This window comes from Petromyzon marinus, chromosome 14 (genome assembly GCF_048934315.1).
Source record: "Petromyzon marinus isolate PM22_M1 ecotype Great Lakes invasive population chromosome 14, UKy_Petmar_22M1.pri1.0, whole genome shotgun sequence".
Lineage (NCBI taxonomy): Eukaryota > Metazoa > Chordata > Hyperoartia > Petromyzontiformes > Petromyzontidae > Petromyzon > Petromyzon marinus.
Genome location: NC_133680.1, coordinates 2,824,646 through 2,959,938, shown reverse-complemented (window position 1 = coordinate 2,959,938; position 135,293 = coordinate 2,824,646). Strand labels below are relative to the sequence as shown.

The 135,293-nt window shown below is 49.1% G+C and overlaps 3 protein-coding genes across 14 annotated transcripts; 1 reads left to right on the top strand and 2 right to left on the bottom strand.

Annotated features, from left to right (window-relative positions):
• Positions 1-15,056: 15,056 nt before the first annotated feature.
• Positions 15,057-65,930, bottom strand: EEA1 (early endosome antigen 1). Of its 4 annotated transcripts, none has more exons than XM_032954341.2 (31): positions 65,760-65,930; positions 55,083-55,142; positions 51,964-52,101; positions 50,762-50,895; positions 49,381-49,438; positions 48,406-48,471; positions 47,704-47,740; positions 47,427-47,540; positions 44,773-44,894; positions 43,953-44,108; positions 41,535-41,651; positions 40,421-40,576; positions 39,545-39,790; positions 38,965-39,114; positions 38,053-38,172; positions 36,936-37,139; positions 36,026-36,226; positions 35,307-35,420; positions 34,604-34,759; positions 33,668-33,807; positions 32,535-32,868; positions 32,190-32,291; positions 31,418-31,612; positions 30,599-30,781; positions 29,488-29,673; positions 28,711-28,842; positions 28,137-28,322; positions 27,006-27,244; positions 23,172-23,292; positions 21,473-21,571; positions 15,057-20,033 (listed from the first exon to the last, which is right to left on the bottom strand). In XM_032954341.2, exons 1-31 carry the CDS (start codon positions 65,787-65,789, stop codon positions 19,914-19,916), a joined length of 4,416 nt encoding a protein of 1,471 aa, XP_032810232.1. In that variant the 5' UTR covers positions 65,790-65,930; the 3' UTR covers positions 15,057-19,913. The 4 variants fall into 4 exon arrangements, with proteins under 4 accessions (XP_032810232.1, XP_032810231.1, XP_032810234.1 ...); XM_032954340.2 differs by lacking the exon at positions 65,760-65,930 and adding an exon at positions 65,626-65,753; XM_032954343.2 differs by lacking the exon at positions 51,964-52,101 and having other exon boundaries at positions 65,760-65,929.
• Positions 65,931-68,531: 2,601 nt separating this feature from the next.
• On the bottom strand, positions 68,532-85,227 carry MSRB3 (methionine sulfoxide reductase B3). 2 transcript variants are annotated; one of them, XM_032954351.2, is made up of 7 exons: positions 85,026-85,164; positions 81,160-81,282; positions 79,287-79,395; positions 75,285-75,362; positions 74,109-74,137; positions 73,246-73,343; positions 68,532-69,836 (listed from the first exon to the last, which is right to left on the bottom strand). In XM_032954351.2, the coding sequence occupies exons 2-7, from the start codon at positions 81,266-81,268 to the stop codon at positions 69,681-69,683; spliced, it is 579 nt and encodes a 192-aa protein (XP_032810242.2). In that variant the 5' UTR covers positions 81,269-81,282; positions 85,026-85,164; the 3' UTR covers positions 68,532-69,680. The 2 variants fall into 2 exon arrangements, with proteins under 2 accessions (XP_032810242.2, XP_032810241.1); XM_032954350.1 differs by lacking the exon at positions 81,160-81,282 and having other exon boundaries at positions 85,026-85,227.
• Positions 85,132-132,603, top strand: HEMK1 (HemK methyltransferase 1, mitochondrial release factors N(5)-glutamine). 8 transcript variants are annotated; one of them, XM_032954348.2, is made up of 12 exons: positions 85,518-85,668; positions 90,165-90,897; positions 91,456-91,547; positions 99,622-99,715; positions 112,702-112,830; positions 114,964-115,028; positions 115,584-115,633; positions 116,355-116,463; positions 117,951-118,046; positions 124,866-124,976; positions 126,327-126,391; positions 127,695-132,603. In XM_032954348.2, exons 2-11 carry the CDS (start codon positions 90,247-90,249, stop codon positions 126,349-126,351), a joined length of 1,422 nt encoding a protein of 473 aa, XP_032810239.1. In that variant the 5' UTR covers positions 85,518-85,668; positions 90,165-90,246; the 3' UTR covers positions 126,352-126,391; positions 127,695-132,603. The 8 variants fall into 8 exon arrangements, with proteins under 8 accessions (XP_032810236.1, XP_032810237.1, XP_032810239.1 ...); XM_032954347.2 differs by lacking the exon at positions 126,327-126,391; XM_076067023.1 differs by lacking the exons at positions 124,866-124,976; positions 126,327-126,391.
• The last annotated feature ends 2,690 nt before the right edge of the window (positions 132,604-135,293 follow it).

The window sequence follows — 135,293 nt, the reverse complement described above, 5'->3', positions numbered from 1 at the left end:
GTAGTGAGTTGATGGGCTCAGCCCCATCACAAATTACTCATTCGGCTGAAGTCCGGCTGTAAGAATTAAAACAATTGGTTTGACCGTCATGTCAAACATGGAGCGCCACGGTGGCTGGATGTTAATTACCCTGACGGGTATGCAGGAGGTCGTGGGTTCAGTCCCAACCCTGACGCCTGCTCTAGATTTGGAGTTTGGATGTGTTCTCTTCATGGTCGCGTGCATTTTTCTCCGGGTCCTCCGGTTTTTGCCCTCCGCATTTAGAAACACGCGTTTAGAGTATTTGGCTGTTATACATTTCCACGTGATAAGCCACTTCGTTGAACTATCATTTGTGGTCAGATCACTTCTGACAAAAGAGTTATATAGCTCAGTGGGCCTTCTTACCTTGTAAAATAAAAATAATAGTTTAAATAATAGTTTTACGTGACGAATGTCAATCTCCATTTGCAGTGGGTGGGAAAGTGCTGCTCCCTACTGTGTGGGCCAGCGGTCACTTGAAGGGATCTCAGAAGTAGCTCTGTGATATCCGCTTCCGTGTGCCGTTAACTAGCACGAAGGGTTGTAGTGGCATGTGAGAGATCCCAATGGATTCTTGATCTCGTGACAAGATGCTAATAGCACAATAGGGATACAATGAAGGCCATATTACACACACACACACAACATCAGCCTTCCTCCAAATACTTGTTACCTACGATCACTCAATATTTGTGTGTACTCTGTTGATAAACGCCACAGCCACTGCCTTACACCCGACCTCCAAACTACGACTTCCCAAACTCTGTTCTTCACGGCCTTACCACGATCCACCCCACGCATGTTTACCGATCTTCTCCGTCGAAAAACACGAAATAAAGTCGTGACACAGCTTGCGTGCCTGACGATCGCTAAACAGCAGCCCAGCGTGGCGCGGAGATTGCCGAATCAATTACACGTGTCCCACACGATGCAGAGGCGTGATCATTCACGCAAAGAAAGATAGCGAGCGGTACTGTGTGTGCCTACGTGCGTACGTGTGAGTCACGTCGCAGCAGTGGGGAGCGGTGGGTAAAGTGGTTAGCGCTACGAACCCGGCGAGCCGAGTTCGATTCCCGCTCACGGCCAACACCCAGCGGGAATAAATCAAGAGGTGTTAAGGTGTTCAAAGACAAAATAGAGAGACCTTTTGCAAGGAATGAAGTCTCCATGTTCACCACACGTACTTGTGGTGAACATGCAAACAAAACATGCTCCGAGAATTATAATATATGCGTTGCCTTTGAAACTGATTGTCCCGTACCAGAGACAACCTTCTTCACGACCTCGTCTAACCGGTGTCAGACCAGAAAACAACGCCAAAAAGACCAGTGACCATTATCTTAACCGTTCCTGGGCCTTTCTCCCGGTCGACTCAGCCTCAAATAAGTACCTTGGTGCGGTGTGTAAACATCGCCACTGGGGGAGACAAAGGCGGTCGGGCGTGGTGCTGGCCACCCACCCCCTCGTGTGCCGTGCCGACCTTCATAGCACCTGCTAATCGCTAACAGCACTTGTCCCAACAGTCTGTTAAGGCTACACGGGGGATCTTTGTCTTAGCCACGCAGCATGTATAGAGCGCCCATTGGAATGAGGGTAGACGTGCGAGAGATCGGGGCCTTTATTCTGAAGACATCTGGGGAAAAAAGAGCTTTATAGCTCATCGGATTTTTCCACTATAAATACATATTCTGATTTGTTTTCGGGTAGGAGGGGTAGAGAGGGAGTGAGGAGGAGGGGGTGGGAATCCCTCTAAACGGGAGGTAACCAACCCGGGGCTGCAGCCTCAAAAGCTTCTGCGTGAATCCGGCCACCACATCGTGCGCACGCACGCGGTTTTTATTTTCTCTCGCGAGGGTTTTGGTCAAGTCAGCAAGCAAACTCTGCCGAAAATAACAAAAAAAGTCCTTGGCGCAGTGCAGAGAGATGGGGGGGGGGGGGGAAGGAGGCAGTTTCGTCTTGGTTCGCTGTTGTATAAAGCACGCGTAGGCATGAAAGCGTGCTATTATTATTATTAAGTGATACATCTTAAAACTACAATTCCTTGTAAAGGAAACACATACTAATTCACTGATTACGCATCTATTATAAATTATAATACCCCCCCCCCCACGTCCTCCGCCTCTGATCTCTGCATCTGATGGGTCCACAGATGACGTCGTCCTGCTGCTGCTACTCTATTTATGACCTGAAGCAGGCGGATTGCTTCACTATTCTGGCAAATCGCCCGATGATGCCGGATGTAATTACCAGCGAAACGGCGTCCTACTCAAATTGTAAATGTTGTGGATTTACTCTCCAACACACCGGTGGGCTGAAGTAGTAAACTAATTGGCACGCGTTGTTCACGTGACAAACCTTACTGGCCGTGTCGGGTGGTGGAGGGTTACGACACATTTATACTTACACGATCTAACCCAAAAACCTTTGTTACGAGGAAGCGATTTTTTTTTGCATTGTACCAACGACGCCACCTGGAGAGTTGCTCGCCCCACTGGTGCCTTGTCGCGTCGTGCGAACTGATACCGCACGCACGGAGACATTTTGCAATTAAATACAAAAAACCTCCCCCGACGTCGCCGAGTTTCAGACTCTTCACAAATGAAATGACCCCCCCCCAAAAAAAAATACCCCAAGCCAATATGCAGCCTAACGGCCATTCGAATAGAAACAAAGGTCTCTGATTGGTAGAAAGAGGCCTCCACGGTGATTGGTCGGGAGGTAGACTTTTAAAGGGATTGGACGAATAAGATTTGAACGGGAAAACGGAAAACAGAGGGTATCCATAATAGAGGTATTTGGGGTTAGATCACGTAAATATAAAAGCGTGTCGTTAAACCCGCCACCACCCGACACAGCCAATTAGTAAGGTTTGTCACGTAAACAGAACGTGCCAATTCGTTACGAGCACAGCACATCGGTGTGTTGGAGAGCAAAGCCACAACATCATTTACAATCTGAGTACGACTTTTCGCCAGTAATAAATAGAGAATCGGTTAGAGGGGAAGGACAGGGATTGGCTAAGGGAAACACAAGGACAAGAAGTTTCCAGAAAGGGGCCTCGAGGAGTATAAAAGGGGAGAGCACGAGGAGTGGAGACGTTCAAAGGAAGTTACGAGTTGAAGACAAGGACAAAGCCTAGGGCCCCCGTATTGTGGCTGTGTCCCAATAAAGTGGCTCTCATTACATCGTCGTCAGAGTCGTTACACTCGTACAGCACACCGGTGTGTTAGAGAATATACCCACAACATTTACAATTCGAGTAAGACGCTTCGCCAGTAATTACAACTAGCATCCTCAGGCGACAGCCAGATTTTGCTGTCGCCTGATTGCTGTCGCCTTATGATGTTAGTTGTAATTACTGGCGAAACGTCACGGTACTCGAATTGTAAATGTTGTGGGTTTACTTTCCAACACACCCGTGCGGTGTGCTAGTCACGAATTGGCATGTTTCGTTTACGTGACAAGCCTCTTTCTAATTGTCTCTGTCGGGTGGTGGCGGGTTTAACGACACATTGACGCGATCTAACCCCAAAAGAAACACAAGGACGAGAAGGTTCCAGAAGAGGTGGGCCCCGAGGAGTATGAAAGTGGAGAGCACGTGGGGTGGGGACGCTCGGAGGAAGCTACGAGCTGACGACACGAAGCCTAGGATCCCGTATTGTGGCTGTGTGCAAATAAAACGTGGCTCTTACTGCTTCGTCATCAGAGTCGTTACACATACACAGCAGTGTGGCTCTCAACCTGTGTTTGATTCCTACTGTGTACCCCCCCCCTCCCCCGTGTCCCCCAGGTGTCGAATTTGGCTTCAACCGAGTAACCCCGCCACTTTGCCTGACCCAACATGGTTCTGAGAAAGAAATATTTTTGTTACCAAATTGTAAATGTTGTGAGGTTATTCTAAACTGGCGAAGTAACTGCAGGCGAATTTACAAAAAAAATCAACGGATGCTCTGCACGCGTCACCAAATTTGCTAGCGTTCTATTGGGAACCACATTGTTTACGATCAATGAGTTTAGAAATGTCGTTTATATCGTTCTAGATTACCACATGGATTAAAATGTTATTGGAGTTATTTTGCATTGGCAGATTCATACACGATTATTCACCAATGTCTCTCGTGCATGATATAATGTCACGCATTTATGAATCACCTCACCCCCCAGGGAATCCGCGTACCCCCCCCCACCCGGTTGAGAACCACTGTGGTAGTAACCTCCCAGTGGCTGTCCCACGAGACGGGAGAATCACAGAGTGGAGCGCCTGCCCGCAGGACACGCGGCTACACGTGACTCGACACTGCCGGGCGCCACGGTGGCTCGGAGATGTTGACTAGCTCGCCTGGTATACAGGAGTTCGTGGGTTCGATCCCAACCCTGACGCGTGCATATTTGTTGTTTGTATGTTCTCCCCGTGGTCACATGGATTTTTATCTGAGTTTTCCCTCCACATTCAGAATCAACATCACGCGTTCAGAGTATTTGACTGCTATTAGTGTCTTTTTCTATTTTTCTATTTTTTTATTATTTTTCAATCTACGTGACTTTACCGAAAGAACCAAAGAATATGTGTCCACGTGATAAGCGGCTTCGTTGAGCTATCATTTGTGGCCAGGTCGCTGTGAAAAAGAGCTACATAGCTCAGAGGGCCTTACCTGGTAAAATAAAAAAAATAGTTTACAGTAGTTTATTTAGTACATCGTACTGAATTTCAACCGGAGCAGTGCCTGGGCTGGGCTACAGAAAAAATGTATTTCTCTCGGTTCATGGGAAATATTTTGTGGATTAGAGAACGTACGTTAGACGCGTCGCGTCCTACGTTAAGATAACCCACAGGAGACGTCGTTAATTGAGATCATGAGTGGCGGCTAAAGGGGAGAACACGGCCAGAGAGGACATCTAGCCCACGTGCTGGTGCTCGCTCGACGGATTGGTGTATCGCGAGAGAGACGGCGACATTTTGCAGAATCCTTAACTCAGAAGCAGACAGATCATGACCGGTTATGATTAATTGTTTGTATGCGCGTTGAACTTCTTTCGCACCCTACGTAGCCAACCGTGCACTCTATTTTCCGTTGCTCTCATCATTGCCGGAGTCCGCGAGGACAGAGGGTCAAAGTTGGTACCGGCATCATTTGCCCACATCCGCCTTCGTCTCCCCGGTGATGATATTGAAAACATTGTGCAAAATATATCTATTTTAAGCCGAGTCAGCATAGGAGAGGGTCAAACCAAGCTCACATGGCATTTGATATACAGTGTGTAAACCTTAAAACCAGCAGAATCCCCCCCGCCCCCACTCAAGTCCAAAACGCAATTGCGTGACGCTGTTCCTGAGCTGCCACTCACTCGGTCTACATTTGATAAACCACTGCGGTTGCATAAAAGTTGGCTGGCGCCAGTGGCAAGTAGCGATGTGCAAAGTGGAGGATTCCTCCCTCCCCAGCACCCACTCGCGCACAAATGGGGTCGTGTTCCCAGCCCCGGGAAATAAAGACGAACGTCGGAGAGAAACACAAAAACCCAAACGGACCACACCAAAACACAATCACCCAAACGGACCACACCAAAACACAATCACCCAAACGGACCACACCAAAACACAATCACCCAAACGGACCACACCAAAACACAATCACCCAAACGAACCACACCAAAACACAATCACCCAAACGGACCACACCAAAACACAATCACCCAAACGGACCACACCAAAACACAATCACCCAAACGGACCACAGAAAAATAATTCCAAACCACGACAACAATGAAAGGTCAACGGGACCAGTGGTGCTAACCGATCGTCTCACTCCCCCTGGGCGCCGCGGTGGCAAGATGTCATCTCCCTCGCCTGGTATGCAACAAGATCGTGGGTTCGATCCCGACCCTGTCGCTTGCTGTATGTTTGGAGTTTGCGGCGTCTCTCTCCCCATGGTCGCGTGGGGTTTTTTTTTTACCTCGGGGTCCTCCGGTTTTTCCCTCCACATTTAGAAACACGCGTTTAGAGCATTTGGCTCCTGCAAACTTCCGCATGAAAAGCCACTTCGTTTGAGCTACCATTTGTGATTGCCAGGTCGCTCCTGAAAAGGGCCTATGTAACTCCGTGGGCCTTACCTAGTAAAAAAAAACATATTTTGTAAAATGTAGTTAGTTTAAAATGTAGTTAGTTTACTAACTACATTTTAACTACATTTTAAAATGTAGTTAGTTTACTACATTTTACTAAAATGTCATTCTGGATACGCCGGTCTCACCAATGGCCATCGTCATTCCGTCTTTCAAGAAAAATCGAGCTCGTGCCGTGGCGACATCGTACTGACAATCGCGTACAGTATTAAATGTGTTTATATATTTATATATAGACAGGGCGGTGGTCCATGGACGAGACCGGTGACGGAATGGAAGACAAACGAGGGTAAACGCACCCGAGAGGCGAAATAGAATCAGAATATTTATGTATTACTGCAGGAGGAATCCGATGAGCTACAAAGCTCTTTTTCACACATGTCCAGTTAGGTGCACGTGGTAAGAGCGTCCCAACAACAAACAGTACAGAAACACCATAGTAGTGCAAAAAAAACACCCAAACTCATACAAATAAAACTAAACCATCTCCATCCTACCAGGCAAAGCCGACAGAGGTATTCACTTATGTTTCAGAAGCGGCCTGACCACAAACGATAACTCAACAAAGTGGCCCATCATTTGAACATTTATACAATCTAAATAATCTCAATGCATGTTTTTTAAATGTGGAGGGAAACGCCGTTGAGGTTGGAGCAATGGAATCGGATCACGCGTCGGAGACGGGTGGATTGTTGCACCGTGTAACCATGAGGGATGGTTATATTTTAGGCCTTCATTCAGCTAGCAGTGGATAAATGTTGACCGATCATGACTCGATTTGAAAATCAATTGCCCAAACGTCTTCCTGTTCAAACGAGCAATCATCCGTCGGATGCCATGGGCCGTGACGTGAATCGCAGACGTCCCGTGTCAGAATCTCTCAGAGATTGCCCTGCGGCATCCGCTTCCGTGGGGCCAATTTTCCGAACGCGAAATGGGGTTTCCGTGGTCCCTGCGAGAGATCCGAACGGTGACTTTGTCGCACGCGACATTGCCGGTAGCGGAAACCCGGTCCACGTCCAGAGCGCAATTCGCACGATCGAACAACGTCGTAATGAACGCAGCGAGCGGGTGGGAGTGGCATCTCCGGTGCAAGTGGGGACTCCCAACCCCGTGCCCGTGGTGCTGGCGAGGGTTAAGCACTCCCCTCGTAGCTGCATTATTGAAGCTTTGCCTGATGCACTTTGAGAGGCAGAGGAGGAGTGGGGCATGGTGGGGGAGGGGTTGGGAGAGTGCGGAGAGGAGGGTTTGGCAGACGCGGGGAGATGGGAGATGCACGGAGAGAGATGGGAGACACAGGGATGGGAGATGCACGGAGAGAGATGGGAGACACAGGGATGGGAGACACATGGAGAGAGATGGGAGACACAGGGATGGGAGATGCACGGAGAGAGATGGGAGACACAGGGATGGGAGACACACGGAGAGAGATGGGAGACACAGGGATGGGAGACACACGGAGAGAGATGGGCCGTGTGCTCGGTGGCAGATGACGGAGAGCTCTTTATGCAGATCTAAGCTACCCGTCGGAGGCCGTTTGACTGTGGGAAGGGCTGCGTGCCGATGCAGCACTTGTCGTAGTTTAAAAATATATTTTGTTAGGTCTTTCATTTAAAGGGGGGGGGGGGGGTACATAAAGCAAAGCATAAAAAAATAAAAAAAACGAAATAATGAACGAAGCAAAGTGCCGACTACACCGAGCAACTTCTTGTTTCCTCTGATCGTAAAAAAAAGATAGAGATGGGAGACAGAGAGAGAGCGAGATTGGAGACAGAGAGAGATAAATGGAAGACACAAAGAGAGATGGGAGACAGATGTGAAAGGGCTGGATCGTTGTTCACTGCTCTGCCCGTTTAAGAAAGGAGATGTTCCTAGTTTGTTGCTGGTGGCACGATAGACGTGAGAACCCCATATCCCCGCCCTCCCCGCGTCAATCTGGAACGAGGTTATCTATCGCGCCCTGCCTTCATCTCTCCACCGCCTTGGGTTTTGAGTTCATTTTGAAAACAGCCAAACATTAAAGGGAGGCTTATTGTGACATTTGTGCACGTTACTTTTTGTTACTTACGATACATATTTCATTCCGGTGTCCTTGATGGAATGAATAAAGTATAAAAGCAAATCTTATAATTTCGTTCACGTCAACGGAGACGTGAAATGTATGCGGCCTTCACTGCAACCAGGGAGAGGGGCAATTCATCAAGTTGCGAAAAATAAGAAATAGGTTTATACCCTTTCTGGCAATAAAACTGCTAAGATGTTTGAACGCCAAGATAGACACATTTCGCAAGGGATCGAGTATCGCATCGACCACACACAGTACATTGTGGCAAAACGTGCAAACAAACATGGGTCTGATAATAATGTGTTTTTCATTGTCTTTTCCAAACTTATTGGCCATCGCAGGAGCCCGGAACGAGGAAGACACTACCCCCTCTCCGCTGTACATCGAGGAGACTGTTGGGGCAAATGCTGTTAGCAAGCACCTTTGAAAAGCCAGCAGAGCACTCGATGTAGGGTGGCCTTTGTCTTGCCAGTGTTGTTTTGTGTTTGAACACCGTACCAGGAACTCAGTTTGCGGGGCTGAATCGACATGGCAGTCCAAGACCGTTTCAAAATAACAATTCGACAGCAGCGATGTTAACCGTGGCCGTGAGTAAAACCCAGGTTGCGCGGTTCGTAGAGCGGTGCACTCACCACCACAAACACCGCTCCCAACGAACTTAACATATCAGCACAAAGACAAAAAGTACCCCTCGCCCCCCCCGTAGCCTTAACAGACTGTTGGGGCAAGTGCTGTTAGCGAGCACCTTTGAAGGCCGGCACAGCACACGAGGGGGTGGGTGGCCAACACCACGCCCGACCGCCTTTGTCTCCCTCGTGGCGATGCTGACACATCGCACCAGGTACTCATTTGAGACTGAGTCGACCTAGGGGAGGCCCAGGACCGGTTCAGATAATCCGTCACTGGTGTTGGCCGTGAGCGAGAATCGAACTTGGGTCGCCGGGTTCGTGGCAAACGCACGCGCGCGCGCGCAAAAAAAAATGATCCTATCAACGAGGGCGGGGAATCAAATCGAGCCTTCAATAACGATCGATCTGAAAGATCCCGAAGAGAACGGTTCAATGGGAAGAGGCGTCCACGGTAGAAATATCCCGCAAGCCCCGGGCTGCTTGCGGGGCGTGCGGAGTGGGTGGGTGGGTGGGGCTGGCGGGGATACAAGTCTGCGGCTCATCAATTATGGAGGAGACTGCGATGGGGGAAGGTGGTGTTGGTGGTGTTGGTGGTGGTAGTGGTGGCGCTGCTGCTGGTGGTGGAAGGGGGAGTGGTGGTGCAGCGGTTAACGCGCCGCGCAACGAACTCGGCGACTCGAGTACAAATCCCGGTTGCTGGGCCTCTCCCCTAGGTCGACTCGGCCTCAATGGGTGTCTGGTGCAGTTTGTACTGGGGAGACAAAGGCGGTCTGGCGTGGCGCTGGCCACCCGCGTGCCGTGCTACTCGCAAACAGCACTTGCCCAAGCAGTCTAAGGCTACACGGGGGATCTTTGTCTTTGGAAGGGTGGAGCAGCGGCAGGCATGGCAGTCGGTCCATAGTAAAGATTTTGTTTGGGTTCTATCGCGTAAATATATAAATGTGTCGTTAAACCCGCCACCACCCGACAACAGCCAATTAGTAAGGTTGGTCACGTCAACAAAACGCGCCAATTAGTGACTACTTCAGCACGCCGGTGTATTAGAGAGCAAACCCACAACAACATTTAGTACTGTGACGTGTCTGCTGGTGATTGATAACAGCAACAACCACCACCACAACCACCACCACAACCACCACCACAACAATCACCACCACCAGCTTCGTCAGACGATTTAGCCATAATTGTGGGAGATGTTAATGGAAGATGTTAATGGGAGATGTTAATGGGAGATGTTAATGGGAGATGTTAGTGGGAGATGTTAATGGGAGATGTTGATAGGAGATGTTAGTGGGAGATGTTAGTGGGAGATGTTAATGGGAGATGTGCCCCAGTGGTATTGGAGGCTCTTCCGTTCTTTGCTGCGGCAGCAATCCGCGCTGTACAGCACCGCGCATAAGCGCAGCAGCAGCAGCAGCGTCACCTCGTTCACTGCGCGTGGGGGCACGGCCGAGTCCAACGTTCGACAAACGTTCAAGCAACGTTTATGAAAGATGAACGGAACGGGCGACGACTTTGGAATCTGCTTGGCGTCTTGTCGCGCGTGGATTCTGTGCATGTGGTTAACTTCAAAGAAATGAACACCCACCACCACCACCGGTGTTACATTTTATTTGCACCAACATTTGGTGTTCTCGTTGTTGTTGTTGTTAAGAATAATGACAAGAGCGGTCGCCAAGGAACGTATGTGCGTATGTTGAACTTCTTTCGCACCGTACGTAGCTAACCGTGATAATCGGAGATGCGGGGGAGAAGGACAAGAGACGAACACACGAAAGAGCAGTTCTAAAGAAATGCGTTTGCAATCGAGGTGATGACTTAAAAATGCATAGCCTCCAGTGTATTTCGAATATCGGAGGGGAGAGCATTCCAGACGGCCGCAGAACGGAGTGTGTTCGAGCGGCCGTGCCGGAAGGAGATGGTGGATCATTACGACGCGAAACCGTGAGAGATTGATACATCGGACTTCTATCAAGATATATAATCAATTCATTTATTTACATTTCGTGACCTGTTCACCCTTTTCCTTTATTTTGCGCTTCCTATCGTGTTGTTGTGTTGTATTGTTTGATGTTGTTGTTGTTGTCACTTGCTAACCCGCCCATCCATACTGGACATCTGTCAAAAAGAGCTTCACAGCTCATCGGATTCCTCCACGAATCTAAATACAGATTCTCATTCTGACTTGGTGACGGCTTGACGGGAGGGGGGGGAGCTTAATCCAGCAGTGGATAGATCGTGGCTGACACAGCGAGTGGCCGCTCCTGTGGCGAGCCCTGGGGCGGTCCGATGAGAGCGCAGCCGCTTCCCATTCTGGGGTTCACTCTTCGAGCAGCCAATCGACCAATCGATCGATCGATCGCTGCACCTTTATTTAGAAGCAAGCGAAAGCCCTCTGAGACGTGCCGAGTCTGACAAGGCGTGCGGGCATGCGGGCTTGATGTTGGAATCCCCGCTCGAGACGATGCCTCCTCCTGCCCGAACTCCGGCTCCCTCGCAATCAATGCCCTTTACTCAGAAGCAGGCACGGAGTCCCTAGCGCCGAAGGCGTCTCTTCTGCGAGGGAGACTTCAGCACCCCGCGTGCGTCCCCTCACATGGCCTCGCCATCCGCCATGCTCTATCCACTGCTGCTGGCCGGAGTCCTCCCTGAGCTGCTGCCATCCCTTGCGGTCGCGTGGTGCAGCTGTTCATCTTCTGGCGTCTTCGCTCCTTTGGCTGCCACTCATTCGATCGTCGTTTCCTGCCCAAACACAATTAATATCGTGCTTAACAGTGAACGACACTGACCAAACATCCCAATGTGGCAGGCGGGACCCTCCTGAAAATAAAAAAATAAAATAAAACGTCTTGACACTCAGCCAGCGACGCTTTCACTGAATGAACAATCGACGTCATTGCGATGATGTATCAAACAATTGTATGCGCCGTTGTTAATGTGACAAATGAAATAAATTGGCGTACCCGGAATAGCCTCGACGTGGCTTAGATGATCTTTCTCAGGAGACACGCGAATGGGTGTCAGGCAGGAGTGACCACGTGATGAATAACGAATGCGGGCCCGACCGAGTGTGCACATCGCGTACCGCTCACGGGACGTCTTCAAACAACCGCCCCTTGCGTTGCGCATGAACGGAGTGGACACGTGACGTTCGAATCGCTGCCCCTCGTTTCTGATGAACGCAGTGGGCACGTGACGTTCGTATGGCTGCCCCTCGTTTCTGATGAACGCAGTGGACACGTGACGTTCGTATGGCTGCCCCTCGTTTCTGATGGACGCAGTGGACACGTGACGTTCGTATGACTGCCCCTCGTTTCTGATGAACGCAGTGGACACGTGACGTTCGTATGGCTGCCCCTCGTTTCTGATGAACGCAGTGGACACGTGACGTTCGTATGGCTGCCCCTCGTTTCTGATGAACGCAGTGGACACGTGACGTTCGTATGGCTGCCCCTCGTTTCTGATGAACGCAGTGGACACGTGACGTTCGTATGGCTGCCCCTCGTTTCTGATGAACGCAGTGGACACGTGACGTTCGTATGGCTGCCTCTCGTTTCTGATGAACGCAGTGGACACGTGACGTTCGTATGGCTGTCCCTCGTTTCTGATGAACGCAGTGGACACGTGACGTTCGTATGGCTGCCCCTCGTTTCTGATGAACGCAGTGGACACGTGACGTTCGTATGGCTGCCCCTCGTTTCTGATGAACGCAGTGGATACGTGACGTTCGTATGGCTGCCCCTCGTTTCTGATGAACGCAGTGGACACGTGACGTTCGCTTCGCTGCCCCTCGTCACGTCGCTGCCACCTGGCCGTGTGGTGGAATGCGCCCGCGCGCATTTTGCGGGGAGAGAGGGGAGGGGAAGTGAAACGGACCGAGAAGGGAGAAACTGCATCTGTTTGACGACCCGCATTAAGGATAGACCCCTGCAGTGCGTCTCATTATTCATTCATGAATGTCACAGACGGGGTGGGGGGGGGAGAGAAAGAGAAATTACCGCGTCGATCCGTTGCAGCTGAAGTTTGTTAAGATGCGAGGGTAATATTTTGCCCATTTAAAAGATGGAATCGTCGAGCTAAGCGGACCCTTTCCGTCAAACCGCCACGTGACTTACGACCACAGAAATACGTCAAGGCGCGCCACAGACACCGCTGCATTTAATCGGCAGCGAGAGCACATCAACAGCGGAATCCGCAGACAAAAAAAACAGGGATTCATTACTATTTATCGCTCCATTGTCGTTTTCAAGACACGTGAAACGTCAGACGCGTTTAAGTCACACAATCGGGTGCGAAGCAAGTTTCCCCAATCACGAGTTCGCGTAACCCGAGTTACGGGACCGGCGAACAGCGTTCGATCCCTCGCCAGTCGCGGCTAACATCAGTGGCGCGTTATTTCAGAGCCACCCCTGGGACGCGAGGCCCTCTCCGCCAGCCCACAATAATCAGCGTGTGCGATGAAGCATGGCGCACTGAAACAACCCCCCCCCCCCCACGAATTTGACAGGGGGGACGGGGAGACCATCCAGCAGTTGATTGATACAAGGGCTGTAATAAATTGACAGTACCAACACCACCATCACCACCAGCTGAGACAGTTTAAAGTCCCATTGTGCGAGGCGCGACGTCGTTGCCGCTAACCTGACCTTGCGGCAACGGAGTCAGGGAGCAGCGGCAGATGGCACGCATGGGGATCGAATGGAGACCTGCGGCTCGCGTTTCACTGCTGCCCTCGGTCGAGAGAGCAAGGTGCCTGTAACTGCAACCTTCCTAATCGATGCCGGCTAAAATAAGTAACGAGCGGCAGTGGCGGCAGTGGCGTCGGCAGGCCCTGATACGGATGACTCTAAAAGCTCTCTCACGCCTTCACAAAACTCTTCGAATTCAACCGAACGACGCGCAAGTGTACCAGTTACATGGGTGTCGGGAGTTGCCGAGATTTTGTATTTGAATGCAGGCAGCCGCCTCTGATTGAAACCCGGGTTCTCAAGGGCAGCGAGTGTTTGGCCCCCAGCCCGGTGACCGATGGCTGCACACGCGAAAAAATACGCAACGTTAAATTTGACTAAACTCCGGCTCCGAAAATTCAAAGTTTGACTGCGATGTGCTGCCCGCTGCTATGCGAACCAGATGTCGCTTGAAGGGATATCGGAGGCAGTTCTGTGACATCCGTATCTGTGGGCCGTTCTCTTTGAGAGATCTGAAACAAATGATAATCTTCGTCTTAATGCAAAGTCACAATTTGAGAGACAAAATTACAAAGTATGATGCCCTCTTCCATCAGAAATTTGAGGAATAATCACGATCTGCTGTCGCGAATTCATCTGAGAAAAGATTTCCCTCCCATTCATTTTTGTTGCCATCTTGTCTTCTCACTCTCTTGTCCTGCTCCATGTAAGCCATTGTGTGCGCTCTCGTGAGTCGAAATGTAACCCGAGCCTATCATCATGCGTACAAGTCGCATGAATTGTAAGCAACGCTTCGTTGCAGTTTGACGCATCGTGGTTGTAAGAATCAATCTTAACCAATATATCATTACGTGCCCAATGTACTGTTGAATCTGAGCTTTTTTTTAAGGAATAGATGCAAGGTCAGCAGTTTCGCTCCATGTAATAATTTTACTCAATGCGGTGACACTGGAAAAGTCATCGTTGCACAGATCCGAAGGGGTTTAGGAAACAGGACCATTAAACGCACCACCACATCTGCAATTTTCGTGGGTCGTTTTACCAGCTTATTCTAATCCTATCGGCATCAGATAATGGGATGCCAATCTTGTGCGAGTCCATAGCTTTGGGCGCCGCGGTGGCGAGATGTTAATTACCTCGCCTTGTATGCAGGTCGTGGGTTCGATCCCCACCTGGACGCCTGCTGCTGTATATTTGGAGTTTGTATGTCCTCTCTCCCCGTGTAAGTGTAGAGACCTCTGGTTTTTGGATTTTCCGGTTTTTCCCTCCACATTTATAATCAACATGCGTTTATAGTATTTGGCTGATATACATTTCCATATAAGCCACTTCGTTGAGCTATCATTTGAAAATAGCTAAAAAGCTCAGTGGGCCTTACCTGATAAAATAAAATGTTTATTAAGTTTTAGTTTACTCCCCCAACGGTTTGGTTTTAAAATAGGGTCAAACGTTTATTTTTAAAATCTGACAGACGTACAGAATTCATGCAGAAACAATAAAAATACATCCACAAGCTCTACACCATCAGAGTAGTTTCCCCAGGTATTATTTTATTTAAAAATATGATTCAACACATGCAGATCCATGTCTACACAACATAAATCTTTACTTAAAATCTCAGCGCCCTATTACACTCTAAAGTTACGTTATGAAAATATATAAAAACAAAAAACCATTAAAAAGCCGGCACGCCACGTCCTCACCTTTCCTATCGACCACCGACTCTCGGGGCTCACTGCTGCTCTGGGCTTGCCAGCTCGTAGCTTCATAGAACTGCATTCCGTTTTCAAAACCAAAGCCATCGAAACTGTGCAAAGAAGAGCGATGAAGATTGGCCGGATCACAAGGATTGAGGCCACTGTCACAAAAACACTAAGAACTGCCAATAATGCAGGGTGCGGTTCGCGGGCTCTCACTCGGGGTAAAAGCAGGTCCCCACAAGGATCGTCATCGACCCTGATCAATCCACTGCTGGTTGAAAGCGTTCTCAAGCCGCAGCCACCTCTGGTGATTCTGCAAAGTAATAATCCAGCGAGCCCCCGATAGGTGACAGCTTCTAAACGACATCTCGATGATATTCTCTATCCAGTCACCAATCACCGTGTGATATAAGCTATCATCAGCCATGATCGATCAACTGCTGGATGAAGGCCTCCCTCCCCAAGCCGTGCCTCATTGTCCTGTGATGCAACAATCCATCTGGCTGATGCACGCGAGTTGATCTTCACCCATGTTACATTAATTTATTTTGTATTTAATTAACCTAGCTTAGCTCAGAGGCTTACATTAGTTTTTAATTCGGAGCTAGGCACAGACTAAGCAACTCGTTTTTCTGCGGATCATGATAGTGGGTAGGACATAAATCCTGAAAAGAAAATGTGATTTTTTTTAAATCTAGGTGACAAAGCATGGTTGAGATGTAGTTTTAAGAAAAAAATGCAAAAACTACATTTTACAAAACTGTGCAAAAATTACTTCTGGCCTCTGCAATTAAAAAAATCAGTGCAAATTAACAAATGTACGTAAGAAACGATGATCGCGTGAATGACGATAACAGACGTTGTCTATTAACATCAGCGAGATTAGAAGGCGTTGTTAGGATTTATTTGAAAAGCAGCTTGCATTTTACCCAACGCGCATCAAAGCTTCCTCGAGCAATAAATAACAAGCGACGGCCTCCAGGCAGAGCTTGAGGATGAACACTCCTCCATCCCCCCCGACAGCCGCCGACCGAGAGTCCACAGTTTCAAACGGACCGACGCAGAGACAGCTGGCGGGGTTGACGCGACGCGAGCGTCACAACGAAGAGGCGGCGCTCGGCGTCACCTCGATTACGATTTCACAACAGAGCGAGCGACACGTCCGCAAAAAAAGTCAGACCAACGCCTTTGTCTGCCTTTGCGCGCGCGCGCAAGCAACTTCCGCCTTTTCTAGGTTTCCGCAATCCGTCCGGGTATTCTGCGTAGTGTGCCCCAAACAAATCCTCACACTTAGATGGAGGAGGAAGGGGGGGGGGCGTTCGAGACCAACGGAGCCGCGAGATGACCGCGAGTTTTAAGATGCGACGTCGGCGCGTGTGTGCACGCGCCGACGTACCCGGAGCGTGCGTGTCTCAGCGCCGACACGAGGGATCGTGCCGTTTCGGTTTTTTTTGGCACGGGACGTTGTTGGGGAAAGTGAACTGGAAGCAACGGTGAACAGAATTGGTGTCGGTTCTGGACAGAGGCATCTGGGATCGGAGAGGGTACGCAAAAAATAACCTACGTTTCCTTACAAGAACCCCGCGATGCACACCGCAAGTGCACCCGCTAAAGATTTTAGGCAGGAGACGACGATTTGCTCTTGACTGAAGACCACGGGCAGGGTAGGATTTTTACAGCGATGCTGTATTCACTGGCAAAATAAGTTCCGTGTTAAGCAGCTCAACAAATTGCCAAAAGAAACGTAGTTTCTATGCCAACCGCCAGCCTTTTATTCCACGGCGGAGATCAAAAAATAAATCATTGAAATGCAAGTCATTTGAGAATCCACATTCAATTGACCGTCTCTCTCGATATACCGGAACAGGTAACGCCAACAGGGGAAAAAAAAGACGTTCAGACGTCGATATGTGTTAACGTAAGTTGTTGAGTGAAAACACAGCCTCTGGAGTAAAATGTATTGGTGCATTTGACACCAAACGCTCGCTCAAACTTAAACCGGTTCCTCGGTGTAAGTTTGAGCGTGGTTTTGTCCACAACATCGCGAGTTGTCGCACCACCGGCAGAGCCGAACACAGTCGTATAAATTGGGTACGGCCGCAGTCAGTCCATGGGCAGGTCGTGACGCGGTGGGGCAACGTGTGGGTATTCCCACCTTTATCCAAGATGTCTAGCAAGTAGGCCAAATTATGCTCTTGAGAGCGCTCTCTACAGCACCCTCCAACGGAGGCCCTGCCGACAGCAGCGGAGCGAGAAATAAATTGCAGGGATGTACCTTTACATACGAGAGCCTCACGGAGTTTACTCTTCACATCCAGCTGGGTCCCGTGTTGGGCCCCATCAGACAGTCCCTCATCAGACAGTCCCTCGGGTGCGTTAAGCACGTGCGACAACATCCACACAAAACGAAAACCCGCTCCCACGCTGCCCAGAGCCTATAATTAAACCTACCCGTTGTACTGACTCGCAAAGGCACCCACACCCAGGTGGGTGCCTCGTTCTTTCTCTGCAAAACTTCGTGTGATTCACAAACCGCCCCCCACCCCGCCGAAACTAATTATGTTGGTGACACCGCATTGGCCGTGGCGCACAAGCAATAAAACTCGACCCGTTCGTCAACGGCACCGTAGCCTTTAAAATAAACGGCAAAGAGCGCAGACGGCAATGTCGGGCAACAGTTTCTTCTTCTTCCTCGTTGCCCTTCTGATTCATCCGCTCTGATGAAGGGGCCACTGTCCGCAACGTTGCCGATTGCGGAACAAACTTTTACTGATAAGGCCACGGTGTTACTGACGAACAAGGTTTGAGCTCATCATGGCCACTGCACCGAGCAGACATCCTTCCCCCTCCTCCGTCTGCTAAGGAAAATCGGAGCAAGAACAAAGCCACAATGCACAATCCCAGTGTCATTTATCTCCGTTACGAGTACTTAGGTAACCTTAAAACACTTGATAACATTCAATAAGAAAAATCATATTATATTCTTAAATTATAATTTTGTTAAAATCGTCAGTCTTGTTGATACGTGGTATGTCTGGTGAGCTGTGTACCGCTAGTTTATACAGCTGCCGTGATTATCAGTCGTTTCAGAATATTACGTAACTTCACGTTTTACTCGGAGTAGGCATGTAACGATGCACCAATTAGGCAATGAAACACGATTCTTGCGCTCACAACCCATGCATCAAATCTCGCGCGGGAGAATCGATCATTTTCAATCCGAACGCATCGAATGCAAGAACTGGATTTCGCGCAATCCCTGCAGCCAGCAGAGGCGCTACATTCTCCCCGACGGCAAAAAAAAGGTCTAAATTTCGCTGGTAAAATCTTTACGTGCCCGGTATACACGGGCAGGATGGGAGGTAGCTTCACGCCATTAAGTGTCGTTCTGCAGTTGCTTTTTCCCCCCTGGCCCGAGCACGAACTCCTTCACCGCGCAAGCGGAAAACGCCCCAGCGGGCCGTGCTTGTAACCTCGCGAGCACGCACGCGCTCAGGCTCACGGCCGCCACCGCTTGCCACGCCACGGCGCGAGAGAACTTGCCGCGGTGATTATTATCGTGGTATGCTCGAGAACGCCGATCGCTTTTAAGGCGTTTCTCGTCCGGCGCGGAATCGGCGGGTCGAGGTTTCCGCACCGCTCGGCGCCGCATGAAAGAAAAAGAGCGACGCGTTCGAATGCGAGGGGCAGCGTTTAAAACACGACGCCTCCCGCACCAGCCGCCATCGTCCCGACCGTTTTGCCGAGGCGTTGAGGACGAACGAAAAGCTGTTACAGCGGCATGCCCGACCTCGCCACGCGAGACACGACGGTCACGCCATCACGGGCGACAAAACAAAAACGCGGCAAAAGGAATGTGGAGAACTTAACGACGCGAACCTTGTAAGGCAATGGGAGCTAGGGCGGCTTCTTGGAGCTACTTCGGTTAAGTCGTGATTCGCTAAAAAAATAGCCTCGACAGCAACGGTAGCGCGCTGCGTTCTCGACGAAAGAGAGGCGAGCCGTCATCGGACTGTTACGTGAACGCCGAATGGCCGAACGCGCTCTTGACGAGGTGAGGCTACTCTCTGCATCCCCACCGTGGTGAGGCAGTGCTTTGTCTGCGCCGATTAGAGGTATTATCACTGGGGCTGTAGTTGTTGCGCACGCTGCCTGCAAACCGGGTGCATGCCGTCCGTTGGTGCAGCAAATCTGCGTGTGTGACCCAAACGCCTTCGAGCCGGAACCGTTGAATGCAAAATAAAAATTGAAACAATTTCTGCATTGTTTTTTTTCTTTGTTCTCTTGAAAGATTAATTAAAATCTTTTTTTTTACAGGGTCTTCATGTTTAAGATGACTTTCAAACATTAAATAAAAAATATATATACGATGTCATTTAGTGTAGTGTTAATCCATGAGACACTTAAGGTCGCATGCAGGAGATCTTTCCACGGTAAGACGCTCGCAGAGTTTGAAGAGGACCGCGCACGCACGCACCGACGCAGACGCACGCACGCGCGAGTACACGCACGACGCACGGACAAGCACAAGCACCGACGCTCAGTATCGCTCACACGCACCCACCGGCACGCTCGGACAGCACACTTTACTAACGCAGGCACGCGCACTCACGCGCACTCACGCGCACTCACGCGCACTCCCACACGGGCAGGTGCCCGCCACAGTTGCGGACTCCGCTAGGCCTCATCATTTCAGTTCTTCGAAGCACGTGTCGCACACTCGCACTGGCTTCTTGGCTGACGGGATCATCGAATTCCGAGCCGAGCATTCTCCGCAGAAAATGTTCCCGCAGTGCCTGCAGTGGTGCTGCGGGACAGAATAAAAAAGACAAAGACACACACGCACGTTAGTTGCGTTCTCTCCTAATGGTGTCGTGGCTAAATTTAGTTTACAAAAAATGTAAGTGCCACAATCTTCACTTCACCCTCGCTTTCTGTAACAGTCCCACAAATGTCGCGTTTTGTTTGTTTGCAGACAAGGCATTGGCATGTGGCCATGGACGGGAAAAGAAAACTAATCCATTAACATAATACAATTGAACATAGTGAATATTTTTTCTTTACTCTCACTGCAGTCATTGCAGTGACAAACAGTTGTGCACGACCTCAACAAATATTCAGGAAATCCTGCCACAAGCAAGCCAGGGATTCGGTCCAAATTCCCACATAATGAGACTCAGTGGGGGAATAGATAGGGGACTAAAGAGCCAACCTCTGGCATCTATATAATTAAACACACGAGGCAACTTAACCAGGCCAAAAGATGGCAAGTGCTGACTGTCACAAAAAAGCCACTGCCTCGTTCTAAAAGGTTCACGGGGTGGGATGAAAAAAAAAGACGGCACTTGATCCCTACACGCAGCCTTGGCTGTGACATTTCACCTCGACAGAAACTGCAGCAGCGGCTTGGGAAACTTGACGGTAAGTAGACGTGCGTGCACGCGGAAACACGCGGCATGCCAAGACCCGCGTCAAGGATCTCAGAGATGCATTAGCACAAAGCAGGCTGACATCAGAGGCAGGTGAAGCAGTGTGGGGCGGGGTGCCTCGGAAAATCGCAGTCACTTAAGGTGGCGGTCGCCGACTGAAATGAACCGTAATGTTCAAAACATTCTATTTCCCCCCCCCCCGATTCATATTAAACAAAAAAAAACTGGACACAAAAATAAGAGCATCCAACATATGCGGTAATTAAAACGAAACCACCCCCCCCCCCCCCGCTTTGTTCAAAACAGAAGTGGCTATCAACAGTTAGCCAAAAGGATGAACAGCAACCCCAACTTAACAAGGTGTCATCTGCACCATTGGACTCCCAACACCAAACCTGGTAGGGAGAATGAGAAAAAAAACAGCTTGTGCTCATATTCTTAGCTCTTTCAACGTGACTTTACCGAAAGAGCTAAGAATATGAATTACTGCAGTCACGAAAGCTTTAAATCAAAATTTAACTTGTGCTCAGTGATGTTGCGTGGATGGCTTTGCCCCTGGGGCAACGAATAAAATGGAGTCGGCCCCCTGTCCAATTCTACCCCCGTCTTTGTGTCCCAACGCCAGTGCCTCTTTGGCCCCGGTGCAGTTGCACAGCCTGCACCCTCGATAGCTACGGCCACCGCCTGTGTTTGATAGTGATGATCCTGACGACGACGACAATGATGATGGCGATTATAATAATGACGACGACGACGAGAGGGGGTGGTAAGGGTAGCGGTGAAGGCCAAGGGGGCAGGGCTGGAGAACACCGCTCACCTTCCTCACAGTGACGGAGAAGCCCTTCCCGCAGCCCATGCAGTTCTGCACCTCGCCGTCGTCCGCCCACTTTCGGCTGAGCACCTGAGTGTGCTTGATCTGTCACGGGGAAGACGCCGAGTTTAGGCGCACACGAGAGAGGCGGCTCCGTGAATGATGCATGTGATCTATCCGGCGAGTGTGTAAAAATAGACAAGGGATGGATGAGACGGCAACAGACTGCTGTCGCGAATTAAGTGTTTTGTGCACGAGTGCCGCCCGTGACTCAAGCGAGCGGTGGCGTGCGTTGTGCACGTTTGCGTGCAGCTCAGTATGCGTGCGACGTTAAGTCTTGGGTGGCGACTATTGGGCGCTAGGCGCGTAATTATTTACCCGCTTAGCAAATTAACATCTCATTGTCGTGATTCGATTCAAAGGATGATCGTAATGTATTGCATTTACCATCTGTTTGTACCTTTCTGTGTGCATATTTCTCATTTGTACACTTTCGTTCACTCCATTATCCTAAATGCAACATGGGCATCTGCATGCACAATCCTTCCTCATTACCCTGCGGGATAAGGGGCTTCCCACCTTGCAATACGATGGTTTTTTGCTGCACTGTCCTCTGTTGCCCGCAACGTAGCCCCGCAGCGGTCTATCCACACCAGCGAATGCATGGTGGTCGCCCATGCAAGCACTATCCAGGCTTAACACCGATTACATTGCCAATTCACGAGATCGGACGGACCTATTCTGGGTGATTTGGTCATAGGCAAACACGCATGCATATAATTTCCATGCATTGTAAATAATCGATTCTCGAACGAATTATTCGGCGAATCCATCTCGAGCATATACCAGCTCGTGTGCAGGTACTCGGTGGGTTGCTACATCGCTGGAGCGTGAGAGATGGGAGGCAAATTGGTAAGGGCTTCGAAGATCCAGCAAATTGATTGACGACGATGATCTTGAACACGAGAATCGATGTAATCTACGAATCTGCGTGTTGCGCTCGGATGACTGGTTGTGCGGTGTCGTGTGCTGGGTGTTGCAAAAGGGGCCACTTCAAAACGTCAATTCCAGCATCCTTTATGTAAGAGAAGCTAGGAATTATCGCTTAAGTAAGAGGGATTCATTATTCAGTGACTCGAGCATCTCATGCTCCACGACACAGGTGCACAATGGCTTATGCTAGACAAACATCCGAGGGCCATGTGTCCAACTTACAGCACACGGCGCGCTTGTGTTGATAATTAGCACTACGAATAAATTATTCGGTGCGTGCGATAAATGGGGCCACGGTTTGCCGCTTAACTCACAAGTCAGAAGGTTGCAAATTGAAATAGCGCTGAGGAATTAAACATTAATAATGTACTTTATTCACCCCAAAACGGTTTCGATAAATCTCACAACTTTAGCCAGATTCTCATGTTCACCAAATCATTGAAGTTTACGTGCTATGAAGAAGGACCATTGTCCAAAAACAGCCTATTATAGTTTTTTCATTTAAGGCGACAGCGTTATTGACAAATGCATTGATTTGTTTTTGTTATTGATCCCTTGTGGACTGCTGCACAATGCAAGAACAGCAGGATCACCAAAGAGTTTGTTTTATTTTTAGTTTGGGTCCCCGCTTTGGGAAAGTTGGCCACTTGCGCGGCCGAGTGGTGATTGTTCGCGCACTAGTATCACGGCGCTGGCGGACTCCCCCACCCACCTGCAGAGACTGGTTCTCCCGGCCCAATTCCTGCATGGCCGCGGTGACGTCCTCCAGTTTCCGTCTCAACTCCGTCACCTTCGCCTGCAGCTTCTCGATATCTGCCTCGCTCTTTATGCACCTTGATTGAAACGAAACAAAAACAAATACGTGGACGTTTGGAGTGGGCCTGGGTGGGTGGCTTAGAGGTGTGAGCAGGGAGCCGATAACGCTGAGATCCCGACTTTGAGTCGCCCAATATTAAAAACGGGCGCTCAAGCGTGGCAAATTTATATCTCGACCCAACCGCCAATGCAAAAAGACCCCGAAAAAATGTTTTTTCGCTTTCGTCGGCAAACATTTTGAGAATTAAAAAATATTATATTTTACTGCAATGTGATAATTATGTCTCACTATGGCTCTAATGGCAAGGTGTTTAAGAAGAAGTGTGCCCCCTAGCTTGTAGATAAAAATATACCGCTTGAAGGGAGCTCATTATAAGTTCTACAAAATCTCCTTCTGCGGGCCGTTCTCTAACGTTCTCTAACGCGCCGTGATGCACTGCTCTGCGAGAGTCCCGAAAGGACGTGATTGGGGCACAATGTGACGGGGCGTGACGTCATGGCGCATGACGTGATTGGGGCACAATGTGATGGGGCATGACGTCATGGCGCATGACGCGATTGGGGCACAATGTGATGGGGCGTGACGCCATGGCGTATGACGCGATTGGGGCACAATGTGATGGGGCATGACACCATGGCGCATGACGCGATTGGGGCACAATGTGATGGGCGCGTGACGTCATGGCGCATGACGTGATTGGGGCACAATGTGATGGGGCGTGACGTCATGGAGTATGACGCGATTGGGGCACAATGTGATGGGGCATGACACCATGGCGTATGACGCAATTGGGGCACAATGTGATGGGGCGTGACGTCATGGCGCATGACGCGATTGGGGCACAATGTGATGGGGCGTGACGTCATGGCGCATGACGCGATTGGGGCACAATGTGATGGGGCATGACACCATGGCGTATGACGCGATTGGGGCACAATGTGATGGGGCATGACGTCATGGCGCATGACGCGATTGGGGCACAATGTGATGGGGCGTGACGTCATGGCGCATGACGCGATTGGGGCACAATGTGATGGGGCGTGACGTCATGGCGCATGACGCGATTGGGGCACAATGTGATGGGGCGTGACGCCATGGTGCATGACGTGATTGGGGCACAATGTGATGGGGCGTGACGCCATGGTGCATGACGTGATTGGGGCACAATGTGATGGGGCGCGATGCCATTGCGCGAGCACAAATGGAAACAAAGTTGGGAAGAAACTACATTACGTCCTGATTTACGTGCACATTGTTTTTTGTTGCATCAATCGTTCAGCGGAGGAACAGCAAAATCACACAAATTCTCTCCTGGAGGCCTCTTCATGGCTAGCAGACCTCAACATTGGCATTGAGCTCCTTAGCACATTGCCATCCACTACAACGGAATCGTTTTATTGGTTACGTCTTACTCTTAATTTTTTTTATTGAATTGGCATATTGGTGCCTCTTCATAATCTCATCTACAATTAATCGGAAAGTAACATTTATGAAGAAAAAAAACCTGTTTTTAATGTAAAAGAGATGAAAATACCGGAGTACATTTGGGCTGACAAAACCCAATTAGGGCCCAAGAAGACTGCATGTCAATGACCGATGAATAACTGCCAAACAAATAACCAAATAAGGGGATGTCTAAACATGCACGAGCACAGTAATAATAAGGAATGAAGATTCACACTTTTGACGTATTTAATTTAGTAACCTGTAGGATCAAATCATTTGTCTTATCACCCGGTCACGCATTTTTATATATATAACGGCTTTAAATAAACCCAAATGATAGGTCGTCCGGACTTTCTCTTCTGTGCGTCTTGTTCTCAAAATGTTTTGAGCCTTCCCTTGAACGCCTACAGCTGTGCACACGCGGGATAGATTGAGTACGCGCAACTCCGCTAACTCAAATTACTCTGTGCCCGCCACTACTGCGGCTATCAACTTGCAATCCATACGGCGAACACCTGATGCGGTTTGGGCGAGCGCGTTCAGAAATAACTTTCGCTAATATTGCATTATTGGGTGGGTAATAATACCCTCCCGCGGGCCAGGGAACGGAGCCGGGGATCCCGCCAGGTTACGGCAGCGTTAGGTCCAGCAAATGAGTCAAGAAAATTGTCGACAAAATAAACCCAGGCCCGGCGTCACCGGCGCCAGCCAGGGCCAACGGGCCCAAGTGAGACGGCAGACGACAAACGACTCTGAGCAAAGTGTGCGAGATCGAGACGCGGCAGAAAGCCCGATTCGGGAAACGTTTGCGCAATGTCGTTGCCTTCAGACGAAGTTTAGTGGTGTCATTTTCCAGCGGAAAATGTTGTCAACATAAGAAGGTTGTACACGTCCTATTGACTCTCATTAAAAGTAAGCCGGCTTGGGGCAGGACACTTCAGTAGCGGGGGGGGGGGATGATCGCTGGTGATGAAGACAAACATCACAGCAGCAACAAAAATGAGCGAACGCGCCAGAGAGAGCACGTCCACCGTGGAAATGGAGCCAACAAAAGCGGTGTGTGCAGGTGCTCGGCGGATTGCTACATCGCAAGACCGTGACAGATAGCGATGGATTTGAGGAGGCCTTCAACCAGCAGTGAATTTTTTATCACGACTGATGATGATGATGAGAAATGTTGATGACAACAATGTTTTTGTCGGTGTTGCTTTGTTCAAAATGGGTTTAATTGACTATACTTCTCCATGCTGGTGAGTGTGGGTTGGGGAGGGTGGTGAGCATAAAAGCAGAGTACAGCAATGCAATTTCCTGCATTGCCTGATACTTCCCAACAGGGCTTGGTAATAGGCTGGTGTACACATTCGGAAATGACCGGGTCTGTTAATCGACTCGGTAGCAAACCAGTTTACCATCCCCCAGAAGAACTCTCGCTTATTAAGCACTACTAAATGGGTGGAGTAATTCTCATGCTCAGCACAATCAGCATAAATGATGGCGTTCATAGCACTCAATGAGCTCTCTTAACAGCGCTAATAGCTCTCAGGCTCAGCGGGAGTCAGGGACTAACGAGCGAAATAAAAAACACACAAGTCAGAGGTCAAGAGGTCATAGTCAGGCAGTCAGGGGTTAAACACTCACATATCAAGGGGTAGACGCTGTTGGCTCGAGTTTCAAGCATCAACTGCCCTAAAACTTCTGCTCACTTCCCGATCCAACCATTTCGTAAACATTACCACGATGCGTACGTGTTTGTCCCCTGACCACAGCTTTGTTGTTGTATCCGTTTCACTCCACCTTTGCACCCTCAGATCAAGATAAAACATATATAACGACAGCTCACTGCTCCACTAACGTGCACTCGTGCAAGGGCGCGGCCAACTTTGATCACATTGCAGGTCTGGCATCCAATGGCAAAATCTTGTTTTCCAAGAATAACTATTATTTTCTTCTTTGGTTCTTTCAGTAAAGTCACGTAGAATGAGAATAAAATAATAAATTAATAAAATACCACAATAAAATTCCCACGACGTTTACCAGGTAAGGGCCACTGATCGATGTAGCTCTTTATCAGAAGTGACCTGGCCACAAATGATAGCTCAATGAAGTGGCTTATTAATCCCGTGGAAATGTATAGCAGCCAAATGCTCCAAACAATATTGCACATGAGTGCCAGGGGTCATGCCCCATTCACTACCGCAGTGGCCTCTGCATCAGGGAAATGAAAAGCCCCAGGTGGCTAAGAGCCCAATGGTTCGGTGTGGGGGTGGATGATTGAACGCCCACCTGTCCAAAAGCACACGCCGCTCCTCCTGGTTATTCTGCACGGTGGCCTCCATGACCGCGATCTCTCCCCGCAGCTCGTCCCCCTGCTTCTCCAGCTCGGCCGTGCGCCGCTGCGCCGACTGCCACTCCTTGCGCATGGTTCCCAGGTTCTCGTTGAGCGCCGACAGCTGCAGCGTGGCGCGAGACTCTGCCTCCTCGTGCGCCTTGCGCAGCTTCTCCACCTCCTGGCTCTGCTCCTCCTGTGGGGGAGTGGAGGGGGGGGGCACGGGGAGGGCGGCGGGGGGGGGGGGCACGGGCGCTTACGCGAGCGGCTCGAGCCAAGACGGCAACGGTGGTGGGGTCAGTAAACGTGTGGGCGTTCCCACCTATTCTGAGCCATCTGGTCAGCATGGAAGAGTAGGCCAAATTACCCCCTGGAGGCGCTCTCTAGAGCTCCCTCTATATCAGGGGTCGTCAACCAAAATAACAAGAGCAGCTATTTGTTTCCAATTCGGTACATAACTCAATATTTCAAGAGCCGCACGATGCACGCGAATACATACATAACATACATACATTAATCCCCCGCACTTTGCGCGAGAAGAGCACACAATTGTTGTCATCACATCTACGCCTCTATTTAAGGAACGAAACAGGAGGACTTCTCCACAAATCTGGCTGTTGCCTGATAAAGCTAGTTGTAATTACTGGCAAAAGTCGTACTCAAATTATAAATGTTGTGGCTTGGCTCTCCAACACACCGGTGTGCTGTACAAGTGACGAATTGGCCACGTTCTGTTTACGTGACAACCCTTACTAGTTGGCTGTGTCGGGTGGTGGCGGGTTTAACGACACATTTATATATTTACGCGATCTAACCCAAAAAAACCTGTATTATGGATACATAACATGACGTACATTACGACACTAAGCAGTCCGTAAAGAGCCGCATGCGGCTCCGGAGCTGCATGTTGCCGACCCCGGCTCGAAACGGTCATAACGTGAGCGGGAAATTGCTCACTCCACGTAATTGCCCGCACCAACGAAACTACACCTCTCAGTGTGGGCCAACCGGCAGTCCATCTCACCGACTGCGATCGGTGAGATGGGCGTGAGGCCCGCCCAACCGCGCCGGTCTCGGTGGACCCTCACCACTTTCTGCTGCAGCGCGGCGGCCTCCTGCTGCAGCTCCTGCTTCCGCTGGGTGGACGCGTCGCGGGTCGCCTGGTGGTCCTTCTTCTCCTGCTCCATGAGCGAGCGCGCCCCCTCTGCCTTGGACTGCAGCTCCCGCTTCTGCTGCAGCAGCAGCTGCTTGGCCTCGTTCAAGCTTGCCAGCTCCTGGGGTCACAGCGCGGAGGTAGGCGTGAGCACGAGCTGGTGGTGGGCACGTACCGCGTGGCTGGCATACAAAGATTTATGTGTTTTCAGAAGCGACGTGGCCACAAATGAAAGCTCAACGTAGTGGCTTATCATGTGAGAAAATTAGAGCAGCCAAATACTATAAATGCACGTTGATTCTAAATGTGGAGAGGAAAACCGGAGGACCCGGAGAAAATGCACAAGACCATGGGGAAAACACGGAAACTCCAAATTTACAACAGGCATCAGTCAGCATAAGTATCGAACCCACGACCTCCTGCATACCAGGCAAGGGTGTTAACATCTCGCCACCGCGGCGCCCTGAGTACCATCTAGCGAGAACGTGTGCCGGTCAGGTGAGCCGTACCTTCTCCCACTGTGCCTTGCTGGACTTAAGCTCCTCGCTCAGCTTGCCATGCTTCTCCTCCAGAGCTGAGCGAGCCTTCTCCAACGCAGCCTTGGCCTTCTTCTCCGCCTGCAGCTCCTCCTCCTTGTGCACCTGTGGGCACAGGCACAGGGATATCCCATTATTAAAATAATCGATAACTCTATAAATAATTATAGGTTCAATGAATTGCTAAATCGCAAAAAAAATGGGCACCTCGGTTCCCATGTGTGTCGCCAAACGGAAGTTGGAGAGCGGGGCTTGGTAATGCCATCGTACTGTAGAGGGGTTTCCCGCCTTTATGTAGCAACATTTAGGGGTGGCTATCATTTTGAAAGGGGCCCGAGTTATCGACCACCAAACAAGTAGCCGATTATCATTTTACTTAACCGACAAATTATCCAGGCTCTACGTGGAGATGAGAAGGCCATGCTCACCATCAACGTCCGTCAACAAAGAGTTTGGTGAACCTTGTGGAGTTGCAAAACAACGTTCCAACGGAATTCGATTCAGGCTCAATTTTAGATATTATTGTGGCCTCACGTCCACAAGCAATTCCAATAACAGACAAGATGGACGAAAAACCGCGCCTGCTGCGATGTCACAACGCCGACTCTTAACGGCGACAGATGCAACTTATCAACACTGATTGCGGTGCCTACAATACAATGTAATTGGTGCACGATACCGGACGGCACACACACGTGCACACAAAAAAACACGCAGAGCAGTCGGACAGCAGCGAGCGCTGGCCCTGACCTTGCTGATCTCGAGCTGCTGAGCGGCCTGCACTTTGGCCTCCAGCTCCTGGGCCTGGGAGGCCGCTCGGGCCGCCAGCCCCGCCTTCTCCTGCTCCAGCTCGACGAGGCGCTGCTGCAGACCGCTCAGCTCGTTGCGCGATGACGACAGCTCCTCCTGCGCCTCTGACAGCTTCTTCTCCACAGCCTGAGTGCCCCCCCCCCCGCGCCCCCGACACCCCACCAAGGGAAGGACGGATGACAAATAATTAAAAAGGCAGCGCTTACACGCATCTGGGACCGATGACCAACGCGGAATTCTGCACGAGCGGAGCAGGAAATGGGTGTGACGATTCTGTTGCACGTGCACGTTTCCTCTGACAAATGAACCGCATAGGAGCTCTGCTGCCACCTGCTGTGAGGCGGCAGCAACAACGTGCAATGATGGGTTTTTGAGCGGCATATCAAAAAGACACTTTGTTTTATATCCTGTGGATATGTACCTACCTAATATGCATGTCCAGCACAGGTGTTCAGCTTTATTATGGAGGAGAAAAACGCTGTGACGTTTGGTTAAAGTGGTCCCTACTGATATTATTATATTGGGAGGTAAAAAGCATAGAGGTGACATCACAGCGATATCACCAGCTTTAAGCTCTTGCCAGACAGCGAGTATAATAATGCACAGAGCTTCGGCAAACACTTAAATTATCAGAGATTATTCACATACTGAATTTGGCCAAATTTCTGTCGAAAAACCCTCCAACACCCTACATAGAAAAAAACCAATTCCAATGTCCATGTGTGTTTAATGCGCCAGTCATTATTGTTTCCACTCACCGCTAAGCTGAAGAACAAATTTCTCAACCAAATTTGGCAATTAGATACAACGTTTTTCGCCTGAATCTACGTCAAACATCTTCAGGAAAACCCAGGAAGTCAGTGACTTCCTTAAGTTGACCTCCTGGATTTTATTCAGACTCCCTTTGATTGTCCACATTCATGGCCGCCTCCTGCACCATGTTAAAAACGAAACCTCTCCATCAGCGTACAAACGGGCGAAGTAGCGGCCGATACTCGAGTTAAAACGGCAACTTCTGTCGAGGTTGGCGGGGTAACACCCGTGGCCTTACCTTGAGGTCCTGATAGGTGGCGGAGACCTCCGACTCCTTGCCGAAAAGGTCCTCCTGCAGACGGGTGCTCTCGGCCTGTGCCGCCTGGAGCCGGCCCTGCAGGTCCTCCACATGGCCCCTCTCCCGGGCCAGGTGCTCGTTGGTGGCCTTCGTTTCCTGCTGCGAGAGCTGCAGAGCCTCCGTCTGCAGCGCGGTCGGACGGCACAAATGGGACAGGTCGAGCGATAAAATTCCCATGACCAAATCGCCCCGAGCGTGGCAGAGCTCGGAAGCGCAGCAGGGTTAAGACTGCCTACTGGCATGGAGAATCGTTTGGATGGGAGATTGCATACTGCTTCGAACACCTTCAGCCTGGTCAGACAACCCCCACGGCTGACATAGCGTGGGGAACCTTCATCTAGCAGTGGATCGATTAAAAGTTATAAATGGTGAATGAATGAACTTAAATTAACAGGGCTACAAAAATGTGTATTTCAGTTTGTTTCCCAGATGGCTCATATCTAAAACTAAACTATTTTTATTTTACGAGGTAAGGCCCAATGAGCTATATATTGTTCTATATATATGGCCGCAAATGATCACTCAAGGCAGTGACTTATCATGTAGATAATTAGAGCAGCCAAATACTCTAACAGCATATTTCTAAATGTGGAGGGAAAAACCGGAGGACCCGGAGAAAAATCCACGCAACCACAGGGAAAACACGGAAACTCCATATATACAGGCGTCAGGGTCGGAATCGAACCCACGACCTCCTGTATAGCAGGCGAGGTAGTTAACGTCTCGCCACCGTGGTGCTACAAGTTATAACACACCCACCTGAGCCGCAAGTTCGGCTGCGGCTTTGGACAGCTGCCCCTCGTGGTCCTTCCGTTGCTGCTTGGCCGATTTCTCCGACTCGGCCACCTTGCCGCGCAGTTGCTTTACCTCGGCCTCCTTTTGCCCCACGGCCTGCTTCAGTGACGCCAGCTCAGCCGCGGTACCCGCCGCCTGATCGCGCAGCGACTGCGCCGTCTGGGCGCGTTCACGGCGAGGGGCGAAAAAGCGAGAGTTGAAACATTCTGCGCCGCGCTTGACACCAACAAACGCTAACCGCCGCCTGACAGGAGGAGAACACCCGTCGGCAAAAGGTCACAGGGGTGCCAGAGACACCACTTGAGATGGAAACGTACACGAAAGGCCCCCATTAACGCGGCGTACAGTATATCACGCAAGTGTGCAGTGTATCATGTGGGAGAGTGGCTTCAAATGACTGTAAAATTACCAACGAGCCAGATTCTGCAGAGTTCACGCGATTGATTCTTGCAGACTGAATAGCGATTTCAAATCGGTGTTATTAGCAAAGCGCACTCTCTGTGTCATAAGGGAAACGTTCAAGACCTAATGACTCTCAATAACACCCGAGAGCATAAACAATAAATTAAATGATTTCTTGGAAAGTGAAGGATTTCTTTCGTCTCATCTGGCCTTTTCACGTACTCGATCACAACCAGAAATTGTTCTCTGGCCGCCAAACATTACCGCTGATACTCTTCATCATCAGCCATGATCTATCCACTATCGCGATGATGATGAAGATGTAGCAACCTACCGCCTCCGTCTGCATGACAGTGCCGAGCAGCTGCTCATGCTCCTTCTTCGCCTTCTCCAGCTGCGCCTGTACCTCCTTCATCGCTGCCTTGTGCTTCTTTTTCTGATTCCACAAACACAGTTGTGTGTAGGCATCAATACAATGCCGCATGGCTCTTGTTTGCTCCTGTTAGAACACGTACGGACGGATCTACGTACGTGTGTATGTTGAATCTCTCTCGCACCGTACGTAGCCAACCGTGGTAATCAGAGATCACGCATACAGATTAGCCGCGCCTTTGTGCAGAAAACGCCGAATCCCGGGCGTGCACACTTAAAGGAACGCTCGTGACACGAACACGCTCACCGTCTCGGCGGCGCCGATCTTGCGAGCCTCCCTCTCGGCTCCCAGCTGCGACTGCGCATCTGCGACGCCGGCGCTCAGCTCCTCCAGCTGCCGCTTGCCCTCGGAGAGCTCCCGCGCGAGGGAATCTCGCTCCGACCGAACCTCGCCGAGCTGCGACTCCAACGCGGACGCGCGGGCCGACAGCCCGGCGGCGCATCCCTCCGCCTCCGCTCGCTGCCTCTCGGCGGCGCCCTTCAGTCGCTCGTGCTCCCCGCGCAGCTCCTCCTCTCTCCGTGCCGCCGCAGCTGCCAGCTCCTCGCTCTTTTGCCCCAACTCAGCCTTGGAGCGAGCGAGGCTTGAAGGGAATGACGGAACAACGGCGAGACGTCATCGCGGCCCAAGCGGTCGATGCCGCCACTCAGCTCACCGACGCCGTCGAGCCCATTCCACTTCCCGAGGGCTGCTGCACGGTAGACAACCGGCCTCCCCAGACCTGTCCTAGTCCCCACTATCTAGGTTTCAGGTCTTCGCCTCGGTTGTTGGACTCAAGGAAACAAAATGAATCCATGAAAAGCCTCTAGTGTACGTAGGGACATATGTAAGTACACTACGACATCTTTTGTCAATCGGCTGCTGGAGGAGGGCATCCAACAAGCCATTGCAACACCACTGTAACCACACATCTGTCAATAATACAACTCATTAAATCAATACTCTATTTGACTAGATGACAATATATTGATATAACATATCTACCTCATAAGAGAGACTGGGAAAACCACAAAATAAACTAAATATTTTGATATTTGAAACATCATGTAAAATATAACATGGAATTAAGAACATTGGGCTGGATTTGCTTCAGGCCAGATAGCACGCTTGGAAGATTCCGCACATCACAACTACAAAAATCAAATCCATACAAACTATGAAAAAACTATGGAAAAATAAGAATTTTTTTTTTTACACCTATCGGGCTATAAAACATGAGACGTACAAACTGGCTCCACAGCAGGCGGTCAATCACTCGGCGACCCGGCTGCTCCTCTTTACAAACCGACCACTCATTGGTTAAAAAAGGCACCGCGAGCATTCCTCGCGACGATGTCAAAAACGCAAACTACACGCAGTGGAAAAAGTGGTGCGCAATTGACCTTTCCTTCTCAAACTCCAGCTGCTGTCCCAGTTCCTGAATTCGAGCGTCCAACTCTTGCCGCTGCTTGTTAGATTCGCTCAGCTCCTGCCGGGCCTTCTCCATCATGCGCTTCTCCTGCGTCAGTTCCCCCTCCAGCTTCTGCATGGCACATGTACAGGCCCCGTTCACTGCTGGATGAGCGTCTCCTCACGGCACGTTGGTCGTGGGCGGGGTAGGTTAATTGAACGTAATCGCCACGTTGGTCGGTGCTGGCCGATGAAGGTAGGAAACATAGACGTAGGAGCATAGAAGCACAATACAACAATGGGTTTTCCTGCGTTGCCCTCTGCTGCCCACAACTTAGTCCCGCAGCCAACGAGACCTGCTGTGCGGGGCGGTCGTCCATCCAAGCGCTAAAAGTAGGCTCAAGTCTACTTAGCTTCTCAGATCTGATGAGATCGAAAGCATTCTGCACGATTTGGTCAGAGGCACTGGGCTCTCACCTGGCTTGAAATAAAGTACAGACAGTCTCTGTACTCCTATAGCGCGGTAATTGCGTTTCTGAAGAACACCGCGTTATGGAAAAGTCGCGTTATAATGTATAGCGTAGGGCAAGGCACAGGCCGCGATATCACGTGAGATGCGTACGTGGGCTGAACAAAGACCGAGGCATGTGGGCAGCATCCAGCAGCATCCAGCTGCATCCCGCCTCGTGCGATGCTATGCCGAGGCACCCGCACAACCGCCTATTCCTACTCACGCGACGCAGTTCCGTTCACTCGATCGCGTGATATATCCAATTCGCAGCCGCGTTATAAAAAAAGAGGTGTTCCCTCATACATTAATCTCGTTATATCCAATTCGCGGAATTTTAAACACGCGTTACAGGAGAAGAGACTGTACATGAACGAAAGAGAGTTGGGACGACGCGGTGAGGCAGGGGAACGAACGAGACCTTGGCTCTCGCCTGCTGCTCCTCCGTCTGCTGCTCGGCCACCAGCAGCTTCTCCCGCTGCTCCTTGAGGCTGCCCTCCAGCTGCGAGCAGCTCTCGGCCCGCGCAGCCAGCTCTGCACGGAGCTGCTCCATCTGCGACAGCGACTGCTTCAGCTCCTGCCCAGCACACGAGGAGGGAGGAGGTGGCGGGGGGGGGGGCGGTTAGCGTGAAGGAAAGAAACGGAATATACCTCGGACACGTAGAACACATAAGTTGCCCTGTTTCCTACAGCTGGCTGGGGGGGTGGCTCAGGGGTCAGGATGCTGAGCCGGCACCGATGAGTTTCCTGGGTTCCAATCTGTGTTTGAGACACCGGTGTATAAAGCAGGTTCTCTAACGTAATGATTTAGCAGATTTAAGCAGAACTCAGCTAATGTGCGTGGCTGGGAACAGAACCCAGGTCTCAGACATTTGGGGAAAATGCCATTAGCGGGCACCTATTAAGACCATCATGGCACGTGAGGAGAGCATGGTGTGACCAGCCCAATTCCCAGCAACCTTAGTCTCCTCAGCGCTGATGTTTACGCGAAGCGCCGTGTTACTCATTTCAGGCCGGGAATCGAACTCGTGCCACCGGGTTCATAGCACAATGTTCTAACCACTATGTGCGCGCACACACACAGATTCCCATTTAGTCTGAGGAGGTTAACATTCAACTCTCACCTGCTGCTTGTCCTGCAGGGCATTCTGCGACTGCTCCGTGTGGTTCTGCAGATCTGCCCTCAGGGCCCCTTTAGCCGCTTCGGCTGCCAGAAGCAGCTCCGACTTGGCTTTCACCTGAAGGGGGCGAGAGCCAAGGTGGTCACACGGGCATGTGCGCAGCGCTCGCACCGTTGAGCAGCAGAGAGGGGTTCCCGAAGCCACCCATTGAAAGTCCAGTCCGCGGTTCCCGTGAGCAGCGTGTCATAACCTTGGGTTTTGATCGACGTTTTACGCACCAATAATCCAGGGCTTTGAGAGTAAGGTTTGCTGGATCGCATATATTTGTGAAGATCTCAAACCTGCTGGGCTGCGGTGTGTGCGGGAATGACAGCACAGCAAGTGGGTTCCTGTCCCATCTGTGTGGAGCTTTGAGTGTTATCCCCCAATGGAAGTGACCGAGTGCACTAAAATACACAGTGTGGCCAGGTCAAAAATATTCCCCTGCAGTACCTTATTCGTGCTGCTAATATGCTGGCAATGATGAATGTAAGTGACGCGCGAGCCCTTTTGAATTAATTGTTTGACCTCGCGCGCCCATGGGCCGTATGAAATGAAACCGCAGGGGCCTTATCGGCCTCGTGGGACATCGGTTCCCAACCCTTGGTGTAAAAGAAGCAGTGGAATCAGGTGTGGTTCAAGCCCACAAGGCAGGGAAGGGACAGGGATGTGCCACCGCGTGCCTGAGAGTCGAGCTGCGTGGCTTTCTCCCGCACGTCCGCGAGCTGCGAATTCAGCTCGGACGTCGCCGCCTCCAGCGTTGCGCAGCGATCCTGCGCAGCGCTCAGCTGCGTCTTGAGCTCCTGCACCTTCTTGTGCAGGTCCTCCTGCGCCTGCCGGTGGCTCTCCGTCTGGTGAGCCAGCCGCTCGGTCAGCTGCGACAGCTGCAGGCGGTAAACCACCACGCGCGGCGAGGATCAGCGAGGATCAGCGACAACAACAACAAAGTGTCACGAGGGTTTGGGCGAGTGGGGCCCACAATCGGACAAGATGACTCTGTGGCTTGTCGGTTAGTATCATACAAAGAGATGAAGCCTCACAGAATCTTTTATAAAGCACGGCAATGACTAATGCTAAAATAGGAACAACTGCACTGTAAATACTCTTCAACGTCAGTCAAGTTCTTAATGAAGATTATTTTTGGACAATTTTATTTAATATGATGCAATATTCTTTGGGTCTTTCGGTAAAGCCATGTAGATAGAAAAATAATAATTAAGAATTTGTTTTGTTTATTATTATTATTTTTTACGTGGCTTTACCGAAAGATCCAAAGAATTTGAATTCCAGCAGTCACGAAAGCTTTAAGTCATGATTTATGAAGCAATAGTCGAGCAATAAAACTGCTGAAGTTGTCGCGGTTGTGCTGTACAGCTCTCCGATGTGGTGTCGGGTCGTACCGCGCGTTGTTCGGCTAGGAAGTCCGACGTTTCGCTCCACGCGCTGGGGAGCTTCTTCGGCAACTGACTCTAAAACTGTGGAAGCTTCCAACGACCAGGCCGCCTTAGTAACAGCATCCATATGCACCCTTCTACCTAACCGCTAACTCTAACCCCCAACCATCCTTCCGCCATTCCCCCGGGGAACCGTCACCTGCTCCTGCAGACCGCTGTTCTTCTCCTGCAGTTGGCTGATGGCCTCGCCGGCACCCTCGCCCGCCTGGATCTTCCCGAAGAGTTCGTCCCGCTCGGCCTCCAGGTGTCCCACGGTGTCACGGGACTTCTGCAGCAGCGCCTCCAGGTTCTGAATCTTCTGGTCCTTGTCCCCAATCTGCCGGAGCACCTGCTCCAGGTCGCTCTGCCATGCAAGTAGGGGCGGGGGGGGGGGTAGGAGCTGACGGCGTGCTTACACTCCGCTATGGCATTTCTCGGCATATGCCGGTTTTAATTCTTTAGGTTGTATAACCTCGTACAAGCTGGAGGAAGCCACGAAATGTATTATGCATGGTCATGGTCGATCTTGAGTAATAAAATAACAAAAGTTAACATGCACCACTGCGGAGCTTTATGGATAATAATAAACATATTTTCGTCAAAAATACTTTTTTTTGTGAAATCACCCTCAAGGCCTTGAACACCATTGTTATCCAACAGCGTTGATTTAAGCTAATCCTGGAATGGTTTAGAGCTTTCGGATTGTCATCAGCTGAAAGAGGCTTGTCAATCAAACACTGCCGAGCTGCATTCAACTTGTGAGTGAATGGTGTCCCAGCGCCCCCTGGGTGGATCCCCTGGGACTTGTTGGTGCTGCCCTGGCAGCCACAGCTATCACCGGCGCTCGCTCGTAGTCGTTGTTGTTGTTGGCGCTGGGCGCCGGTTGCTATTCCGCGATGTTGCTCTCTTCTCTCCTCCTCTCTCCCGACCTTGCCGCCCACCACTACCCCACTATTCTACCCGGATGTAGTTTTTACATTTGTGTAGAGCAGTGTTCTTCACCAATTGTCAGAGGGGGTGGGACACTTTCGCCATTAAGACATCATCAGCGCGAGGTCCGCCACACATGTGAAACCATTGGGTTTTTGGCAGCGCGATGGGGGGGTGCCTTTCAAATTTGTGTATCGTCAGGGGCCGCACGTCAGGGGCCGCACTGAAGGCCACACTCACGTAAAGTATCTTCCACATGAACCTTGCATGCACGTGCTGTATATACATAGAAATTGCTGTTATGTTCGGAACGGACGCTCGTGTGTTTATTAATTATTTTATGTCACCTGGGCCTCTCGCAGCTTCGCCGTGCTGGTCTGGTGCGCGGCCTGTAGTTCCTGGCTCTGTTTGTGCGATTTATCCAGCTGGCTCTGCACCTCGGCCACGGACGCCATGCTCTGCTGTAGCTGCACACGTGCACACACACACACGTACACGCGCACGAAGACAAAGATCACCCGTACAGCCTTATTAGACTGTTGGGGCAAGTGCTGTTAGCGAGCAACTATGAAGGCCGGCACGACATACGAGGGGGTGGGTGGCCAGCACCACGCCCGGCCGCCTTTCGTCTCCCCAATGGCGATGTTTTTACACACCGCACCAGGTACTCATTTGAGGTTGAGTTGACCTAGGAGAGGCCCAGGACCGGTGCAGATAATCGTCACTGGTGTTGGCCGTGAGCGGGAATCAAACTCGGGTCATCTGGTTCGTAGCGCAGCGTAGCGCTAACCGCTAGACGACCGCTCCCCACACACACGCACACACGCACAACAATAATAACGATGTCAACTTCCAGCGCGCCACCTATCGCCACACAAACCCTCGTCTAAAAAGGCACCCCGCCGCCATATGTTACAATTGTGGGCAGCATCACCCACCGCTGTTTTTTTTCATTCAAATGCATTCTACCAAGCTGGGAACAGCGGGACATATGTCCATCTCAGTAGGGGAAAAGGTATATTCATAGAAGCAGAGTACAGGGTACACTGGCAGCATAATACAAGAAGGGGGGGTAGAAGGGGGGGTGGTGGTAGAGTTGGCATTGGTTGGGTAACTTTTAAAAGTATGTGGTTCAGAGGTGACCACGTAGCTCTCAGGGATTAGAGCACAAATAGGTGTGGGGTGGGGGTAAAAAAAGGCAAAAAAACGATCATTTATCCAACATAGAGCGATGAAGGGGATACCCGGGCGTAACAAACCTGTTCCTCCATGAGCGACAGTTGCAGTGTGAGGTCGGAGAGCTGCTGCTCCCGTTCCATCACGCGCTCGCCCGAGGCCTGCCGCTGCTCCTTGAGCACGCCCTGCACCTCGCCCAGCTGCCGCTCCGTCTCCAGCAGCCGTGCATGCAGCTGCACACAACCCCGCGATTATGCGGCCGTGTGAATGCGATTCGCGAGGCGGCGGTCTACAAGGTCGCCACCGGTACGGCTCTCCGGTGTGTGTTTTCTGAGTTGTAATCCCCCTCGCAGCACGTGGAGAAAAACTACCAGGCGTGCCAAACGACACGTGAAAGCAACCCGAAAACACATCGGCGAGCTGTAAGAGCATCGACTTCGCGGACCGCCGTTAGTTACTGAAGCTCCGAGCACGTGCAGCGAAACGTCGGACATTAGGACGACGATGCTGATGTTATTTATTTATGTTGATTCTTTAGCACCGTTACGGGGGAAGGACAACCAACTGCACACAAAAAGCAGTTAAAAAAAACTGCGTTTTCAATTTAGAAAATGATGCTGATGGCGATGCTAATGATGATGATGCACATCTGCCAGCTCTTACCTGGCTCATCTCTGCCTGCTGCTGGGCGTTCTGCTGCTCCTTCTCCTCCTTGCTCTGCCGCGTCTGCTTCAGCTCCAGGCCCAGACGCTGGCCCTGAGCCTCGGCCTCGGCCAGCTCGGCACGCAGGCGCCCGAGCTCGGCGTCGCGCTCCGCCAGCGTGGCCTCCAGCGTGCCGCGCGCCCCTTGCAGCCCGGCGTTGGCCTCCCGCAGCGTCGCCACCGACGCCTTCAGCTCCCCGTGTGATGCCTGTGGGACGACGGGACTGAAACTAAACTGTAAACTCATTTTTATTTTACCAGGTAAGGCCCGACTGTGCAATATAGCTCTTTTTCAAAGCGAGCTGACAACGAAGTGGCTTATCACGTGGAAATGTATTGCGACCAAATACTCTAAAAGCATGTTTCTAAATTAAGGAAAAACCGGAGGCCCCGGAAAAAAAATCCACACGACTACGGGGAGAACATGCAAACTCCAAATAAACAGGTGTCAGGGTCACAATCGAACCCATGACCTCCTGTATACCAGGCAAGGTAGTTAACATCCCGCCACAGCGGCACCACTGCTGCTGTCATCACCACGTGTGGGTTTTAAACGCTTGCCAATGGAGAGGAGCTGCACTGCCACCAGCTGGCAACAGAAGCTGCTGCGGGCCAGTGCAGTACACACGTTCTTAGGTCCACAGCTCCCCTCTGCATACAGATACAGCTTCACTAACTTCCTAACCTTTCAATGGAGCAACATTCAGGAAGTTCGCACGATGCGAGGGATACTTTTCAGCTGCACTGCCCATGACGATCAGACCCACCCCCCTTCTGACCCCCACCCCCCCCAACGAGGCTCTCTCGCTTGCAGAGCCAATGACACCAAGGCTCCCACCTGCAGAGCGTTGAGCTCCGAGTGGAGCTTCTCGAGCTGAGTTCGCCGCTCCTCCAGGGTCCCGCTCAGGCCGGCCTGGCCGTGGCTCGCCGCCTGCAGCTGCTCCGACAGCCGCTCGCACTCGGCACGCTTCCCGACCAGCTCCAGCTCCAGCGCCTGGGGACAAGGCGAACCTCGCGTAACGCGCCGGCGGAGAATAAGATCCACACCAAAGGTGTCATCGTGGCCAAAAGCCGTCGATGCGTATCCATCCCTGCCAGATCCTGCAGCTGCAACACAGCCGACACGCGGCCTTGCAAGGTGTGCCCTATAATCCCACCATCTGGTCTCAAGTCTTCCCCTCGGTCGCCGTACTCGTGGAGACTATCCCAATGGCTGTCTCGACAACCGGTCCTTCTCCATCCCGCGAGCATGTGCCACCCAAGCGTCACATCATCGATGCGAGAAAAAGCCCCGAGAACGGGTATTCCCGGGTAATCTCCCTTCCGAGTGCTTAGCAGGTTCGACCATGCAAAGCTTGCGACATCTGATGGGATCGGGCACATTCAGGGTGATATGGTCGTAGCACACCTCATCGTGTATTGCAACACAAAGTCACTTCCCACTTCACTTTGTTCTCAGCAGCAAAAGCAATTTGCTGGTTACATGTGGCCATTGAAATCAAGCTATAAAGATGCTCTAAGGCAGGGTTATTAAAATTATTTTCTGGCGGGCGACAACATAAATCAATAAAACTATAGTCTATTTTATTTTTACCAGGTAAGGCCCACTGAGCTTTCGAGCTCTTTTTCAGAAACGGCCTGGCCACAAATGATAGCCCAACGAAGTGGCTTATCACGTGGTTATGTACAGCAGCCGAATACTCTAAACGCGTATTTTTAGCGCATGCTGGCAGGCCACGTGACATCTCACTGATCCGCATCGCTTTAGGTTTCGGGGAGCCACTATCGCCTGGAGGGCCACGGCTCGGAGAGCCACTCCAGGAGCCTTCGTGGGCCGCTTCTGTCCCAGGGTCTGCCAGTTCTAGAGCCGTTGCCATAAGGCGCTTGCTTGGTGGAGTGACAAGATCCCCTGCGTGAATGTTCCCGTGCGCGGAGCGATCAGTGGCCCCGACCTGGTGCTGCCTCTTTGTCTCCTCGCTGGTGGAGCCCAGCTGCTTGAGCTTCTCCGAGAGGGCTGCCACCTCCTTGGGGGCCTTTTTGAGCTCCTCCTTCAGCTTCTTTATGGTGTCCTTTCACGGCAGCACCGGCACGGCAGAAAGAGTCGTCTGCGTTTAAGTTTCACACGCAGCGGCACTCACGGGGCAAGGAAACAGTGCCGCTACGACGGTGGAATCCCGAGGATAATAAAATAGTCGACGCTCGGGTAATGGAAATAGTAATTACACAATTTTGAAGTTATTGCAAATGTAAATCACATTTTGTTATTGCCCTGAGAAACACTTAATGAAGAATTTAACAAATTAGTAATCGACATGATTATATAATTGCGTTCTCTTAGATCTCATTAATAAGCTACTCTTCAACGTTGGCCAGCACAACAGCGACAAAACTAATGATGCCGCGCTGATATGCACCAACTTTGGATAAAACTTCCAACGCGGGCCCGTCATTTAAAACAAAACAATTGGCTGCAACAACTCACTGTGAAGGCGACAGTCGAACTAACATCGCTCATTCGGGGGCAGCATTTGTCAGGGCAGCTGCCAATTAATGTTGGGAGCACAAGGCCCTGGAACTAGCCGCTGAACGGAAGCTGCGATGAGTACCTCCAGAGCACACTCATCCTCGGAGCAGCGTGAGTGAGAAAAGACGACAACAATGGGGATGAGTGGAGAGCGATGGCACGGCACACACTGAACATGAAGATGCACGCGCGTGTTAAGCCAAGCCAAGAAAGGCTGGTCGTAGAGTTTTAACAGAAGCTTGATTAGCGTGTACAGGGATTGATGCTCGTACTTATTCGTTTGAAAACTAAATTCTTTCGAACTGTTTTCTGTGTTTAGCTTGTTGTCCTTCCCCCGCAACTCCAATTAGCGCGGTTGGCTACGTACGGTGCGAAAAAAGTTGCATACATTAGGTAGATCAATAAATAGATTATTAAGGTCATAATACATGGATTAAAACCACGCGCGCAAGGATGGACTATTTTCTGTATCTGCGTGTTGTACGCAACCGTTTTGGGTGACCCACTGCTGCCACGAGAGGCGCTACTCACCACGAAGTTAGAAAACTATCGATCCTTGAATCAAATCGTAATCCAGATTTGTGGAAAGTAATCAAGAATAACCAAGAGGATGATCATTACATTCCTTATACTTATGGTAATGTGCAACTTGTGTGTTATGAAACACATGCAATGGGCTTCTCAATGGGGGAAAAAAAAGCATTACTTCCGGCCGCCCCGTCTGCACAAGAATGTTAAAACAATCATGACATAAAGGTAACGTTAGTAGCATAGCTGCAGCAATTGATGGGGTTAATACATGAATAATGATGTCAGTAATCACGAATGCCACGTCAACTCTGGTTAAAAAGCACACTGGCCGCCGCGCGCGCCTACGGGCTCATTTTAGTGCCTTGGCGGAAGGATTGTTTCCTCTCATGTTACCACGTTACCATGTTGCCACGTTAACATGCTACCATGTTACCATTTTGCCACGTTACCATGTTACCACGTTACCATGTTACCACGGCATGGCCAAACTGACAACATAGAGCGTGGTCAATTTCCCACAAAACATTAACTCGAACTAACTTCCCATTCACAAAATATTTAGGCCTTTTAGCTTTCATGACAAGCCAAGCAAAGTATCTTCTTGAGATATTACAACGGCCGGTGATATTTTCTTTCTCTTGCGAACATCTCCTCCCCCCCCCCCCCAAACATTAAACAAATTGCCGAAATTGATCACGATCCGCACGTGATGCCGCGAAGCGTCTCACTGCACGGTCACATTGAGACACTTTCACAGATGCCAAACCCTGCCCATTGAAGTGTCAGGCTTCGGATTTTTTTGGCTTTTCACCGCATACCGATTGTCAAGGCAACGTTTTTTTTTCCTCAGATAATGTTTTAAGCGATACAATTAGCTTTGAACATTAGGATGCGGCGCAAGGATTAAAAAACCGGCAGCCTTCCATTTGTATTCGTAGGGTTGGACAGTATGCACTTTCATCATCATCATCTATCCACCGCTGGATGAAAGTCTACGCCAAGCTGTTACCATTTCTCATGGTCTCACAATGCAACATGCCATTCACCTCTTACACACTTTATAAATCCACATTTAATTGTATTGGCGTTGTTTCAAAAAAAAGATAATGAAGTGCAGCCGTGCAAAGCTCCGTAGCAGTGAGTGGGAAGCAGCTGCACCCTTCACCTTGAGCTGACTGTTCCTCATGCCTGTGCCATCACCTGTGACCAGGCATGCCTATCACCTGTATCCAGGCATGCCCATCACCTGTATCCAGGCATGACCATCACCTGTACCTAGGCATGTACCTTGCCTATACCCGACCATGCCCCTCACCTGGGCATGGCTGTGCTTCTGCTGGAGCTGTCGGTGCTGCTCATTGAGCCGCTCGGATGCCTCCTCGCGCTCACGCGTCAGCTGGTCCATGAGCGTCTGCACCTGCACCAGTTCCTTCTTTAGCACCTCCACATCATCCACGCCTGGGCGTTGCATCTGGGCAGCAGAGCAAGCAGGTTTGTAAATGGGCTGTCAGTCTGCAAAGCGGAGTGTTTAAAGGGGTTTTGACGGTTGTCTACCCCTCTCGTTTGCAGGAGTTAGGATTTTTTTCCCCGGACACTCGAAGTTTCCTCCCGAATGGAAATGTGCTCAGAGAAAAACAAAGAAGAATTTGATAAATAATCCTGGACAGGATCTTCTGTAAAAGCTAAATCTTGGAACTCAATGAAGCATTTCTGTCAATATTTTAAATTATTACACGTGCACTCTCACATGTTCAACTGTTAATTTGTATTCGCATTACCTTGGCAATGGAATTACATGTCTCATGCGTCTAAGGATATGTGTGCATATAACATTTTTCTTAATTACTAAGCAATATTCATTAGGTAATAACGCATAAAAACAAACTTAAACACACTGCTGTTGAAAAAAAAAATCACATTTATACTCTGTACGTATAAATAATGGTGGACATAACACGACAGCTCATTACATCAGGCTGTGCAATGTCATTCAGCCAGATGGACTGGATAATTAGCAAGACAATTCCGAGCACATGCACATTAGGCGGTAGTTAGCGTTCCCAACACGTAGCGCAGCACGCGCCAGCGAGGTTCCCCTTCTTAACGCAACTCGCCCCTCTGAGCCACGATCATACCAGCTCTGTTTTTAAGTCTTCGACAATGGCCTTTTCCTTCGTGAGGGCATCGCTCAGCTCCCTGATCTTCTCCTCAGCGGCCTCCTTCAGGCCCTTCTCCTCATCCACGCACGACTTCACGCCTGCGGGGCGGCAGGACGGGAACAGCAGCTGCATGCCATCGTACGCCAGTCGCGAGCCAGTGGCAGGGCAGAAAAACGAGTTCGTTGCCAGTGTGAAATCATGGGTTCGCCCGCTCTCAATGACCCCCGAGATGCTGGCACAAAGCGTGATGCTGCACACCAGAGCGCTAACCAAAACACATGGGATTTTAGCAAGCAGAAATTGAAATGTACGTTTTCAACGTTCTTTGTTGTAATTTAATCTTCAGAGCACTGATAATTACATAGGCAAGAATGTGTAACTCTGTGAGCTCTAAAATGGGAATTATTCAAATGTCCCTGAGAAATAATTATATTAACAATATATGATCACACTCTGGATATAATACATCATTTCAAACATGATGTCACGTACGTGTGAAGCCCTTTTGTAAAGTCAGTGCTGGATGAGGGTCTCCCTCATGTTGCTGGATCAGTGCAGATTGGCAAAAGTTGTGCAGCACAAAACGTTTGCGAAAAGTACAGCTCAACAATGGATCTCTCTGCACTACCCTCCGCTAACAATGCAGCTCCACAGCAGCCTACAACCAGAGTTCTACATGGTGGTCAATCACCATGTGATTAGCACCTCCACATCATCCACGCCTGGGCAGCGGAGCAAGCAGGTTTGTAAATGGGCTGTCAGTCTGCAAAGCGGAGTGTTTAAAGGGGTTTTGACGGTTGTCTACCCCTCTCGTTTGCAGGAGTTAGGATTTTTTTCCCCGGACACTCGAAGTTTCCTCCCGAATGGAAATGTGCTCAGAGAAAAACAAAGAAGAATTTGATAAATAATCCTGGACAGGATCTTCTGTAAAAGATCAACCTTGGAACTCAACTAAGCATTTCTGTCAATATTTAAAATTATTACACGTGCACTCTCAAAGGTTCAACTGTTAATTTGTATTCGCATTACCTTGGCAATGGAGTTACATGTCTCAAGCGTCTATGGATATGTGTGCATATTACATTTTTCTTAATTACTAATGTGCAGGGCCTGTAGCACATGTTATAAAGGGGCCCTAAATTAAAAAAAAAACATAAATATTAAAACACAAATTTTTAACTTGCATAGTAAAGTAATTGTATTTTTTCATTTGCTATACAGCCAGATAATACGACAAATCGCTAACCTTAAACATAAAGTTGAAGGCGGTATAGTACTATAGTAATAGAGCAAGTGCAGAATCACTGAACCGGAATTGATAGCTTGAAAGCATTAGCCGGGGGCCCTTGAAAGTGCGGGGCCCATAGCGTGTGTAGCTACTTTTGCTACAACGATAATCCGGCACTGCATCCAAGCACAATCCAGGCTCAACCCTGCTTAGCTCTAGAGATCTAACGATACCAGGCGTGATCCAAGTGATTTTGACAGAGGCAATGATTTCATGCCCGAGTGCATAAAGCAGACCCTCCCGTCGAGTGAGCCCCAAACAGTTCTTCATACAGATGATTCACGATTCATAGAATGTATTTTTATTACCAAGACTGGTAATAAACTTATTACTAATAACACGAGTGAGAACTATATTGGCCCCGAAGTGCGAGGTCCTATCATGATCAGGGGCAGCCATGATCAATCCACTGCTGGATGAAGGCCTCCCCAAGTCGCCACCATTTTTCACCATCCTATCGATGCAACAATCCATTCAGCAACCTGCAAATTAAGTGATCTCTTTACTCCAACTCCGTGGTGTCTAAAGGAGGAGGCTTCTGGGGCCAAGGGTGGGGAAAAAAACCCGATTTTTTTGCCCGACAAATCGGGTTATTGGTTTTAATGGAATTAAACCCGATTTTGCCGATTAAAACCTGCTTTTATTATCGGCGTCTCGTGCACACTTCAATCCTGCTCCTCATCGTCGTCCGCCGCCGCCGCGTCTTCGTCGTCGCTCTCGCGTCGGGCGTCGGGTAGTCGTAGAACGCGTTGAGGTTCGACTTAATGAAGACGAGCTTCTCGACTGTGTTGGGCGCCAGGCTGTTCCTCAACTTGGAATGGATAAATCCCAGCGTCGAGAAGTTTCACTCAGACGCAGCAGCGGCGGTCGACGTGGCCTTGCCGCCATGCGCGTGGCTCACGCGCATGGCGGCTGAGCCCGGGCCCCGGCCCGAACGCCGCTAACGGGCGCGTGCGACTGAAATCCCGACTTAATTTTAATAACACCGAATAAAACCGGATTTGGGCAGGATCCAGGTGCTCCGGTTTTATATAAAAACCGATTAAAACCCGAATGAATAAAACCGGGCCGTGCCAGCCTTGTCTGGGGCTGCAGTCTTTTTCCTCCCTTTTTGAGAAGAATGCCTGAGGCATAATTCCCTTATTATGGTATTTTAATTATTATTTTAAACATTTCATGAACAAGTCCACCAATGTTGGTCCCGCTGCTTTGACAATGTCCACAATTACACTGTATTGTCCAGGGGCCTTCCCCCTTTTATACATAATACAGGTGAGGTGCAACATAAATTACAATAAATGATGACGACGACGATGATGTTGATGATGATGATGATTCTCACCAGCCATTTCAGAGGCCAAGGAGGCCGCCTTCTGCTCCAGAAGGTCCTTCATGCGCTGAATCTCCTGGTTCGCCGTCAGGGCATCGTCCAGTTGGGCTTGCAGGGCCTGCACCACTGCAACGACGAATCGGGCAAACGTGCACACTCAACGACTCTGCATGCCCACGCGGTTCGCAAAAAGTGCGGTTTTGCGTCTTTAAATGTAAAAAGGGGTTTGTATCGTGGCTTGGGAAATGTGCTTATCTGAAGAGAGAGCAGACCCTTCGTAAACATGTACCTGTCGTATCAACCTTTTCACCGTCTTTGTCGCCTTCCTGCAAAGATACAAACAGTCAAACTAGGCTCGAACGCGCAATGATTCTCAGCGATGTGTTGTTAATTCGAACTAATGGGGGGTTGTTCACGTGAATCAATGAATGTGTTAATTACACACATTCACATTTTACTATGCGTCTAATGACTCACAAATTTAATTAAAATTTATTTTTTTACTTTTAATGTATGTGTCAAATCATACATAGAAAAGTTATTTCCACTTTTTTTGGAAATGTAATGCAAGTGTTAATTTAAGCTCATGGAGAGTAATACAGAAGAAGACATCATGCAATGCACATCATACAGTACAAATGAATGTACACATGAAGAAGAACTGACCCTTTAATCAAACTGAACAAATTATTTGGACATGCCCGGTTGGCAGTGGTGCACACGCACAATTAACAAAATAACTCAAGTGTTATTGACGAACGCGCTGAGTTGTTTTCTTTAACGGAATTTTGATTGTCAAACCTGAAAGTCCACCAAACTGTGAGCATGGTAAATCATTGCATTCTTGACATTTATACGTAACTTTTAATCTGTCTTGTACAGAGAAAAAACACCTGCGCCTGAACGGAAATCCATGCCATGGAGCAATCATACACAAAGCATGCCATTATTCGATTGACAGAGAATGGCTTTCAACCGGAGTTAAACGAACCTGCTTGGACTGCCCCTGTAACTTTTCCAATTCTTTCTTGAGCTCTTCTGAGTACCATCTCTCCTCCTACAAACACGACAGCTCTTAAGTAAGTCAGGCAGGCTGAGACCGCACATTCAGTGGCTAAGGAGACAATTATATCGATTACTTAAATGTTAACTGGTATAGTCACACAGATTTGACACCACCTCTGTGAGACAAACGCGAGCGCCTTTATACATTTAAAAAAGTAGGAACTGATTTGGTGCAACCCAATTGTTTGAGGCTTTAATCTTCAATAAAACAAAAATATTAAATTTAGCAAAACATAAAATGGATTTTTTTAAAACAATTTTACGATCAGTGAAATGTTATAAGAGTGTCAATCGGATTCCTTGCAGTGTCAACGCAAACCTATGCCTATAATTATTGGCTCTTAAAAAATAAATACCACAGAACTTCTTCCGAGACCCCTTCAAGTGCCCTTGTGTATTCATACATTCGTGGGTAAATGCTATCAGATGTCTGCTAGATCGGAAAATGATCATCATATGGCAGTAAAACCAATATTTAGCATTTTCAGAGATCAAATGTATCCATATTAACTAAATTTAACGTGACGTCGTTTTTAGTAAGGTCGTTGGTGAACTGCGCTGAGATAACGCACCACACTTAAGAACTCGATTTGATCGCGGGAGGCTGAAACCAGGATTCAAATCAAGGATTTCAGTGGTGCCAGCACAGTGCTCTGACCTCCATTACACCCAGCACACCTTGCAGTTTAAGTTCTCTCATGTAGAATGCGCTACCGAGTCACAGCAAATTACATAATATTTTACTTCACCAACAGTTACGTTTTGAAGAAACAAACTAGTATACAACATAAGTAGCTGTAACATTTACCACACATCTCTGGGTGTGTTTTGGGGTTCCAAGAATGCAAGTCTTTACTAAACACGACTTCAGGAATCACGCCATATACAACTAATGCCTCACCTTCAGCGACGTCTGAACTTCATTGAGCTCCTGCCTCAGTATGGTCACCTCCCCTTCCCTGGAAATGCACATCGGCCTTATTATCAGTACCTTTTTAAAGTGTTTGTTTTGTGGAAATTCATGGGATGTCCTTAAAACTGTGATTGAGCCAAAATCATACCAAGACGAACTTGATGCCAAACTATCGATTTTTTAAATAACTTAATTTGCAATTGCATTTGAGATACACGACAAGTTCTCGCCATTCACAAGGGTTCTGTTCTTGAAAGTCTGCGTGAAAGTAGAATTCGCGATTGTAGAGACTATGTTTATATGGCAATAAAGGGGGTTAGATTCCCGTATCCGACTGTTATGGAACATATAAATGTTCCATAACATTAATCACGTACGGTACACACAAATAACATCCACATGCTTCATTACATTGTACAACAATACAAATAACACAACAAAATAGAATAAAGAGCATAAGATAAAACACATCAATAAATTAGGCTGTAAATTTGGAAGTTGTAATTTACCTCGGATGATGATGGGGGTGTGATGATGATGGTGGTGTCGTTGGAGAGGTCAAAGTGATGACACCTTTCGATGGTCATGCACCGACTACTTTTTGAGCTCAACTCATCACTCATTTCTGCCTTTTTTATGTGGCTCGCATTTCCACCGCTCACTTTACTCTTAGGCCCCAGGAGGCAATGGCACTTGAAGAGTAAAAGCATTGTGGATGGTGGCAAATGGTCCACAATCCACCGCTGTACTGCACAAGTACAGTACCCCTCCCCCCAGGATGCAGTGGTGGAAAATCGCAAATAGTAGAGTGAAAAAGGCATGAAAACTGAAACCGGTATGCAATGATAATATCGTGTATAATCGAATTTCGTGTAAGAAAAATACGCGAATGAAAAAGGTTTTACTATATCATTGTTTGTTTACATAAAATTACCAGTCACCCTATATCTGTTTAAGGTTTATTTAACTCAATTGTCTAAACACAATCTGCCTGAGACAATGTACGCTTCAGGGATTTTTGTTTCCTATTACATCGATTTAATATCGTGCAATATTTCCGATTTCTCATGTGACACAGTTGTTTTCACTCCGATTCCCGTTCGCTTCATTGCCGTACTTTTATTTGATTTGCTTCTCTCACTTCGGTGACCGAGATCAACTCTTGCAAATTATACTATCCTGCTCTCTTTTGAGTTCTCACCTGGAAAAACACGTTTAACTCAACCTCATTCATGGGTACTGTAAATGGCATTCATAAAACCATGCGAACCGCACGTCCTTCCCCCAACAAAACGCTTCCGCATATGCTAAGGAAAACCGGGGATGTGGCATGACACATGACGGGCGGGTGGGCACAATCGACCGGTACCTGTTGTGGGAGGGGACGCTGACCGAGTCGGGCGTTCCGTCCGCTGACGACCCCTCGTTGTGGCAGCTCTGGTAGTGCCTGCTGAGCTCATCTGCCGAGCCAAGCGACTTCATGCAAACGGGGCAAATGAAACCCTACGCACGTGTGGACAAACAAGCAAACACGTCGTCGCACGGGGGGCAAGAGAGCCACTCATTCGCTGCTCGCTGATGTTATGCAGAAACCACCAGGACCGTGGGCGACAAATAAGCGACGCGTTTGCTCTGGTCAGCCGATTGCTTGTAACAAATGGTCACCTCCCCAGCCACGGTAAACACACACTTTTTTTAATGAGCATTTGTAAAAGGGCTTCCATGGTTTGTTCCAGGATGCCGCTAATTGAAGAAACCAATCGGTTTCCTTCGCAATTAACATTTAAGCAACCCAAGACAGCGCCATGCATGTTATTTGGTGAAATCAGAGCAGGTTTCCAGCACGGCAAACTCCCTTGAAAAGAATCGCTTCCCTCATCAATGCCAAACAACACAAACAAACCCACACACGAGCAGTCCCAGTGGTCTTAAACAGATGCCAACTTTTTCGTCCTCATTTGTGGGTCAATTTATGAATAGTGAGAGATATGATTGAACTAGCATCGTGTGTAATGACTTTGTATATATGTGAAAACCATTCTAATCGATTTATTAATTAGCACTGCAATTTTCCATCAATTCAAATGTTTTATTTGCAATACAAAATTGAGGTTCAATGTTCAAACGTGAGTCTGATCCACAAATTGTGGGTCAGTTGGTACGTCTGCTTTTAAAAGGTCGCGAGAACACACAGAGTAAAACCCCCTATAACGAGCACACAGCATGCAAACCCAGATTAGCATGGGATCAATTAAACTGCACTTTAATTAGAGAATTGGGCACTCCGCTCTTCTGCAGGGAGGCCAAAACAGGAGCGGGCCAACATTTGTTTTGGTTTTCTTAAGTTTAAACAAGACGTGGTGTGCAGAAACATGTAATTCAATCAACCAAATTCGTCCGCTCCTGAGACTGGCCGTGCCCGAAATTATGGGGTGGGGGGGGGAAGCTTCATTTCGCTAATTCAAAAGCGCAGCCTAATCCATCTCGCGCTCCCACTAGCGCCATGACTGCAGGCCGCCCTTGCGCCACGGTAAGCCAGCGATGCAAAGAGACGACGACAAAAAAAACTACTTCGGTGTCGTGCCCGGGCGGCGGGGCGGCGCTATCGGGCGCCCTGACCGGCGGCGGAACGCTGTGCGCAGACTCGTGGTGCGAGAACAGTTCCACTGCCGAGCCATACGGCTGCATGCACACGGGGCAGATGAACCCCTGGGGAGACACGTTCACTCCCGAGAGTCAAACAAACCCGGCCACTACGGGGTGATGATCCCCTCCCTCCGTCGCGTCGTCTTTGTCGAGAAACGTTGACGTCCGCAGCGGCGTGCCTTCGTGGCGGATGCGCACGCCCAGAGGGGCGTCTCGTTTAATAATGGATCTCAGTGGGATAATACCTGGTTCAATAAAGCGCGGTGAAATGAAGAGTATACTGTGAAATGAGATGGGTGCAGGACCGATTCAGATACTAATCGCCAGTGATATTAGCCATGGCTGGAACTTAAACTTGGCTCACCAGGTTCACCACTATACCACTGCTCCTTCCCCAAGCCCCATACAGTGAGGGAAAAAAGTATTTGATCCCCTGCTGATTTTGTACTTTTGCCCACTGACAAAGAAATGAGCAGTCTATAATTTTAATGGTAGGTTTATTTGAACAGTGAGAGACAGAATAACAATAAAAAATCCAGAAAAACTCATGTCAAAAATGTTATAAATTGATTTGCATTTTAATGAGGGAAATAAGTATTTGACCCCCTCTCAATCAGAAAGATTTCTGGCTCCCAGGTGTCTTTTATACAGGTAACGAGCTGAGATTAGGAGCACACTCTTAAAGGGACCACTCCTAATCTCAGCTTGTTACCCGTATAAAAGACACCTGTCCACAGAAGCAATCAATCAGATTCCAAACTCTCCACCATGGCCAAGACCAAAGAGCTCTCCAAGGATGTCAGGGACAAGATTGTAGACCTACACAAGGCTGGAATGGGCTACAAGACCATTGCCAAGCAGCTTGGTGAGAAGGTGACAACAGTTGGTGCGATTATTCGCAAATGGAAGGAACACAAAAGAACTGTCAATCTCCCTCGGCCTGGGTCTCCATGCAAGATCTCACCTCGTGGAGTTGCAATGATCATGAGAATGGTGAGGAATCAGCCCAAAACTACACGGGAGGATCTTGCCAATGATCTCAAGGCAGCTGGGACCATAGTCACCAAGAAAACAATTGGTAACACACTACGCCGTGAAGGACTGAAATCCTGCAGCGCCCGCAAGGTCCCCCTGCTCAAGAAAGCACATATACATGCCCGTCTGAAGTTTGCCAATTAACATCTGAATGATTCAGAGGACAAATGGGTGAAAGTGTTGTGGTCAGATGAGACCAAAATGGAGATCTTTGGCATCAACTCAACTCGCCGTGTTTGGAGGAGGAGGAATGCTGCCTATGACCCCAAGAACACCATCCCCACCGTCAAACATGAAGGTGGAAACATTATGCTTTGGGAGTGTTTTTCTGCTAAGGGGACAGGACAACTTGACCGCATCAAACGGACGATGGACGGGGCCATGTACCGTCAAATCTTGGGTGAGAACCTCCTTCCCTCAGCCAGGGCATTGAAAATGGGTCGTGGATGGGTATTCCAGCATGACAATGACCCAAAACACACGGCCAAGGCAACAAAGGAGTGGCTCAAGAAGAAGCACATGAAGGTCCTGGAGTGGCCTAGCCAGTCTCCAGACCTTAATCCCATAGAAAATCTGTGGAGGGAGCTGAAGGTTCGAGTTTCCAAACGTTAGCCTCGAAACCTTAATGACTTGGAGAAGAACTACAAAGAGGAGTGGGACAAAATCCCTCCTGAGATGTGTGCAAACATTTTTGACATGCGTTTTTCAGGATTTTTTTGTTGTTATTCTGTCTCTCACTGTTCAAATAAACCTACCATTAAAATTATAGACTGACCATTTCTTTGTTAGTGGGCCAATGTACAAAATCAGCAGGGGATCAAATATTTTTTCCCTCACTGTATATTGGAGAATTATTTACATTTTTGGGTAACTTCATTGTGGTAAAATGTTATAGACATTGGATATATGATTGCAGAACCACATGACCCAATCTTGCACCGCAAAGGAAAATTGTCTTCAGGTCTCCCCCTGAGAGCAAGAGGACTTGGCCATTGTGTTCTCCCTCTATTGTATTCTCCCTCCATTGTGTTTTCCTCAATTGTGTTCTCCATTGTGTTCTCCATCCATTGTGTTCTCCCTCCATTGTGTTCTCCCTCCACTGTGTTCACCCTCCATTGTGTTCTCCCTCCATTGTGTTCTCCCTCCATTGTGTTCTCCCTCCATTGTGTTCTCCCTCCATTGTGTTCTCCCTCCATTGTGTTCTCCCTCCATTGTGTTCTCCCTCCATTGTGTTCTCCCTCCATTGTGTTCTCCCTCCATTGTGTTCTCCCTCCATTGTGTTCTCCCTCCATTGTGTTCTCCCTCCAATGTGTCATTCCTCCAACGTATCCTCCCTCCGCGGTCAGTAACGGAGCATAGCAATCACCCCAAACCAGAATCAGCAGTGCAGTTATTAACATAGGGGGCTTGGGGGGAAGATTCAATGCCAGTCCTCTGTTGCCCAAGAGGGCACATGATGATATCACAGCTCGAGGTGGAGCTAAGTTATAGGCGGCAGTTACCGAGGATGCCTATTCACTTTTTTTTATCCCAACAACCATCGGTCATTCATATAAAAGTTGCTGGGAAATCGATAAGACGGATAACATAAGATATACATCCTTGCAAAAAAATATCCTCCTTGCCAAAAGGACAAATCAATTATGCAGCCTTCTGTATTTTGCTGAAAAATACAATTTAGGATGCTGCGTGTTTTACGGCCGAAAGTAAGAGACAGTTCTAATCGGGAACATCGTAAAAACTAAATATAAATCAATCAAAGAACACAATTTAAGCAGTGGCTGTTAAAGGAGAGACCGCTTGAAAAAAAAAAGCAGTTACACAACTTATTTGCATAAAACAGGGCACTTGTGATATTAATACGTTGAGTGTTTATCCAACGACTGAAAGAAAAGCCAGTGACCGCCTCATAACTAACCCTTCATGCATCTGCCGCACCACACTCCCTGCCACTCTCTCCGACCGGCGACTACAAACGTGAGTTGCAGGTGTGTACGCCATCATCTTACCTCCGAGGAGTCATTGTTGGCATCTGCCGAGGGGTCATCTGTACCCGGTTTTCCTGGAGTCTGCATCAAATACAGTGCGAGATGTGGTCACGGTTTTGGGTTACGCTTTCCATCAAAAAAAAAGTTGAAAACTTCATTTGGGCACGAAACTTCCGCTCGCACTCCACTGACCGATAACAGTAATTCATTCACGTTTTCTTGGCAGAAGAATCGTCCGCACGGAAGCGCAGTTGTTAAGGGTACAGCCGCGGTGCAGAAAAAGCATGCGGGCCCCCGGTAATTAACATTCGGCGCAAACACAAAGGGGCGCCCTATTTGGCGGTGGAAAGGAAGCGGACATTAAGGAAGAAAAACAGCCTCTGTGAGACACACGATCAAGCTCAACCCAGCTGAAACTCACCTGGGTGCTTGAACACAGGTTTCGCTCTCAAAGAAATGAAACCCTTAAAAAACGAAACGAAACTCACCTGTTGTTCGTGAGGCATAAAGGCGTTTTGGTGTCATTATTTTCAAATTACTCTTGTTCGGTAGGCTACAAACTCTGGGTCTAGAGGCATGCAAATACTTCTCAGTCCATATATTATTATTATAATAATAATAATATGCTATTATTAACCTGGGAAAGTCTGCACGGGGAATGGAACTTGGTGAAACTTTCCTTCAGGCACATTCTGCATCGGTATGTTTGGCCAGTTCCATTCGTAAGAGTTTGCCTTCTCCGCATTGAAGGAAAAAACCCATGTGATCAAAGAGATAAAACTCAAGTACTGCTAATCAGGCTCTGGCTAGCTCTAACTAAGCAGGAACAAACCTGCTTAGCGTCCGAGACATGATGCAGTTGGGTGCATTTGGGTTAAATTGGTCATAGGCGATATAAGCTGAACACACTGGAGCAGTATTCCACGTTAATGTTAATTACTAATGTAATATCCTTGTGTCAATCAAATCAGCAAATGATGAAAAAACCCAGAACATAACAGAATAATAATAGTGCACGCTGAAAAAGCACGAGTTTCAAATAACATGTAAAAATGTGTGAAAAGCTCTATACAGCCTTTGTGCAAATACTATATCATCAGCATTTCCTTCTTCAGGAAATATGATCGGTATTGAAGATATCTCACTTGTGAAGTAAAAGGCTGGAGTGTTCCAACATGCTGACGCGTGTGTTCATATTCTCAGCCACGATCAATGTACAACAGTTTTGATCATATATGTTTTTTAGACAAAATAAGCACGTGAAAGAAACAGCGCACACGCCTCCGCGGAACATATCCCTTAATTAAAGTTATTATCTTTTACAGCCCTTTGCAATTCCACTCTGAATGAAGACCTCTCAGTCGATGTTTCTGTATTTAAGTGATTTGTTTCGCCACGCCGATCAGAAGAGAGACCGGGAGAAGTGGGGGCGCACTGCGAATTGTTCACAGCTCAGTGCACGAACCACTACGTCACCCGCCCACCCCCCCCCAAGACATTAACATTCATCACTTTCACAATCAACTCTCTTCATACTGCACGGAAGTCCCACTGCCAGACAAATTATGTGGTGATCCCACATTCGCTGGTTGGTGCACAAGCACAACCAACAGCGACAAAACTTCAACACACACTGCGGCCTTCAATGGGAAAAAATATAATAGGTGACGTTTAAACTAAACTACAACTAAACTATTTTTTATTTTACCAGGTAGGGCCCACCGAACTATATAGCTCTTTTTTCAGAAGCGACCTGGCCACAAATGATCGCTCAACGAAGTGGCTTATCGCGTAGAAATGTAAAGCAGCCAAATACTCTAACCACATGTTTCTAAATGTGGAGGGGAAAAAACGGAGGACCTGGAGAGAAATCCACGCGACCACGGGGAAAACATGCAAACTCCAAATATACAGTTGTTGGGGTCTGAATTGAACCCAGGACCTCCTGCATACCAGGCAAAGGAGTTAACATCTCGCCACCGCAGCACCCCTGATGTTTTTTTGCTATGGCCCTTCTTCATAGCATATACATCCTGCAGCATATAACTGTGACAGTATTACAACGCTATGAAGCCGGGTCATTGCCTGAAACGTCACCGATTATATATTTTCCAGGTCAAGGCGGTGCCATTGCCGCTGGGAGCCTATCGTTTGTGATCACCGGTCTCTGCGTTCGTAAGTGGGGTAAAGCAGCCCAATGCACGCTGTTGTGTCGTTCAACGTTAAAAATAACGCGCCTCTTAATTGCAGAGATCTTTTTTTTCTTGAGCTTAATAGCCTCCAGGGGTGTAGGAAAACTGGGCCACGCACGTTTTCCCAAGGCTACTACGATGGCGTTATGACTAATTTGAAAATAGCACGCGCATGTGCCGACCACCATGAGAACCGATGAATGATTCTAAGAAACTAACGCCGCACGATGCATGCAGCGATGTGCATGAATTAAAATAGATTTTTATGTTTATAATTAGGTGAACCGTACATGTCAACGGGCGGATTTTTTTCGTATGCGTGCGCTGCAACTTGTTTACACCGTGGCAAAGTCCAGTCGTGGCAACCCACCGCACCTTTACATGTTCACCAATGTTCTCTTTTTTAAAAAAAATACGCATTAATGTGTTCATTGCTGCACAAACCTAATTACTAAACACTTCCTACAAGATAAATAAAGTGGCGATTGAAATTAATAATCAAGATTTTGCGTGTGCGTTATGTATAAACGCGAGCCTCTTTGTCCCATGCGTCAGCGAGGGCTTTTAATTTTAATCAACGCTCTATTCATCATGTGGGCCATGTTGAGCGATCATCAGTCATGTGCGGCGTGCAACAACTCAATCTGTATTTGAGTGGAGAAGAATGGCAAACTTGGAAAGGCTCCGGAACTGTGGTTAGTCGCCAAGACGCACACAAAGGCAGTTTTGTGGACAAGCAATAAATAAACCTTGCGGGCAGTATCGGTTCTACAATCACCACACCGGAAGAAGACGAAGAAGAAAAATAAAACAACTGATTCTCAAATAAAATCATCACACCGAATCGTGGCAATTGAAAGACTCACAAAGCGGGGCAGAAACACTACATTCCTACAACGGCCCATTACTGCGGGTGGGTGTGGGGGACATTTAGGGGATTCCCAAACCTGCACGTGCACAAAACGTCAAAGTGACACACGAGCCGCAACCATGTTCCCCCACCATTCCGATTCCGAACACAGCACCACACCACCACCACCACCACCCCAACCCACCGGCCCCGGCCATCTCTCAACGTGCTCTCCAACACGCTGCGCCTTTGGCGAAGGGCCGCGCTCGCTGTCACCGCCGCCGTCTCGCAGTCCCCGCACAATCTGTTCGCGGCGGGCCACGGGGGTTTTGGCGGCGGTGGCGGCGACCTGGTCACCGTCAGTCCTCAATCGTGGTGGCACGGCCAAGGGAAAAGCCACGGCAACAACGGTGGTGGCAAAGCATCTGCTGCGGCTGACTGACGCAGACAATTACTGGGAGAAGCAAATTGATGCATTTCCCCCAACCCCCCCCACAAAGGACTCCAAGGGAGCGGAGCTGAAGCTGCATATAGTTCTGAAGCTATCTGTTACGTGATTAGGACTCCTTGAGTGCAATGCCAAAGAAAGAGTCACAACAATTTGCCGAAATAACATCTTCAGCCATCAGTGCTACAGATGTAACTTGGGGGGGGGGGGGGGGGGGGAACATGGACACCTTGTCAACACGTGTGTAGCAACAAGACATAATTAGAGCACGCTACTTGAGGGCTATAAATACGGGGGTCTCTCTGCACTATCGTGTTTTAATGAGGCACTGCAGGAGTTGTTACAGCTTGTACTGTAATAATGGTCACGGCGTGTACTCATTTAAGGAAACCTCACCAGGTATCAAGACGTTTCCATGAGGATCCTGCATCGGGATGTTTGATTCAACTCCATTTCAAGCGTACGTTCTTTAATTGCCGGATTAAATTGGGCTACCCTGAAAAAAACCCACGCATGTAATGGGGATGAGGCTAAAAACTATTGACTAAACTATTTTGATTTTACCACATAAGGCCCACTGAGCTATGTAGCTGTTTTTCAGAAGTTACCTGGTTACTAATGATAGCTGAACAAAGTGGCTTATCACGTGGACATTTATAGCAGCCAAATACTCTAAAAGCATGTTTCTAAATGTGGAGGGGAAAACCGGACGACCTGGGAAAAAATCCACGCGACCCACGGGGAGAACGCGCAAACTCCAAATATACAGCAGGCGTCAGGGTAGGGATCGAACCCTCCTGGCGAGGTAGTTAACCAGGCGAGGTAGTTAACCAGGCGAGGTAGTTAACCAGGCGAGGTAGTTAACCACTATGGTATCCTGCGAGCTCCTCACGAGTGGGTTAACAGAATGACCTGCCACCACACTCCCACCTACTGGCCACCTCACAGCCCATCAGCTTTGGGAGTTCCACACATTTCTGCGCGATCCACGAACCGCTCCTTACAAAGATATGTATTACAGGAACGTACACCACTATGCCTGCAACGTGTGATAGTCATACATAAATATGGACCGTGATTTTCATTGTTCGGATGTACGAACGTCTTGGTAGCAATACAGTATTTGATAACTTGCCAAGCTGCTCAAAGCTTTCAAAGTAAGGCCACGTCGTTTGAATGCTCACCAGCGTAAAACATCAGTGCACGTTGTACAGGGATTGTTGTGGCATCCAATGACCTACAATTGAATGCATCTGGGGAATATCTCAAAGGGAAAGGAGACAGAAGATGCTTTAGCCTCAGCAGGGGTTACTAATATTGTTGAGGTCAGAGAAGCGAGACTTAGATGGTCTGGGCATGTGGTGAGGAGGGGTGCAGGGCAGAAGGAGTAGGCAGAGACCCGAGGGCGAGATGGAAGGATGCCGTGGGGCAAGATGAGAACATTGGATGTGACTAGCTGAGCAAAAGCATATCATTTTTGGTATTTTACCAGGTGAAGCTCACTGAGCTATTAGCTCATTTTCACCAAAACGCACGTTTCTAAATGTGGAGGAAAAAACCGGATGACCCGGAGAAAAATGCACGCTACCACTGGCAGAAGATGCAAACTCCAAAAATACAGGTGTCAGGGTCGAACCCACGCCCTGCTGTGTACCAGACAAGGCAGTAACATATTGCCACCGTGGCACCGCAGCAGTGCATGGAGGAAAAATATTCAAGCAGTCGACCGCATTCAATAATAGAAATTTGGGCTTAGAATAATACACACGTCTCGATGTGTAAGACTATGGTTGTCTATGTAAGTCTACGAATCATGTACGTGTGAGTCTATAGATCTGTATGTAAGTCTACGGATCTCGACAAGGGTGTGAGTTGAGAAGAGCCATGAGTACGCGAGGCACAAAAAAAAGAAGAATTGAGCAGTCGACCCCAATGCAACGATGGGGCTCGGAAGAAGGATGACCTTCCAACATTATCACAGAGTGCACGTTCCACGGAGCGTCCAACAATCCTTTCCCGACGCTGCCCCCTCACTGCAACATCGCCATGGGAACTGGGACGGGGGTGTCCAAGGTGCGCCGCCTGCGAACCTTGGACTCAAGTCGCACGAGGCGTGACCTGCGACACTCCCGTCTCCACGCTGAACCTCGCACGGCCTTCTGGACGCAATTTGGCCCACGTCCATAGTTAGAGCCAACGCCGGCTCGACAACCCACGATCCCGACACCACTTTTGTTGCCGTGTGAGGAACAACAGTGTGTCCCTGTGGTCATATTATAAGCCAGTCAATCAGTAATGTTTATTTGAACGTTGCCTTAAGGCAACAAAAGTCTGTTATGTCTGAGATCAAATAACCCTGAATGTCCCCGATCTCAACAGATCTCGGAGGATAAGCAGGCTTGAGCAGTGTTAGTACTTTGATTGGGTGAGAGCCTGGGAATACCAGGTATTATAGGCTTGAGTCATGAGGTGGCCAAGAGATTACATTTTCGCAATGGATTCTCGAATCGATCCACGTAGCGCTTTGAGCAGTAACCCCCTGATGTGTGTGGCTTCCTCCCACAAGCCTCCTCCCATAAGCCAAACACTCATTAATGTAAGTGGCCAAACATCCAAATCTGCACCATCCTAGAAAAAGAGTCCTGACACTCAGTGTGGCTATCATATGCAAAATAAAGTTACTAATATCAACTAATCGAAGTCTGTTTCCCAAAGAGAGACGTAACATAAAATATAGGTTAGCAACTGAACACTGCAGCATGTACCGGAGTATAATAATTCTGGTGGGTTAGCGCTGCGGTTGTATTTCTCGACGTGCAATAGGATTTATGTGAGTTCAAATATATATATTTTTTAAGAGTCAATTTGTAACGTAATCCATCCAGGGTCCATGAAATTAATACCAATTTCTGGCAAGTCACAGCTGTGGGTAGGCTTGTCCCGCCCCCTCTCAAAGGCAATGTGGAATTTCCAAAACTGGTTTATGACTGCCAACAGACGTGAACATCCACGCTACGCTCATTTGAGCAAAAAAGACAACTTGGCTGTCCATAATGTTGTAAATGGGATTTGGCACACAATGCCTTAAATTTCGATGTAAAGCTTGTGACTGCAGGGATTCACCTTCTTGGTTCTTTCGGTAAAGTCACGTAGAAGGGAAATAATAAAATAATACAAACAAAACATAATAAAAGAAAAAATGTTTAACTTTTATTATTTCCCTTCTACGTGACTTTACCGAAAGAACCAAGAAGATGAACACAGAGAAGTGACTCATACGGTCTAATAGTGGGGGAAGAGTGGTACAGTAGGTTCACACATTACGCTATGGACCCAATAAGTTCACACAAGAGGCTCGTGTCATACAAACCGGTACTAATTCCTGCCCATTAACCAATCGGCACTGACCATGGTGAAGTGCGGTCAAACACTGCCCACGAACTCCAAGCCATGGAGAGAGACCTTCTTCCAGAAGGGCATTGGCAAGGGGCGGCTGTAAATTATTAAAATCGTACGAGAGAGGCAAGTTTAAACAGACAGGACTATCTTTGTCTATGTGATGTCACTGGATAAATATTACTCGGAATTGCCCATCACTCATAAATTGTTTATAAGCAAAGAGTTGGAACACAGTGAAACAATTTGGAAATGAGTATATGGACACAGCACACAACACAAAGAAAGTGCTGTGTATATATATACAGTGGGTTACAACACAAACATACATACGGGATGAACAAAACACAGCCTCATCACAGGGCCCAAACAACAGAGACAACATAGTATGTATCACATAATTGGTTGCCTACTGAAGATATATATCATTTTATACAAACCTCCAGGATTAACACGTCATACAACATCGACAACACAACTAGGAAGTAAGAATAAAGTCTATAGTTGGGCGCTGTGGTGAATTTTTTAGAGTCAAAGGTTGGTGGATTACCGGTTTGTGAAATCAATGAGCTGACAGGTGGCCAGGAGGTGACAGGACAATATGTGGGTACTTAATCTATCTGTTCAGAACTATGCGTGTTATTCCACATTGTGCATAGTGGGTCGCTTTCCTCCCACATACTGAAGACGTCTTATAATGAATGTGGTTTAACAACCCATATGCAGGACACTCCAGTATCTTAAGACTCAGTGAGGGTTTTCCCATGGATAAACAAGATTTAAATCAGGCTTTGCTTTAACAGCGCCTGGGATCAGACTTAATCGGATTGCTGTCTCACTAGGCTCAACAATGTTGGGTGATACTCATCTCAGCAGTTCAATTCTGGCGATTGCCCGATGATGCTAGTTGTAACTACCAGCGAAACATTGGACGACCTCACCGACTGCTATTCAACATAGAAGTGTGTTGGAGCAATAGAGAGTGGCGCGTTAGTCCACGTGACAACTTTATTCAGTTGTGCTGGGTGGAGGAGGGTGTACAAAACACATTTGAATTGTCCTCACGTGATCTGACCTAAAAAAAACGATGATGAATGACACTCAGAATTGCCACATTATTATTGTGAGCACCATTGCCTGACCACTGTCTAATTCCATACACTAACAGGTACTAGATTACTTTACCCATCTCAGCAGGGGTTAGAAATACGAACCACATTGTCATCATCATCAATCCACTGTTGGATGAACGCCTCCCCCAAGCTGTCACCGTTCCTATATGGTCCTGAAATGTGACGATCCACCTCGCTCCATGGTGGTCATATGTACGTGATATGTTGGTCATATGTACTGTCTATGTGTGGGGGTTATATTGTGGGGGGCTATGTGTGGTGGGCAATGTGTGGTGGGCTATGTGTGGTGGGCTATGTGTGGGGGGCTATGTGTGGTGGGCTATGTGTGGGGGGCTATGTGTGGGGGGCTATGTGTGGTGGGCTATGTGTGGGGGGCTATGTGTGGGGGGCTATGTGTGGTGGGCTATGTGTGGGGGGCTATGTGTGGGGGGATATGTGTGGTGGGCTATGTGTGGGGGCTATGTGTGGGGGGATATGTGTGGGGGGCTATGTGTGGGGGGCTATGTGTGGTGGGCTACGTGTGAGAGGCTACGTGTGGTGGGCTACGTGTGGGGGGCTATGTGTGGGGGGCTATGTGTGGGGGGCTATGTGTGGTGGGCTATGTGTGGGGGGCCATGTGTGGGGAGATATGTGTGGGGGGCTATGTGTGGGGGGCTATGTGTGGGGGGCTACGTGTGGTGGGCTACGTGTGGTGGGCTATTTGTGGGGGGCTACGTGTGGTGGGCTACGTGTGGGAGGCTACGTGTGGTGGGCTACGTGTGGGGGGCTACGTGTGGTGGGCAGCAGCAGTCTATGCTCCCTGTCTTCACAGTCCCGCACTTGTTGCCTGAGTCGTAAGGTCAAATGACATCCAGGACCGACAAACAGCATGGGGGGGGGGGGCTTCTCTCGTCCTGTAATGTATTGACAAAAGGACTCTCTTGCATGTTCGATAGTTGAGTTAAGCAACATCATCAAAGATCCCTCTAACTTAAAACGTAGTTTATCACAGCCAATGCAATGATCCATACTGGGGTTTTTTGGGGTTAATCCAAAATTATTTCCATGAACCCTCCACCACCAAACACAAGGTAGTCACGTTTACAAAGCTCGTGTTTATCATGTAATTGTCAAATTCCAATAAAACTCCTCACCGGTGGCTTAAGACGTTTCACGACCGACTTTAACATCAAGATGCGACGTTTTGAATAAGGGAATCGATTTCTGAGTTCACTTCCTAATGGAGCTTAAAGCAGTCCAGGCTTTCAAATGAGATTAATCTGGTTTATCTTTTCATAAGAGGCTCACCTGGTTCAAAACTATCATACGAAGCTCACCTGGTTCAGGCTCTCATACGAAGCTCACCTGGTTCAGGCTCTCATACGAAGCTCACCTGGTTCAGGCTCTCATACGAAGCTCACCTGGTTCAGGCTCTCATAGGAGGCTCACCTGGTTCAGGATCTCATAGGAGGCTCACCTGGTTCAGGCTCTCATAGGAGGCTCACCTGGTTCAGGCTCTCATAGGAGGCTCACCTGGTTCAGGCTCTCATAGGAGGCTCACCTGGTTCAGGCTCTCATACGAAGCTCACCTGGTTCAAAACTATCATACGAAGCTCACCTGGTTCAGGCTCTCATACGAAGCTCACCTGGTTCAGGCTCTCATAGGAGGCTCACCTGGTTCAGGCTCTCATAGGAGGCTCACCTGGTTCACGCTATCATAGGAGGCTCACCTGGTTCAGGCTCTCATAGGAGGCTCACCTGGTTCAGGCTCTCATAGGAGGCTCACCTAATTCAGGCTCTCATAGGAGGCTCACCTGGTTCAGGCTCTCATAGGAGGCTTACCTGGTTCAGGCTCTCATAGGAGGCTCACCTGGTTCAGGCTCTCATAGGAGGCTCACTTGGTTCAGGCTCTCATAGGAGGCTCACCTAATTCAGGCTCTCATAGGAGGCTCACCTGGTTCAGGCTATCATAGGAGGCTCACCTGGTTCAGGCTCTCATAGGAGGCTCACCTGGTTCAGGCTCTCATTCGTTGTAATATGAGCTCTGCCCCAGGGTTCTCCATCAAACATCGCCTTTGATTCGTGTGTGTTGTTATTATTACAAGCCACTGTCACGCACACACACACACAAACCCCGTGTAGAGACACAGGCTGCATTCGGCAAATGCCATTAACGAGCACGTTAATGGCAGCAGTGGCATGGATAGAACCGCGCCCGGCCACCTTCGTCTCCCCAGCAACTTGACAAAACTCACGCACGCGGAGCTTGCTACTCAAGGATGTCTAGGTCAACCGTTTAAGGCCGAGCCGACCTAGCGGGGGTCGGCTCGGCACAGGCTTCAGAACGACCACGTGCCACCCAGACCGCGACCGAGACTCGAACCCGGGTCGTATCGCGTTCGTCGCACGGCGCGCTAACCATTCCGCCACCGCTCCTTACACGTTACACACACACACGTTACACACACACGCGCGCAGAGGCGATCTCACGTCTACAGAGCACGTTCACCTCGGGTGAGCCGTTAATTGCTCGTCAATTAGCGCGGCTCATTAACACACAATGCACCTGCTCGCCGCCGCCGCCACCGCCTCCTCTTCCACTGTTAAGGCCTCGCATTAGTCAATCCTAACAGTGATCCGGAGTCTCAGTGACAACGACCACCAAATCGTCACCGCCCACGATTAAAACATTTTACCCACCGGAGCCTTTTGTAAGAGCCTTCGAAACATAGTTTTGATGAATAAAAAGCCGCCTCGTACCGCCTCGAACTGCCCCGTCCTACGTACAGTGCTTTCCCTGTCTCTGTGTGTACACACACACAGTGTGGACGCTACTGCACATAGACCCGCCTATGCTTATCCGCGCTGGTAAATACAATGAGCGCCGCCTACCCTAACTACGGTGTTGCGCGCGAGGCCCGAGCGTCCGCCTGTTATATTTCACACTACGGATAAACATCGGCGCAGGAGGGGAGGGGCCTCCAGAGGGCGGGTTTGTGGAGGGGGAGGAGCTGTAGGGGTGGGGGGGGGGAGCTGCCGATCGCCCTGCGCCCCCCGGAGTCACGTGCGCGCGACGGTTTCTCACGTGGGGAGGGGGTTGAGTGGGGGGGAGAAGTAGGGGGGGGGGGTGCATCACGTGATATGTTCAAATTTGGATATGCCGGAAGTGATCACGTGATTTAGATGGGGGGGGGAGCGGTGGTGCAGCGGTTAGCGTGTTGCGATTACGAACCCGACCACCAGAGTTCGATTCCCGTTCACGGCCACCAACACCAGTGACGATTATCTAAGCCGGTCCCTGAGCCTCCCCTATGTCGACTCAGCCTCAAATGAGTACCCGGTGCGTTGTGTAAAAATCATCGCCACTGGAGAGACAAAGGCGGCCGGGCGTGGTGCTGGGCCACCCACCCCAACGTGTAACCGTGCCGGCCTTCAAAGGTGCTCGCCTGCTGTTGCACTTGCCCCTACAGTCTGTTAAGGCTACCCGGGGGATCTTTGGGCGGAGGCGAGGTCATTGAGATTTTTTTTTAAATTAAAACACCAAAAGTGGCCTATTGTTGCACAACAAATTAAGTGTAATCTCTTATTGTTCCACGGATGTATGCAGGAATATAAGGAGATGTGTTCACCTTAAGTTGTTTTTATGCAACCATCCCAAACAAGTAGAGTCATAATACTCAATGTGATTATCCAGACAGCAACAGGCATGTGTGAGCATGGGACATGACGGTAGGAGTGATCCTACAGCTGCTGTCGAGAAATATCATCGTGTGGATGAATCACTTTTGCTTCAAATTTGCATGAGCTTTTCAGTCCTGAGGATTCCCTCATCGTTTACAGAAAGTGATACAAATGGTTTAAAACGGAAGCTTCCCCGCGAACACCAAGGCTCGTGATGAATTGTGTTTAATTTCCAGCGCCCGGTTGATTTTGCCCATACACTTGCATTTGTGATTAACGAATGAATCGTTAAAATCAGCCTTGAGTGTTGTTCCCTTCTAGATTTGAAATTTTCGTGACTGCAAGGATCCATTTGGTTCTTTCGGTAAAGTCACGTAGGTAAATTTTTTAATAATAAATTAAAAACAAAATAAAAGCAGCAAAATTACTGTAATTTTGCTGCGTTTTTTTACACCTGATGAAGGAAGCTTGTGTTGCCTCCGAAACAAAAATGAAAACTCAATTAAATCACGACGTCGTGATTTAATTTAGTTGTTTTCATTTTTGTTTCATATAATTTAATTTTTACCTACGTGACTTTACCGAAAGAACCAAAGAGTATGTTGTTCCCTTTTAGGCGTTTCTATCATCGTGGGGACATAAGTAAACATAAAATAACAACATAAACACGAAGAAAAGAACAATAAAAACAAACTAAAACACAAAATAACTGCCATCACCAAACACGGGCCATTAAAGCCCAAAACCAAGCAGGACCACAACAAAAAGAGAAGCAATTACAGCAGGAGAAAAAAAATAACTGAAGAGCTCAAGTTGCAGGCACCATTAAAAAGCCAAAGATGGCAGTGGAACGGTATTGAATAACCAAGGACACTGGAAAACAATACGTTAACAACAGCTTAACAAAGCAAAACATATCAGATGAGGCAAACAAAACACTTTGACAACGTTCATTAAAGATTGGGGGAGAAAAAAGCCCTAATCTTGTCCAAGTCAATAACTTGGGAATGACTGTTGCCTCACTCGGCACACAACATCCAGTATAACTACTCACTTTGGTTGTGGTTACAGAATATTTATTTATACTGGAGGAATCCAATGAGCTACAGAGCTCGTTTCCACAGATGTCCAGTTACAGAGACGAATGTCCACCTCCTGCAGTCCATCAGTGGCACTGAAAAAAGTGGGAAATTAAATCCTGGCAATGCCTACCCAGTGAATACTGCAAAGAAAGTATATTATCACAAACATGTATTAGAACTATTCTTAGTTTTTTCGGTAAAGTCACGTTGAAGAGAAACAACAAAATAACAAAATATATATAAAACAATAAAAAATTCTCACGACGTTTCGACCATAACTCAAACGGTCATCATCAAACCGACACACCTGATGATGACCGTTTGAGTTATGGTCGAAACGTCGTGAGAATTTTGTATTGTTTTATATATATTTTGTTATTTTGTTGTTTCTCTTCAACGTGACTTTACCGAAAAAACTAAGAATATGAATTACTGCAGTCACGAAAGCTTTAAATCAAAATGTATTAGAACTGTTTTGATGTACCTATTGAAACAACAGTAATACTAGCCTTTGATGATGACGTGATACTAGTTAATAATAACAATGTAATACACTAAATTTTTATTTAAAGCTTTCGTGACTGCAGGGATTCATATTCTTGGTTCTTTCGGTAACAATACAATTTTTATTTTATTTTATTGTTTCCCTTCAACGTGACTTTACCCAAAGAACCAAGAATCTAAATGTAATACACTGCACACCTACACATCCATTGAATGATCTTTATTTTGAGCATTATTGCATACACCATCACAAAGGTACATGATTCATAATAAAACTTACCAATAATAACCGTGTGCCTCTTTATAGGGACAAGTACAAGCTAATGGGCAGGTAACTATACCAAGACGCAACAACATTATATAATAGGCCTACAATTTTTGTGCAAAAAAATCTAGACATTAAACAAATAACCATCAGACAAAGGAATGGATAGTTCAAAATCTGTGACAGCATATTTTAACACGAGGCTTTCTTGACCAATATAATCTATAATACAGGTTTTTTGGGTTAGATCGCGTAAATATGAATGTGTCATTAAACCCGCCACCACCCGACACAGCCAATTAGTACGGTTTGTCACATACATAAACAGAACGTGTCAAATCGTTACTAGTACAGCACACCGGTGTGTTGGAGAGCAAATCCACAACATTTACAATCTTGAGTACGACATTTCGCCAGCAATTACAACTGGTATCAACAGGCGGCAGCCAGATTTGTCTGTTGGGATGTGGTCCAAAATCCAACTTGTATAATATCCCACACTTGTAGATCGGTCACCTATTTTTTTTAACCACCTCACGCAGGCAACTCTGTCCCTGCAGGGGAGGGTTGTCATGCATATTACTTAAGGGCAATTCATTTTGGTTGCTACAAGCGACATCCATAAGGTGTAAATATAAACCCAAATAAACAAGCACCCCTTTTTCTTTAGACGTGTATGTTAGCTGTGTGTCTCGAGCTGTGAAAAATGAGCTTCAAGTTTCATTGATCCTAAAAATATATTCTTTAAATCTAAAGCCTGGCATCGCCACCATTGCATACGCTCTAGTGATTTATCAACATGGGTTTATTTAGCTATTGAGTGTGCAGTCGGTGCAACTGCAACCGGTGGCCGAAGGGCCAGAGAGGCCTCGACAGCAGGTTCCAAAGAGATGAGAAATTGGACAGGGAGGCAGCAACGTCATTTAATTCCCTGCACCAAAGCCTATGCCAAGCATGCTATGCCACTTTTAAAGATAAAAGCCAACATTATTGTTGTAGTTGCATCTTAATTTACGACATTTCCACGGATAAAATGCTAATATAAAAGGGTTCCGCGTTGTGCACACTTTACACAATGCCGCCGATGCCTCACAGCTCCGGTTTTACGGGCGCCTCTTCCACAGCCTCAGCGCCACCCTCTTCCTCTGCGCTGGGGTTGAAGTTCAGCGAGGCGGAGTTAATGCAGAAGCGTTTCCCTGTGGGGGGTGGCCCGTCGTCAAACACGTGGCCCAGGTGTGCTCCACACTGTCGGGGGAGTGGGTAGCGGGAGGGAGAACGCAGTGGTGGTGGAGTCAATCGCTGCCCTGTGCCTCCCAATTAACACGGTTGGTTACGTACGGTGCGAAAGAAGTTCAACATACGTACATACATACCTTAAACATTATATTCGTGAATCGCTTGTGTTGCTATCAGAATGGGCGTTGAGCAATTATCGTCTCGCTTAAAATCTACTAAACCATGGCAACTGACAACATGGGACATTTGAGAATTAGTTGCCCGAAGGTTTTGATTTTAATTGTAAAAACCTGAAAAGGTTATTCTTATTATTTTTGAAACTTGTCTCCTACTGTTCTCTCCATACTTACACCATTACAAAACAAAGTGTTTTGTCGAAAACAAAGTGTTTTGCAAGGTTTTCTGCTAAATTCAATGGCAAAAGTAAAGGTGCTACCCTGAAATTGCTTGCTCACGTCACTGCTGGCGAAAGGGCCTCCAATAGTGGGAGCTCTAGAGATCTGCTGAGGGGTATTTTCTACCTACTCTTCCCTGCTCGCCTGGCATCTGCAAAGAGTTTGGAGTACCCACACTTTTCACCCACCAAACGTGAACTGCCGATCAAGTTACAGTGAGGGAAAAAAGTATTTGATCCCCTGCTGATTTTGGACGTTTGCCCACTGACAAAGAAATAATCAGTCAATAATTTTAATGGTACGTTTATTTGAACAGTGAGAGAGAATAACAACAAAAATCCATAAAAACGCATGTCAAAAATGGTATAAATTGATTGGCATTTTAATAAGGGAAATAAGTATTTGACCCCTCTGCAAAACATGACTTAGTACTTGGTGGCAAAACCCTTGTTGGAATCACAGAGGTCAGACGTTTCTTGTAGTTGGCCACGAGGTTTGCACACATCTCAGGAGGGATTTTTTCCCACTCCTCTTTGTAGATCTTCTCCAAATCATTAAGGTTCGAGGCTGACATTTGGAAACTCGAACCTTCGGCTCCCTCCACAAATTTTCTATGGGATTAAGGTCTGGAGACTGGCTAGGCCACTCCAGGACCTTAATGTGCTTCTTCTTGAGCCACTCCTTTGTTGCCATGGCCATGTGTTTTGGGTCATTGTCATGTTGGAATACCCATCCACGACCCATTTTCAATGCCCTGGCTGAGCGAAGGAGGTTCTCACCCAAGATTTGACGGTACATGGCCCCGTCCATCGTCCTTTTGATGCCGTGAAGTTGTCCTGTCCCCTTAGCAGAAAAACACCCCCAAAGCATAATGTTTCCACCTCCATGTTTGACGGTGGGGATGGTGTTCTTGGGGTCATAGGCAGCATTCCTCCTCCTCCAAACACTTTTACCCAGTTGTCCTCTGAATCATTCAGATGTTAATGGGCAAACTTCAGACGGGCATGCATATGTGCTTTCTTGAGCAGGGGGACCTTGCGGACGCTGCAGGATTTCAGTCCTTCATGGCGTAGTGTGTTACCAATTGTTTTCTTGGTGACTATGGTCCCAGCTGCCTTGAGATCATTGACAAGATCCTCCCGTGTAGTTCTGGGCTGATTCCTCACCGTTCTCGTGATCATTGCAACTCCACGAGGTGAGATCTTGCATGGAGACCCAGGCGAAGGGAGATTGACAGTTATTTTGTGTTTCTTCCATTTGCGAATAATTGCACCAACTGTTGTCACCTTCTCACCAAGCTGCTTGGCAATGGTCTTGTAGCCCATTCCAGCCTTGTGTAGGTCTACAATCTTGTCCCTGACACCCTTGGAGAGCTCTTTGGTCTTGGCCATGGTGGAGAGTTTGGAATCTGATTGATTGATTGCTTCTGTGGACAGGTGTCTTTTATACAGGTAACAAGCTGAGATTAGGAGCACTCCCTTTAAGAGTGTGCTCCTAATCTCAGCTTGTTACCTGTATAAAAGACACCTGAGAGCCAGAAATCTTTCTGATTGAGAGGGGGTCAAATACTATTTCCCTCATTAAAATGAAAATCAATGTAAAAAAATTTTGACATGCGTTTTTCAGGATTTTGTTGTTGTTATTCTGTCTCTCACTGTTCAAATAAACCTACCATTACAATTATAGACTGATCATTTCTTTGTCAGTGGGCAAACGTACAAAATCAGCAGGGGATCAAATACTTTTTTCCCTCACTGTATATAGATGGGTCAACAGAGGTGCCGAGTGATTTAAGAAACTCGGACATTCTTTTAACTGTCGTGCAGGGGGATGAATCCAACGATCTCTATATTGCAACTCGAGAGCGCTAACCATTGTAGGCACTGTCCTTTGGGACCGCATATCATGCTGCTGACAGTATCATGACTTGTGGCTGCGAAGACCGATACGTGAGTGGCAGTCTTTTCAATAGTGCCGGGCTTTGTAGCTTGACATTTGAGGAAAGGTCCATTGAGACTTTAGTTGTTTGAAGTTTTTTTTCAATCTTGAGCTAATCATTAAACCACGGAAGCATGTTGACTTTCGCGTGAATATTTTTTTTTGTTTTCGGCTCTTGTTAGTTTGCACGTTGCCCGCCTGCTAATCCTGCAGCAGCCGCCCACTGCCAGCGTTGGTCATGGGCTGTGGCTGTGTCCTTGCTAGAGAACTGCTGAGCTCAATGGGGCCTCACCAGCTAAAATAAAGTCTGAGTCAGCAAACAATGAGTGGGTTGAGCAAAAATAATTACCTACAAGCCTAGGGTTATATAGCCTTAAGTGGGCCAGCCTCGAGGAAGCCCGAGGTGTTGTATGTTGAACTTATTTCGCACAGAACGTAGCCAAACCTTGCTAGTCGGAGGTGCGGGGGAAGGACAACAAACGAAACACACAAAAATATAACAACAGATTTTACCCTTTCTGGCAATAAAACAGTTGTGTTTAGATGTTAAAACACCAAACGGAATCCTTTTTAAAGGAATCCTGTCTGCATTCACCACACAACTGATTGGTCCACACCAGAAAATGATTGGTCCACACCAGAGACAGCTGGTGTGGACCAATCAGTTTCAAAGACAATGCATATATATTATAATCATGACATGTTTTTTGTTTGCATGTTCACCACAAGTACGTGTGGTTAATGCGGATAGGATTAATTGAAAAAGGATTCTGTTTGGTGTTTTAACATCTGAACACAACTGTTTTATTGCCAGAAAGGGTCAAACCTATTGTTATATTTTTTTATGCTGGTAAGAAAGGTCCCATATTCAAACACAAAAAGCAGATCTAAAGAAATGAGTTTTCAATTTAGTATAGTGGTGGTGTATAGTAATGTAGTGTATCATAGTGTAGTGTATAGTAGTGTAGTGAATAGTGCAGTGTATGTATGTTGAACTTTTGTCGCACTGCACATAGCGAGCCGTGCCAGTCGGAGGTACGCAGGGAAGGACAACAAACTACACACAGGGAGAAAGGTGTTCTCACCTGGCCGCATGTCACTTCAGTTCGGTGCATTCCATGGGAACGGTCTTTGGAGTGCGAGACCGCATTTGCCCTTATGATATTGTAGAACGAGGGCCATCCTGCAGAACAAAATACACTGCACTCATGTCACAGACTAACGACACGTTTTTTAACGACACATTTATATTTACGCGATCGAACCCAAAAAACCTCTATTATGGATATTGTTTGCGAAAGCCTACTACGTGTTAAACTGTCACAGATTCTTTAATAATTTGGTAATGCTTCATTGGCAGTTGTGCAAAAACACAACGAGCAATAAATAACTCACCACATCAGTCAATAAAGTACCTTAAAATAACAAAATATAATACCGTAGGTGACATCAGACAATGACCCTTCTTCAGAGCACAAGTATGTATATGTTGAACTTCTTTCGCACCGTACGTAGCCAACTGTGCTAATCGAAGATGCAAAATAATTTTCCGCACAAATTATTTATGTTTTGTGAAGAAGCGCCTTTTCTCGAAATGCCGCCTATATTTTTTTATTACTTTTAAGGCGAATGTGTTGAATTTTGTTACCTTTAACGAGTTTTGTTCCCTTTAACGACTAACTAAATCACTTTCACAAACCAGGGGTTACCATTAGATCATTTTTAAAAAGTCAAATTAAAAGCACAATATGGAGCCAATTAAAATTTCAGTTGAGAGAAATTTCACAATTATACAATCAGATTTATCTGCTGCCCACCCTGCCACTTACATGTAATGCATTTTAAAAAATAATTTTTCAGTATTTGTGCTAACATTACATTTAATTTCTCACATTTTAAATAACAAAAAATACACCCATCTCATGTTGCTCAACTGAAGACAACATACCGGAGCCAGAATCATACTTTGCTTGTGATCTAAAATGGGAAACAAAATATGACAAACATGAAAATATATGTTTTGCTTCATATAACATAAATATAAAGCGGTTAGCAGGTGAATAAAAAAATCACAGCATGGTGCTTGTACAGTTGCTGAGAGGAAAGAGCTCATCCTTTCATACAAATGATTTTTGCCACACTGGGAAAAAAACATAATTGTATTTAATTCAATTATTTACACATTTAACCATGTTAACCCCCCTCCCATCTTAATCATAAACTTGAGCCAGCTGAAACGTTCTCTCAGTGGCATTCAAAATTGCAATTTTTATTTTTCGCGAGCCTGTCATTTGTTGCGTACGTTTCCCAAGGCAGAATCTTTACAACGTAAATAAAAAAAGCAGCATCGTACGTACGTAATATAATTATACATCTGCGGGACAAATAAAACATTTTGAGGTGCACCAGCGATGTCGCGGCGACCTCGCGTGCAGTTCATTTTTAAACCTCACCTCCAAGCATTAAAATATAGAAAGCACAACGGCGTCCGTGTAATAATTTTTACTGGAAAATAAAAAAAAGCACAAAAGCGTTCAGCATAACGGCACTGTTTGAATACCACATTTTCAAACATTCGTCAGGGCACATGGAATTTTTTCTCACGTTTAAGATTTTCACGCCCCCCCCCCCCCCGCTGATGAAGGGAATTACCACATTCGCACGCGGCACAACACAGGAATCAATTTGAAAATAAGGGCAATATATTGTTAAACTGTACAAAACGTAACCTTGAATGTCTGGCAGATCTCTGCGATCAAAAAATTCAAGGAAGCCGGTTGAAAGCAGGTGGAGGCGTAAGCCAATCATAAATCGAAATGCGTCTGCTCAAAAAGAATGCTAAACAATCTGGCGTTTAAATTGGACTGAAAGGCTGGTATCGAAAGAAAAGCAACTGCATTACCAGCCATTACAACCGCCAAATTCGTCAAAACGCTCTGCGGCTGATAAGCGCCAACACACGCGGCCCCGCTATGCTACAGTAAAAATCACTTTTGAAAAGTTGTGATTTGTCAACTGCACCATGGGGGGTGGCTGGGGTAAGGTGGGGTGGGTGGGTTGGTGGGGGGGGGGGCCCTCGCTAAAAATATCCTCGGCTGTCTCGCGTGAACGCTCGACGACGTACGCGAAGAGTGGCGCTTGGCAGACGACGCAGCCGTACGTCCCTTTACCCTTGTGCTCCGCGAACTTCCCTGTGAAGGCACTGGGGAGGGAACGGGGAACGGTGTAGAATTCAGTCAGCATTTCTTAGTCGCACTCTTTTACGGCTCCGGTAGACGACAAACTGCGTGATTAGAGTCCAGTCTTCGCCCGTGGATCCCATTTAGTCATTGCCTTAGCGACAGAAGCAGTCAAACGTGTAGTGAACGCTTAGGTTACTAAATGTTGGTGCGAGGGGCGCCCATTTTTCCTTCCCCCAAATATTATCAGGTCGGCCAGTCCGTCAACTCCGTGAATCTTTTAGGGTAGAAATATAGCTAAATACCATGTTTGATCTTCCTTCGGTAATACATTATCTGCATTCCGAATAGTAAATTTTATTGAAATTATTCATGCTTAGTTGACGTTAGCACTGCAGCAATCGTCACGCTCGAGGACTTTTGTCCCACTCAATCAACGTTGACTAAAATAAAATCACACTTTGTTGACGAATTTTTTACGTCAGTAACTTAATTAACAAAATTAGAACTGGATAGGGTGACAGCACAGGTGTCACATGCGAGCCAGAGTAAGCAAACCCCCGCTGAATGAAAGCACCGTCCTACAGTATGCCACGGCGTCGGTAGTACCAGAACTCCTCTACTTACGAACATTAGATTTACGAACATGCCTCCGGAATGAGGTTTTTTTGGGTTAGATCACGTAAATACAAATGTGTCGTTAAACCCGCCACCGCCAATTAGTAAGGATTGTCACGTAAACAAAACATGCCAATTCGTTATAACCTAACTCGTTCGTGAGTAGAGGAGTCCCCGTATAGAGAAGGGCTTCCTAAACCGGAGATCAGCGGGGCATTTGTAGTTCGGCAAGGTCGTGATGGGAGGTGGTCCGGTGACACCGCTTCACGTTCAATTTCTTTCACGAAGCACCGTTGGGAGTCTTTACTTGCAAGATGGTGCACGAAAACATTTTTTTAGGGGTTCACATTTTAGTTTTTTGTAAAACCAGGTGAGAACTCAAGAGACGAGGGTGAGACTCATTTGCAAGGGTGACGATGCATTCGTCTGGGTGAGTGGGTGGGTGGGGGGGGGTGCAATGCCTACGATGTATAATCCAGATTGACTAATTTGCGGGCAAGTTTTTATTTTTAGATTTTTGGTCAATTCGGTCCACCACTGCGAACGGCGTCAGGGCCAACTGGTGTCTCCCGAGCCGCGTGTGGCTCTTCAATCCACCGCACGCGGCTCCATCGAAGGGGGCATGACGTAGAATGCGCTGTCACAGTGGCAAAGAACAATGAACGTATCCCCGTGCTGTGCCGAATACTGTCAATAGAGAGAGGGTGCTTCAAGAATGTTTAAACACTTACAGTGAGGGAAAAAAGTGTTTGATCCCCTGCTGATTTTGTACGTTTGCCCACTGACAAAGAAATTATCAGTCTATAATTTTAATGATAGGTTTATTTGAACAGTGAGAAACAGAATAACAACAACATCCAGAAAAACGCATGTCAAAAATGTTATAAATTGATTTTCATTTTAATGCGGGAAATAAGTATTTGACCCCCTCTCAATTAGAAAGATTTCTGGTTCCCAGGTGTCTTTTATACAGGTAACGAGCTGAGATTAGGAGCACACTCTTAAAGGGAGTGCTCCTAATCTCAGCTTGTTACCTGTATAAAAGACACCTGTCCACAGAAGCAATCAATCAGTCAGATTCCAAACTCGCCGCCATGGCCAAGACCAAAGAGCTCTCCGAGGATGTCAGGGACAAAACTGTAGACCTACACGAGGCTGGAATGGGCTACAAGACCATTGCCAAGCAGCTTGGTGAGAAGGTGACAACAGTTGGTGTGATCATTCGCAAATGGAAGAAACACAAAAGAACTGTCAATCTCCCTCAGCCTGGGTCTCCATGCAAGATCTAACCTCGTGGAGTTGCAATGATCATGAGAACGGTAAGGAATCAGCCCAGAACTACACGGGAGGATCTTGTCAATGATCTCAAGGCAGCTGGGACCATAGTCACCAGGAAAACAATTGGTAACACACTACGCCGTGAATGACTGAAATCCTGCAGCGCCCGCAAGGTCCCCCTGCTCAAGAAAGCACATATACATGCCCGTCTGAAGTTTGCCAATGAACAGCTGAATGATTCAGAGGACAACTGGGTGAAAGTGTTGTGGTCAGATGAGACCAAAATGAAGCTCTTTGGCATCAACTCAACTCGCCGTGTTTGGAGGAGGAGGAATGCTACCTATGACCCCAAGAACACCATCCCCACCGTCAAACATGGAGGTGGAAACATTATGCTTTGGGGGTGTTTTTCTGCTAAGGGGACAGGATAACTTCACGGCATCAAAGGGACGATGGACGGGGCCATGTACCGACAAATCTTGGGTGAGAACCTCCTTCCCTCAGCCAGGGCATTGAAAATGGGTCGTGGATGGGTATTCCAGCATGACAATGACCCAAAACACACGGCCAAGGCAACAAAGGAGTGGCTCAGAAGAAGCACATTAAGGTCCTGGAGTGGCCTAGCCAATCTCCAGACCTTAATCCCATAGAAAATCTGTGGAGGGAGCTGAAGGTTCGAGTTGCCAAACGTCAGCCTTGAAACCTTAATGACTTGGAGAAGATCTGCAAAGAGGAGTGGGACAAAATCCCTCCTGAGATGTGTGCAAACCTGGTGGCCAACTACAAGAAACGTCTGACCTCTGTGATTGCCAACAAGGGTTTGCCACCAAGTACTAACTCATGTTTTGCAGAGCGGTCAAATACTTATTTCCCTCATTAAAATGAAAATCAATTAATAACATTTTTGACATGCGTTTTTCTGGATTTTTTAAATTGTTATTCTGTCTCTCACTGTTCAAATAAACCTACCATTAAAATTATAGACTGATCATATCTTTGTCAGTGGGCAAACGTACAAAATCAGCAGGGGATCAAATACTTTTTTTCCCTCACTGTGTATGGGACTATCGTTTTTAATGGAAAAAGAACGGATAATGCACTGTAACATGATAACAAATGTAATGTTAATAGCTTCAAAAAGTCAAAGAGTCTTCACCTGTTCGCCATCATTGTCAATACGTGCCTGGAATCTTCTCCAGATGGTCTCCAGAGCCCGGAGGCAGCAGCACATTTATTGTGGTATTGTTGCAAATTCTCAGAAGTGTTAACATTTTTGAAGCACCCTGTATATACACACTTGGCTCTTTGCAGAACTCATGGCTACTTTTTGGCTCTTGGCCTCTTACAGGTTGGCCACGACTGTGTCAGGGGATCTTTGAGGTCCACTGTGACGCGGACGGCACCTATTATTATTAAGGTTATTATTAGGGTGAAACCTATTCTTATTTTTCATACCTTGAATCTGGCAAAAAGGCCCCATGATACAGCTGCTCACCCCGAGCTATAAACGGTCTGATACGTGTGGCGCTGTCTTTGTACTGTCAACCTTTTGGCGTTGTTCTCTGGTCTGACACTGGTGGTGAGACTAGGCCATAAAGAAGGCTGTCTCTGGTGTAGGCAAATCAGTTTCAAAGACGATGCGTACAACACCAGAGCATGTTTTGTTTACAGGTTCACCACAAGCACTGAGTGTGGTTAATGCCGTAACTTGATTCCTTGCAAAAGGTTTCTATTTGGTGTTTGAACACCTTAACACCTCCTGTTTAATTGCCAGAAAGGGTAAACCCTATTCTTATTTTTCATACTATAAAGGTCATTACAGCCCGCAGTAATATCCAGGGGGATCGCTGGATCCAAAACGTGCAACCGGTGCATCAGGCGGCGAACGCCCATGTCACCGTAGACAATATTCCACCCAACGGTGGCATACATGGTACACTGTGTCGTATCTAACGGGGCGGGCTGCTTAATCCCTCCAGGATAAATAAAGATTCCGTTTCCGACTGGACTCGACCACGGCACGAAAGGCGACGACGGAGCGAGGCACTCACGGCTCGGTGCCCTTCTCCTGGGTCACGTGGAACTCGAGGGGGCTCAACTTCTTGCGGAGCTCCTCCTCCGCAAAGTTGACGCGACATGTCCTCGTGTCCTTGCACGAAGCTGTGGGCACAGCGCAGGGCAGGCAACCTCTCATGCCCCCCACCGTTTTTCCAGCGGCACACCTGAGACAGAGCTCACGCGGCGAGGGGGCCCTCAACGGCACAGGTTGTTTTGGCACTGGCCTATTCAGAGAGCCGAGCCAGAACATAACTGTTACATGCTGGCATCAAAATACATCTGTATCTGGCTCGGGGCTAAGCAGGACGTGGGGATATTGACGGGTTCGCTGCGTGCGACATTGGCCGGAAACACAGCGAAGACACAGCATCAACCGTGCCTTGACTCGATTCGTTAGTTTTGTGTGATGTTAACGGCACGGCGGTGGAAGATCAACCCGACGCCTCCTGAGCAATCATGAGAATTAAATCTTTATTCAGAATGGAATAATCCGATGAGCTACGAAGCTCTTTTTCACAGATGTCCAGTTGGGGCGAGTCAGGAAGTTGCAACACTAAACAATACGAAAACAGATCGGAGTGCAAATTATAGGAAAGCTAAGCAAGTCACTAAATGAAAATATAGCACGGCCCCAAAGGGGGGCGCTTGCACAGCGGAAAACAGGACCTCCAGCATCTTCCCCAGAGGCAACGAAGCACCTTCTTCTCAGACGGCATCACCCAGAACTCTCCTTCAAGAAAATAAAACAAGGTCCAGATACAACGGCATTCTAGTTTTGAGCCAAACGAGCACGCTCGGTATACCCGTGTTGCTCTTGGCCTATAAAGGCCTCCCCCCCCCACCCCCTCCGGCCCCAAGGTTCATTTTAAAATCGGTGCCGCAGATTTTTTCAAATAAGCGAATGGATTTTTTTTTTCCCACAATACTTTTTGACATTTTTGTGCGGTTGTGTGTATATGTCCTTGACATTTACCGAAGAAAAAAAAACATTTTAAAATCCTCGGCACTCAATAGTTGATGCTACCTGGGCAATGCTTCAATACCCTAACGTCAACATAAATGCCGTTTTGCCAAAATCAATATCTCTGTCTTCCCATAACAATAAAAAAATACAAGGCTGTGCGTCAATCCACTACTAGATAAAGCTTTTCGCTCACCGTGTCAGTTACGGGGGTTGTTTGACCATACTTTACTTTGGTTGCTCAGTGCTGGTTGGGTGAAGTGGAGGGGAGGGGTACCCAGGACCGGTTCAGATTTCAATCGTTGCTGACAATCAGCCGAAGAAGAGAATAGAACTCAGGTCACCGGGTTCATAGTCTCGTGCACTAGCCACTCCGCCACGACTCCCCATCATCAACTTCTGATCAATAGACTGTCGAATAAGAGCATCCTCAAGCCATCGCCGTCCGCCAAATGACAACAAAAACAAGCAGCAGCGATCTTGGCAAGCCGGTTAATAACTCTCCGACGTCTCTTTGACGTCGGAGAGGCTCAACCGCGTGTCGTTGGGCACAATGTCCAGCGGTTCGCTCAACGTGCTGGGGAGCTTTTTCAAGGAACTCGGGTGCCAAACAAAAACGCTCCATTGCTCGTGGAGCGGGATGATATGCATCATGATCCACGTGTGATTTTGGATTAGGCCATGTGTCCTTTCTCAAGTCGTGCGTAGTGCAGAACGACACGAGGAACAACTCGAAGAAAACGTACCGGAAAGCAACACAGAACAACCGCGGAAGCCGACGCAGTGTTACTAAACTCGTTCAAGTTTTATTGCCGTTCAAATTTGGCCAATTCACAATTGCCAAGGATGTTTTACCCGCTGGGGTAGGAAGGAAAAAAAACAACAAACGTGCGCGGTGCATTTACCGACTAAGGTCGTCGACAGGGCAATGTGCCTCCTCGCGTGAACACTACCAAATGCCCTGCCAGCAGCGCGGACAGCGGCGCAGCCCAGCAACCTCGCTGCCCAGGACATCGTCGCACCTTAAACTGCAAAAAGGCATCACATCACCGCTTTGGCCACGGCCACGTTCACGGGCTCTCGGTTTTTATTCATGGCGAGCGTATTGATCCACAAGTGGTGGACCGCTAGAAGCAGTGACAGCAAAGCCAGCTAGTGCGAGGTGTACGTGGACTCGGGGTGGAATAATTCACACACACCCCCCCATCCCCACCACCCCCTGGCGCTCACACCCCCCCCCCCCCCCTGCCCAGGGATTGCATTGCCACGATTAGATTCTAGAATGCTTAATTTTTTTTTACATTGTGCTACATGGCAGCCCTTGTCAATCCACTGCTGGATGAAGGTCTCCCCATGCTGTGTAAGCCGTGGGGGTTGTTTTCCCACCCTAATCAGCGTGGGTTTGTAAAAAGGGTCACAGGACAGGGTCAGATATCGCTCGTCACCGATGTCAGCCGTGAACGGAAATTTAACTCTGGTCGCGTGGTTCATAATGCAGTGTGCTAAGCACTATCACACCGTTCCACCCCCATACATGTACTGATTTTAAACATTTCATTCAATGCACGTGTGCAAAGCTTAGGAATCGAAGATCCATTGACGTATCATCATTAGACCTCCCATGTGTGCCTAACAGTAACATACACAACATCTACATTTAAACGAACAAGTGTTAAAATGTTTTACGGTCATGTTATTTTTCCAAACAAGACTTCATTATTACTACCAGGAATACAGTGCACTTGACCGACGCATTCTTAAGAATGTGTCATTCTTAAGAATGTGTCAGTGTGTGATGATGAACTTGATCACATGGACTAGTGAAAGCGAGCATGGATTTTTTTTTTAAACCACATGACCATGGCAATATTCATGTTCTCAAAGCACAGTTCTGAGCGTATTTGGCACGAAGACTTTTCAGTTGTGTTTTATATGTTGGCCTCAGTATTTTTGCATTCCTGTTTTCCCAAAACACCCCCGATGCTGCACGGTATATTTAACGATGCCCATTTTATGTGTGGGGTGGAATGGTGGCAGTGATTCAACGCAGGTGCCCGATTAACCCAGAAAACCAGGTTCAATTCCCAGCCACGGTGAATCTCAGTGGGAATTCCTATGTGAATCAGTCCCTCTCCTTCATCAGCTCGCAAATGACCGAGTGTCGTGAATTATGGTCAAACCATTCCCACAAAGCATGGGGATATTGTCATACAATAGAGGATTTTAAAAGGGCTGTACATTATTAATTTTCATAAAAACTATTTTGCATGAGGCATTTTCTTTTCCTCATGAAATAAACCCATCCATAAAATTTGATGGTGTAAAAAAAATTAAATTGCCAAAAATATTTGGCACGGTCAAATCTTTTAATGTTAACATTTTAATGTTAGGCTTTTTTGATAATGTATTTCGGAACCAGTGAATGAGAGGTGATTTTTTTTTGTATCCATACAAGTGGAACAATTGCTCCTACTTTTACTTGGTTGGACATGGCGAAAGTCTTCAATTTCCCCAGTAGATGGCAAACGGTGACCTCGTAACCAGTGTAGCTCAAACACGAGATCGAGTTATGCAATGAGGCAAAGCTCATTTCACGTGAGCTGTACACACTTGAGTGGAGACTCTCAGTCCAAACAATCTCTAAATAATAAATTCTCACAATTTGCAAAGTGCTCCTGCATGCATAGATATGGGCTACCCAGCAGCATTTAACTGTTCACTAAACACAGCATTTGCCTGCTTCAATAAATTCTGCTGGGAACACATTGGTCCTGGAAGGCTAATGGGCATAGAGACGAGAAAACCTTCGTTTAAATTTGAAATGGTGCCTAATGATAACTGTATAACACACCGCTCACAATTAATGATTTAATGGTCAGTGCACACGTGAAAACATCTCTGCCAATGGCAACGTATGAGGTCGTCAAGCGCCAGCAGAATGAGCGCCGATTATTGGAAAGCCAAGGGTGGGGATTTTGCCACATGAATGTGCGATTTTGTCTTTTTTTGCATTCTCAGAGAAATATCGGCATTGGTAAGTGAGCAAGTTTTGTTCACGACCCAACTTATGAAGCCATTGATATGTTTACGCGTTTTATTTGCAATTATTATACCGTTTTTACCTCCGATTAGCACGGATGGCTACGTACGGTGCAAAACAAGCTCAACAAAACCTTTACTGCAGCCTTGCATCCCTTTGATTTTCACTCGTGAAAAATGTACAATGTTAATACATACAGACGGTTTGATGAAACAAAGTCGCTGTATTCACGTGCCCATGCTTAATTTGTGTTTTCGATTATTTACCTTCTTACAAAAATCTGGCCGCGTCTCGCACCCCCCAGGGGGTGCGTGATGCTCCCCGGGTTAACAAGAAGAACCACTGCTTTAGAGTATTTGCTTTTGTGAGCCAGGTAAATCGGTTCTTACTTGGTTATACGTAAATAAATACAGTCTGTCATTGTTGCCGATTGTAAAAATTAATAATTAGGCAAGCGTCTGCCACCACAAATGAAATAATGCGTTTGTCCATCAGCCGATCGGCGTTTAAAGCCGATGTCTTGCGGCAAAACATTTACTCGATCAGACAAATGTTGCCTGTGTTGAACTTCTTTCCCACCGTACGTAGCAGCCAACCGTGCTCATTGGAGGTGCGAATCAAGGCATGTTAGCTGCCCCTGAGTAGCGATATTCGGGAGCACTTTGAAAAGCGTAGGGATTAATTGAGATAATATCTGGGCTAAGTGTCTCTCCACTGAAGTGTGTGCAGCTCATTTAAGACTAGTCCTGTTCCCCATTGCATAACTCGATTGCACTTGAGTAATACAGCTATGTTAAGTCAGTGCAATTATGCATTCATATTAAATGTGTACCTGCTTTGTAGCAGCAACCTATGGCCTCACGTTAAAGTCACGTTGCCTTAAAGAGCTCTCAGCGGGTTATAAAGAATATACAGTATCTCTATTAAGTGATATTGTCATCTGCGGGGGATGGGAGAACACCGAGTGGACACGATGTTTTGAGTTTGGAGATGACCGTAAACGTAAACGTTTTAAGAGAGAGGGGCTGAGATCGGAAAGCACAGGGCCACGAAGTGGGAGGCTGGAATTTGGTGGTACAGCACCCTGGAAAAGCGAGCAGAAGAGACGGGGCTTGAGAGCTGACGAGAAGACGCGAACGCATGGGGCAGGCAGGTGTTGGTCCAAATCATTGCGCGTGGACGTAAAAAACAAATGTAGCGGGGCCGTCTCGAACGGCAACAAGCGAGAACGGTCGCGGGTTCGAAATGACCACCGGTGACCAACTCAAAACCTTTATACATCGCATGCCCACTGTAGTAAATGTGTCAGTCGTCCTTCCCCCGCGTAACTCCGATCAGCACGGGTGGCCACGCACGGTGCGAGAGACGTTCAACACAACAACAACCAAGTGGCGGTGACGCCACCGCGGCGCTTGTGCCAGGCTAGGTGCACGTTGAGGCCACGTGAAGTGTCGAACGCCCGCCGTCGGCGGGAGGTCGCGGGGCAGACCCAGGTGCCACATGGGTCGACCAACTGAGATGGCTGGCCCATGCACCCATCCAGCTGTGCCCCCTACCGTGCCAATGTGCAATGCTGCATTACACACGCGCGCGTGTGTTTGGATCCCGTTGGCCAAAGCGTTGCCGCGTTCACTTGGCGAGCGATGGGCGGACCCGCTTCTTAAGCGGAAGCAGACGGCGCGAGCGCGCGGGGGGAGGGAGGGAGGGAGGAGGGGGGTAACGTGGGGTTACCTGTGAACGTGTATTGCGTCGCGACCACCAGCAACACGAAGAGCAGCAACACGACGGGAGCGATTGCACCCAGCGCCTGCGACTCCCAATCGGCGCACATGGCCACCACGTGGGGCGTCGGCGGAAGGTGGCGGAGGGCGGATGTGACGCGCCGACCGGATGTCACGAACAGCTGCTGATCGCGCATCGTCACCACGTGCGTGGTAAAGGGGGGACAGGCCACGTGCGTGGTAAAGGGGGGACAGGCCACGTGCGTGGTAGAGGGGGGACAGGCCACGTGCGTGGTAGTGGGGGGACAGTCCACGTGCGTGGTAGAGGGGGGGGACAGGCCACGTGCGTGGTAGAGGGGGGGGACAGGCCACGTGCGTGGTAGAGGGGGGGGACAGGCCACGTGCGTGGTATAGGGGGGACAGGCCACGTGCGTGGTATAGGGGGGACAGGCCACGTGCGTGGTATAGGGGGGACAGGCCACGTGCGTGGTAGTGGGGGGACAGGCCACGTGCGTGGTAGAGGGGGGACAGGCCACGTGCGTGGTAGAGGGGGGACAGGCCACGTGCGTGGTAGAGGGGGGACAGGCCACGTGCGTGACAAGCGGACGGATCGGAGACAGCGCGGCGTGGTGCATCGATGCCAAGTCGTCTCGGTCAGTCGACCACCCCTCCCCCCCCCTGTAGGCACCTTGCTGCGCCTGTTCCCGTGACCTCCTTTGCCAGCGCGGCCCTTCGACTCCTCACGTGGCCTCAAAAGTGCACCCAGCATGGCACAAGCGCCGTGGTGACGTCACCGCCACTTGGTGCGCGGCTGTTCTAAATACATGTATTTTATTTTTTGAACGGCGCTGAATGGGTTGTTATGGTGGCCTAACCCTGCTGAATTTAAAGTCACGCAGGACAGCGCTGACGTTTCTGGACCACTGGTGGAAATTCCACATTCCTATAATGGGAGTCAGATATTTCTCCACGGTGCGCCGCGTTGAGTGATGTGGGTTCTCTCGAAGTGGCACTTTATTTATAGACTCCGGAGAGATGATTCTTGTCATGACAGTGAGCTGAGTGGACGTCTGACCGCACGGGCTGTCATTTTGAAGGTCGTCTGGATACATTTTTTCTGTTATTTATGGAATAAGTCAATCGTTTGGCACGTACTATTGCACCATGTTACATACGTATTATTGCCGAGACATTGTCTGCCTCGCCTGGTATACAGGAGGTCGTGGGTTCGATCCCAACCCTGACACCTGTACATTCGGAGTTTGCATGTCTATCTCCCCGTGGTCATGTGGATTTTTAAAAACATGCCTTTAGAGGATTTAGCTGCTCGAACTTTATACACGATAAGCCACTTCGTTGAGCCATCATTTGTGGCTAGGTCGCTTCTTAAAAAATAACTGTTATAGCTCGGTGGGACCTTACCTGGTAAAATCAAAAATAGTTTTTATCACCATGGATGATTAAAGTCAGTGATTTCCTGCTTAAATGAGCATACAGACAGACGGTGCTTATATTCTGTTTACAGCCCTGAGCCAGTGGTGGAAATTCCACATTGCTATGCTGGGGGCGAGACTTATCCTTAGGGGCCGTCCATAAATTACGTCACGCGATTTTGGCCGATTTTTGACCCCCCCTCCCGCCCTCGTCACACGGCGTCACAAAAAGTCAGACCCCCCTCAAATATGACGTCACAAAGCTCTGCCCCCCCCCCCAAACCATATTTCCATTTTTTAAATAAAACATGCTTCAAATCACTTTAAACTACAGTATTGTCAATGTAGTGCGTATTTAATGTGGCACTGCACTCTGATGTTGGAGAAAACACGCATTAAAATGGAATCTTTGGAAAGCTGAAATTTAGCATAAAATTCACTTGCAAATATTCAACGTCTAACTAAAACTGCAGATGTTCAGAATATTATATTGAAATTCAAGAGCCGAATGGCTCACAGGGCTATACCAAAATAAACTGAAACTCTAATAATTATAAAATATTAAAAGTAATTATAACTATTAAAAAAATACTTTAAACTTTGTAGTAGAACGAAGGAAAATGGAGAGTACATTTCTAACAATCACATTCATTTCACAGAATTAAAAGCCCTGGTAGAATCATGAGAATCAAAATGTTTAATAATCATTCAAAAAAATTACAAAATGTATGCTACTCCATTCTCCCATGGAGAAGCAAAATGCTCCTTCACGGAATAAATAAAAGGTGACCTTAGTAAATTTATATAATCAAATAGTTAATAATGAAAATTAATCAAAATTAGTGTTGTTATAACGATTCTATTTAATTAATATTTATTTAAAGTTGTGCATTTTGATGTGACGTCACATTTCTCGAACCTCCCCCCCTCGTCACACATCGTCACAAATGTCTGACCCCCCTCCCCCCCCCTTGGTGTATGACGTCATTTATGGACGGCCCCTTAGGCCATCATTGCTGATTTCACAAAATGGTACCCATTTGATCGACCGTGGAGAGATGATGGATTGAGTTAAATAACCACCTACGAGGATATGAACTTGCAAGCCGCTCGTTCTGCTGCTGAGCCGTCTACACCGCTGAGCCACATGTCAACAGAAACGTGGACAAGTTGGTTGATATACCATGCCCCAGTAAAAAAAAACTCAATGATGATACCCACAATTACCCAGATCTGTAAGGTCTCTGAATTTGAGCATCCAAAATCATCGAACTACCCAGGTGAGTGGCTATTTACAAATGAGCTCATAGTGACAGGTGAGAAACAACATGGGTAGGTGAGTGTAATTGGAAGTTGAGTTCCTAAAGAATCCCTGCTGGGAGTTGTTCCCAATAACAGCTGCTAGGCTATTCACAGATGAGTGGGTATTGACAGATGAGAGCCATTAATATATATAGAGATCCCATATATACAAGACTCCGTGTGAAACACGTGCCGATATTTAATCTGCCGTAGCATTGCATTTGTATGCGATGACAGATTATGGTGCAGGTTTATAGATCGCATGCTTTGTGTGGCTGTGCTGCTGAATATGGCAGTGATCATTAATTTATTTTGGACAATAACGTGATTACAGGGGCAAAATCGATGTCTTCCTCATTAATATTTCATGCATTGTCTCGTGCATAAAATACAAGTTGGATTCATATTACGTCTAAATGCGACCACATGCTCAATGCGTGGCACAGAAACAGTGGGTATATTTAATTAAATATATAAAGAGAAGGCAGTTAGTCATAGACAGAGGATAAGATAATGGTCTAGTTTATTGCTTGAACAGAAGCAGGGAGTCGACCATGCGGATGACCTACAGGGCATCTGTGAAAATATCTTCAGAGCTCATCAGATTCCTCCAGTGTACATAAATATTGTGATTCTGACTGGGAAGGCAGTTTCAGATGATGGGGTGAGCAGAGGATAATTTTGAGTCCACCAGCCAATGAGTTTTTCCGACCAGCAATGCATTACAGTGTTTGTTCAGAAACCCAAACTCTGTACTGGTTTTGATCTCCCGGGTCTCATCAGCAGCCTGTTTACCACGCGGTCCGACAGCTATTGTCAGGGTCGGGATCAGTGGCTGCTTGCCAACTCTCCCAGTTTAACCTTGCATTACAGCCATAACACCAATTAAACCTCTTCAGTTAATTGAACAAACTTCAGCCTCGTAACCTAGTTCAAAGTGTGAACTGTGAATCCTTTAATTGGTGTGAAGCTTCTGGCCTTTTTCTTTGCTGAAAGAATTCATCAAGGTGAAAATTTATCACATCAGGGGCAGTGTTATTCCTCTTCCTACGAATTACTTTATTTTGCCCTATATTCACGTTTAAGTATTTTCATCCACGCCTTTACCACACGTCCATCTCCTTCGCACTCAGCCATGAGCAGTGCGTCCCCACACCACCTCCAAAAAATACAAAAATACCTCCATTCGAAGACCCCCATGAATGCACATTCCCCCCTCCCCCCGCCCTATGCAGCATCTTGAGATGCGGTCACATTTAGACAATTCATAAATCCAAATTGTCTTCTGTGGTAACCCCTGACCCCTATTAGTATAATTGGGTTATTTTGTGGCAAATTTCTGCTCCCGTGACTAATGAGCCGGATGGACTGGGCTGCCGTCTTGAGATCTACTAATGAAGTATATTCATCGTGGAGAAATTCCCTGCGTGCGCTCATAGTTGCAGGGCCCTGCTTCGTCTTCACCGTTTGCTTCTCGGGCATGCGGAAATGAAGGTGCCGTGCGCGTGTGTGTGTGTGTGTGTACCCCGCTGGTAGTGTAGTGGTTTTCGCGCTGCGCTACGAACCCTGCGACCCGAGTTCGATTCCCGCTCACGGCCAACACCAGTGACGATTATCTGAACTGGTCCTAGGCCTCCCCTAGGTCGACTCAGCCTCAAATGAGTACTTGGTGTGAACTGTTAGGCTATACGGGGGATCTTTGTCTTTATGTCCCCCGCTATGTGCGTTGGCAGTAGCAACCCCGGCAGCTCAGTATTAATGGGTCACGTTTGCATGTTTGTGTCATTGGCCTAGTTGGGGTGATGCGGTCCTGTTATTGTGTTTTTACCTTTTGCCAGATCCTGCAGATTGTGCAACGTTGATTCACAACTGAAATGTCAAGGTCTGCTCTTCCGGTCTACTAACCATCTGGTGTTATGTCTCACCGACCTCTGGGTTCCTCTCCGATGCCTGTCTAGAACCCTGCCCTCCTCCAATCTGCACACGTGCATCACCCATTGCAAACGTCTTCCTCTCATTAAATCTACAATAATTTATTTGCGCGTTGTATTCACAATTTCCTTATTATCCTGACCATATTCTTCTGTGAATTTCCTGGAATCTTGCACATGCTCTTACATTTGAAGACCAGAGGCATATTTTTGCTTGCTTTTGTTAAATCCATCTAAGCTATCTGGCTGGTATATTGACACAGACATTACTCCTGCCTCTATATCAACACTGAAGTTGAACTATCACCTTACCAAAATGGTTTATGTAGTCCATAAAAGCCCACAATGTTAATACATCTCTCATTACAATTCCCTGTGTTTTGAAAATTATTTTTATCCACATAAATCACACTCTGCGGATGTTGGATAGCTTTTTAAAATTGTACACTCACCTCTGTGTTTTTGTATTTTCATTCATTTCAGCTGAAAATTTTCCCGGCCATCAAACAAAGAATCCTGCAACACTTACGAATTGTCACCGACACCACCACCATCACCTATAACAATGAAGCGGATCGTGAAACCGATCCAGACCTGGATCAGCATCGCCCCACGCACACTGCAGGGCACAGCGCCGTGCCCTGGCTGGCACCGGCCGTCACTAAACAATTTAGACCCCCGCAGAAGTTTTCCAGACGGTCCGTCCATCATTCCCCTGGCGGCGGGGTCCATTGAAAGCGCAGGCAGTGGCACGTCGTTTCAGAGGCCGTGCCAAGAACGATCTCGGGCCAGCCTGCGGTGTCGGGGTCAGGCAGCCCGGCAAAGGAGCGGGGCACGACCCGGAACATCGGGGCACGGCGGCCTCGCCGGGCTGAGGCGGTCCTCGCCTCCGCGAGACTTCTCGTCCTGGATTTGGTCTCCGCGCGCCGGCCGTCCTGTGCCCCCCATCGAGAGTGAAATGACGCGGGCGTGGTCGGCGACCGCGCCTCGAGCCAGGCGGGCGTCTGGAGCCGGGGCGGCCGAGGGTGCGGGAGGGGACGATGGCGACGGTCGTGGCGGCTGTGGCGGCGGGGGCGAAGGCGTGGGAGGGCGCGGGAGAGGGGAGACGGCGCTGGGCTGCGTCCGCTCGTGGAGCAGACGATTCCGAGCGGCGGGAATCTCCGAGCCGTGGGAGTCGGCCGCCTACATTGTCGCGCACGTGCTTGGGGCTAAGACGGTGAGGCTGGCGCCGCTCGCGGTCGGTCCCAGGGGTGGGCCTGCCTTAGACGACTTTCCTCACGGGAAAATGTATTAGCTTTTCACTTTGGTTCATGTTTGTGTGCAGTGTTTTCGATTTTTCCTGTAACGCGCGTGTTTTTGCCCTGATTTCTAATTGTTTTTTTTTCTCTTCTTGCGCTTGTTGAAATTTAACTTCATTATACTGTTGTGTTTTATTTGATTTGATTTATTTTGTATTTTCTGGTGACCCTGGTCACTCTTGCAAACGAGACTATCGTGGTCGCGAGAGTTCTCCCCTGAGTAAGCAGACAAATCGGAAATTGAAACGAATGCCGCCGACTTACCACGCTTTCGTGGAAAGGGAGACCCAGTCGGTCAAAACCGGTGCGGATTTGGCATAAACAGATGCTGCTGGATGGTATTGCTCTATTTGTTCGGGAGACACATAACTGGGGGGGGGGGGGTGGTTCTGTTTCACAGCACTGCGCCGTGTTTGGCCAATAAAACCCGAGGGACGTTGAGATTTTTGACGCGGGGCGTGTGACTCGTCACGCAGATCGCGAGCCTGGGCAGGGCCGTGCTGACTCGGCCGATCACCGCGGAGGCGCAAGCGAAGGTCCGGGAGCTCTGCTGTCGACGTCTCATGAGGTAGCACAGCCACCAACGGCCACAGCAGCTGTAGCAGCTGTATTAGCAGCTGTAGCAGCTGTATTAGCAGCAGTAACAGCTGTATTGGCAGCAGTAACAGCTGTATTGGCAGCAGTAACAGCTGTATTAGCAGCAGTAACAGCTGTATTAGCAGCTGTAGCAGCTGTATTAGCAGAAGTAACAGCTGTATTGGCAGCAGTAACAGCTGTATTGGCAGCAGTAACAGCTGTATTAGCAGCAGTAACAGCTGTATTAGCAGCAGTAACAGCTGTATCAGCAGCAGCAGTAGCAGCTGTATTAGCAGCAGTAAGAGCTGTATTAGCAGCAGTAGCAGCTGTATTAGCAGAAGTAATAGCTGTATTAGCAGCAGTAGCAGCTGTATTAGCAGCAGTAACAGCTGTATTAGCAGCAGTAGCAGCTGTATTAGCAGCTGTAACAGCTGTATTAGCAGCAGTAACAGCTGTATTAGCAGCAGTAACAGCTGTATTAGCAGCAGTAACAGCTGTATTAGCAGCAGTAATAGCTGTATTAGCAGTAACAGCTGTATTAGCAGCAGTAACAGCTGTATTAGCAGCAGTAGCAGCTTTATTAGCAGCAGTAACAGCTGTATTAGCAGCAGTAACAGCTGTATTAGCAGCAGTAACAGCTGTATTAGCAGCAGTAACAGCTGTATTGGCAGCAGTAACAGCTGTATTAGCAGCAGTAACAGCTGTATTAACAGCAGTAGCAGCTGTATTAGCAGCAGTAACAGCTGTATCAGCAGCAGTAGCAGCTGTATTAGCAGCAGTAACAGCTGTATTAGCAGCAGTAGCAGCTGTATTAGCAGCAGTAATAGCTGTATTAGCAGCAGTAGCAGCTGTATTAGCAGCAGTAACAGCTGTATTGGCAGCAGTAATAGCTGTATTGGCAGCAGTAACAGCTGTATTCGCAGCAGTAACAGCTGTATTAACAGCAGTAGCAGCTGTATTAGCAGCAGTAACAGCTGTATCAGCAGCAGTAGCAGCTGTATTAGCAGCAGTAACAGCTGTATTAGCAGCAGTAGCAGCTGTATTAGCAGCAGTAATAGCTGTATTAGCAGCAGTAGCAGCTGTATTAGCAGCAGTAACAGCTGTATTAGCAGCAGTAGCAGCTGTATTAGCAGCTGTAACAGCTGTATTAGCAGCAGTAACAGCTGTATTAGCAGCAGTAACAGCTGTATTAGCAGCAGTAACAGCTGTATTAGCAGCAGTAGCAGCTGTATTGGCAGCAGTATCAGCTGTATTATCATCAGTAACAGCTGTATTAGCAGCAGTAGCAGCTGTATTAGCAGCTGTAACAGCTGCATTAGCAGCAGTAACAGCTGCATTAGCAGCAGTATCAGCTGTATTAGCAGCAGTAACAGCTGTATTAGCAGTAACAGCTGTATTAGCAGCAGTAACAGCTGTATTAGCAGCAGTAGCAGCTGTATTAGCAGCTGTAACAGCTGTATTAGCAGCAGTAACAGCTGTATTAGCAGCAGTAACAGCTGTATTAGCAGCAGTAGCAGCTGTATTGGCAGCAGTATCAGCTGTATTATCATCAGTAACAGCTGTATTAGCAGCAGTAGCAGCTGTATTAGCAGCTGTAACAGCTGCATTAGCAGCAGTAACAGCTGCATTAGCAGCAGTATCAGCTGTATTAGCAGCAGTAACAGCTGTATTAGCAGTAACAGCTGTATTAGCAGCAGTAACAGCTGTGTTAGCAGCAGTAGCAGCTGTATTAGCAGCAGTAACAGCTGTATTAGCAGCAGTAACAGCTGTATTAGCAGCAGTAGCAGCTGTATTAGAAGTATCAGCTGTATTAGCAGCAGTAACAGCTGTATTAGCAGTATCAGCTGTATTAGCAGCAGTAACAGCTGTATTAGCAGCAGTAACCGCTGTATTAGCAGCAGTAGCAGCTGTATTAGCAGCAGTAACAGCTGTATTAGCAGCTTTTACAGCTGTATTAGCAGCAGCAGTATCAGCTGTATTAGCAGCAGTAACAGCTGTATTAGCAGCAGTAGCAGCTGTATTAGCAGCAGTATCAGCTATATTAGCAGCAGTAACAGCTGTATTAGCAGCAGTAACAGCTGTATTAGCAGCAGTAGCAGCTATATTAGCAGCAGTAACAGCTGTATTAGCAGCAGTAACAGCTGCATTAGCAGCAGTAACAGCTGTATTAGCAGTAGCAGCTGTATTAGCAGCAGTAACAGCTGTATTAGCAGCAGTAGCAGCTGTATTGGCAGCAGTAACAGCTGTATTAGCAGCAGTAACAGCTGTATTAGCAGTAACAGCTGTATTAGCAGTAACAGCTGTATTAGCAGCAGTAACAGCTATATTAGCAACAGTAACAGCTGTATTAGCAATAACAGTTGTATTAGCAGCAGTAACAGCGGTATTTGCAGCAGTAACAGCTATATTAGCAGCAGTAATAGCTGTATTAGCAGTAACAGCTATATTAGCAGCAGTAGCAGCTGTATTAGCAGCAGTAACAGCTGTATTAGCAGCAGTAACAGCTATATTGGCAGCAGTAACAGCTGTATTAGCAGCAGTAACAGCTGTATTAGCAGCAGTAACAGCTGTATTAGCAGCAGTAACAGCTGTATTAGCAGCAGCTGTATTAGCAACAGTATCAGCTATATTAGCAGTATCAGCTGCATTGTCAGCAGTATCAGCTGCATTGTCAGCAGTAACAGCTGCATTGTCAGCAGTAACAGCTGCATTGTCAGCAGTAACAGCTGTATTAGCAACAGTATCAGCTGTATTAGCAGTAACAGCTGCATTGTCAGCAGTAACAGCTGTATTAGCAGCAGCTGTATTAGCAGTAACAGCTGTATTAGCAGTATCAGCTGTATTAGCAGCAGCTGTATTAGCAGTAACAGCTGTATTAGCAGTAACAGCTGTATTAGCTGCAGTAACAGATGTATTAGCAGGAGTAACAGTTGTATTAACAGCAGCTGTATTAGCAGCAGTAACAGCTGCATTGTCAGCAGTAACAGCTGTATTAGCAGCAGCTGTATTAGCAGTAACAGCTGTATTAGCAGCAGCTGTATTAGCAGTAACAGCTGTACTAGCAGTAACAGCTGTATTAGCAGTAACAGCTGTATTAGCAGTAACAGCTGTATTCGCAGCAGCTGTATTCGCAGCTGAAGTAGTATCCTCAGCTGTAATGGCAGTAGAAGTAGCAGCAGTAGCATTAGCAGCACCCACAACAGTAGCAGCCCAGGACAAGTGCGCTGATCTCACTGATGTTAACCTTGGCCAGGATTCAAAGTCAGGTGACCGGCTTCTTAGTGCAGTGCACTCACCACTCTACCACCACCACCACCTTCCCAGACGATTCAAAATCACAGTAACATTGTCTTCCTTTGATGTCATGAGCATGGAGCAGCAGTTTTCATCTCGTGTTCACAGCCCTGAGCATAGTGGTGGAAAAATAAATATATATCTATATTCCTCTGGCAGGAGCGAGTACACGCTTAGGATGATTACCATTGAATTCCCATGAAGTGGGCGCTGATTTATAACAATGCTGGAAGGATCAAATGGTGGGGTAAACCCCCCAACTGGAATTATCCCGCCCAGGCTTTCTGATTGCGCTGCAGTGGTAATAACTGTGAGGTGCACTCTGTGCATTGCGAAGGGAGATTAACAATTACGTAAAAGCTGCATGTTTGCGTGACATGTAAAATGGTTATTGGGAACTTTGGACCGAGCGTTATTTAACAAAAAAAAGCATTAAAGTCCCCGGCAAGCTCCATCCATTATCATCATCGCCGTCATGCATTGGGATTTCATATCGATCCGTTCTCAGCAGCTACCACCTGCAAGGCACACGACTAGAGAGTGGTGACTCTTTGTGCTGCATTAGGAATGGAACACGTCCGAGAGGACGTCCAACCGTGCCAGTGCACAAAGATCCTCCGTGTAGCCTTTAGACTGTTGGGGCAATCGCTATTAGCGAATAGCACCAATGAAGGCCGGCACGGCACACAAGGGAGTGGGTGGCCAGCACCACGCCCGAACGCCTTCATATCTTCAGTGCTGATGTTTTTACGCACTGCACCGCGTACTCATTTAACCTGAGTCGACGTCGGGGAGCCCCAGGACCGGTTCAGATAATTGTCACTGGCGTTGGCCATGAGCTAAACTCGAACTCAGGTTGTCAGGTTCGTAACACTGCACTAACCGCTACATTACTGCTCTCACACGCGCACGCACACACAATACAATACAACGATCCCCCGAATATCCTTAACGGACTGGAGAGGCAAGTGCTGTAATAGCGAGCACCTATGAAGGTTGGCACGGCACACGAGGGGGTGGGTGGCCAGCACCACGCCCGACCGCTTTTATCTCCCCAGTGGCGATGTTTACACACCGCACCAGGTACTCATTTTGAGGCTGAGTCGACCTGGAGGAGGTCCAGGACCGGTTCAGATAATCGTCACTGGTGTTGGACATGAGCTGGAATCGAACTCGGGTCGCTGGGTTTGTAGCGCAGCGCGGCGCTAACCGTTGCACTACCGCTCCCCACACACACAGACCCACACACGATTGCTCACGATAGGATATGTTTTTCAATAACTTAAAATAGTTTCTAGCATAGAAATAGCACATGCCACATATATACGGTAGAGCAAAAATAACCAGAAGTAAACACCATCTGTAGACACCAGGCGAACTGTGTGCATATTAAAGTCGGTGCCAGCACTTGTACAATGATTAATTTGCATTGTGTTTACGTGGGCCTCACGGTGAAACTTTAACAACCTTGGGGTTTAGGCACTTGGGTGATGGGGGAGACAGGCCCAGGGGAAGGTTGCCATACTTCACCACGCCGGTCAGTGCCGGTTGGTGCAGGGAACTACGTTCTGTCCCACCTCTCGCAAAGGAAAAATTATACAATTTGCAATCCCCAGAATAATTGACGGATACAAATGATTGTGGCAGAAGGCGCGGAGCCAAACTCGGTGTTGCTCGAAAGGCAGGCGAAAGAGGTCAGGCCTTTAATGCATGTGGTATGTATGTTGAACTTCTTTCGCACCGTACGTAGCCAACCGTGCTAATCGGAGGTGCGGGGGAAGGACAACAGACTGAACACACAAAGCAGTTCTAAAAAAAAATCGGTGTCCCTTAAAAGTACGTGGAGATGGAATGCGGGGGGGGGGGAGCACAAAGAAACGACGTCTTGCCGTGATGGTCCTGGTCCCTGGTGTGGAGAGGAGGAGGTTTTGAGTTGCCCTGGGAAGGGAGTTCCACCGTGAGCTGTCGTGCAGGCTGATGGGAGGGAAGAGAGATACGGGAGCTGCCACGGGAGAAGCAGTACCCAGCTGTGACGGTCCTGGTGCCCTGTGTAGGGACGCGTTTGTGAGTCGCATTGGGACGGGTTTGTGAGTCGCATTGGGACGGGTTTGTGAGTCGCATTGGGACGGGTTTGTGAGTCGCATTGAGACGAGTTTGTGAGTCGCATTGGGACGGGTTTGTGAGGGTTTGTGAGTCGCATTGGGACGGGTTTGTGAATCACATTGGGACGAGTTTGTGAGTCGCATTGGGACGGGTTTGTGAGTCGCATTGGGACGGGTTTGTGAGTCGCATTGGGACGAGTTTGTGAGTCTCATTGGGACGGGTTTGTGAGTCACATTGGGACGGGTTTGTGAGGGTTTGTGAGTCGCATTGGGACGGGTTTGTGAGTCGCATTGGGACGGGTTTGTGAGGGTTTGTGAGTCGCATTGGGACGGGTTTGTGAGTCGCATTGGGACGGGTTTGTGAGTCGCATTGGGAAGAGTTTGTGAGTCGCATTGGGACGGGTTTGTGAGTCGCATTGGGACGAGTTTGTGAGTCGCATTGCGACGAGTTTGTGAGGGTTTGTGAGTCACATTGGGACGGGTTTGTGAGTCGCATTGGGACGGGTTTGTGAGTCGCATTGGGAGGAGTTTGTGAGGGTTTGTGAGTCGCATTGGGACGAGTTTGTGAGTCACATTGGGACGGGTTTGTGAGAGTTTGTGAGTCGCATTGGGACGGGTTTGTGAGGGTTTGTGAGTCGCATTGGGACGGGTTTGTGAGTCGCATTGCTGCTCCGTAGAATTGGCACCCGTGAGCTACAATGAGTACCTGGTACGGTGTCAGAATGCGGCCAGGTGTGGTGCTGGCCACCCCCACGCCATCGTGTGCCATGCCAGCCTTCATAGGTACTCGCTAACAGCCTTCATAGGTACTCGCTAACAGCCTTCATAGGTACTCGCTAACAGCCTTCATAGGTACTCGCTAACAGCCTTCATAGGTACTCGCTAACAGCCTTCATAGGTACTCGCTAACAGCCTTCATAGGTACTCGCTAACAGCCTTCATAGGTACTCGCTAACAGCCTTCATAGGTACTCGCTAACAGCCTTCATAGGTACTCGCTAACAGCCTTCATAGGTACTCGCTAACAGCCTTCATAGGTACTCGCTAACAGCCTTCATAGGTACTCGCTAACAGCCTTCATAGGTACTCTCTAACAGCCTTCATAGGTACTCGCTAACAGCCTTCATAGGTACTCGCTAACAGCCTTCATAGGTACTCGCTAACAGCCTTCATAGGTACTCGCTAACAGCCTTCATAGGTACTCGCTAACAGCCTTCATAGGTACTCGCTAACAGCCTTCATAGGTACTCGCTAACAGCCTTCATAGGTACTCGCTAACAGCCTTCATAGGTACTCGCTAACAGCCTTCATAGGTACTCGCTAACAGCCTTCATAGGTACTCGCTAACAGCCTTCATAGGTACTCGCTAACAGCCTTCATAGGTACTCGCTAACAGCCTTCATAGGTACTCGCTAACAGCCTTCATAGGTACTCGCTAACAGCCTTCATAGGTACTCGCTAACAGCCTTCATAGGTACTCGCTAACAGCCTTCATAGTTACTCGCTAACAGCCTTCATAGGTACTCGCTAACAGCCTTCATAGGTACTCGCTAACAGCCTTCATAGGTACTCGCTAACAGCCTTCATAGGTACTCGCTAACAGCCTTCATAGGTACTCGCTAACAGCCTTCATAGGTACTCGCTAACAGCCTTCATAGGTACTCGCTAACAGCCTTCATAGGTACTCGCTAACAGCCTTCATAGGTACTCGCTAACAGCCTTCATAGCTACTCGCTAACAGTCTGTTGAGGTTCTGGGGGGGTGGCCTTTGTCTTCGTACTGCCTGTCTGGGTATTGTATTCTGTATCCTGCTACTGAGCCTTTAACACTTCATGGGACCTCGTGCACCTAGCCTGACACAAGCGCTGTGGTGAAGTCACCACCACTTAGTGGCAAAATGGCAGCTATTGTTGCTGCATCCTGTGTGTGTATTCCGTTCATGTCCGTGTCAGCTCGTGTATTCCGTGTGTATTTAATAGGTGCTCACGAACAGCACTTGCCCCCAACACCTTCATCTTTGTTAACATGCGCTCTGTGTATGTATGTGTGAATGTACGTGTATTTTTGTATGTGTGTCTGTGCACGTCTGTTGAGGAGCAGGAGTGCAACTGTTAGTGCGCTGCGCTATGAACCCGGCGACCCAAGTTCGATTCCCACTGACAGTCAACACCGGTGACGATTCTCTGAACCGGTCCTGGTCCTCGACATCTCCTAGATCGACTCGCCCTCAAATTAGTACCTGGTGCGGTGTGTAAAATCATCGCCGTTGGGGAGACAACGACGGCCGGGCGTGGTGCTGGCCACCCACTCCTTCTTGCGCCGTGCCGGCCTTCATACGTGCTTGCGAACAGTGCTTGCCCCAACAGTCTATTAGGACTGTACGGGGAACCTTTGCATTTGCCTGTGTGCATGCATTTGAGTGTCTACACATCCTCCGTGTGCATTGCGAGTCGATGTGTGCGCGTCCGCGTAGCGAGCAATTATTAAGTCCCGCTATACTGGCACTCGCTGGAAACACTTTCACCAACAGTCCGTTATCGGCTCTACGGTGAGCTTCCGGTTTCGCACAGTGTCCAACGTTTCGCTCCGCGCGTTAGCGCGAGCATCTGCGGGCACCGGATTCCGAATGTGTTCGTTGTCTCTTTTGTGTGTGCCCGTCTGTGCGCCCCAGCATGCCTGTGCAGTACGTGATCGGCCAGTGGGACTTCATGGATCTCACCCTCAAGATGAGGCCGCCAGTCCTCATCCCAAGGCCGGAGACAGAGGTGAGTCCGGCCGCACCCAGCGAGCTAACGAGCGACAGTGTTTGTTTTATTTTACCAGGTGAGGCCCACTGAGCTCTATAAACTCTTTTCCAGACGAAGTGGAAATGTCCGTGTGTATGTTGAACGTCTTGGCTAACCGTGCTCATCGGAGGTGCGAAACACTCCTCCTTCCGACATTGAAAAGCCACTGGAGCGATGCACGTTTAAATCTAGAGCGAAAACTAATTTACTTTTGACCTGCTCTCTATGTATGTGCTATGCAGAAGGGCCATTTCCTGAAACGTCGTCACCTGTCATATATATTTCCTTTTAAGGCCACACTGTTATTGTTGACGAACGTGTTGAGTGTCTATTGTTTGTTATTTATGCTTGTCCACCACCTGATACTTTGTGTATTTAAAAGGGAGATTAAAAATTAACGTGATTTTTCTTTCATCTTAACTCGGGGTGTTGGATATTTTGTCTTCACTATTTTGACGTGTGCGTGAACACCTAACTCGCCAACAAATATCGTATCAGTGTTTTAGGGTTTGTGTCTTTTTTTTTAAAGCGGGTGGGGGTTGTGTGCCATAAATAGAACAAATTAGATGTTTGTTTTGTGCAGAGGAAGTTTGGTCCTGTGGAAGCCTGACTTGTTTGCTGTGTAATTACCATGTGAATTAGCTCCTAATCACCTGGTGAGGGGTGGGGTGGTTGTGGGTGGTGGTGGGGGGAGGGCTAAGACAATGGTAAAAGGATGGGGGGGGGGCATCTTTAGCGAGTCACGCTCCCGGCTGCCGGCTCGGGATATAAAGAAGGCCCACGTACAGCACTCAACCCACTTCTCAGGCACAATGGGACCAGCGTTTCAGGCAGTCAGACTCTGAGAAGCAGCGCACCAGCTGTGCACGTTTTCATGTTTAGTTGGCCTACACACGCATGCGTGTACGTTCGACTCTTTGGTCATTGCAGCTTGACAAAAACAACGAAATTGGAAGGAATAAGAAAACGAAATCCACACGGACGTGGACGCAGTACCCGCTACACACCCCGTCGATGTTTTTTAAAAAGTATATAGTGACAATGGCCTCCAGCCTGGCTCGGGGAGCCCCCAACGCTGCCCCCCACGGTGCTGCCGCCCGCAGCGGAGAGAGCGGCGGCGGCGGCGGCGGCGAGGACTGTGAGATCTGCTGCGTCGCGTACGACGCGGCGCTCAACCCGCGGCGCGACCTCCTGTGCGGCCACGCGCTCTGCGGCGAGTGCCTGCGCCGGATCGGCTCGCTCGCCTCCTCGGCCGCCGTCAGCTGCCCCTTCTGCCGCCGGGCGCCGGCGCTCGCGAGCGCCGGCGATGACGCGGCGGCGGCGGTCATGCCCTCGCTGGCCTCGCTCGTCCGCCCCTTCAGCGTCGCCATCGTGGCCCCGCCCGGCTCGGCCGCGGCCTCGGACGCCGCACCGCGCTCGTCCCCTTCTCCTCGGCCGTGCCGAGGGTCGCCGGGCCCCGCGCCGCCACGCCACGGAGAGGCGTTTCTCGTCGCCGTCACGGCGCCCTGGCCCTGGCTGGGCGGAATCGGCGCCGACGGAATCGTCGGAGCGGCCGGCGAGCGAGACGTAGCGCCGGCGGTGCCCGTCGAAGCCTGCGCGTGCGGGACGTGCGCCGACGACGCCGCTGAAAGCCCGCAAGAGGACGGCGCCAGCAGGCGCCGCTCGCTCCGGACCTTCTCCACGCTGCACCTGCTCTTCGCCGTCTCCATCCTGGTCATGTGCCTCCTGGGCTTCGTCATGGTCGTCCTGCAGCGGCACGTCAGCATCGGCGTCTTCCTCATCGTCATGTCGCTGCTCGTGCTCGTCTTCTTCGCCTACGTGTGCCTCAGCAGCGACATTCTCAGGGCCGCGTTTTGCACCGGCAAAGTGAACGAGGCAGCGCAGGAGCGGCGGGAGCCCGCGGCGCCGTGACGGGGGATATCGCGTCCCCGATTGCCGGTGGTGTTTTTTTGGGGAACTATGGAACGGTAAAATGCCCACGCGCATCATTTTTAGTTGTTTGTTTTCCGGTGGAGATTCGGTTGTTTTATTTTTTTATGGACTTTTAAATGCAACGAAGCATCCTTAGGCCGGGTACCGAGTGTCCGCAGAGTCGGCGTCCGTCAACGTTTTGTTGCGCTCAGCTGGCGAGGTCGGTGTTTACGCCACGTTTTTGTAAAACTTTACGATGCCCGCTTACGCCGAGTTTTAATTTTGCCGCGGTGGCGGTTCGGCCCGGGGAGTGTATGGACAGTAATCGTCCTTAGACCAGAAACCAAGATTGTGCCGAGACAGCGTCTGGTGAAGATGTTGCCGCTGACATTATTTTTCTTCGTCGGTTGATTCTGGCGCGCGCCAGTAACTCGAGGTATTGCAGGTCGCCGATGTAATTGCATTTGCCCCACGTTACCAGCTAAATGTTTACAAAACCCTGGTGCCTTTTTTTCCCCAATGTTGTTTGTTGCAAACTGATAATGTATTGCCATTGTGTAGTTAGATTGAAATAAAACCACAAACACTGAGCTCTTGTTTAAAAAGCAGGGGCTGTGTGTGTTTACGAGCTATGCGTGTGCACGGTTTTGAATTCGCCAAGACTGGCAGCGTTTTCATTTTGTGTGTACTCGAAATACATTTTCACCGTACATGATATATATCCGTTCAATAATTCATCGTGAGGAGGCGTGGAAGGACAGCATTTTCGCATGGAGAGTTCTGCGCATTGTTTTATTAAGATACCTCTATTTTTATTTTAAAGGAGGCCCGATGGCTTAGAGGACAGAGTGGCATGCTGGCACCACTCAGATCCTGGCTTTGAACCCAGGCATGTTAGTAAGGTTCCAACCTAGTCACTAATGATTATAATAAAAACAATCATTTAAAAACAAATGTCGCACGTGTTTTTTTGGGCACATTCCAGCTTTGAGAACTAAACGTTGATTTATGAGCCATGCGACAAAGTAGCGGTCAGTTAAATTGATCTCGGGTTTAAAGTAAATAACAAAATTTACGTTCCCAGATCTCTGGTTATCTGCACAAGTGGTGTTTATTCAAGCCATAGTTATTTGGGAAAATGTGCAGGGTGTGTAAAAAAATATGTATATACAGGTAGTCCCCGACTTACGATGGTCCGACTTACGATATATCGATCTTACGATGGCGATAGCGATATGACAATTGTAAAATATTTTTTATTTCGCGCGGCAGGCAAACGCAGCAGCGTACGAGGTACGATACTGTAACTTTATCATCGCCATCCTCCTCTTCCGACAACTAAGTTAATGTAGCCATCAACAACCTAACATCGTTCAAGTATGCAAACAACGGACAGAATCTTGGTGAGTACAGTAGAATATGATACGTACCGATACGTTCAGTGCATGTATGATACGTAGCTTTAGCGATTTCATTTTAGGGTTATCACGATACGATACATACGTTCAAAGAATGTTAAAAGTTTTTTTTTATAGCAGATAGGATTGTTTCCTGAAAAAAACTTTCTATGAAAATGCAGTTCATATAGGTAGGCTAAGAATTTACCTTGTTTTTTTACTTTACATTTTACCGTGCAACACAGTATTGTAATTAATAAATACATACAGTATATAGTTTATACAGTACGGTACTGTAAATTGCTCTATTTTGCTAAATTATCACCATTCTTCAAGACTCCTGGGTAGGCTAGGCCAGCTTCGACTTACGATGGGGTCGTAACGAATCTCTATCGTAAGTCGGGGACTACCTGTATTGACTTCGCTTTTAAAAAAATGCACCTACTCACAAGAATCATAAAAATGTATATGGCCGGTATATATTTTATTAAGGACAACAGTCACTTGGTCACAAGTTGCAATAATCCACCCGTGGTGTATATTTCAATGACTAAACGTGGGGGTAAAAGGCGAGGCGGGGGCGTGGGGGGGGTGGTTATAGACTACATATATCCCATTTTTATTTTACATAACGGCATTTATTTTTCACCTTTAGATTGCACAGAAAGCAGAGGCACGGCTCCGTTAATCAGAAATGCCGATGTGATGGAAGTGCGGTGCGTCGTGACGCACCGCCCGGGGAAGCGGAGGTGCAGCGATTAGCGCTTTGCGCCACCAACCTGGAAACCCGAGTTCGATTCCCAGTCGTGCAGCTATCTGAACCGCTCCTGGGCCTCCCCTCTGGGTCGACTCAGCCTAAAGTGTGTCGCTTGCACGGGGGTTGCAGTAACGTCGTCAGCGTTGTTTGTAGAGAGAGAGTTGGGACCGGTTGGTGCTGCCTACGCCGCCCTCGACCGCGTGCATCGTGGCAGCCTTAACAATGGGTTCTCGCCAACAGATATTGTGTTGTAAATCTGTGCGCGCGCGCCCACGTGTGCTGTGAACCCCTGTGACCTGATTTAGTTTCATTCACGGCTAATGTCGTGGCAAGCTGTTTCAGGAATGATCCTGGGTCGCTCCTACAGGGTTTCTCGTCCTTAATTGAGTGGCTGGCGTGATGCGTAAACATCAGCACTGGGGAGACGAAGGTGGTCTGCCGCGCGCGACACTGGACCACAACACCCCCTCGTGTGCTGCTGTTACCCACCTTAATAGGCGCTTGCTAACAGCGCTTGCCATGCCAGCCTTTGTAAGCTGTTTTGGGTCAGTCATTGCGTGGTTTCTAAGCGCGCTTCCTCTCTTGGCGGTTGGTTGAGTGTGAACAAAAAAACGCAACGCGTTCGTCATTTTGTGGAGGCGACGTTTCAGGCAACGGGCCTTTTAATAGCGCACGAGTTTTACATTTTAGGTTGGCTGCGTTTTCTCTCTCCGCTCTAAAGAAGAGCCGTGGCACGAAACGTCGCCTATATTATATATATAAATGAGCAATTCTCTCTTTAGGGCATCATTATTGACGGGCCCGCTAAGCGCCCAGCGCACTCGCTGCCAGCGCAGAGATCGCGAGATGCTTTCGGTCTTAAATGGGAAGAGTCGAAGTCGGGAGGGCCATCGATGCCGGCCGACAGCCCTGGGCTGTTTTGTCGCAGGAAGCGTGGAGGGTTCGCCAGGATTCCACAATCAACACTCGACTTGTCTGGATTCGCTGGCTACCGTCAGTCAATGCACAAACAATTATTCGGTGCCAGCTGGAGCCAGGCCAGTCGTAGCATAACCATAAATACAGTATAGCATTATATAAGGGCCTACGCTCTTTGTGTACGCGGAATTTGTCGCGGATACATGGAATCGAGAGCCGGGTTTTTTTTTTTCTTGCATCCGCCTGCGGCCACGCGAAATAAAATTTTAAAAGCAACACAAACAACAAAAAGAAAAAGCACCTTGAGAAGGCGATAGACATAACAGATTACCGTGGTAGCATGTGTGGCGAAGGGTGGGTTTACTGTAGATAGTTCTAGAATCCGCACTTTAATTAAATAAGTGTTTGTGTATGGCGAAGGGTGCGGTAAACAGCGAATACAGCAAAAGATTTATGACCACAAGTGCTGTGATGATCGCTAGATTAATAGTTTCCACGTATAGTGACGGGTAGGTGAAATGCTTCACTGGGTTACAGCATAGAATTAAATAAAACACCATGCATTATTCGCACGCAGTACAATACAAATTAATAATAATTTGCAATCCTTTATCAACATATCAGGACAAAGTACCTTCCCATGCCGTGCCAGTCACGGGCATTGCTGAACCATAGTTCTATAATTCGTGTTGCCACTCCTCCGTTGAAGCAGCCCGGACCACATCGGTGTACTCTGTGTCCCGTAGTTAGGCTTGTGTGGCACACAGTGGCACGTCCCCGTGGCCTGTGTCGTTAATGTTGCGTTCATGAAGGGGATGCGCGCGTCGGCCTCTTGACGATGTTCCGAAGCGGTTGATGGTTTGTGCCAGCGTATTCGATGAAGAAGGCACGGGTCGGGGGATGGAGGGGGGGAGGCGATGGTGTTTGGGTCTCGAGCGAGGTGTTCGTTGTGTCTGCGTGGAAGACGGCGGTCCCCACCTGCTACGCGTTTTCGTGCCACTTTAAACCACCAAACCTAATGCCCTCGTCGGGGCCGAATGGGCGCCGTTAATTCCAATCCACTCCTCTGCGGTCCACGCACAGGAGTGTAAATTAAGCAGTGTGGCGAATAGCAATGCGGTAATTAGCGCACGCTCATAAAGCGTCGAAAACGCGACCGCTACTCGAAAACGCGGTGCGGGGAGGGAGCGGGGAGTGTGAAGAAGGGGGTTGTGTTGCTCCCGTAGACCGCTGAAAAGCAGAGGGCATCGAGGCAAGATGATTATCCTACAAGTGAGGCTGAAGACACTTAACAGAGAGAGGCATTTCCAAGGCAGAAGAGGAGAGGAACATTCTTGAACCAGAACTTGAGTGTCTCGGTGGTTCATCTGACAATATTACGGAATTTACAAAACTAACACCAACCCTGTCACTCTTGTCATGGCTAGTAGATCTCAACATTGGCATTTAGCTCCTTGAAACACATCGCTCTCCGTCATATAACATAGTGGAATGCTATTTCCAAACCGCTGGCAAATTTCCTAATTACAGAAACAGTGGACTGATGTTTCAGGCAATGGCCCTTCTCAAGGGCAGAGTATGTACATATGTATGTTGAACTTCTTTCGCACCGTACGTAGCCAACCATGCTAATTGGAGGTGCGGGGGAAAGGCGTACTGATGCCTTGATTAAGTTTAGTTCATAGGCTCGCGATTCTGGCATCAAATTGCACGTGTAATAGTTGATGTTTTCCCAAAAAAATTGTTCCCATGTATTATTGCAGTGCGGTGTTTGTATATAATGAGTAACCTAGCCCTTTGCAGCCACTAGAGACCGCTATCAATAAAAGAGCCACCTTGAAATGGTAATGGGTAGGGGGCTGCGATTCAGGGAATGAATTGTTCCTCCTCCAACAGAGAGAGGCAGAGGTGGTAATCTGTGTGTTGTTTAATCGCCCTATTTTCTCTCAAGAAAGGAACCCAAATAAGCCCCCATTATCTTTTTTTTTCCACAGAGCCAAGTGTAATCAACAATCAACAAAGGGACCTTGAGTAATTAGAGAGTGGGAGGCGGTGTGCATTGAGCTCTCCTTCAAAGAGACCTCTGTTTTTTTTTTTGCCGGACTCAAATTGATTCAGGTGTGCCTTGAATTATCTGCTGGAGCCGAAGGAGATAATTTGAGATTTGTAGCCGACCCAATTATTGCGAACTTCTTTCGCAAACGATCCAAGGAAGGAAGGGAAGGACAGCGGTGGCCGGCTGTGTGGTTGTCTCTTTAGACATTTAACGGAGCGACGATTCCTTCTGCAGCTGCCCATCCCCAAGCCACTCCCTCGCTGCCCGCCGCCACGTCCTCGCATCCCCCCTTTTTGCCGAAATTAAATTCCGTTTAAATGCAACTGTTTGATATCTGTTAATATTTAAATGTTATGCCGTGCGCCCGTCTAACATATGCTGCGGCCTTTGTTCCGCGCCGAGGCGAGTCAGGATTTGCAGAGCAACATTCTCCTCTCCGGGCAGAGCACCACGACCTGTCTAGCTTAGCCGCATATTCATTTCAAAAAGCGAATGTTAAGTGCCCTCGTAATCCTTGGATATGAAATGTGATTCCCCGACCCTGGCTACCGTGCACCTATTTGTTGTTTTGACGGTTTATTTGTCTCTTGGGAGTAAGTAAAAAAAAAACCGCTGAATGTTTTCACCTGGTATGATCTATTGTGAAACAATTATAATTCTGCACAGAGAGCTGACATCTTGGGAAGTCTTTGGAAAGGGAAAAACAAAAATCGTTTTATATGGGAGAATAAAAAAAAACACTCTTACCAAATTAAAAGTTGTTCCAATGGATTGATACATCCACTTTTCCTTACTGCAGTGGCAAAGCGGAAGGAACATATTTTAGGAAACAGAGTTCCGTGTGTGGTTTATTCACAAATTCCGCTGAAATCTGACCAAGGCTGCTGCATTGAATGAAGGATGGGTCAGGATGAGAGCCAAGATGGAACATATGGTCTTGAAATTAGGAGATGCTTTATTGCCCACGTTTACACATTACGACAAGCCTTTGCACATCCTTTCTCTCTAACTAAATCTGGTATCCATAAAACATGTTCTTAATTTATGTCCCTCATTGCTCAGACACACTACGTTATAAATATCACGTGTCTCCTGCTAAGTACGGCGTTTTTAGGCACGCTGTCGCATTTAAAAACATTTGGGAATTGAAATCGTACGTGTGCATTCTGTGTGTGCGTGCGCTACGAACCGCACCTCAAAGCCGAGTTCAATTCCTGGCCATGGTTAAACATCGGCGGAGAGTGTTAATGTCAGACAAAGGCAGCCGCCAGACGTGATTCTCGCCACGCCACCCCCTCGTGTACCTCACCGGCCTTCATGACAAAACATTACCCAACACATCGCCTTTGTATGTGCACGTGTTCTCTCACGGGCCAGGATGTAACATGCACACGCAAATTAAGTTCCTAAATGGGTTTTTTTTGCGTGTGTGTTACCTGTGCAAATGTGCAACCGCCAACACAGTATCGTCAAAATGATCAACATTAATGGGGACTCGCAAACAGCACTTAGCCCAACAGTCTATAAAGCTGAGTGGGGCACATTTGTGCTCTGCGTGTCTATGTTACAGAGCAGTGGCCATGGCTCAATTCTAAGGGGGCGCATAGTTTTTAATCGAAGAATGCCACGTTTAAACTCAAACATTTAACTCAACAAATACCGTATATATTTAATGTAAGTATATATACTAAACGTTTTATGTTGCACTTAACCAGATCGACATGAGAATATTTATTTATACCGGAGGAATCCAATGAAGCTATAAAGCTCAGATGTCCAGAAGGATGGCCCAAAAGTCAGGACACAGGGTAATTATATTTATTTTAACATGTTCAAACTGACGTCCATTAACAAGAAGGCATGCGTGAATTATATTTTAAAACGAATTTAAGACTTTCTTTAACATTACACCTGTGTAATCTTTGAACATGGATCAATTCATGTTATGTCTAAATTAATTCAGGGTTCTTGGTTTAGTTTTGTAAATGACGGATTTGAGGTGACCCCACGGGAAGAAGAACATTTTATATTAATAATAACAATAGATAAAATAGCAACTAAAAGAATAAACAATGATGTCTTCATTCCAGTATTCAAATAGATTAAATAACCCTATGTGCCCTGACTTTTGGGCCACCCTGTATATATTTATACCTGTGCATCAAAAACAATATCAAATAAGATTATTTACAAAATATATAACTGCTGGCTGAGTCACTCTTTGCAGATTATATCACCAGCCTTGAAAAGACAATACACATTGGAACGAAATTGCTTTGCTTCTTTTGCAGTCTGTGCCTCACCTACCTGCTTACGTGACGACAATTAGCAATTGAACAGCCCTGGGTCGTATCAGAATGCCTCTTTTCAGCTACTTCAGCAACAAAAGGCATTGAACAAATGACATGGCTGGGCTGATAGGTGTAATGCTTTGCTCAAACACCCGCTCTTACAGCTGGCCTCTCCATCATTTGTGGGCTGCTGCTCACACTCAACAAAACAAAGAGGCAGACATCACCAGCACTTACTTCAGGTTAATTGCATTGTTTCAGAGTTAATTACTGACGCCGAACGGCTGCGTGGATTGGACCAACCCAGACCGGACTCTTGTTTTAAAACTCAGCCTGCTAGAGGAAGGGAGGTCATTTCCAGGGCTCCACATCATCGCCACGAGCGCGCACGACATCGGCAGAAGGAAACAGGAGCCCGCGGCCAACACCCTGGCAATGAACACCGCGGGCGAACAGAATAACTCGGAGACCCTCGCAGCTGTCCGCGCGGAGCCGCCCGCCGGCGTGGGAACGCGCGGCGCTTCGGGGGTGGCATCCGGCGGGACGGCAGAGACGCGACTCCCCCCGCCTTCCCACGGCGGCGAGGACGTCCGCGGCGAGGACTGCGAGATCTGCTGCGTCGCGTACGACGCGGCGCTCAACCCGCGGCGCGACCTCCTGTGCGGCCACGCGCTCTGCGGCGAGTGCCTGCGCCGGATCGGCTCGCTCGCCTCCTCCTCCTCGGCCGCCGTCAGCTGCCCCTTCTGCCGCCGGGCGCCGGCCGTGGCGTCCCGCGCGCCGGACGCCGCCGCCCGATCGCCCGTGCCGCCGTCGGCGCCCCGGCTCGCCGATTTTCTCCGCCGCCACGGCCGTTTGGCGAGCCCGCCCGCGCACGCCTCGCTCGGCGGGTGGCTCGGGTTCCCCGGGAGCTACGGCGCCGCGACGGAGCCGCCTCTCCTCACGACGCCGAGCGTCCCCGGCGGCGACGCGACGGTAGACGCGTCGCCGCGGTGCCCGAGGGCGACGTTGTTTGCGTGCGTGCTGGCGGTGGTGGTGGCGCTCTTGGCCGCGCTCGTGCTAATCGCGCTGCAGTGGAACGTGAACGCGGGCTTATTCCTGTTGGTGCTGGCGATCTTCATGGTCATCTGCATGTGCAACCTCGCGTACCACCTCTGCATGCCGCCGCCGCCAAATTTTGTGCCCTTCTTCATTATCTGATCAGGGGCGGATGGGAGCGATGAAACACGATAACAGAGTGCCAGCGTGAAGCCACTGACGTTTTCAAGACTTATTTTCCGTATCTCATTATGTTACCTAACTCTTTGTTAGTTAATTCATAGTTTAGTGGATTTCATTTATCCGCTATTGTATACATGTATGTGTGTTGAACTTCTTTCGCACCGGAGGTAGCCGACCGTGCTATTGACGGGCTCAGAGCAAGTAAGAGGGCTTGGGCTGGACACGTCGCTGCGCGAGCCCTCGCCGCGGGGTGGTCGGAAAGACGAGAGTCGCAGTCAGGTGTGGGAACCGGCCCCGAGAGGACTTCCGTCGCGGAGACGGAGCGTTGTAGTCGTTTCGTGTGCAGCCGCTTGGATCGTCGTATCGCAGGGCCGTGCGAGATGGCGATGGCATGGGGAGGCCTTTGTCCATCAGCCGATTGATCGTGGCTGATGATGATGGTGAAGGAGTAATACATTTCGTGGTTAATTGACGTGGCTCAATTGTGAAAACGTGGAGTGGTCCTTCCCCGGACCGTGCGTCGAGCGTGGGCTACCCGAGCGGTCTCGGCTGCCCACCCCAGCGGCTATTGCGTCGCTCTCGCGTGGCGACGCCGGGTCCTGGATTCGAACCCCCCCCCCCCTTCCCCTCCGGGTTCACCTCTCGCTCCACACCGGCTCGTAACTCGGAGCCCCGCGAACGGCCGTGCAAGACGGGCGAGCCAACATCGACTCAATGCTTAAGAAAATAAAGGGATGGCGAGGATACGGAGAAAAGTAAATTGCCTACAAGTGTTTGGCTTTTGGCCTTGGCCGCGTGATGGAATGCGTGGGGAATTGTACAGTTATTTTAATGCTGGTAGCGCCGTGAATTATAAATGGGTTTTGTGCGTTTGTCGTAAATTTAACTTTGACGCGCAGCGCGGAAATAAAAGTGATGAACGGTTTTAGAATTTTGCGCGTTGTGTGTTCGTGTTTGTGCTTCATGTACATCTGTGGAAGTGGCGCAGGTTTACCACCTGCGATTAATTCTGCTTCTCCAGCGGAGCGAGTTGACCGCTTGGTCACCGAGAGCCGCACAAAAACACAACATTCACCAAGAGCCGCACAAAAACACAACATTCGATCTTATTCTTGGTTCTTTCGGTAAAGTCACGTAGAAGGCAATTTTATTGTTTTATTGTTTTATATTTTTATTATTTTATTGTTTCCCTTCTACGTGACTTTACAGAAAGAACCAAGAATAGAATCCTTGCAGTCACGAAAGCTTTAAATCAAAATTCAACATTCGATCTTTTGAGTTTCGCACTTGGCTTGGCTCAATTCCAGTTTTTTTGCTGTGAATAAAAAAAGATATATATAATTTTGACTCATGTGATGAACATTTATCCCTGTAGCCAGGGTGGGTGGGGGAAGAGCTGTGGCCCTTGAAAGATATTTCAGAAGCCGCTCTGTGATATCCCCTTTCGTGAGCTGATAAGTAGCGCAGGGTGTGTGCACCGTTCTGCGAGAATCCGAAATGGATTTTTCGTGTCTCAATCCAGATACAATTGGGGGGGAAATTACATTTTATATAAATAAGCCTTTCAGTTTTCCACACACAGAGATCAGGGGACTAGGATGACACCGCTGAGATCCTGGGTTTTAATTGGGGTTGTTAAAACCGTTATCCTTCATTACACGTAATCACATTTTAAAAATCGTTAAAAACACAGTTATCTGTTTGCCTCTTATGCAATAATGTACGACAATAAATACGCACGTACAGCCCTGTGTGTCTTTGGATCTGTTGTCTCATGTATGGCGTACCTGTTAGGACATTGGACTTGCAATCCAGACGTCACAGTACTTCAATCTCCTGGCGTGGCAGTTGAAGCAATGGGCCGAATTTTTCTTAAATTTCTCTGCCTCTGGTCGACCCAGCAGTAGTGATGGGTACTCCGCAGCGAGTCGATTGGCAGGTTTCCTGCGGTGGGGTAGAGCGCGGGTACACCCACCCACCTCGTCTAATGCATCTCGTCAGCGTGTGAAAAATAAATTGACGAAATACCGTCTGGAGCTTTCGCTGGTGGAGGCCCCTTCTGCCAGCCAGCAGGCAATTTCAGGGCTGCACCTTTACAAAAACAAATGTTTTACCAGGTAAGGCCCCCACTGAGCTGTCTAGCTCTTCTTCAGAAGTGACCTGATCACAAATGATCGCTCAAAGAAGTAGGAACTCATCACATTTATAGCAGCCAAATACTCTTAAACGCATTTGATTCTAATGTGGAGGGGAAAACCTGGAGGACCCGGAGAAAAATCCACGCAAACTCCAAATATACAGCAGCAGCAGCAGGCGTCAGGGTCGGGATCGAACCCACGACCTGCACACCAGGCAAGGTCGTTAACATCTAGCCACCGTGGCTCCCCCTTCATTATCCCTCACTGCACCTTGAACAGGAGCTGGTGAGTGCCGTGCTGGGCTCATCGCTGGTGGCCGCCGGAGAGCAGGGAGGGCCCTACCGGGTTCTGGACATCGGCTGTGGGAGTGGAGCCATCTCCCTCGCGATCCTGAGCGCCTCTCCCTTGGTACCTGTGGCCAGCACTACGGGGTGGGGCGGTGGTACGGGGGAATCACAGAGACGAGGGGCTTTCTGAGTAGGGTATTTTGAAATAAAAAAAGCTATTCCAGGGGGCTTAGGTGGCTCAGGAGTTTGAGAGCACTGAGCCAGCATCACCGCTGATGAGGTCCTGGTTTCAAATTCCTGCTGTGGCGAGTTGACGATCTCAGCCTGCGAACGAATAACTTCACCCAAACACATCCTCACCGTCATATGAAATGCTTATTTTCACTTCATTTGGCTACATTATGCCTGTCATACGATACACATTTATCGGTGAATCGGTCAGTTTATTCATGGTAAGGCCCATGGAGCTAAGAAGCTCTTTGTCAGTGGTGACCCGGCCAAATCATCGGACACAGCAGCACGCGTTTTCTCCGGTGGCATGTGAAGGCGTGCCCCCGGCGCGTGGATTAAAAAAAAAGTCACTTGAATGGATCTCAGGAGTAGTTCTGTGAACCTTCCTTCCACGGACCGTCGTCCAACACATGGCTGATGCACTGCTGCCCGGGAGACTTCCGAGTGGACACCTCGTCGCATGACGCCTGTAGCGCAGTTCGAATTAATATTGGCAGCAAATAAAAACTAAACAAAAGTAACGTTAAATCGTTGCTCGAATGTCTTAAACTGCCGTGTAAATTCGTACGGTTATAATAAATGAGCCTGATTTAAACGGACACTGAGCAAATCAAAGGCGAAACAATTACATTAATAAATAACATTCTTTCATATTTTCTAATGTTTTATTTTTTTTACAATGGATTATAATCGCTAACGATAGTCAGGCACTACTTTACAAGCCATCTCTGAGAGAAGCCAGCGATGTTAAAAACATTTCTATTTAAGAAGGCTTTCACCTCATTCTATCTTCAGGATCTTGCTCTCCTTTCACTATAATTATTTTTAGACAGTTTACTTGATAAGTTTTTATGCTTATTGTTTTTGTTGCATTTGTGTGTATATTGTGTACAGCGCTGTGTGATCCATGGATAAAGCGCGCTATAGAAGTCTAATTTATTATCATTGTTAATGACAAACGTGGTGATTTTCTTGTTAGTTTGTGCTCGTATATCACTGCCAACTAAAGTCCCTGAATTGTTTTTTTTACCCGAAATTAAACAATGGGTGTAATAAATTTCGATTTAAATCTTTCGTGACTGCAGGGATTCATCTTCTTGGTTCTTTCGGTAAAGTCACGTAGAAGGGAAATAATAATAAAAATAAAACATATTGTAAAACATAATGTTTTATTTTTATTATTTTATCATTTCCCTTCTACGTGACTTTACTGAAAGAACCAAGAAAATGGGTGTAATCGTTCACTTCAGTTGAAGAATAGGCGCTCATCGCGAAAGATATCAAATTAAAAAAACCCCACGAAAAATAATTCGGCACCAATCATTCCATAATGGCATTTCAGCACCAGTAATCGTTTGCAATAATGAGAAGCGAAAAATAATATTCTTTCATTTCCTTGCCATGATTGAGCTCTTGTACAAATGAAAATACGGCTGATTAATGCGTTCTTTTATCAAGGAAGCCGCGGGTAGAAATACAGTCCAAACAATCCGGCGGTGATTAGGAGGTTCATGTTGGGGTCATCGACGCCTGGCGCAGATTTTGGCGCTAATTCTGCCATCAAGGTGGCCTCGTTAATCTTCATTTGGGGCGGCGTTCGGGCGTCGCGCGTGGCCCTTAATTTATCCGCCGAACCTCGGAGATTTCCCTGACCTCGCCTGGTGGCGGAGAGGAGTTAAGCCAGCGACCGACATCCGAGGCGGACGAGAAGGCGAGGTGGGAGAGGAGAACTTTGAAATGAAACGCCTTGTTTTAAAACAAGGTCACGGAGCAATCGAGCGTGTCTTCCAGACGCGCGTTTGTCCTCGGAAGTGTTTCATTATTCAATTAAGCGGTACGCAAGCCGATCTCCACTTGTTCGCCATCGTTGTCAACACAGGCCTGGAATCTTCTCCAGGTGGTCTCCACAGCCCGGAGGCAGCAGCACATTTCTTGTGGTGTTGTTGCGCATTCTCGAAAGTGTTCACATTTTTTTGAAGCACCCTGAAAATGTATTTTTATCCTGACGTCGCGTGCGCGACAGGCGAGCTGCGTCGCCGTCGACAAGAGTGCGGACGCCGTGGCCCTCGCTCGAGAAAACGCCGAAGAGTTGAGTGAGCCGACGATCGTCGGCGCGCCTCCCACCCTGTGTCTACCAGGCCCCTCACCTCGCACCGTCCACCCCCTAGCGTCCACCTCCCGCTCCACCCCCCCAGCGTCCACCAGGCCGTCTTGCCCGTGACAGTTCTCGCTGGCGGTGCAACGGTGAGCGCGCCGAACTTGCAGTCACGGAGGTCGCCGGTTCGATTCCAGTCTCCCGGCTGAGACGGTTGAAACGATGGGGGGAAAGTTTATTTGCGGGACTCGGCATTGTTAGGTTATTGTTTTTTTGTGCCTTTGTTTTACGTTGTGCGTTTGTGTTTGCGGGGCGCAAAAATAGGCATGCAAATAGCGATACAAGCTGTAAACAGGGAAATAACGGGTCGGGGGTTTATATTGGATAACGCTAGCAGGGCCTCTATTGGGAAATCGTGGACAGACCCGGGCGCACTCTCAACCCCTGAAATTAGCACGGCGAACTGAGGATACCGTGGACGTGCAGCATGTGCTCCCCTGCCAGCTATGTTTTAACTTTTTTTTATTTCGTTTGCTCCCTTTGCGCAGCTTGAGTCTCCAAGACAGATGCAGCGTCGTGCAGTTGGACATCACCGCCGGTACGACCGCGGTGCGATTCGCGGGGGTCAAGAGAGCCGCACGCGTGACGTTGCCAGCGGTGCCTGTCCGTCGTTTACTCGTGCTCGCAGGTTCTCCTGGGGCCTTGTGCTGTTTTGCGAGCTCCTATTTCTTTTTTTTATGGCTCACGTAAATGCACCAAGGGGTCATTGTAACCATCAGCAGCACCGCAAAAAAATAACCATCCATTTCCCAGAAATTTGTCTTCATTCAATCGTATTATTATAAGAATAGTTATGGTATACATTTCAGTTTGCCTCATCATACATTTGTATCACTGTCAAATATATTATTCAGCTGTAAGGCGTTTTATGCCTGTTTGAGTGTGGCAGCACTCACCTGTTGTCGGCCAGTTCTGGAAATTCCACATTGCCATGGACAGGGCCCAGCCTCTGCTCAAGACAACCGCCGTGGCGAACTTACCGCAAAGGCCTGTGCTCATTTAATCTACCAAAGAAATTACGTTTCGCTGATTTGACCTCCGATTGGCATTCGAACTTACGACCTTGTGATCGATTGAGCCGGGCGGAGGTAGCTACTCGCGCCTGTTGATCCAGCACTGTGGAGGCGAGGGCTGTTGGATCACGCAAATGTTGCACGGAATGCGGTAGGCTCCGTCTGTTCCACCTGTATGGGATGGAGTGTTTCCCTCTCGCACCCGTGGGTCTTCTCTGGGTGCTCCGGTTTGAATTGGCCGCGCAGCTCACGCCACCGAGGCCGTGGGAGCGCTGGGCCCGTTCGACGTCCTCGTCAGCAATCCCCCCTACGTGTTCACCGGCGACATGGCCGCCCTGCAGCCCGAGATACGCAGGTGACTCCACCGCGCCAAGCGCAGCAACGGGTGCAGCGCCGGGAGGGCTAAAACACGGCGAGTTGGCACAGTAGGGGGCCACGGATGGTGCATCTGCTGGTGATCTCAGGCGACCCGTGGCACCTGGGTCCGTCCCGTGACCGACCTCCTGTCAACGGCGAGCTGTCGACACGTCTCGCGGCCTTAAAGTGCACATAGCCTGGCACGAGCGCCGCGGTAACGTCACCGCCACTCGGTGGCGAACGGCAGTTGTTGTTGTTGACCGATAAGGTCACCCCGGTTGTGCCCGATCTCGACGAAGCTCGCAAAGCTAAGCAGGTACTTGAGTCTCGTTAGTGCTCGGGATGGAAGATGGAATAGTGAGAATATACAGTGTCGGCACTTTCAACATTATGCTCCCCACGGAATCGCCAAACCACACTGGCGATCGTGACCCCCGTGACGCGCACGATGTGGGGAGTCGCTCGTCCAGCAGTGGATTGACAAAAGGGCTGTACGTGGACTTTATACTGTGGTGCCCCGGCGGCGAGATGTTATCTGCCTCGCCTGGCATGCAGGAGGTCGTGGGTTCAATCCTGACCCTGACGCCTGTTGTATATTTGGAGTTTGCGTGTTCTCCCCATGGTCGCGTGGATTTTTCTCTGGGTCCTCCGGTTTTTCCCTCATTTAGAATCGTGCATGTAGAGTATTTGGCTGCTACAAATGTCCATACGAGAAGCAACTTGGTTGAGCTGTCATTTGTGGCGAAGTCGCTTTTGGAAAAGAGCTACGTAGCTCAGTGGGCCTTACCTGGTAAGATAATAATACCTTTTAAATAGTTTAGGAGCGCTTATACACGTCCACAACATTCTTTCCACGTGCTCTTCTAAACTTCCAAATCTATATTACCCTGTCCTTTGGGGATTGAGAGTCAAGCGGAAACACGGGGGGAGTGGCGGGGGGTGGGCGGGGGTGGGCGGGGGTGGGGGAATATCGTAGAGGATAAAACCGAGGTGGAGGAGAGAAAGACAACGAATTCGGATGGAGAGAACCGTCAGCGGGGAGAAGGGAAAAATGTTTAAAGGCGTGGACTTCACCAGCCCCGCGGAATCGCCGTGACATTTGCCAGAGCACGTTTCGTCCGATTCAATTCCGCACTGCGCACTCGGAATATGCAACCGAAAATATTTGCTCCGCGTTTTTTTATGCGATGCTTCCCATTTTGACATTTTTTTTACGCGGCGGGATTTGTCCAGTTTGCCCCGTTATTTATTTACAGCTTTGCAAACCCGTGGGGGCTTTTAGGGGCAGGAAAATCAACCGTCGGCTCTGCGCGGACCCGGCTCAGTGGCGAATCCTCACGATCTTTTGGTCGGACCAGCCTCCCGAAATAACGAGCCATGCCAAAACAAATAACAACGTCGTTAGCGGCCTCGTATGCTTTTTCTTTTTTAAACTGAATTCATTCCGCTGTTGTCGTGTTTTTATATATTTTTTCCCCCCGGCAGTTTCGAGGATCCGGCTGCTTTGCACGGCGGTGAAGACGGAATGGACTTAATCAAAGTTGTCCTCACTCTGGCCGCGGAGGTCGTGAAGGATAATGGGTCTGTATCCCACGCGCACGGCACCCCGTAATTGACTGTTAGCGCGCCCGTTGCGTCGCATTGTCGCTCGTGGCGACCCGCCTGATTGCCTGAGCTGTACGGCTTCAGGCGTTCGGCCACCCGCCTTCTATTCCTGGCCATGACAAAGATCACTGCCCCGTTTCCCGGAAGTTCCCGCAATGAGCCTCTACCCTAGGTCGACTCAACCTTTAATTGAGCACGGAGCGCTCGGCGAGACGTTGGCTGGCCCACACCTGTCAATCCATTACGGTTTACTCCGTATTCTTGTAGAGGGAAATTCAGTTTTCAGGTCCATACCATACCAGCGTACACCCGTTTCAACACGGGCAAAAAAAATGTTTTGCCTATTTGTTTGTGTTTCTCCCTTGTGATGGGACTTTGTAGGATGAACGTTAAGATTTATAAGGGCACGGTGTGACCAATAAGGTCTGACTTGGTCTGTAATAAGGTAGGGCACTGATAAGGGGTTGACAGGTATGGCTGGCCCCAGCTGCCGCTTTGCATGACATGGTCCACTCACTCAGGCGAAGAAAAGATGGCCTTTGGCTTCATTACCGGTGTACCCCCGATATGCAGGGCGCCACAGTGGCGACATGTTAACTACCTCACCTGGTATGCAGGAGGTCGTGGATTCAATCCCAACCCTGTCTTGTGGATATTTTTCCCCGGGTCATCCAGTTTTTCCCTCCACATTTAAAATCGTGCGTTCAGAGAATTTGGCCGCTGTCAATTTTCACACGATAAGCCACTTCGTTGAGCTACCATTTGTGGCCAGGTCGCTTCTTAAAAAGAGCCGAATAGCCCAGTGGGCCTTACCTGGTAAAATTAAATAAGATTATTCGACTTGCGACTCTTCGTTCTTGCGTTCGTCATAAAGTCACGTAGTTTTTTTCAGTTTGCATCGGGTTAGTTTCGTTGTTACGTTTGATGACCCTACAGGGGGAAGCAGACGCTCCGACTGCCCCTCCCCTCCACCCCTCCCCCCCTCCTTACACCTCGCCATCGCTTCCTCCTTGCTGCCTGATCTCGAAGTCATTGTGAACTCGGCACACGACCTCTGTCCACTCTTAGAGTCTCACCATCATCACCGTCATTACCACCGTCTGGGTTCAGCTCTTCCTCGTCTCGGTCACCTGTCTTGGTGACCTGTGTTGGTGACCTGTGACCTGTGATAGTGACCTGTGATGGTGACCTGTGATAGTGACCTGTGTTGGTGACCTGTGATGGTGACCTGTGATGGTGACCTGTGATAGTGACCTGTGTTGGTGACCTGTGATGGTGACCTGTGATGGTGACCTGTGATAGTGACCTGTGTTGGTGACCTGCGTTGGTGACCTGTGATGGTGACCTGTGATGGTGACCTGTGATGGTGACCTGTGATAGTGACCTGTGTTGGTGACCTGTGTTGGTGACCTGTGATAGTGACCTGTGACCTGTGATAGTGACCTGTGATGGTGACCTGTGATAGTGACCTGTGATGGTGACCTGTGATAGTGACCTGTGATGGTGACCTGTGACCTGTGATAGTGACCTGTGATAGTGACCTGTGATAGTGACCTGTGGTGGTGACCTGTGATAGTGACCTGTGTTGGTGACCTGTGATAGTGACCTGTGTTGGTGACCTGTGACCTGTGGTGGTGACCTGTGTGGTGACCTGTGTTGGTGACCTGTGTTGGTGACCTGTGATAGTGACCTGTGTTGGTGACCTGTGATAGTGACCTGTGTTGGTGACCTGTGATAGTGACCTGTGTTGGTGACCTGTGTTGGTGACCTGTGACCTGTGTTGGTGACCTGTGATAGTGACCTGTGTTGGTGACCTGTGATAGTGACCTGTGTTGGTGACCTGTGACCTGTGATAGTGACCTGTGTTGGTGACCTGTGATAGTGACCTGTGTTGGTGACCTGTGATAGTGACCTGTGATAGTGACCTGTGACCTGTGTTGGTGACCTGTGATAGTGACCTGTGTTGGTGACCTGTGATAGTGACCTGTGTTGGTGACCTGTGACCTGTGATAGTGACCTGTGTTGGTGACCTGTGATAGTGACCTGTGATAGTGACCTGTGATAGTGACCTGTGTTGGTGACATGTGACCTGTGTTGGTGACCTGTGTTGGTGACCTGTGACCTGTGATAGTGACCTGTGTTGGTGACCTGTGATAGTGACCTGTGTTGGTGACCTGTGATAGTGACCTGTGTTGGTGACCTGTGTTGGTCACCTGTGTTGGTGACCTGTGACCTGTGTTGGTGACCTGTGTTGATGACCTGTCTCAGTGACCTGTCCATGACGATGATCATCTTCATCTTTGACATCGTCACTATCATAACCATGATCATAATCACCTTCGTCATCACCGCGATGACGATCGTTATCATTGTCACCGTCACCATCATCATCAGCAGCAAGTTTTAGGTCCTTGAGTTCCTGTATTACAGCCAATACGTCAAAATTACTTTTAGATTCTAAATTAATCGTCCCAGTGTAGCCATGGATATCACGCTCTCCCATGCGCAGGAGATGCCGAATCCCACTGAGCCCTGGCCTAGGTGATTATTACGTATTTATTTTACTAGTTAAGCCCCCACTGGGCTAAATCGGTCTTTTTCAGAAGCATCCTAGCCCCAAATGATAGTTCAATGAATTTGCTTATCATCACGTGTGGAAATGTATAGCAGGCGTCAGGTGTTTTCAGGATCAAACCCACGACCTCCTGTACACCGGGCAAGGTAGTTAACATCCCGGAATCATGATGATGATAATGAAAGAGACAAGCACCGTGATGATGATTATGCGAGAGAAATCCACGCGACCACGGGGAGAACATGCAAACTCAATATACAGCAGGCGTCAGGGTCGGGATCGAACCCACGACCTCCTGTATACCAGGCGAGGTAGTTAACATTTCGGCGCCGTGGCGAGATCCGGAGGAAGTGAGGTCGGCGCTTGGTGCGAGGCTCGAGACTCCGGAGAGCATGGCTCTCTCGCTCAGCTTTGGCTTCTCCGCTGTTGTTCGCTGTAGAAGTAAAGACAACAAACCTCTGCTTTGGTTTTGAGTGATTTACCCACGAGGATCACCAGGGGGCAGTCCTTCGCGGCCGTCTTGAGACTGAGTCCCATTGACTCGTCAGTGAGGGAGCTCGGCGGGCGTAAATATAAAAATAAGGATGAAATTTAAAGAAAACCTGATTTTAAAACAAAATCGGCGACCGAGGAAAGAGCCCACGGTCACCTCGAGACGTTCGCCGGCATCGCTCTCGCGAGCTGTCGCTCTCCGGATGAAGGTGTGCCCGATTTTTTCCGTCGTTGTCATCGCATCTTATTTTACCGCCCTGAAATTTGAAACCCAATGAACCGAATACTTACCTTACGTACGGTAATCCCATTTTAACAAAACCACAAACGCCGTTTTGCATATATATTTTTTTCACTACCATGCATATATTCAAATTCTGGCAGGAGTGACCCAACGGTTGTTATTTTTTTATATGTGAGGTATGTGAATTTGGAATCATTTTTAATTCCCGGCTGGCTAACCTTGGACGAACATAGCGAGAAAAATCCATTAACGGCGCTGAAAGTGTTGTTTGTTCGCCGTCCTTTAAAGCGTTCGACAATAAGACAAGGGGCGGGGGCAGGGGGGGCGGTCAGAACGCGGGAGGGGAGAAAGAGAAAAAAAATTCGGCGAACTCGATGACCCGTCGCTGGGTTTAAAAAAAAAATCCATACAGTGTTTGCGAAACGGCGTGCGTGCTGCGCGGGTAATTGATTGACGTTCATACTCCTGTCCGCAGCACCGGGGCGGAACCTCGCCGGTTGGGGGAGACAGTTCTCCTAATTACGTCCGCGAAGGAGCGAGTAATTTCTGGCCGTGCGGCAGTGGCGGCGCCAAAAATGAAAACTACTAAAATTAAATTGACTTGTTGCTGCGCTCGCTCGCACCGGCGAGGAAGAGGTAAACAAAATCGATTATCCGCGGTGGCGGCGGCGGCGGCTGTGGCTACGGCTGTGCCGTCGAACTCGCCGGCCAGTCTTGCGGGGGGGCGGACGGGCGGGCGGGCGCAAGTACGAGCGCGAGCGGGCGTTGATTGCGGCGTTGCCTGGCTCTCCGGCGCCGCGCTCTCGTCGTCGCCGGCGTCGCAGCCCCCGACGGCAGCGCTCCACAGTTGCCAGTTCCAGGAAACGGCGCACTGAAGGGCATTCCTGGAAGCGTTGAATGCGGCGCTTTGATGATAGTAAAGGGGAGGCAGATGAACCCGGAGAAAAAGAGGAGAGTCACCGCTTTCATGAGGCTCCAGGAAATGTCAGGAGCCTTGCAGGAACAGCGCGAGTAATTAGAGAATCGGGCAAATATTTTATATATATTTATATGTTATATAATCGAGAGCGAGAGAGGGTTTTGTTTTTGTAAGCGCTTGTTTTGCCCAGCTGCCTGGGATAATCTGAATTCCGCGAATTTTGCCCACCGCTCGAAATTCGCTTTTCGGATGCGCAGATAGGAGGCGGCCCTACTCCAGCCAATGAGGGGGGGGGGGGGGTGGGAGCGGTGAAGGGGGGGGGGGGTGCCGCGACACGTTAAACGCGGCGCGATCCGTGCCCCGTCTACCAGGGAGTTGCTCGCGTCTTGTTGCGGCCGTCGTGCGGCCCTATTCGTTGCCGCCATTGGCACGCTCGCGTCCCGTTTCTCGCTACCGCTGCTGCTGCTGCTGCTGCCGCTGCCGCTGCTGCTGCTACGTGCGCACGGAGTGTTTCTGTGTCACCTGGCGCGCTGCCCAGTAGGGTAATAACGTCGACTTGCGCAGATTAGTGCGGGGACAGTAATGAGGTCAGTGTAAAAGGGGCTGGGGTTTTTTTTTCCCCGCTTTTCTTTTTTACAATGATAACAATTTTAAAAAATATATATATAATCACTGGCGTTATTAATGCAAGCGGAAGGTGATTTACAGACAGCGAGAGGTGCGATCGTGTGGCCGGAGCATCGTTTCTCCCATCACGCCTTGCGCATCACGTCACAGCACCGCGCCATGTACACACAGTCCTTGTTTTAGGCGGAGAACCCGCGCCTCTGGTCACAACCACCCCGTTTGCCATCGACAAATCACCGTCTTGTGTGTCGTAGTGTTAAATATACTCTCTTTTTTTTTAAGCCAGCGCACGCACTTTTCTGCCCAAATTAGCTATTCCCATAATTCCCGGAAAGTGTCTGAGAGATGGTTTATCGTCGCCCCGAGACGGTGCCAAAATGCCCTCCCTGTGACCAGGGAGGGCATGACCACATGAAGCCACCGAGTCACAAGCTGGCAGCGGCAGCAACAGGAAACGATGGCCGTACTCAACCGGTGATTCCTAAATGAGGACGAGACCCCTGCCACTCGTATGAAATCATAACAGCCGCGGTTTTGAACGGCGGTGGGCGGGGGTGGGGGTGAAACCCAGAATATTAACCCAGGAGGATCCCGACGGTGCCGCCGTCTCGGTGCTCTGACCCCTGAGCCACCCCCGGCCACCTCCCAACAGGCACGGGGGGTTTGGATACCCAATTGCTGATGATGTGCACAGGCAGGCGGTAAAACCTGGGTCAACCGGGATCGTAGCGCGGGGGCGGGGGACCCTCTGAGCCACCGCGGCTGGCGAGCGCAGAGCGTCGTGGCGTGTTGTGGTGCGGGAGTGACTTTGCCGCGGCCGTGCGGTTTTTTGAGGCACGGAACGCGGCAGACCGCCGAGCTCGGTTCCACGCTTGACCGGGGAAATGTCGCTTGGAGACCCCCAGACGCCGAAGCCGCCGCTGCCGCCGACGCCGCTGCCTCCCCGCGTTCAAATTATCTGGCGAGAGGCCAGATAATTTGAACGGTCTGTGGCAACAGCGATAGGAAACTGAAAATGGCAGCGATTTTTTTGTTCAACGGCAGCAAAAAAAAGAAAACAACAATTGGCTCAGACCCCAGAAGTGTGCGTCTGGAGAGGACGGGGGGGGGGGGCATGGGTCAAATGCCGCTCGTATTCTAATCGCAAGAACGGTCGCCCACTCGCCCCCCCTCTCGCTGCACCCCCACCCCTCGCTCCCCCCCCCCTCCTCCCGCTGCCCCCCTTGGCTCCCCCCACCACCCCGCCGCCCTGCCGGGTGGATGTGAGCGCCCCCTTCGCCCTGCCCTTTCCCCGGCCACAACTCGATACGAATCTCCACTCCCCGGGCGCGCCGCTCTGAGATCACAAAGCCAGGCCTCTTATCCAGCTTTATATCAACTTTGTAGTAAATAACAGGTTAATTACGAATAATAACAGGGGTTTTTTTTGTTTTGCTGTCACTGGGAGGAACGGGAGGATTTCTTTGGCCGAAAAGCCGCCATCCTTGCCAAACGGCGAGAAACAAAAAACAACCCCCCCCCCGTGTTATTTACAATTAACCTTTGCGATCGTCACGCGAGCTCACCGACACCGCAGCCTCGAGCACCCGCATCACGAGGTAACTAAATAAACACATCGGCCGGGACCTCGGCGGCGATCCCCAACGAAGGCATAATTTTCCGCGCGCGTTATAATTTTTTAATGCCATGCGAAGGGGGGACTTCCATTCGCCCCACAGCAAGAACGATAGAAGAGCGGCAGGCCGCCTTTGCTGTGTTAATAAAAATGTATATATATATATATAAAAATAAAAAAATCCCCTCCGGTGGAAACGCGGTCATGAATACGAATGGACGTGCCGCACCTCGCAAAGCAGGCGCGATATAAATAATAAAAAGGGACCTCGCCGGCGAACGTGTGCGTGTGTGTGTTTCTCGCTGTCTCTTGCCGCCAACCAGACTGGTGTGGCTGGAAACGGAGCCCAGGCACCCGGCCATGATCCGCAAGTGGCTGCAGCAGCAGCAGCTTGCGCTGGAGTTTGTCGAGACGCGCCGCGACTTCCTCGGACAGTGAGCTCGCTTGCCCCCCCCCCACCCCCCACTCCGGCCGGCACACTCTGCGCTCGTGCGCGACGTTAAACCACAACGACGGGCGCCGACAGCAGCCGATGTTTTCGTTTCGAGTGAAATCCTCCGGCGGGAGCGGGAGGCCGGCTGGCCAGTGGGCCGGCCGGGCGGCTCAGGAGCCGGAGCACCGGCTGAGAACCCCCCAGACCGTGCTCCTCGTGCGTCGTGAGATGTTGGGCACCAGCCTGGGCCGCTAGAAACTTGCTTGCAAAAAAAAAATTCGTGATAATTCGGTTCCCCGCTTGGTGTAGGAAAATTCCAGCTCTGAGAGAGTAAAAATTCGTCACTTTTGCCATGACGATTGAATATTCCTCCGCAGCAGGATGTGCGGAAGAGTGCGCCATCACCTAGCGTGCGAATAAGGTCACTTTGAACGGACGTCAAAAGTACTTCTCCGAAATCTCGTTTAGCAGGGCCGTTTGCTGTCACGGAATTGAATCGCCATGTGACCGCGTGAGAGCTCTGGATAGGCGATTCGTCTTGTGGGCACCAATTGGCAAAATCGAAAAGGGCAACGCGTGCAAGAGACAATTTCTTTCGCGCAAAATCAAAAATCTTCCAGCCCAAAAAAATGTAATTCGGGGTCCTCCTCTCACAGTGCAAAAGGCATGGGTTCAAGTCCTAGTCGTGGGTCCGCCCAGACAATTCATCATCGTGTGGTCGTTCTACAAACAGAATGTGGGGCCACTATGACTTTATTTAACTTTTTATGCCATCAAGGGCATAGCAGCGATTCTTTTTAAAGGGCAGCGCAAGCGGGTGATGTCTCCAGCTCTCACACACGCACACGCACACACACGCACACACGTGCACACATGCACACACACGCGCACACACACGTACACATACACACGCACACAAACACGCACACACATACGCACACACACGCACACACGCACACACGCGCACACGCACACGCGCACACGCGCACACACGCACACAAGCACGCACACGCGCACACACGCACACGCGCACACGCACACACGCACACACGCACACGCACACACGCACACACACGCGCGCACACACGCGCACACACATGCACACACGCACACACACACGCGCGCACACACACGCGCACACACGCACACACACGCGCACACACGCACATGCACACACACACACACACGCACACACGCAGTGTTACCTTGTCAAAACAAAGCGTGCTTATAACGATGCCCCCCGTTTTTTAATGAGCATAGCAGCAGCGACGCGTTCTCCTATGTTGATCTGACTGCCGTATCACTGACCCCCCCCCTTGCGCCATGACGTTGTCGTGCCGTTTGACCGTAGCTCACTGGTCGTCACGGGTCGGTGAAGGACTGGAGGAGTGTAGCCGTGGGGAACATAGAAGTGCGGTACGACATGCATTCTGCTGCACCTAAACTAAACTTTTATCTTACCATGTGAGGCCCACTGAGCTATGCAGCTCTTTTTCAGAAGCGACTAAGTGGCTTATCGTCACGTGGAAATTTATCGCAGCCAAATGCTCTAAATGCGTGACGTTGATTCTAAATGTCGAGGGAAAACCCGGAGGACCTGGAGAAAAATCGCGCCAGCAGATTGCAAATATACAGCAGGCATTGCCAGGGTCGGGATTGAACCCACGACCTCCTGTACACTAGGCGAGGTGGTTAACATCTCGGCACCGTGGTGCTCCCAAAGACGCAGACCCCGCAGCAGCCTATAGAAATTGTTTTGTGGCACCTGGTAGGGGCCCATCCAAGCGCTATCCGGGCTCAAACCCTGCTTAGCGCCCGAGATCTGGTGAGGTCGGGCGCGTTTCCGGGCGATTTGGGTCACGGTGTTGCTGTTTATGGCTGCGCAATTGATTTTCTTCATCAAATTGGCTTCGAAAGGTAAGAGGAGCTTGTTCAAAATAACCATTTGGCAGGGCACAGTTCGGCTCGCGATATTGATATCTCAATATCCCCCCCCCCCTCAACCAGACGTTGGAAAGGAGCAGTCAATCATTAACGAGCCCCGAGGGCTGTTCCTGTATTAATTAAAGTCGTGTTGGTTTAGCCAGCACCCATTGCATCGGTGCGCTCTGAGCAGTGGTCTTCACCGCCGTCGCGCCTCTCTGCAACAGTGTCCCTGGTCCCCGCAGTGGCCGCCTTCCTGCTGTTGGCAGCCGACATGCTGTGGAAAGAAGGCAGTGGACGCCGTCGTCGTGATCACGTCCGCGCGTCCGTGTGTCCGTCCATCTGCCACCGTGCGTCCGTCCGTTTTGGTATCGGCGTGTTCGCGTGTCCCCGTGCGTCAAATCCGTTCGCATGACCACACGTCTGTCCATTTGTCGGTCCCTCCGTCTGTCCGTGTGTCCGTCCGTGTTGTTGGTCCCTCCGTGCATCTGCCGTGTGTCCCTCCGCATGTCGGCCCCTCCATGTGTCCGTCCGTGTATCTGTCCGCGTGTCGATCCCTCCGTGCGTCCGTCCGCGTGTCGGTCTCTCCCCACGTGTGTGTCCGTCCGTCGCCCGTCTGTCCGCGGCGTCTGCGCCGGCGCGCCGAGGCAGCTGTCCCCACGGGGCCTTTTTCACGTGGCACGGAACCAGAGAACGAACCGGAGGGGGGGGGGGGGTGGGACGGCTGGAGAACAGCCAACCGCTGCCTTGGGAAGATTTATGATTAATCATTATTTTGTGCCGGCGGTGTCTGCAGGCCAAGGTTCTGCGTACTGCGGAGGAAAGCGCGGGCGGGCGGGCGGCTGTCGGGGGCGACGCACGTCTGACGAACGGTTCCGCAGGGGGGCCCCGGCGGGGACAGATTCTCCACCGACGCAGAGCGGCCGAGCGAGCGGGCGGGGAGTTGCAGGAAGCGAGAGGGAAGCGTCCTCGCATCTCGGGAGAAGGGCCGGCACCCCCTCCCCGCCCCTCCGCACCCCACCTCAAAGCCTGAGCCGAGAGAACAAATATTTAAACAGCTCGGCAGGAGAAATAAACGAGTACACATCATCTCGCCGTGGGCGACCGAACGCCGCTGTGCTCGAGCGGAGCACATCACGCGCGGGTGACGACGACGCCGCCGCCCGTCGCCTGCCGGGAGAGACGCCGCGCCGCTGGCCACGACGGCCAACATCTCGCGGTTGGGACTCCCGCCGAGAGGAGAAGATTCCTTCCCCCGCCCGATAAACGTCCTGCACGCGCTCCTCGACGCGATACAAGGGCCATTCTGCGCCGACGCCGTGGGGCGGAGGAGGCCTGAAGCGTGTTCCAGCCCGACAGATTTTGTCCCCCCCCCCCCCCACCGTTTACTGGGAACGTTTAAAACATTTATAATTGAAGGAGAATAGCAGGGGCGTTCTCATAAACAATTTTACATCTTCACAGTGCACGCGCGCCAAAATTAGTGCCAAGTGTGTAACGTCTAATATTTTAAAATGAATCCTTCTTCCAGATGACAAGGCATTATTCCAGGAACTTTAAGCCACTGCAATTCAATAAATTAAAAATGTAAAAAAAAAACAGATATTGCATTCATTGCGTGCTTCAAGCCCTCTGCCAGTTTTCATTCTGGCAGTTTGGCAACGAATTCTGTTTGGCTTTTACGAGCTCGTGAAACGAGTCGGTGGAGCGGAGGGGTAAGCGACGGCGGCCCCGCTGCAGAATCCTTCCCACCCACACCCCCCACGCCCCACACGCCCCCCCCCGCAACCTCCAGGCTTTCCGAGAAAGCGACCATAAAACTGGCGTCTGATGCCGTTCCTGGAAAATCGCAGTAGGGCGCTGTCCGTGGTAGGCCTGTGACTTGCAGTTGGTGCTTAGTGCGTGCACGCGTGTGTGCGTGCGATTGTGGGTGCGTGTGAGTAGGTGTGTGCGTGTGCGCTTGCTTGTGTGTACCAAGTGTGCGTGTCCGAGCGTGCTCTTGTGTCCGTGCGTGTGACCGAGCGTGTTTCTGCGGGGTTTGCGTTCGTGCGGGTGTCCGTGCGAGTGTGCGTGTCTTTGAGCGTGCGCTTGTGTGTCGTGAGTTTGTGCGCGTGCGTGTGTTTGTGCGCGTGCGTGTGTTTGTGCAAGTGTGGGCGACGACATTTCTTGCGTGTTGTGTCTACGCGCGTGCGTGCTTGTGTTGGCACATGCGTCCGCACGCGCGCGCGCGCGCAGCATATGCTCGTGCGTCTTCGCGCACATGTGCGCCCGCGCGTACAGGCGCACGGGCGCTCGGCCGCCCGTATGTGCGTGAGACCGCGTCTGCGCGGGGCGGGCGGCTGAGACTCTGCGGGTTGGGTTGAAGCCAGGCCTGCAGTCTGATACCCCTGGCGACTGCCACAACCCTCCCAGGATTACAAACAAGCATTTTTTTTTTCACCTACCCAAATGCATTCTGCGCCGTAATTTACGGTAATATCCCATCCCGAGACAACACGGGGTGGCGGGAGGGGGGGCGTGCAGGAACCGCCCGACCTCCCAGAAGATTTTTGCTCACCGTAAAATACCTGCACGTCACGGCCACGTGGCTCTCGCTGCCGAGCCCACGTCTCCCACCCCGCGGAGCGGCACGTTTCTGCTGGAGTCCCAAATCCTAAAGGGCCTGCGATCAGGACCCCGCGGCGTTCTAGCGCCGCCGCCACCTCCGCGATCGATGTGTCTCTGTGCCTGGAAAGCCGAGCCCCACCCCCGTCCACCCCTGCCCGCCGTGTGCGTCACCGGCCAGAAGCCCCCCGCGCGGCCCGGCCGAGACAAGATTTGGAAGCGGCCCGTGCACCCTGTGCCAAACAATATGGCCGTTTTTGTCGGTTTTTAAGTGAAACCGAAAATGATCGTTAAAAGTAACAATAATCACAGTGGTTGGTGCCGTCGCGCGTTGTGGAGTTGAACACATTGCGAGCCGAGCGAATGGAATTTTTTTTTTTTAAGAAAGCGTTCGAGGCCTAGAAAGAAGAAAAAAACACCCCGCTAAACTTGTGGTTTAACCACATGGCGGTTGGGTCTGTGGCGCCATGAACGTGCCCTTTTTTTCTAGCGTGCTGGCGAGCGCGTTCGGTCTGGCCCTGGCTCTCAGAGAGCTAGTCCCACAGTAACACTCAATGCGGCGACGCCATTCGGTGCAGGGATTCCAACGGCAGTGCGTCAAAGTGTCTCCGGATGCTCAATTATGAAACGTTGTCTTTGGGGTCACGTCGAACTACGGACTCGTGGTGTGCATGAGACCTGTGGTCGTCTCGCTCAAGTGGAAACTTACTGCGGCACACATTCGAGAGGAGGGAAACTGACAAAAATAAATGGTAGGCGATTAAAACTTTGAAAAACAGAAACGGACTTGAAACTTAAAAGAAAACAATGGATTTCTCTTTGGCAAACTCGTCGTTCATCGGTGGGTTCCCATAGATTTGTGGAATTTCCACAACTGGTGCAGAGCTACAATCACGGCATTTCAAGTTGGCTTAGTTTTTTCTGCTCGGGAAAGTGCTGTTTGAGTCGGAGAGGATTTGGTAAATCAATAGGGTTAATACTTTTCTTTTTTTAAATACAGTATACATTAAAAAATTGTATCCCAACAAAATCCTAGACATGTATTTAATAAATTATAACAATAAAATTATAGATTACTCTCAACCCAATAGATGAAGGCTTTGCCATGGCCTTTTCAGTGCTGGGGTTTTATTTTTTATCATACTTCACGCTGGTGCGTGCGGGTTGGTGAATGCAGGGAGAGGAGGGCAGGGCTGGTTCCGATATCACTCGCCACTGCTGTTGGCCAAGGCTCGAATTGAACTTGAGGGGTCACCGGTGTGATAGCGCAGCGCGCTAACCGCTGCGCGGCCGCTCCACCCCACTCGAGGCGAGGGCATGCGTCAGCGCTTCTTTAATGATTATTATTTTGTTCTCAAAGTGCCTCCAGGACACGGCGATGATGAGAAGAAAATAGAAGTAATTATTTTTTTAATGCGTATGTGGAATAATTCTTCATACTTGTAATTGAAAAGCCAATGCATAATAATAATGTCCCTAGGAAGCAAAGCGATAATAATACCCCGCATTTCAACCTACGGTGCTGCGCAATTAGTAAACAGTGACCGATTACTTTGTTGCGAATCTTAACGTTCGCGTCGCCGACCGTTGACGTAGCAGAGGGCCTGTCGCAATCCTAGCGCTCGCCCTTTAAGCCGCTCGGGATGGATTGTGGAGAAACCCATGAGACCTGACGGTGGAATTTAAATGTCTATCTGGTGCGAGGGAGCGATGCGCCGTTGCTCGTGGCACAGACCGCTCACAACCGCCACGCAATAAACACTCCCGAGCTTAATAAAAATGGTTTTGCGTGACAGCATAATTGCGCGGGGTATTATTATTTTTTCTTAAAAGACAATTCCAAAAATAACTCTTCCGAAATTACTCCCAAGTTATTGGAAGAGCCACGAGCAGATTTAATGCGGCACTAGACAAAACAGCCCGTGTAATCCTTGATGGGATTTGTGCCAAGTTTTTCATGAAATTATTTATTTCGTCACACGTGCGGTGTATGCAACGCGCGCGCATCACCGAGTCCGATCCGTTCCATTATTTATGGATGGGAGGTCGGGGGACAACGTCGAGGCAGCCGTTGTGGCTTTCCGAGGGGAAAGAATTGCGAAGAATGCACGGCGCACGGGAAATGTGTTTTCTGCAGAAAAGGCACAAACAAAGAATGGAAACGACCATAAATCACGATAATGAATAATAACTAGAGCGGTGCAAATATTAACCCGGCGGCAGAAAACGATTTGATTTTCTTACCAAAATAAGTTGACGCGCGCGTGCGGAGACGGCGACAGAGCACGCGCGAAATATAAAAAATAAAAAGTAAAATGACGAGTCGGAAGCTTGCGGGATTTCCTCTGCGAGAGGAAGATATAAAATCTGGTCATGTTGGCCGAGGGCCTTGGCGAGGAGGGGAATGGGGTTGCACGCGATGCTTCACCTTGAGCCTGCACTCACCGCGTCGTTTGAGAGGGTAAAAGGCGCAGGCCCTGCAACAGTGTGCGTTGTTCACGCCGCTGCTGGTCGAAGGGCCTCCGCTTGAGGAAGGCTCTAGAGAGAGAGAGAGAAAAGCCCCCTTCTCGAATGGTTATTTGGTCTGCTCTTCCACACCGGCCGGACGTCTTGAAAGAGGTGCAAGTTGCCACACTTTACCCTCCCCCCCCCCCCCCCACGGCATGCCACCTGCTGTCCGACTAACCCGTTTCTACGGCTGGGTGGACATGTGGGGCCAGGAGGTTTAAAGAAACTTGCCGCGCCGGGGAAGCGAATCAAACCGTCGCCCTCTGGATCGCCGGCGCGGGTGTGCTCACCGTTACGGCGCGACAGCAGCGTCTCGTTACGCTCCAGCAGCTGCTGATGAACAAAACAAAATAATCTACTCGTGTGACTATACTTCACCTCCCATACACTGGCTCCCTAACCAAAATCTCCCCGTGCCCACTGTCTCGGTAACGTAATGAGTGTTGGGCTAATGCAATCCCATCCCTTCTCTCGAGCGTTATTAAAACACTCTCCCTCTGAATTATATTCTTCACGAAGAGAAGCGAGAGCGCATGAACTGTCAAGATCATTTTCTCTCTCTGCGACAGTAAAAACGAAAACATTTGATTTCATATTTTTTGCCTCTGTGTGTTTTTACGAGTTTTTTTTTAACACACAATCCAACGGCTGCATGGCTTTCCGCGAATTGCATCTCATCGGCAGAATTTGTCCAATACAAGCAAACTGGAACCAGTTTCAACATTCAGTTTTATCACAAGCAGAGTCACAATAAGCAGAGACGATTCATCTCCAGACGTACGCTCGCTTACTTTGTAACTTATATCGTCCACGACGACGCCAGCCGGACTCTTTGGAAGCAACGGCGCGGAGAAGCGCGCGCACGATGTTTTATTGGCAAGGACCCTTGAAGGAGGCGTTATTTTGTTATTTTATAAGGTCAACGTGGCGGTTAAAATTAAATTAACCACTGTTGTGTTTGCACGTCCGTAATTAAGACCGCGGCGGGCGGCGTGACGGGAACGCGGTGCGGTGTGCGATGACGGGTTGATGCGAGGCCCCGTGGCGGCGGTGGTGGCGGCAGTGGCGGGAGCAATAAGAAGACCAGGGAGGGAAGAGCCCACGCGTGCTGACATTTCCGACCGTTTACCACGACAATGGGAAAGCGCTTCGGACGAGTCCAATTACACCGCGTACTTTGATTGGCAGCTAAAGCGCGAGCGATGGAATTTGGGACGTGACCTGGCAGCGCTGCTGCGAGCATGACAAACTCGGCAACGTCGAGGAGCAGGCTCCCCCATCACCCTGCGGGGTGGAGAGGGGTGGTGTCTGTGGAGCTGTAGAGATTGTGATGGGGCCCGCATGTTCATTCGCAATTGCTCCATATCTCGCACTCTCCCCCCCCCCCCCCGCGCGAATGCAGAACGAGTCGAGTGAAATAGAAAATATATCCGCCGCGTGAACGATCATCCCGAGACAAAGAGTAAAAAGGTGCAGCCCTGAGAGCCACTTGTCCCACGTCACCGCTGGCAGGAGGACTTCCACTGGACGGAGTGCCAGAGAGCCTCTCGCCTGCGCACCATACTGGGACGCTGCCCCCGGTGTAACGGTTCGCGCACCGGACTTGCGATCCGAAGGTCGCCAGGTTCGATTGTACCCCCCGCCGCGTGACACTTGCAACAATGGCCAGAATTTTTTTAATTCCTTGAGGGTATTTGTTTTCTTTTTTTGTGTAATCTTAGTCTTTCACGCTGACCAGACATCCTTCAAAGGGGGTGGGAGTACCCACACTTCAGCCCCACAACGGTCCACCGAACTGGCGCCCTCGCCGCCTCGTTCACTCGCCGCCGATTGGTGGACAGAGGCGGTGAGGGCGGCAGTTTAAGAAACTCGCGCCGTTCTCGTTTCAGCTGCCGCGCCGGGAGAACGAGTCTCGCCGGCGACCTCCGCATGGCAACTCCAGCGGGGCCGATTGTTACACCGTGAAAACAAAACCACCGAGTTACCCCCAGGCTCCCGTCACCGCTGTGGATTGTGTCAACCGCAGCCGGCTATTGCTATTACTATTATTATTTAACTTGTGTTGTTTTGTTAATAGCTTCACATTGATTTGTTTCACACGCTCACCTCGCGTAGCCTTCCCAGACCAATCCGTGTGACAGATGACAGTCAAATTGGTACTTGTTGGATAGATGAGCCCATTTCTGTATCTTAAGCCACTTTGCCACTGCTGCTGGAAACCCAATCTGCCCCACAGTCACCCGCTGTGCTCAGACACTCGCACCGAGCCGCGGCCAGCATCTGGCAAATAACAATAAATCACGGTTATTTTGGGCCCGCATACAGTAAGCCCGTGGATGCCGCGCGGGGTGCAACGCTTTGCTTGCCGGACGTGCAAAGCGGAGGTCGCCGCTTCGATTGGGTTCGGAGTCAACGCGGGGTCACTTGGGAGTCGCGCGATTTTTACTCAAATCCAGGTCACGCCGCCCGCCCCGGCTGCCTCTGTCCACGGCCGCACGCGGCTGCCTCTCGTCCAGCGCCGTGGAGGCAGCTTGGGAGGGTCGGTGGATCGCCGCTCACACGGATGTTGTGAAACTCAACTTTCACTTGGGCGTTGAGGAGGTGCCCGCTCCCTGGCCGCCCGGGAGGAGTCGGTACAGCGAGTGGACTGATGGCCATCAGTGTTTTTTTTTTTCCAACTGTGCGGGGATAGAGCGTTGCCCCATCGCACGCGTGGGTTTTTGACACTGGGACGCTCTGGTTTCCTCCCACTTGTATAAACGCTCATCCGTCCCATCCCCCGCACCTCCGATTAGCCGCCGTTGGCTACGTACGGCGCGAAAGAAGTGCAACGCACGTGAGCAGTGTGCAGCAGTGCCAGGCCTCGCTGGACCCCCCCCCCCCCCCAATCGACGGCGTCTGCGATCCGCAGCCCACGGTGACCGCGCTGCTGCTGCTGTACCGACGCGCAAACCTCGCGTCGCGATACGGCGAGTGCACTTTCACCGTGAGTCTCCGGCCCCTGGGACCTGGAACCAGTTACCGGCAGATGTTTTGGATCCAACCTTGAGTCTTAGCCAGCATTGCGACAGACGATGTTGTTCTAACGGGCTTCCTGTGTGTGTGTGTGTGCGATCGGTGCGGCGCATTCATGACGGACTGGCGCTCGGAGGGAGTGCACGATAACAAAGAAGCGTTCAGACTCATCCGAGCCTTATTTGACCGTCGTACTTTTAAACTAAAAACTAAGCTATGAAAAGTTGTTTTTATTTTAACCAAGTAAGGCCCCACTGAGCTTTGTAGC

What these genes read in the sequence shown, in the direction of transcription:
- EEA1 (XM_032954340.2), bottom strand. Translation starts at nt 65,676, where the DNA reads ATGCGAGGCCTTAACAGTGGAAGAGGAGGCGGTGGCGGCGGCGGCGAG. An exon ending in AGAAGCACAGCCATGCCCAG is followed by an intron (nt 41,652 to 43,952) that starts GTGAGGGGCATG and finishes CTGCCGTGAAAG; the next exon opens with GACACCATAAAGAAGCTGAA. An exon ending in TGTCGCTCATGGAGGAACAG is followed by an intron (nt 38,173 to 38,964) that starts GTTTGTTACGCC and finishes GCACGTGTGCAG; the next exon opens with CTACAGCAGAGCATGGCGTC.
- MSRB3 (XM_032954350.1), bottom strand. Translation starts at nt 85,212, where the DNA reads ATGCGCGATCAGCAGCTGTTCGTGACATCCGGTCGGCGCGTCACATCC. An exon ending in TGCCAAGCGCCACTCTTCGC is followed by an intron (nt 74,138 to 75,284) that starts GTACGTCGTCGA and finishes TTCCCATTTTAG; the next exon opens with ATCACAAGCAAAGTATGATT. An exon ending in CTGAAGTGACATGCGGCCAG is followed by an intron (nt 69,837 to 73,245) that starts GTGAGAACACCT and finishes CTCCCCCGACAG; the next exon opens with TGTGGAGCACACCTGGGCCA.
- HEMK1 (XM_032954345.2), top strand. Translation starts at nt 90,247, where the DNA reads ATGAAGCGGATCGTGAAACCGATCCAGACCTGGATCAGCATCGCCCCA. An exon ending in ACGTGCTTGGGGCTAAGACG is followed by an intron (nt 90,898 to 91,455) that starts GTGAGGCTGGCG and finishes CTCGTCACGCAG; the next exon opens with ATCGCGAGCCTGGGCAGGGC. An exon ending in TGCTGTCGACGTCTCATGAG is followed by an intron (nt 91,548 to 99,621) that starts GTAGCACAGCCA and finishes TGTGCGCCCCAG; the next exon opens with CATGCCTGTGCAGTACGTGA.